Genomic DNA, 132,227 nt, shown 5'->3' with positions numbered 1-132,227 from the left:
GATACCACCGCCAGCACCATCACCAGCACCTCCCCCAGCGCCGCCTCCAAAACCACCACCTCCACCTGCTCCACCTCCACCGCCAAACCCACCCCCTCCGCCAAATCCCCCTCCCATCCCAACAGCTATGTTCTTTTCCTCCTCATCATGCTCCACACTCACTACATTCCTTGCAACCACACTCACTGCAAGGATTTGAATGCAAAACAAAGAAAACAAAGCAAGCCTCCCAGCGCTTCCCATGTTCAAAATATTCTTTTACAAGGCTGAGCTAAATTCTGAGAGCTACAAGAGATGATAGAGGTTTTTTTATACTGGATTCTGGAGCATGCATACGTCCATTTTGCTTTTGCATTAAATCGGTCTCAACAACTAACTGGTCGCTACATTTAATTACAGATGCAACCCACAATTATGAGCTCGGGTACGGTTGTAACTTATACCTGTGGTTTCAGCCGACGAAAACCCTAAGCAGGAAAATAGTAGCTAGGGCAGATCTAAATGCACCCACTTGCGCCCACATGGCTACTTATGTTTGCTTGATAGGAAGTTCTTCCGTCCTGTCACATTACAAACTGGAAGAAGATATTGATTTCATGACTATGTTATTTTCGGCTAATTAGCGAGATTGGTTTGGACATAACAAAAAGATCAAAAATTGGACATTATTCACTGGGGAAATTTACCAGTTACAGCAGGTTTTTGCTACTGCAAGGACCACCAAGATGATATATGAGAACATTGTGTATGAACCATTCAATATTCAATGCAAATCAAGGTCACTCGAAACGGGTCCAGGCGCGTATATCCCATAGTAGAATGTATGCTACAGTACTTTCATCTGCCTCAGATCAATTTTAAAAAGTTGGGTTATATCACGTAATGAGAATAATAATTTGGTGCATATAGTTTTTAGTTTCAGGCATAGTGATGAAGACTTAATGAAAATATGCTCTGTCAATGACAGTAACTAGGTTAAATATTATGTTCATCTATTTATTTGATTTGATATTGAAGCGATTTATATTATGTTCATTTATGCTTCGTCAATGACTTACAAGAAAAGAAACCTTTCAAGATTTTTGGATCTTTAGCTATGATTTTAAGATGTACATAAAAAAAAATTAAAAAAAATTGTTATTTTGGAGATCCAACTAACTAGTTGTCTCAATGGTTCTTTGCTAACTGTGCCATGTGCTATGTAGATGAAGAATTTATTGCCTGTTGAAAACTTGCTTTTCCTGTCTTGCTCGCATTTAAATTCTCATCAAACAAAGTATGCATTGAAAAATGTTATACAATCTAACTCTTTTCTCATATATATAAAAGGTGGCGCCTTATGAAAGAAAGCTGAAAAAAGAAGCTGGATCGTGAATTAATGTGTTTTGGTCCCTTTGAAACTATTCTGATGACTCGTTATATCTTCTCTGTCGACGGTGTGAAGTGAGGTGGGCACGCTTCAAAAATATGAATGTCATGTCGCTTGTTGAGATATTCTTCTCATCTTAATTAATAACATTGACCATATGACTATCGTTCTGAAACTTCCAGCTGTTCTAATAACTGATTGCAGAGTAATTTTATGAAGCAGGTGGTCTGGTAGCACACGTCTTTGATTCTTGGTGACGAGGGAGTCTTGATCTATAATACAAATGGATAACATTTGAGAAGGAAATGTTCATTTCCTACTTGAGTATATGTGTTGTTGAGGTAAAATATCTCCTATGGACCGGGCTAAGGTAAAACCCAAGCGTTAAGGTATTATCGCCAAATATCACAACTCTCTCGTCTCGTATACTTTACTTCTAAACACTCAACTGACTTAAACACCAGAATGGATGTGTCACATCCCCAATCCATTAATTGATGTTTATTTGGCACAGCTGGTCTCACTTTAATTCAAGCAAATTAAAAGGGATGCCTAAACCGAACCAATATTAATTTGTAATGATTTCAACTTCCTAGGATGAAACCATCATCGTGGACAGCATCATGCAGCTAAACCGAACCAATATTAAATTTTGTTGTAAAATCCAGTTGTAAAACTAGTACCACATGAATAATTGCCTATCATGCATTCAAGGATGGTTGATTAATGAGGTAGGTTACTATATTATTGAGGACCTTGGATTGGACGTCCTTGAAGTAGTGCTAGTACTACTGGGAATAGTGAAGAGGAGAGAGGTCTAGCAAAAAGACAGTTTTTAGGGGGAAATTAATCAGGCCTCCAGTTTTTTCGATCCAGTCTCCCTCTATGGTTTGGTGGATCACTTTCCTAGCCCATTAATTTGTGTATAGGGTTATTTGCAACTTTAAGACTTGCACATAATTCATTTCTGAGTTAAATCAATGAGTACATCAACACATTGATCAAACAAGTTAGGCACTAATGATTAACTAGTATATATACTTTTTCTTTTCTTATAATTGATTTGAAATCGGGGGATAGCAACATTAACAAGTGTCAAAATCTCATTGGTTTTAAGGAGGAGCTCCTCCTTAATTTTAAGGAGTCAAACTTTGCTCTTTTTCTTATCTTATAATTAATTTAGAATCGGAAAAATTTGAATATTGAATATCTTCCTGATAAAATGTAGAAGATAGTATTAGAAAATAGAGTTGGTACCACTGTATGAAGTTGGTGGTTATAGTACTACTACTATGAATGTAGGTGTAGCCTGTGATGAAGATGATAGGGTTTTCTTTTTTGATAGCTTGGAACTGAATTTGATACATCATTGCCAAGAGTAGGGAAAAGCCAAGAAGGGCCATCGTCAATCCACAAAAGTAAAACATAAGTCGTACTCCATTGATGACATTTGGTAAATCCAGTCATCCCATAAATCCCCAACGCAAGAAAGCAAAAGGATTCAGTTCTTCCTTTGTCAAAACTACCAAACATAGCTGAAAAAGAAATGGTTGAAAGAATAACCCAGATGATTAGCAAAAAGATTAAGCACTTTATAAGCGCTTTTATAGAAAAGGCACTTGAAAGTGCTTCCTCAAGAAACATTTGCGTCTCCGAAAAAAAAAGAACGTTTTTTTTTTAACTCAAAAACATTTTAATAAGTTTTTCTGTCAAACACTGTCGGAATCATTTTTAGTCGGGTTTCCTAGGAGTCGTCTCTGGGCTTGTACTCTTTGTTGAGCTTCTTTTTCGTAATCCTTGCAATCCGTTGGGCTTTGTCTTGAAATTGCTTGTTTGGGTTCGTCCTTGCTCACCCCTTTGTTTTTCTGGTCAAATGTTCTCATATGCTAAGAACATAACATGTGTTGAGTTGAGAGACAAAGTTTGTTAAAAATTTGGCAAGTCTCCTTTGATTTGGCAGCATGATGAGGGCTCTTTCTTTCCATATTTGCCACAACACGCACGCCAAACGTGACAGTGACTGTAATCAGCTGTAGGTTGTAGCCTCCTCCTGAAAATTGTTAAGAATTTAACAAGAAGTCATTGTGTTGTGCATGTATTCATCTATTGGTAGTTTTCTTCTTATATATATACTCATAGCATATATGCTGATCTAGTCATAATTCTCATTATATGTTAGAAGATATTTTGAATTTAAATCCTCAATTGTATATATCTTATATAAATTTTAAAAATATTACACAAGCATGTGATGTGTCGAATATACAATGTGATATAGATGTCTGCAAATGATATGTATTAGAATGTTGTCGCGGTGATCACGAATGCTGATAGAAACCTTATTATACCGAAACTTTTTTCAAAGTCACAATGTAACACAACGGCTTCCTTTATATAGTAATTGAAGAACATTCAACCAAGTAACATCAGGTCTTGTCCCCTACCCCCCGGAAATTACAATAATAAAACAAAGTATAGTGGCCAAATCCACCGCAACGCAAGGAATTGATTATTCCAAAACCAAAATAACGAAGACTAATAACAATGCTTTGTTTCATACCTTTCAGTACTTTCTCTTGGTATGTTTTCTCCCCTTATTTGCTTTTATTTTTATTTTTTTTTAGAGGCTGCCGTTTTTTGTACCAAGAGCGCTCAAAATTCTTACCAAAATCAATCGATCAAGTTGACTGATTCAACCTAATTCCACCAATTTTAATTGTTTTATCTTAGCTGTAATTGATTTGATCTGATGTGAAATGGCTATTTTTAGGGCTACAACTCGATAAAAACTTAGTTACAACATGTATAATACTATTTTGCTATTTTTGGTCAATAATGTTATGCCACGTGAAAATGTTATCATACATGTCATAACATTATTGATCGAAAATAACAAAATAATACTATCCCTATTTCATAAAAGTCTTTCTCTTAAAACTCCGACTAACACTGAACCAATTCAGTAACATGTTTAACGTGTAACATGTAATTTAACATTTCACATGTTTAGTCCGTGTGTTTTTGTTTTTGTTTTTTTTGGGGTCAGAATGTTTGGTCCTAGACAAGGACGGATGCATGTAGAAGGCTATATTTGCTACAGCCCATACGGAATTTTTTTTCATTAGTAAATATCATGTAGTCTTTTCACACACCCCCCCTCCCCCAAAAAAAAAAACATGTATTCAAATAGCCATAGACCATCCCTGATTTGAAACCAACTCACCCTATATACCTATTAGAGCATCTCCACCCATAAGGGCTAAGGCAAGGGCAAAGGCAAGCAAGGGCTGCCACTATTCACGTGAATAGTGACAGCCTTGCCTTTTTTGGTTCCATCCCAAAAGGCTAGGGCAAGGGCAAGGAAAAAAAAAGAATATGCAACAAAATATAAACTTGTTATGTATTTATAGGGAAAGTGAATAAAATTATTATGTATTTATAGGGAAAACATCTATAATTTTTTAGTATTTTTTTATATAAAAAATTGAATTTTTTTGGATTTTTTTGAATTTATTTTTGCTCGCTGACGTCAGCGTGACATCACCGCTGACATCAGCACTTTCGGGCTGAAGCCCAGGCAAGATCTGCCCTTGGGCTTGCCCAGGCTGGTGGGACCCAGGCCTTGCCTGGGCTGTTGGTTGCGCGCTGGAGGTCATTTGGGCACACAAAGGCAGCCTTTTGCCTGGTTTTGTATGTGCGCTGGACTTGCTCTTATACAACTCAAAAGCACACTTGAGTAAGCAAGCATGTGAGAAACATAGCAAAACTTTCCTCTCTTTTTGTTTGTTGTGGTAATTTTCTTCACTTAATTATTAGGGATTTTGTTAAGATTTTGAATTTTCTTCTCTTTTTGTTTGTTTTGGTAATTTTCTTCACTTAATTTAGACTATCGCTTACATAAACAAAAATCGTATTTTTGATCTATTTACAAAATCATGTTTCTTGTTTAATGTCACGAGGAATCATTGGACTGATATTTAGTTCTTGAAATGCAATAGTTGTTAAAATATTTAGAGCTACTAAAAGCTCAAACAATCTAAAAAGATATTTGAAGCCCCTAAAATCACTTATTAAGTTGGTTTTTTTTTTAAAGAGTAATATTCTAAATTATTCTAATGTATTGGGAGGTGGTTTGAACTCGGGTACAAGGGAACAAACGCAATACCTTGACCAACTGCCTAACCCACATTTGCATCACTTAATTCAATTAGAGAAACAAAAACCAAACTAATCCAACTTTCACTAGATTGGATTTGTACATTGGTATGAAGTTTGTATTAGTATCATATAAATGGTTGCTCTTAAATAAAAATCAACATTATTTTAAGATTTTTGTAGAAATGTCACCTGAACATATACCTCAATTTCAATTTGTCACCTTAAAGAAAAATTTAAGAAAAATGTCATCTTAATTTTTTAAAATCCATGATTTGTCATATGACTTTAACACCATTTAATTTTCCATCCATTTTTAAGGGTAATTTAGTCTTTCCATTTTCAATGACCTTTAAAAAAAAAAGAAAAAAAAAAGAGACCTCTCTCCCTTTCTACCCCACCCCCAAAATACATCGCATAGGACCCCCACCCCCATTCTTCTTCTTCTTCTTCTTTTTCTCTCTCTCTCTCTCTCCTCTCCCTCTCTAAGCATGTATAAATTTTGTTATGGTGTTCAATAAGCATGTTTGAAATTTTCAAATACCTAATTTAAAACTATTGCTTACCCAAAATCCGACTCCTTTCTTGTCTTCATAGCTTCATTAACTTATGCCATTGTATTGCTGTTGAAGGATCTAAAGCTTGCTTGGTTACCATATGTTACATAGGCTATCGAATTGTTGGTTTGGTAGCTATCCTCCCATAAATTTTCAATATGCAAATGGAAAAATACCAAAAAGAAAAAAGAAGAAGAAAAAGTTGAACTCGGTTTGGGTGGGCTGAGGGAATTTGTGTGTGGAGGGTAGATGTTCCATGGTAGAGAGAGGAGGAGGAAAGGGATGTAAAGAGGGAAATGAGAATGGATTTCAAGTTGGGGCGGTTGGTTGGGCACAAGGGGTGAGGGAAGGTGAGATTTTGTTTATACAATTTTTTATATAATGATTTTTCTATTTTTAAAATACCATTGAAAATGGAAAGACTAAAATATCCTTAAAATTTGATGGAAAATTGGATGGTATTAAAGTCATGTGACAAATCATGGATTTTAAAAAATTAAGGTAAATATTTCTCATAATTTTTTTTTAAGGTGACAAATTGAAAATAATATATAAATTCAGGTGACATTTCTACAAAAATCCCAATTATTTTATATCTACAATAGTTCTGATCTATGGGTGACTAATTGTTGGGTCAAAGTCTAGTGATAATTTGACATTAATTCCAAAATATGAAGTGATATATTGAGGTATGAACCAAACTTAAATCATTTATCGCATTCTATATATATATATATATATATAAGAAGATGAATATGATTATGCAGCAACTTAACTCAACATTCAGACTTATGTAGAGGCTGGCTATCGAACCTAATCTTAACCGTGCCATCTAAGTACTGCTCAATGTAATCTAAATTGTTTAGACTACGTTGAATCGGAGCTGGTTGGCTCTCGGTAACTAAGGTCCAATCTGTTGGAAGGGCAACTTCTGACCATTTAATGGTCTGGGGAACTTGTATATGGGCGTCTGAGGTGTGACTCTGGATCAGGACTGTCTGATCCTTTGGGCTTTTGTTTAAGGCCTGGAAGTTCATATTGGTTCCTGTGACCTTATAGTAAATTCTGTAAACTAATGCTAAAGGTTGGGTTCCTGGGAGGACATTATAACCTTCAGTCTTAATATTGAGAGTTAGGGTTCTCAATATATGTGGATCACTAAGGCTTACAGTAAAGTCTGGGTAACAATCAAAATGAACTGGACCGTTACACAAACTGGACTCAATAACTCCTAAGGTACTGTCACTGAACGCGGTGAACCGGGCATCGCGTAAACAGAGCAGTATGGAGGCTTTCAATCCTAACCTGGTTAGGGGCTTAACGGCAACTTGTACAAGACCAATATGCAGGAAATTGTTTCCATCAGTCTTGTGTTTTCTGATTGACTCAAGATTAAGCAACTGGCAAGTTTCGTGTTCTTTACTAAGAGCGTAAACTTGTTCAACTGTTTTGACATGTGTGGTACTATTAAAACTGGAAGGCAACCAATGTTTCTTATAGATTTTTTGACTCGGGACTTTAGGGATATTCCAATCTCTAAAGTCTAATTGTTCTTTGCAACTAGAATCATATTCAAATTGTTCTTCATTAACTATCTCAGGGAGTCGACTTATACTGGTCTTAGAACTGCTTGACTTACAGGAACTCGACCTAAGAAAACGACTCATGGCTACTCAAGTGTTTGACTCAAACGGACTGAGGAAGAAGATAAACAGGGACTTCCCGGACTCACTCCTTAGACTCTAAGAAACCTACTAACTCCACTCAATTTTCTGTCTCCTGCCCAGCACAAACGCCCTACCCTCGGGACTTACAGATCTAGCAAAAAGGACTCACGGGTCAGACCTTAGAGTGAAATTAACAGACAACTCAAAGAATAAAAAGGAAGGAAAGGAAGAAGATGAAACCTTCTACTCAGATGCTTAAACCAGCCACTTGGGCGGGAATGAGTAGCAAACTTAGACAAAGACCGTAACTCTTACGGCTCTGATACCAAAACGAGGGGACACAGAGAGATAGCGAGAAAGAAGATGAATATGATTATGCAGCAACTTAACTCAACATTCAGACTAATGCATATGCAGAAAATAATGCATATATGAATTTAGTCAAAATAGAATAATTTAAAATAGCAACTTTTATTATACTCACAAAGGTTGCAACTGCAAACTTCAACACAACTAGACTATTTACAAGGGTGATTTCTCTAAAGGTGTTTCAGAGAGAATCTTTAAAACTAGGAAAATAAAATGCAGCTGGTAAAACCAGTTCTAAACCAGTTCTGTTGGTCAAAACCCAGTTCTAAACCAGTTCTGTTGGTCAAAACCCAGTTCTAAACCAGTTCTGCCTACAACTGAGGCCGAAGCCTGAATTTAAAGACAACTTTCAACTATGGTTTACAAAAGGCAACTATGGTTGGACAGCTGTAGAGGCACGGATGTTCAACCTGATTCAACTTTTAGCAACTGTAGAGGTAACTTTGACTCCTGCAGATGCTTTCGGCTACTTTCGGCGAATTGTCAAAAAGCGAACAGTGCTTTGTCTGCTGCTTTTCGGTGATCTGACTGAAGTAAAAGCAGAGATGCTTTGTCTGCTGCTTTCACGTGGTTTGGCATCTTCTTTTGACAGAGTGATCTGTCGGCAACTACTTTTGACGAGGCTTGCTTGTCGGCAACTGAGGCAATTATGGAGAGGATTCCCCTAGATCGTAGGCGTCATAGGGATCCTGGCTGTCATCATACCAAGGTTTTGTCTTGGCAGGACTCTGCATGGGCTGGCAACTAGACGATGAGGGAGAATCATTGTCCTCATCATCATCCATCTGAGAAGCCTGGATGATCAGCTGGCGTGCAATTTCCTGGAGCTCAGCTTTAGACTTTCCTTCAACTGATAAGGATGATCTGACTGAGCCTGTAGGAGATACTGGGCGTGCAACTGGCTCCCGGGGGAGGTCACTGTAGACGTACTTGGCAATTCTGTCAACTTCAAACTTGTCCCACCATTTGACTGAGAATTGGCGGGCAAATACACGGGTGTCCTTGGTGATGGCATAGGACCATTTAAGGATCCAAGGTACCTTGTATCTGGCAATAAACAGCAACTGTTTGGGAAAGAATAAATCAACTAGGGAAAACTTGGCTCTTTTTGTAAAATGGCGGATCAACTCAAGAACTGATACTGGAAGAACTTCATCAACTGGACCGTATTTTTCCCACCAGTGAAGAAACCAGTAGGGGAATGGGCTTTTAAACTTATTATCAAAATTAATAAACCAAGAATGACTAAAATCTTCAGATTGGTGAAGAAAGATAGTATACCAGGCTTCAATATAATCCGAATAATTATATTGTAATTTTGACTTAAGCATTTTCAACTCATAGGGATGGCTACTGAAAGATTGTTGACTGACAATTTGATGAATATAAAGGGAATGATAAAGAATGGTTTCAGGATGATCCCGATCCTTTATCGGCTTAATTTCAACTGATTGTGTCTCAAGCAATATATCTCTATAGTACTTGAGGGACTTATACGGACTCTGGGGCATATAATGAAATCCAGGAGGGAAATAGTGTTTGGCAATTTCTACTGGATTTGCATGAATATCATATGCAGACTCAATAACAAATAAATGGGAATTACTCTTGGGCAAATAAGGAGACGATTTTTTGTGGACAACTGATGGCCCTGCAGGGATCTCAACTGCAAAGGGGTCATAACTGGAAATTAAGGTGGATTGATAACTGGGGCGAATTTGGCCAACTGTGGATCCTAAAGAGGAAAATCTGTTTGCAACTGATATTGGAGTGGCAACTGATAATGGGGGGTGACCTGGATAAGGAACTATTTGCTTGGGCAACTCTGGCTTAGGTTGACTCATGGAGGAAGGAAGGACTCTGAATGACTGGGATGACTGGGTTGATTTGGGCGACTTGGGCAACTTGGGTTGACTGGCTACTGCTTTTTGTTTGTCTTTCTTGGGAGCCATTGTGCATCCTGCAAGAATTCTCGAGTGAGAAAATCAGGAACAGAATTCTCACTACCTTTCAAATATTCAATTTCAAAATCAAATATACTTAATATACTTTGCCATCGTGCAAAAATCTGTTTAGATGCAATGTTTTGAACATCTTTTTCTAAAACATGTTTTGCAGACTTACAATCAACTCGGATTAAAAACTTTTGATTAAGCAAATCATCTTGAAATTTACTAATGCATAATACAATAGCTAAAATTTCTTTTTTAATAGTACTGTAATTATGCTGCGACTGAGTCCAGGTTCCAGAATGGAAACGAACAATTTGTTCTGGAGAACTGGAACTGACTTTTTGCTTAAGAATGCCACCATAACCTATGTCAGAGGCATCTGTTTCAACTATTTTGAAAGAATCAACTGAAGGAATACCAAGACAGGGAAGTGTCTTGACATGGGACTTGATCTGTTTGACAATTTCTGTGTGAGTAGACGACCAAGGAGGAGGGTTACTCTGCAACCTATCAAATAGGGGCTTACACTGTTTTCTCAGATTCTGATAGAAGTCAGAGATATAATTTAGAGATCCTAAAAACCTCTGGAGTTGACTCTTATCAAGAATTTGATCAGGGAACTTATCAGCAAGCTGGATAACTCGATCAATTGGGGAAATTTGCGACTGACAAATATTGAAACCAAGAAAACGAATATTGGTTTGAAACAACTTGATCTTTTTGGCAGAAACAACTAAACCATTTTGTTTGACAACTTGAAGGAACTTATTCAAATGTTTCCAATGTTGTTCTATTGACTCAGAAAAGATCAGAACATCATCAATATAAACAATCGAAAACTGGCTGTAAGGATTGAATATATCATTCATGATATTCTGGAATTCACTAGGAGCATTTTTCAAACCAAAGGGCATTACATTCCATTCGTAATGACCGAAGGGAGTGACAAATGCAGTCTTATATCTGTCTGACTCATCTATTTGGATTTGCCAGAAACCACTTTTCATATCGAACTTAGAATAGACAACTGCTTTTTCTAATCGATTAATGAGATCTCTTTTATTAGGTATAGGATACCTAATCCATTCTAGGACCGCATTAAGGGGCTTATAATTGATAACTAATCTGGGAACTCCTCTTTCTAATTCAGCATTTTTCTGAACATAGAAAGCGGGACATGACCAGGGGGACTTACTCTTACGAATTATTTTCTTTTGAAGCAACTCTTCAATTTCTTTCTTACAAAACTCCATCATTTCTTGACTCATTTGAATTGGCCTGGCTTTAGTGGGGATATTTTTCTCACTAAAGGTTTTGATGTAGGGAAGACGGACAACATGCTGCTTCCTATACCAAAAGGCTGTGGGCAACTCAGAACAAATTTCTTCTTTTAATCTTTGTTCAAATTTTTGAATTTGCAACTGTAAGGACTGACTGGCAAGCTGTTGTTCAACTCTCTTAAACTTAATTTCTTCCTTAAGGAATTTCAACTGGTTAGTTTTCTGGATAACCTGTAAAGACCTAGAGACAGACTGTTTCTGTAGGGCTTTCAGATTATGCAACTCAGGTTTAGAGAGAAAACTAAACTTAACTTTCTCACCTAACTGGGTAGAAATAACACCATCGTATTCTACCTGGAAGGGATAAAGCAGACTTATAAAAGGTAATCCTAAGATAACCTCATCAGTAATATTTTTAACTAAGACAAATGAAGTTTTAAAACAAACTTTGTTTTGGCAAATATGGGCTTTAGGCAACTCATAATTCAACTGGAGAGATTTTCCTGAAGCAGTGCTTAGGGTTTCTCTAGACTTCTGGTAGTACTTAGTAGGAATTAGACCTTCCTGAATACAGTTAAGGTCAGCTCCTGAATCGAATAAGGCAACTGTGGTAAACTCAAAATCCTTGACAACTATTGTGACTTTCGAATACCATTTTCGGAAATTGACTTGTTTGATTAGGTTGACAACTGGGGTTTCTTCGTCAGAACCAGCAGGGCTGTCTGACTGGTTACTGGGCTCTAAAGGCATTTTGCCTTTTTGAAGACTTGTTAAGTCTTGCCTGATTGTATGGTTTTCAACCTGCAACTGGTTACTAATCTGCCTTAACTCGGCTAATTCTTGTTTGACTATTTTGACTTCTAACTGGAGGTCTTGTAAGGTGACTTCTTTCTTTTTCTGGGCAAACTTTTCTATAGTAGTGGCTAAACTGACTGGCTGCGGTTTAGGACTACTAGGGCTTTCCTGACTGATGACTTTTCGCAATTTTTTCAAATATTCGGACTTTAACTCAGGGTTTTCTACTCGGCTGATTAGGTCGATTAACAACTCTTCTTGTTCTTCCTGTTTTGTAAGAACAAAAATAGATTTTAATCTATTACAACACTTATCTGTGCAACCAAATTGTATATCAGGGGAACTAGGCTGGGAATCTGAAGCTTGTTCAGAATCATATCCAGAGCTGGCAACTAAGGTTTCGGGGCTACTAGTTTCAGAGTCTCGCAACTCTAAAACTTGAATCAACTTCTCTCTTTCAGCTTCTGAGATCTGCAACTGCTTAATTGTATCTTTAACTTTACACTCAGAGGCATAATGACCAAATTTTTGACATTTAAAACATTTAACTTTGGACTTATCGGTTTTGGGTCGACTTTTCTGGGCTTTTCTGGGGGCTTTAGACCAATTTTTTCTTTTAAAACTTTTTCTTTTCTTATAAAACTCATTATCACTTTTAACTGCAAAATGTTTTCTTTTAGAGGAAAACCGACGTTTCCTAAGGTGACTTGGCTCAGACTTATTTCTTCTGGAGGGCGGAATGCTACTGAGACCGTATTGTTCACAGAAGTTTCCTAACTCAAACTTGGCTGATTTCCTATCGGACTGTATTTGTTTTCCGATTTTGTAATCAACACACATTTTCATTCCAACTTGATTAATTGTGCTTACAATATTACCATAAGTTAAACTATCCCAATCAATAAAACCTAATTCATTACTGAGGGTAGTTCTGATCTTATGGGCAAATAGGTTTGGCAAACCATTAACAAATTTCTCTTTCCAGAATGGTTGATTACTATCGTCTCTAAGCATTACCCTAGAGATGAAGACATCCTTATACCATCTGAAATCAGACAACTTTGGGCATCTAAGATTACTCAACTGATCATGGATCCTAGCAGTTTGATTACTAGGGGTTCCTATGAAATGGTCGATTATGGTGTAAAACAGAGTGTTGACACCGTCTTCTATACCTTGACCTATTCGTTCGTCAAAGATAGGGTGACCGTCATCATTAAGTTTTACAGCAAAGGTTATTCGACTTTTAGACTCAGCACTCAGATGTTTATCCCACCAACTTCTGAGAGTACCGGTGAAACCAGTGACTAACAGAGGGACAATTTCAGACTGTCTGAAACTGTGATTGGTGATATAACTATTGGCAACCATAGACATATGTTGTAACTTATTGAGGATCTCTTGCTCAGAGAGACCATCAATATTCCATTCATACAATTTGTCGGAAGAAACAGAGAACTGGGTCTGCAGGTTTCTTTCTTCAAATTGAATGTCAGGAGGTGTTGGTCTGGGATACCAATTTTTGGTCAGACTACTGGGGCTGACAAACTTTTCTAATTTCTTAACTTCGGGTTCAACTTGGATTTCTAAAGTTTGAAAAGCTTTTTCAATTTTAGAAATATTACTTACTTCTGACGACTCGGACTCAGAGGTGTTTTCTACTGCAAAGGCATCTAGTGTTTTAAGACCAGATTTCTCAGTTTTTTCTGCTTTGGCAGGGGTCAACTGGGCTAACATGTCTTCTATTTTCTTCATTGTAGGTGTGATCTTAAGGGTCGGGCTAGACCTAAGATCCTGGAACTGGACAATTGGTTTTTCAACTTTCTTTTTAGACTCTACGTCTGTAGAACCTAACTTATCAATTTTAGTTTCTATTGTATCTAACTGTTTTCCTATAACGATTAGACTCTGGTTTGTATAATTATTTTGCTCAAGAATTCTTCTATTACTGTCACTACTTTCAAATGTTTTGAAAGGAGTAGCAGGAATAAGAGTATCTTTATGCTCAATAATTATGGTTTCTACTGGAGGATGGCTAGACTCAACGACAGACTTATCTGCCATTTTCCATTTTTGCTGAGTTAAGGTTTTTAACTCATCATTTGACATATATCGGCTTTCTACAAAATCAAGGTAGAAAATTTCAACTTGGGCTGACCGCATGTAATCTTTCCATTCACTAAAGATTTCTAAGCGGCGGCTACTATCAGGGAAGGCTTGGTGATAACTATCTCGTCTAGACAGGTTCTCAGGGGCTTTGAGATGTTTGTTTAGACGTGACCAGTCAATTTTAAATTTTCTATTAAGGGTTCTTAACTGGTTATCAACTGTGGCATAGTTATCAACTACAAAGTCAGACTGGGTAGGTGACTCAGGGGATTCTGACTTTTCTTCTACTGGAACCGTGCCGTAGCAGGGTTGGGTTACCTGAGAAGATCTTCTCAGGGACTCAAGCTTTAAATCTATCATGTAGCTAACCAATAGCTAACCAACAAAATCCTTGGTCTATGAAGACCAAGAGAACTGAGACTCCTACTAGTGCCATATTAGTTTGGTTGGTGAATCATGCAAATTTGGTGTTGCCCACCATATATGCCATTATTTTTCCTTTATCGGAGTAGGTATGAAAAGGTCGCAATACATATCAGTTTTTTCTACGGGATATTAATCTCTTTTTTTTTTTCTTTTTTTTTTTTCAGTTGTATCATTACTAATATTCTGGTCTATAAGGCTCTTTTATTGACTGGGTTAGACTCTGTTAGCGAAATATGTCTTATATTAATTTCTCAAAATATGTGTTGAAGGGTATATTGGATTTTATTATTATTTTACAAACGATATGATATTTGCAAAGTACTTTTACGACCGCGCAATACAGTCACAATAAAATTATATAATAACATAATAACGTTAATCACAATTAAATATCATATTCATCATAAATATATATCATCATCACTTATTTGTGTCAATACCTCCAATTTAGTTTATGCAAATACTAATGAAAGAGACACAGAAATATGGACCCCCGTTTGACCCTTAACGTCCTTGTCGGGCAACCTCAAACATAGATAAGCTCAAGCCCCTTTGGCCAATAGTATTTTTTTTTTAAGGAGCTATTTTTTTCTCAGGAAAAAAAAAAGTTTTGGCTATTCTTTATAGCTTTACACTTCTTTTATTTATCTTAAAGAACTTACTTACCGACCCAAAAATAACATTACTTTAAAAGATTCTGGCAAGAGAAAAAAAAATCGAAATTCCATTCGACAAATTTTCTTTTCTTATATGTTTGAGATGGTAAGCTTCAAGGTACTTAAAGTTGCTAATTATAATCTAAATCATATATTTGAACTTGAATTCATCAAATCAAATATTCAAATTATCGTGCTGTTAAGATGGCATGCCAAATTGTTTGGAAAAGATAATATTTTCCGTTGTGGATTATTTTCCGATGTGGGATATTTTCCAAATTATTGGCTCTCATATCACTTGTTGGCAACTCATTGCTTTTGTATACCTGAGTCGACGCCGCCTTAATCACCCTATGTGTGCTCAATTAATTGTCTCTAATTTAACAACTTTATGTGATGAGGTGTTAGTTCTATCATCTAAAGTTTTGTGATTAATTTTATCTTAAAAGATCTCGATGCGATGTAGAGAAAAAAAAAATCCCTAATGTTGGAAAACTATTTTTGGTCCATGCAATTTCTAAGAATGACTTGAAATTATTATTATTTTTTGAGTCAAACAAAGACTTGAATGTTAGAAGTGAGATATTGGAGGAGATGCATTTTATGAGTTTCTCACTTAATGAACTTGAGAAAATTGTGGCATTTTTCGGAGAAGACGATAATAATGATGAAGATGATGAAGACTAGAGTAGCATTTACGTCGTTATATTTTTTTGGAATATTTTTATGAATTTTTGTTTTTTCTTCGAATGGTTACAATATTTTTCTTCTTCTATGAAATACTTTGGTGTGGAGTTATGAGTATTTTTGTTTTGCATATTTTATGGGGATATTTTACTTTATTATGTTGAATACATTAGTTACGAATTAATTAGTTCTAAGTAGTGCTAACCATCGTCACCCGTATGTTTATTTGGTTAGCCGTTGCTACATTGTTAGACAACTCTCCTAAACATTTTTCATTATCATTATATAGATCAAATGTACAACACTATAAAAACATCGATCCACATAATCAAATCTTCGTGTGGAAAATCATGGTAAGAAGTTATTCAATACATCTCTCAAGATTTTAAAATAACTTTGACACAATTTCTTTTGGCATGGAAAAATAAAGTATTTTATCTACGCTGGCCGCCGCATGCGATTGTGCAGCCGCCATGACCAAACCTGATGGTCTATATGACTGCGTTCTATGGCTTTATATGTGATATCACTTAATCTTTTGATAATTAAAAATATAGTTGGTAGCCAACGACGATTGGTTGAGTTGATAAGAATCATTCTCTTCGCTATTTAGATATAAGTTCGAATTTTATTACCGGCAATCGCTCTTAGTGAGTAATCTATAAAAACCCAAAAAAAAGTTAAGACTCCCTCTGTAAATCCTCAAAAAGATCTTGATACACCTTGATCCCGGAATGGGGTAGCTTCCCCTCCCCCTTAACTTTTTTTCATTTAAAAAAAAACATAGCTGGTAGCATTTCACAACAAAAGGGCAGTTGAGTCATTTGACAATAGCAATGGCATTTATGTCATTCCTTCAAAACTGCGGGGCATATGTAAAACCAAACCACATATAAATTCATGAACCACGCCGCTTCAGTCAGTCTACCTCTCTCTCTCTCTCTTCTATTTAATCCCCAATCTTCTTTCTTCCTCCTCTTCTCCTCTCTCTCTCTCTCTCTCTCTCTCTCTCTCTCTCGCTCTCGCTCTCTACAATCTCAACCTCTGTATCTCCCCATACTCCGCCAGATTCCGGTGGCCCCACTTCTCTCTTCGCCGTCCGTACACTCCGATACATCATCATCCCAATCGGTTTGGGCCACAGCTACCTGGATCCGATTTCATCTATCGAATCTAAGCCTCTAACCTAACCCCCAATCCCCACCCTATCTCCTTCCAATTCACAAATAATTATTTTTCTTTTTCAAATTTCCTTTTGTTTCTCTAAAAAGGCATTTTTCTTCTGCTTTGTTTTCTTTGTGAAATTACATTTCTAACTCTACAAATCCCCACTCTGGCGTTTTAAAAAAGAGTCCTCCGGCACCTGATTTGACGCATTTGTCCCCCGGCAACGAATCCCCACTTGACGGTTTTGCCCACTCTGGCTTTTTTCCATTTCGAGGTTCGTTCGCTGACGTGGCATGGAGTTTTAAAATCACATCTTTCAAAACTTAAAGATGAGTTTCCAACAAAGCCATAGCCGTAGGATCGTGCCACCTGGCGCATCCAGAAAGCGAAAGGAGAGACAAGCCAATGCCTCGTCCAACGGCTTTAAACAGCCGGCTCCAAAGGCTCCAACCCCAAGCCAAACGACAGCTCCGGCTTTCTCGTCGAATCGGCTGCTGGCGGGCTACATGGCGTATGAGTATTTAACGAAGGGCACGCTGTTCGGTCAGAAGTTCGACCCGGCTCGAGCCGAGGCGGTGCCTCTGATGAGCTCGTCAGCCGAGCTGAGGAGGGGGAAGCCGGTCGAAGCCGGGAAAGTCGGGGCGGGCTCAGGTTCGGGTGTGGGTGCGGCGCAGGAGAGGTACGCTGAGGTGGCGAGCATGTTGAAGACGGATGGGGCCCACATTCCAGGGATTGTGAACCCGACGCAACTGGCGAAGTGGATTCAGATGTGACAACAGGGATATATATAACGGGCCTTGTGTTGTTGCGTAAGTTGGGGACGTGGCGCTTGGTGATTGGCTGGATGGTTTTGGTCCACGTCAGCTAGTTGGTGTAGTAGTTGATAGTAAATAGAAGCGGCTGAGTTTCGGATTCAAAACAAAGCGCAGGAATTCGTGAACAGTGAGAGAGTAAGTGAGTGTGAGAGAGTGTGAAGGTGGCGAGTGAGATCAAAACCATTTCTCTCTCTCGCTCTCTCTCTCTCTCTCTCTCTCTCTCTTCTGTTTGTGATGACGATAATGTCTGCGTTTTGTGTTTTGTTGTATTTATTTGTAGGAGGATGACGAAGAAGAAGAAGACGAAGAAGAAATTAAGAGAGAGATGACAGAATGCATGTCTGCTGTGTGAAGATCGGAGCCATTTGAAATTCCGGTGCTTAATCTGTTGTTCTTGTTGATTAGCTTATTTAATCTATATATTTAAGGTCGATTTTCGACAATTATATATCTGTGTTTGTGAGTTCTTTGTTTTGCATATATCGTTGCATGCATGCTCTTGATGTGGGTACGTATGTATAATTATACAAATACACTTGGGCATCATCGGGTAAGTTGTTGGGTTCTTGTGGTGGCAGATTATTCAGATTTATTACAGTTGCTCCTGCCATTAACTTAGTAGCTTCTAGGCTTTCTGGTATAACTTAAGGTTTTCAGGTCCTGGGTTGGACTTGCGTAGAAGGAAATATCAGTAAACTTTGTATGACCTGTACCTCGAATTATGCGACAACTAGTGATCGTAATTGTACAATGAGTAATGTTAGGCATACCACATTTGCATACCATCTTGTGTATTATATCTTTAAAAGAGGTGGTACACAATATGACATGACTCGCATTTTTGTTGTATAATTAAAACGGATTATTTTGTACCAGGTTGTCTTTGAATCTGGTTCCTTATTATATTCAGTCTTTTATGGTATGAATTATTGTTCGTATCCAATTTTCTGATAGTCTAGTAATCGACATTTTTAAAACTAAGTTTTCCTAATCAACAACGTGATCCATGAGCTGTGGGTTGTCATGTGTGTACGTACCAAATGCAATGCTCAACAAAAGCTAATCAAAGTACACACAATCATGGCCTCGAGGTCCCCATTAAATATAATTTATAGTATATGAGGCGTAATGCATTGTACAAATGGTCAAATTACCCCCCAAAAAAAATAATAATAATAAAGGTGAGGTGACTTTACTAGGGCTGGGCTAGATGCGGTTTGGCTCCTTTTTTGGCTGGAATCGATCATGAACTGCTCTCATAGGTGAGTCATTTCTGGGGTCTAATGCAAAACCGTCCAAAGTTTCCATCAACTGTGATTGGTTCATCGAGGAAGCTCGATTCAGTCGATTTAAATGAGATTCGAGTCGAGATAGAGATAGATGAAACTAGTGGCGGAGATAAAGAGAAAAAAGAGCAGAATGGACCAAACGACAAGATTCAACTAGATGATAAGCCCGAGCAGATCTGGGGGAAGAGAGAGAGAGAGAGAGAGAGAGATGAGCAGCGGCGGTGGAGAAGAGGAGAAGAAGGAAAAAGAAGATAAGTTGGCGTGGTCGTTTCTGTATAGTCAGTGTGCTCAGTTTTTCGTGCAAATGCCCAACCCTAGATTTTACATGTATTGTCATAAACAAGCCCCCCAAAACCATAAAAATGAAATTTTTATATAAAAAAAACATTGGGATGAATTGTTACCAAAACCTTCCTCTAAAAGGAAAATGTCTTGTCTGGAAACCCACTTCTTGAAGTTAAATGAGAGAGTTGTGCCAAAATTTTAGAGCAATTCTTGTCTGAACAAGCCTTGTGCTTGACGTTTTCCCGTCGAAAATTCATGGGCTTCTTTCTTCCATCAATACACAACCTTTTTTTTTTGCGTGTAAGCTTCGAGGAAGTTTCCCCATTAAGCTGTCTTAATACAGTAAGTCATTTATGACACAACTTCTATAAATGAACCCTACATCCACAAAACATCTTGCCGGTATCGTATACAACACTTCTCTCATATTCAGCCCCCCCTTGTTAGTGATGTTACTCATTTTTTTTTGAGAGGAAAGTTGTATACAACTTTTTGAAATAATTTTCTCCATTTTGACATACTAATATAATGAGTGGTATATACAGAGTACGTATTTTTGTTTTCGTCAAGATAGTTTGAAACGTGTAAGATGCTTTTTATCATATTATATGAATCTGACAATGTAAACATTGATTTTACGTACCGATTAAGATACTTAGGGTCCGTCCGGTAACGTTTTTGGAGAATGTTTTCTTAGAATATTTTCAGAGAATGAAAACAAGAAAATAAATTTGCATTTTCAGGAAATGAAAATGCGTTTAGTAGATTAATTAGAAAATATCTTCAAAAAACAAAAACAATGAAAACGTGTCTAGTAGTACAATTTGAAATAATAATATATGAGTTATTTTTATGAAAACGTTTCCCATGAGAATGAAAACACTTTTTTGTTTGTTTTCTACAAGTACACATGAATGTTTTCTATTTTTGGGCCACCGAACGTGTTTTTGCCTCATTTTTGTTCTCTAAAAATAAAAACAACCCCTTAAAACGTTACCGAACGGAGCCTTATATTCACACTCCTATAGTACTCGTTTTTTTCCCTATACATTACACTCATGATCTGGTTTGAAGCTTGGTGCTTTGGTTAGATTGCATTTCAAATGAGTTAGGTGATTTTACATTTGATTTTGATCGAAGTTCCAAATAAAGGATCACCACCATCGGTCATCAATTTCTACCAGCTCTCTCCAACTCCTTACTCTTTTTCATTATGAATTAACACCGCCACGTCAATCATGTCGACCGCAGCTCATGATTTGTATTTTGGACGTTGTACAGTTATTCTACTCTCTTTTTCTAAAGTTCGTACCTTACTATTTGTGAGAGTACAACAGCACTTTAGATATCAGCCACTCGCACATACTTAGACTTAAAAAAGATAAAAGAATAGTACCTGATAAAATCAACTTGTCTTATCAAAACAAGGTCTAAGTTAATGCCAACAGGTCTATATTTCAATGGTAAGATGATTTGCTTACAGATCAGTTTTCTTAGATTCAAATCTCTTTTTTCTGTCACCTTTCCCTTCCAAACTTTCACTAAAAACAAAATGTCCAAATTAAAATACTCGCCCCATTTGCACTCGAGTTTGATCTTAATTTTTCGTAAATCAAAGTGATATGGAGTACTTCATTGAGAGTCGGCGATGGCGACGAAGGGATGAATGAGTTTGCACTTGGATTTAATTTCTGAAAAGGTACATTATTTCATTGGCTATACAAACTTCCAAAACCAGCAGATACATACTGAGATATGTATCAATTCATGCGTGCCCCCCCCTATAGTTCTTTGTTTTGAATTGTCTTTAGGCTAAACGATAAACACTGAGGCCCTGAATTGTCTTTAGGCTAAACGATAAACACTGAGGCCCTTTCATTCAAAAAGAACAAAAAGGAATAAACGATGTAGTGTGTAGCCAAAAATTATTCATGGGGTCAACAATTCATAATTAACATCGAACTCATCAAACAACACAAAATTATTAAGCATTGCTTCATAACTAATTGCAATTTTTAATTTTTATCCCTAATTCTCTTAAAATAAACTTAATTTATGTACAAATGTTTTACTTGAGAATGAATAGTGTATTCTAATCCTAATTATTTGAGCAAAGAACCTACTAGTGTAGTCTATTTGGAGTAATTGCTCCCTCATGACAGGTTTCGGGTTTGAGTCTTAGCATCCGTGTAGTGTGTGTGAGTTTAATATATTAACGCCTCTCTCAATAAGAAAGGTCTTGGAAAAAAATCCTAACTATTCGAAGACACAACTAATTCTTGATATATTAGCATAAAAACTATGAAAATAATTGTTAAGAATTTTCTTTTTGTTGAGGGTTGTGAGGAAGAAGAACTGATGGAATTAAAATTAGAGATATTTAGTGATATACCCATTTCTAGCACTAATATTATAAATAAACCCTACACAATTGAATTCCTATAAACAAACCCAAAAAAAACCCAAAAAATGATAGCTGGCCTCATTGAATTTAATATTAATTATTAAATTACTTTGATGCCCTATTGAGTGCTTTGGGTATTTTTATGAGATTTTGGGGTTGGGCTTGTTTTAAGAAATTGATGGCAGTTTTGTAATTTATAAGAAGTTAAAAGCTTTTTTGTTATGTTGTAAATGGGCTTTGGGTGTGTTTCTAAAGTCCATTTTATATAGGGTATTTTTATAATTTTGGCCCCCATATTGGGTATAATAGTGAATCTCCCTTAAAATTATAAAAGGGGGTACGCCTTAAAATTTGGTATTAAATGAGTCAAACTTTTTGGTTACAATATGCAAAGCGTCACACCCCGCAAAAGTATTTTCACATGGAATGTACACAAAATGACTGCTATTATCACATGGAATGTATTTTTTTAAAGAAAAAAGGCGAAGTAACATTGACAAAGCCACATTCTGGCCTAAAATCTTTGCTCAAAGCCCATATTGAAACCCCAACAAGAAAAAATAAATAAAAAATAAAAAATTAACGGCCATGATTTGAGGTGGGAGCCCATGTACAAATCAAATGCGTTTTGAGTAATTTACTTATAAAACCAAACTTCCCACCAAAATCCCATATCAACAAGATATTGATTTTGTCTTGGCTCTCATTGATCTTATATAATTGTAATTCAAGTTTTGTTTGGAATTCTATATATTCGCAGTTTGAAAGAGTAACTGACAGAAGGTCTTTTTGCTTTTGACTAGAGCTACCTGTATACAAGTAAGTTTCTCAACCTTCTTGGACTTGGAGGTCCTTGGATTTAAGATTGAACAAAACTTTGAAAGCTGAATCTTATTTGTTTATTCTCCTTTTTGTTTGAGTTTGTAACTATTTCGACTTGTTTATGTTAGATATAGTTCTTTAATTTACCATAAGGTGCTACTTGTTAAGACTATTTGAGGTTTTATTTCAAAGATATACGCTTAATTTCTTTGTTCTTTTCTTTTTTTTGAAATTCAAGAAGTGGAAGGACGAGAGTCGAACTTTTATGGTGAGCTAGCTCTATCACTAGAGCTTTAAACTCACCACGATAATAATATAAGTGCGCACATCTTAATTTTGGTTATTTATTAACTTGAAGCTAATAACTTTCATGATCTTGTTATATAACATTTTAACTGGACCACAAATCTGATTGTGGGTTTTGGATTTTGTCATGAATGCTAACAAGGTAATTACAAAAATCCAGAAAAATATTTACAAATTAAAAATTGTAATTTATAAAATCCTAATTTGTTTTCCCCTGTTTAAAATTCATGTCACATATATTTTCAGGTAACCACAAAGAACTGGAAAAGTGAAAGAACATCAGGTGGGCTCTGATATATTATGGAAATGGACAAGGAGAAGGAATGTTTGACTATGCCTCAAGCTTTGGGAATTTGCATGTATTTTTGCTTCACAGGTGCAATATGGGGATCATTTTGTTTGATTAAGATTATGAAGAGCAATGAAGACCATAAACTATCATTAACCTTGGTCGTTTACTTCATTGTTGTTCGTCATATTTTGGTCATTTTTTTCTTCGCAGTAACTATGAAGTTTTTTGTTGAAGTGGTGTATGAAGTCATAACCAGACAAAGAAAAGTTGAGCCTCCCTCCACTGTGGAGGCAGGGGAGTGTAAATCCATGGTTTAGTAGTCAAGATATGGATGTTTGAACAGTTCAAATCATGGATGACGTGGAAGCGTGTTGTGTGCTTGCTTGAACTTATGTGTTCTAGTCTCTCAGCACGCGCTTTCGGCCCTACATACATTAGCAATTTCTTTTTTTTACAATAAAATTGTTAGTTATTTGAAGAAAGACGCTCAATCCAGCTTCTAAAACTCATTGTCACAATTTCTTTTTTCCTCTGGCCATTCCAAGTAAATCTAAATTTGATCAGATGGCGTTGCAGATTTTGGAATCTAAGTGTCAGAAAATAAGATGTCACAAAATCAACTGAAACATTGTTGATCTTCTGCAAATTGAACTAGATTTAAGTATATCCTACAATAATTCAAACGTATGATAGAACTGGCAGTAAGAAAGAAAATCGACCGCTTCATAGTACTAATTCAGCTAGAAACTTATACAAAGGATACTAATCAGGAAACCATTTTCACAAAATGAGTGTAAGAGCTCCAATCAAACATAGAAAAGGGAAGAACAAAATTAGGTGTTCTAGGCCTGCTTGATTACCCCCGATCTAGCCTTCAGATTGAGAAAGATTGCCCTGAAATAAGCAAGTTAAGAATGAGTAGGTTTAGTTGCACAATGATCTGAATTGCATTAGATATTTATGACACAAGTAAAAAATATGCCACAAAACGCTATATATATTCCTTTTCTTTTAAAATTAATATAGGGTTTCATGTTAGTATTAACTCTATGATCATTCATTAGCTATAAATCATTACTTAACAGTCCATATGAGGTATTAGTAATACCGTATTAGATATGCACAGGAGAGTATCTGAGAAGCACTAATACAATGTGGATACGGCAACCTTGTACAACTATCCTTTTTTCTTATTTTAAAGAGGGAACAAAGAAGAAAAAATATAGCAGCGTACCAGCACGAGGCAACGAAGCTGTGAAACAAGACCCGGAATTGCAGGGGCATATACTGGTAATTCACCCAACCAACAATTGGCCAAAACTGCAACCATCATCAAGTCAGTATTTCCAAATCTTTGTTTCAAGGATAGCCTTGAGTATAAAACAACGAAATATGGCTAATATTTTATACCTTCCATGCTGTCAATTGAATAGAAGGGTAGTCCTTTCGAACTTTACTCTTGACTAAATTCCATGGTCTTCCTGCAATGCAAAGTTTAAAAAGCATTGCATCAGTACAAGTCTACTATCATGATTCTTGATTCACAGTTGCCAAAGGAACAAGTGACAGGAGACAGGTAATTTGTTGGATGATAGATTAAAACATATTAAGGCATGAATTTAATATGATATATGGATAAAAATCATAAAGACCAAGAAAGAATATGCAGAATAAGATGAATTCAGCTTCAGCACCAAAATTTCATTATCATTTCTTCAGTATCTATTTGGCCTGAACACAGATTCCAAACATACTCTATCAAGATAACACATATTACAGAACTGGAACTCTGCTCTTAAGAATGGAATTGATGTTTGAAATGAGGGAACGAAAACAACTCATAAACATGGAGAAACTGGAGCTTGGTTTCAAGGCAGGATTCTCTAAAGTAAATAGTTTGGTGGTTCAAAAACCTTTAGAAACAGAACAAAATTTCTGTCTAAATGATAAAAAAACTATGCAATAACTATAACTTTAGACTTCGCCCCTTTTAAACTCAAGCCCACCACAATAACAGCTTAAAAACATCCAATTAAAAGGACAGAGGTCTACACCCTGCAGCTTAAAATGCTCTAAAACCAGAAAATGTGAATTGATATATCCTACTAACTGACTCAAAGTATAGTATACACAGTAGACATCCTCTTGCCCCAGTTGGCGAACCAAAGAAAGAACAAACATAAAAGAAAAAAGACAAGAGAGCAATCAAGTCCCACCAAGCCATCATACTACTATAACTAAAGACCAAAAATTAATGGATACCAGATATCGAATAAGAGACAGATCAGTTAAGAGTATACCAAAGATATGTGCATACCTTCAACCACCAAGCCATAGTACATCATGAAAAGCATGTTGTTCCAAGGGGAAGAAGTTAATTGTTCCAGCAAAACCTGATATTTGAAATTTTCATTCATCAATAGTTGACTCAAAAATTGCATTCAGGCTTCCGGAATTTATTTAACTCAAATTAGCATGAACAAAGCATGAGAATTATATGTTGGAAAGCACAAAAATCGACTTCACAAAAAACGATTACCTTCTTTGCAATAGTTTTCTTGTCCTTCTTTCCCTTGAATATTATATCCATCAATTTGTGGAGGAAGTGCCCAAATGGTCCCCCATACCCGAACCCATAGAGCTGAAAACGAATTTAAGCTTCAGATTCCAACATGATATACATGATCATGACATAACACAATTATATATAACCTGATAAGCATACCAGTCTATCAGAGAAAAGGCCAATGTAAATTTTTGAATTTCAATTCATTACATGGTTGCTAAGATGAATATATTCTAGGAAACCAAAACTGCATAAGAAACAAGGAAACACATATAGTTCCTTGTTCTGTCCACCATTTTCTCTGCAGCCACACCAATTTTGATAATCTCTTATAAAGTTCAGACCAAAATTGAGAATATAATCCAACCCATTTAGCAATTTGTTAAAGAAACAATAATTTTAAACATCATGATCAAAATAGGCATACCATTATCAGAAGCAGTCTTCTCAATTGAAGCTTTTTGATCCCAGAAATCTTCTGGGCTATTGCATCACTACACCCAGCTAAAACTCCAGATGTAATTGCCTAGTAACCCATCAATTCAAAGCAAATAAACCAAAAAATTTAATGACTTATACACCAAAAAGCAACAAAATATTCAAAAACAGGCCCAAGTTTTCATCTTTGAATTGAAATCTTTACAAAGACATAGTAAGAAAAACAAAACGAAAAGAAAAACTGGGTATGATTCAAAAACTGAAACAAACCTTAGTTCTGAGAGGGTGGGATTGAAGCTGTATGAGATATTTTCTCCAAGCCTCGTTGACTATTTCAGACATGGCGACTCCAACGTTCTTTCCCTCTGTGTTTCTCAGTAGAGGAGAGGGTTGCGTTTTGAGTCTTATAAAGATTCAGAAGAGCTGAAAAATTGAAATGGGGTTTTATAGCACTCGATTTTTATAATGGTATTCATTTATTTTAATCATTAACGACAAGTTGGGGTTAGGTGGTGTGAGAAAGTAGTGTGTATGATCAAAGAAGACCAGTAGCCTCCAGGAAAATAAGGAAGACGACTACCGGTTTATAGTCTTATAATAACATTTGTCAGGAAAAGTTCAAGCTAAAGTTACAAGTTAAGTTTGGAATAAATTAAAAAACAATTTTGTCCCTTAATTTTAATTCTATCAAACTATTTATTTGGTGCTCGCGTGCAAGTTTATTTCGGTTAGCGTTTTATTTTATTTCATTCCACATAAGCTATATTGGAACGAATGAAATATATAGCAACCAGTGCTTTTAATTAGGTGTGCTTCTAGAATAACTAAAAGCGATTTTGACAGTATTTGTCTGAAAAATTTAGAAATGCTTTTGAGTCATAAAACTCTTTCTGGAGAAACACATGCTCTATACTTCTTTAAGAAGCACTTGCTATGTGCTTCTTTAAGAAGTACTTTCAAATGCTTTTCCAAATAGCACTTGAATCTTGAATTTTTTTAATGAAAATTCAAGATTTTTATAATAAAAACGCTTTTATTAAAAATGTTTTTGAATATAAGTACTTCCTAGAGAAGCAATCCCCTTAAAATACATGGCGCTTGCATGAAAAGACAAAAATAGCCTATACATGTCCCTTTTAGATGTGACAGTTACACATTCATTCACGTAGTGTTATTAATCACAAGTTATTGTAAAAAAAAAACAATTTATAATAATTATAATAATTATTAAACCGAATAATAATTCAAACAAATATGAATAATAAGTCAATAGAGATATAAATTTAATATAAACGAGATAAACAAAACAGACTTGATCAATCGATAAAGGCCTGCAAAAAGACAAAATTCCATGCCATTATTTAGTGCTTGTAGTTTTTCCGACGATCATCTATTTAAATTCTTAATCTTGTTGTGTTCCTCTCAGTACACAAGAGAATATATAATGTTGTTATTTATGTTAGTTCAATTTTCAAGCTAATGTGAAAGTAAATAACCTGAATTTAATCAATCAAACAAGACCTAATTTTTTTTTTTTATCAAAAAATAAAATTTTGAAAATTGTAATTTCCTATTAATATTATTTAATATAAGCCTAAGCCCAAATACAAAGTTAGGGCCAAGGTCATGTCCACAACTTGGCCCAACTCAACTTACTAATTAGGATAAAGACTATGACAAACTTGTAATTTTTCAAGGTGAGACAAAGACAGAATGAAATTTCACTTTAAGCTCCAATAATTATATCATGAGTGGATAATATAATTTAGATTTCATGAACTTATGATATAGTATAAATAAAAGATAGATGTCTTATAACACGAGAGAATTAATAACAACATGTGTTAGTGTGATGAAAGTTTCTTCAGTGTCAACACTTTGTCACTCAATTGATCAAAAATCTTGTTTTTGTCTTAATTGCAATTGTTTAAGCTATAGCCTTTATGATTGATATAATTGAAATTACAATTTTAATACTAAAATGGAAATTGACTTGGATTACAAGGATATACATTGTAATGTGGCCAAAGTTTAATGAATTTGTTTTTGTCATTTAAGGACTCCATATATTGTTGGTCAAAAGGTTGACTCCATATACTTTATGGAAAGCCAAACTATAAAGTTGTAGTTGTAGTTGTAGTTAGGAGTGTTGAGTTGAGGTATTCGTTTGGTTGTTCCAGACTTGTGACTCTTTTGTTTGAATTTCTTAGGCCATGTGTGGCCACGAATGGAGTTGCTGGTAAATGACAATATTTCAACTTGAATTATGAATGCAATCTATCCTCGCAGTTCTAAAAAATAAAATAAAATTGTCACCTATAATCGTGTCACACTTTCTCTCTCCTGAATTGTTTAAAAAATAAAATAAAAAATACAGTATCATTTAAGAGTCTTAAATTTGGTCAACTCATTCGGTTTTGATTAAATTGTAAAATGACAAACGAATTGCGATTAAGCCAATAACCAGTACTTTCTGACCAAAAGAAAGCCAATACTGATACCATCAACAGCAGCATTACATGAGTGTTGACCAAACCTAAGTTTGACAGAAAACCCAGTCAACCACACAATCAGTGTTTGATCTCTGTCTAAATTGTTGTTTCCGACCAAACATGATTTTTGCACATACAAAATAAATAAAAAAAACAAACAAACAAGAAGAAATCAAAGTAGAAAATACACTAGTTTTATTATTTTGAGTACAAGCAATTAAAGCAAGCCTCATATCATAAAAAACCCTTTCACATTTCATTCTTTTTTCCAATCATACCATTTCTTATCTTCCATTGTCTGGCCTTGAGTCAAGTATATCCCATCATCTTTGGCTTTCCATACGCAATGAGCTCCACCACAATCGTAAATAAACTCATACTTGGCTTCGAAGGCATCAAAAACGTTATGGTAGTCCTTATACCAGAAGTTGCAAAAGTACAGTGTTGAACTGAATATGTTGACACGAAATTTCCATTCGTACTGCTCGTTAGGAGCGAGAGTATGGAGACCAATATCGTTGTCCTTGGATTTACAATGAGATGTGAATGTCTGGTTATTGCTGAGGTTGTTGACGATGCGCACGAAGTTCTTTGTGAAAGGTGTCGACGGCCATCGCCATGGAGTACCTAGACCAAATGATAAGGCAAGGAACAACACAACAAAATACAACTGCCATATTCCTTTTGATCCCTTCATTATTTTTCAATCTTGATCACTGGGAGAGTCTGATATGGATGGACTCTTGTGCTTTTATAGCGAAAAGACCATATTGCTTCTATCTATTACTGTTGTCATTTTCTCTACCCTGTAATTAATACAAATTTTTTTTTCCTCACAATCACACCGGGTGCAATGTATTTAGATTAGGTGATATAGATGGTAGATGTTTTCTATGGTATAAGGAGGTTTTTACTTAAAATAAGAATTTTTCTGTTCTAGATTGTAAACCATTGATCGAAATTGTTTAGTTTTTAGGTTATCTTTCAGGATTATCTATACAGAAGAATAATTAAATAAAAAATTATTTAGCCATTCCCGTTTCAGTTTTGGATGACTCAAATAAATTCGGATCTAGATGATTTTTTTGTAAGGATAATTAAAATAAAGATGGTTCCGATCGTTGAAATATACATTTCCCTAAGCAGAATAATGTAAGCGCTTTTCTTACCATAAGAACATCCTTAACATAGAAAAATTCATAGATAGAATATATAAGTTTATATGGTTAAATTTTGATGTGTGTTAATGTATATGATCTCTACTTGGCAAATATATATATATATATGCTCTCTATGGTATATGACAGCAAAAAAAAGTTTTGCCGCATCATCATCGTTATCTTCATGGTCTCTATATGTCAACTTTTTTGTTAGGTTTGTTTCTCATCTCATCTCATCTCATCTTAAGGTCTTGTTTTTTTTTTTTTTTTTTTTTTTTTTTTTTTTTTTTTTCTTTGAAAAATTTTATGATTGCTTTTATAATTCAGCCAAAAAAGTCATTAGCTACAAGGGGCCAATACAAACTAGCAACAAAAGGGCCATTACAATAACTAAGCGGTCTAATATCAAAATTAAGACAATCTGATGTGTCTCCACTAACGATTAGGCAAGATCGAAGAAACTCTGACATAGGCATCCCAACTAAGATTGCAAACTTAGAATAATAGAAAAGAGATAAAGCTTGAAAAAACCAAGCCATAACAATACAAATAAAACTTTCACAAAGGAGAGATGAAAATCTCTCACAAAGGAGAGATGAAAAACTCTCACAAAAGGAGAGGTGAAAACTACACAGAGAATCCAAAGAGTCTTTGCAACTTATTCCAAACATAAAGAAATTGCAAAAAAGATGGTGGCGAAGATCCGATGCCGAAATGCAGGTGAAGATTTGACGCTAAGTCGCAGCTGCCTATAATGGTTGGATGAAAAGCATAACAAAACTAAGACAAATAAGGAAAATCATTTGTCTCTGAAAATGGGGGAAGAGGTGAAAGGAGGAAGAGAAGAGGGGAGAGGGGGGGAAGAACAATGGCTTCCTCCCCCCTCAAAGTGGAAAAGGCTCTAAGAGTGTTTTTCGGGAGAAAAGGGGCTAGGATTTTTGGGACGTGATCCCTACCCTGTAGTTTACCATCTTAAAGTCTTGTTTGGTTCACAGAAAAGATTTGATGAGAAATAATTCCATGTTTTTTTTTTCTAAGGGAGGGGAAATGAAAGATTATTTGCCCATGTTTGGTAATGCTTGAACAATAGGAAATACCACTTTTTTTCATTTTTCATGTTTGGTTTGTGTAGGAATGTAAAACAAAGTTTGTTTAATTTTCCAATGGATTTTTTTAACTCAAATGGTCCTCAAACTTATACCCAAGTTGCATTTTGGTCATTCAACTAAATTATTCATTCAAATGATCCACAAACTCTTTATTAATCGGCGCATTGGTCCTACTGTTATATTCTGTCAATGTTGTAGTCAAATATAGAGGTAAAACAGTCCAGTTAAATAAAATACTAAATAAATTAAAAACTAAAACCAAAAGAAAAAAAACCTCACTCCATTTCTCACCTCCCAGCCCTTAGCCTGAGAACCATCAGGCCATCTTCTCCTCCCCGTACCCCACCCTCTCTTCCCCTCCCTCCTTGTCCTCTCATCCTTTCTCCCTCTATCTCTCTTCCCTCTTTCTCTCTTCGAACAAACCTAGACTCGAGGGTTTTGTAGCAAATGAGCATGATCGGTAAAATAAGCTAACTTGTAGAAGGAGGCCACCATTATAATATGTGAATCCGAGTTATTCAACTCGGGCAAGCTCAAAATCGGTACTGGAATGTTAAGAGCCCATGGGTAGAACGTGCCCCTAAAAATCGGTTTGTAAGTGAAGGGTGCCCATGAGCTCTTGAACCATTCTAGGATATGCTATTTTTCTAATGTGGGATCTTGAGTCCTAAGATTCCTCTACGCTTCCGTATCCAACGTCCTCGTTGGCCCACTTTGTCGACACTGACCCGATGGTAGCCCTTTCCTTCGTTTGAGGCAGCTCCACTCACCTATCATATTCAATAACTCGATATCATGCCATACATGACATCGATCATTTTTAATCTAGCCTACATGTTGCCCTTTTCGTGAATTTGGGCCTAGTTACGTGGTGAAACCAGACTCTGATACTAAATGTTAAGAGCCCATAATAGAACTTACCCCTAAAAACTGGCTTGTGAGGGAAAGGTACCCATGAGATCTTAAACCACTCTAGGATATGCTATTTTTCCAATGTAGGATCTTGAGTCCTAACATAGAATGGTGGGCCTAGAGAAGCACCTGGAAAGTCTCGTGCTTTGAAAGAATCCATGAAATTCACAGAATGGAAAGCTAATTGGGTTAAATTAAAAAGCAATTAAAGATTGTTGGGGTCTTTTCCATTGGAAGGCTCGTCCGGGCTTGTTGATTCTTGGATCACCATAGAGTGATGAATCAAGCCTTCGTTGCCCCTTTTTATGAGTTAGCGAGAACTAGGCCAAAGCATCTCGAGGGAGAAGCAAGTCCGAGGGGAGTATTCTGTTCTTCTTCTAGCGGCTGCTTATTTTGTGTTGATGTTTCCAGCAGCTAGACAAAGAGTTGGAGATGGTGCATTGATGTTGAACTGGGATTGTGTGAGCTTGGCATGAGAGCTTGGAGTGTGGGAGCCAAAGACCCACAAGTTTAGCAAATGAGAATGCTTGTGCTTGGCTTGGTGTTGGATATGCTTGAGGTTGGGTGTTGATAATTTGTTATTTATGGTTATGGCTATGGGGACTTAAGAGTTTCAACAGGAGGATGGAAGGAAAAGTTTGAGGTTTGAAGGCTATGATGTTTACAGCTTGGAAGGAAGGAAAAGCTTGGAGTTATGCTTGGTGAGACTTTATGGATTTAAGAGTTTCAAGAGAATGAGGATGGGAAGAAAAGCTTGAGGCTTGAAGGCTATGGTGTTTATAGCTTGGAAGGGTATGGAGAGGAAGGAAAAGCTTGGAGTTATGCTTGGTGAGGCTTTATAGGGAGAATGGTTTCAAGGAGAGGAGATTATGGCTGGGGTGCTTGCAAGCTAGGAAATAGGTGTGATGATTGAAGAAGAGGGTTGATGGCTGCTGAGATGCTTGCAGCAGTAAAAGCAATAAGTTGTTGTGTTGCTCCAGCAGCTAAAGGAAGGGGCCTGATGGCTGAAGAAGGGGGTTGATGACTGCTATGTTGCTTGCAGCAGCCGAATGAGGAGGCTTGATGGCTGAAGAAAAATTGGTCTATGGCTGCTGTGTTGCTTGCAGCAGCCGAATGATGGGTCATGATGGCTGAAGAAAAATTGATGCCATTTGCCTGAGCCATGATTGCTAATTTATAGAGGGTGAAGGTTTTCCTTTATTTCTAATAAATAAAGGGAGGTGCTGGAACCAGCTTATTTCCAATGGTTAAAAGGGAGCATTGGGGCATGCTATTTTTCAGTAGGTGAAGCTGGGTACCATAAACTGATTATTTCCTATGGGTAAAAGGAAGTGCTGGAAACGGCTTGTTTCTAGCGGGTAATAGGGAGTGCTGGAAAAGGCTTGTTTCCAACGGGTAAAGTTAGACATTTGAAAAATGACTATTTCCTATGGGTAAAAGAAAGTGCTTGAAAAATATTTTATTTGCTCACCCACATTGGAGAACTCTAAGTAATGGGCTTGGACTTTGATGCTCCCAAGTAGTTAGCCCAAAGTCTTCATTATCGCCTTGTGGACCTCCGTAACCTTCCATACCACCAGTGGCGGATCTAGGATCCGTAACCCAAGGGGTCATAGTGTAAATGTTCCAAAAAAATATTTTAGAGAGTTTTTCATTTTTCTTATCTATTATTTCAAGAGCTGTTGTTGCTTTGTTTTTCTAAAAAAATTAAAATAAAAATCAGAAGTAAATGCAATACAATACAATACAAAACAAATTAACACTATTTGAATTTAAAATTTTATCATGCAAAGATTAGATTAGAAATTTTAAATTCCTCAATTATTGTTGCATTATCGAATTAAAACATTACTTAAATATTTATAAATTTCTATATATTTATATTGATTGTTAAAATAGTTTTTTTGTTTGTTAGATAATCTTCTATTATATTATATTGGCCCATAGGATAATGTTTATAAATAATTCACCCATTACCATGAAGCCAAACCTCATAAAACCGATAAAACCAAAACTAGCCTATTAAACCCATCGACAATGACGAGGCAGCCTAATGTTGAACACTAAACCCACCGTTTCACTAAAGGAGGCTAATCACAAAACGGTGTGTTTCGTTTATAAGGGCACCGAGACAACCCAAACATCATCTTCCTTGCCAGGCACACACAGTGCCTCCTCTGCAACTCAGAAAACCTTATTAAAGGAGGCTCCGCTACCCTATCAATAATGAAGCTCTGGTGCGTTCAATCTCTGCTTCGTGGAACAGAGCCATCACAGACTCAGAGACAAGCTGGGACTTTCATCGAGTACCTGGTGTGCACACAAGGGGTCGCTCCGCAGCTGTCCAAGGGGTCGTCTATGGAGTCCACAACCAAATTTCAGGCATTCCAAGGGGTCGTTAGACCCCTCTTGTCCCAACGTGCGTCCGCCTCTGCATACCACAATCCCTCGTACAAGCCCCATAAACCACATGACTTGGGTTCATGTGAGCTTGGTAGGTGATTGACATATGAAAAATGTATTATTGGTTTGGTATGGCATGTACACTATTTCTATATTTATTTAATAAATTAATTCCCAAAATACAGCTTGGATTAACACATGACCAACATTATATGTTATATTGGGCTTCCCGTGACTTTTTTGCGCCTCAACAAAGATGAAAATTAAAGAGCATCTGCAGCCCCCTATCTCTTTGATCTAGTCTGGTCGCCTAGCCATGGTGGTTTTTCGGGTGACGGTTTTGGTGGAGATGGTGACTAGAAATTCTCTATTTAGGAAACTGAAGGCATAGGGGAGAGAGAGAGAGAGAGAGGAAGAAAAGGACAAAGAGGGATAGAGAGAAAGAGGCTGGGAGAGAGAGGAAGATACAAGGGTAAGGTGGGTTTGCGTGAAAGGGCGGTAGGTTCAGTTCTGGGGTCTGTTGGTGGATGTGGCTAGGGGATTCAGGACGATGAGATGGGGATGAGGTTGAGTGGGCAAGTTTTTTTTTTTTTTTTTTTTGTTGCTTTTTGTAGTTGTTTTATTCTTTTATGGTTTTTAATTGATTTAAAAAATAAAGACAATTTTGTATTTATTTTTAACCATATTTTTTAGTTTTTTAGTTGTCGAAAGTCTTATTTACCCCCACAAATGTAGCATGTGCTACTCACATGACTAAATTTAACAGAAAATGTAATGGTAAGACCAGTGCTATGATTAATAAAGAGTTGGTGGATCATTTGAAAGAATAATTTAGTTGAGAGACCAAAATGAAACTCAAGTATAAGTTTGAGAGCCATGTGAATTAAAAATCTAATTTTCAATTATACCCATATGAAATTAAATACTAAAAAATACATTTAATGCTATATTGTAATTCTAAATTGTTCATGGGGACAAAATGGTCATGCAAAATGTGCATTTAATGTTGGCCCATTTTCTCAAAGTTTCCCATGAGAATGAAAAATGATACCCAAGAGGGGAGGATAGTTACATTTTCCTATATTTTCCATGTGCTAGGCAACCATTTTCTATGTCTGGACTTACCAAACATGGGAAAACAATTAATTTCCCATCCCTAAACCTCATTTCTCATGAACCAAACGCAACCTAATGACCTATATGGTATAAGTTATTAAAGCTCTAGAATTGGATAAGAATTCAATCAAGATAGAAACCATCAGATTCTGTTTAAATGAATGTAAATGAGACATATTAAACGTCAATAAAAATTGTATATGTAATTATTTAGAAATTAATTGACCCTAAAATAAAAAGTTAATTCAAATGAGCAATAAAACCAATTGGCAATGGGGGGAGTAGCCCAACTCCTTATAAGCCCTTACTAGGTTTCTCAACTTTCCAATGTGGGACTCTTTACCTTCACATTCTCACACATTTCCGCACGTGTGACGAATTTTCAAGCCTAATACGTGGACAACACATTTTGGGTGACATGGAGCATGTGTGGCCGTTGGGCTTTTACACGTGGGCAACCTGGCTCTGATACCATGAAGGAAGTTGAGGTTCCACCCCAAAACCAATTAGCAATGGGGGGAGTAGCCCAACTCCTTATAAGCCATTGCTAGGTTTCTCAACTTTCCAATGTGGGACTCTTTACCTTCACATTCTCACAATTTGTATATCACATTCTCATACCACTTTATTTGGCAGATGAAGTGGACAACCACACCAATTAAAAAGTGTCAATAAATCATAAAAGAAAAGAAAATGTTAAATTAATTTTAATTCATGTGGTTCTCCACCTCATCTGCCACATAAGGTGGTATAAGAATGTGATATATAAATGTGGTAAGAGTAGCATTATTCATCAAACATTATCACAAAAATTCTAATTCCTACAATTTATGTTCTTGGATTTGTGTACTTTAGTAACAAGTAGGGAAAAAGATTGGACCACATGAGAATGGTTATTTTCTACTGACCACCCAATCAATGGGCCTTAAGCTTTTTCATACATGGAAAAGATCTTAATGACATGTTTACTAATCCGTAATCGGATGAGGAGGAGGAGTTAGATTGAGGAGAGTTAGAATCCATTTTCCTATTGAAGTTGTTTACTAAACCGTATGAAATTGGAGTAGGAGTGGTACTGATTCCTTACAAATTGTTTACTAAATTACCATGAATCAGAATTGAAACAAGTTTGATTACTAAATTACCCTCGTTGTTGGGTTAAAGTAGAGGACAAATTTGGAATTTTAAAAATTGTGTGAGGATATAATAGGTGAAAAAGATAGTTTCTTAATGGGTTAGTTCTCCAGGAATTAAAATACCACCTCCCACCCAAGAGTCCAATTCCTCCAAAATCAAGAGTTGAATTCCTGATTTTGTGTGAGTCCCACTTAGATTTTAATTCCTCTATATGAAATAAACACATGAGTAATCCATAATAAGAATTCGAATCCTTATTTTGATTATGATTACAGATTAGTAAACATGTCATAAATTTAGCATTGATTATTGAGAGATTTTTTTTGGGTGAAGGATTATTGGGAGTTTTTTCTTATATGAAGCCATAAAATTTTACATTGACCATATTCTTCACAGAAAAAGGGACAAGTACTTATTTGGAACAAAAAAATAGTGATAAATTACAATTGAGTGTTGCTATTTTCATCCCCTGTCCTATTTATCTCCACCCATCTTATCTTTCCACCCACCATCATTCTTAAAATACCCTTTAATTATTAAACAACAAGGAAATTACTAAGAAAAGACCTTTTCAGATTAGCGACAATTTTTTCTTTGTGCCAAGGAGGCAAGGAATTGTATGGGAAAATGCAATTGAGCTTCTCTTGGATTGCTTTCTTATTTCTAAAAGCGAGTCACTAAGAAACGTTTCTGTTTTAAGATCGTAAAAAGTAGTCATTGAAAAAGCTTCACAAAACCTTTCTTTTTCTTAAAGACAAAAGTTGAGGAAGTCATTGGGAAACCTACAAGACTCTGAAGAAAAACGAAGAGGAAAAAAAAAATGTGGGGGCCTTCCCACTACACAAATTAATTGTAAGTTGTAGTCACGAAGTGGTGCATAAAGTGCCTCATACCAATTGAAAAAAATTCTTCTGAAACATTTGATATAGATATATATATATATATATATATATATATATATTTGAATTTTTACTGCCCTTTGCCAGAAATATACTGCGACAGAATTTTTAATCCTCCTTCCATTTTTTTATTAGGCACGTTTTTTTCTATTACATAGGGAGGTTCGAACCCGGGTGCTAGTTAGGGGAGGGAGAAAGATCTGCCAAACCACCGCAGCTAAACAAACCCCATTGGCTATTAGGCACGCTTTCACCAACTAGATTCCCCAAAGATAAATTACAGCATTCACCCATTTATTCATGACATTTCTTTCAAGAAAAAAAAAAAAAAACATGCCAAGAAAAATGACAAATACACAATACAATCAGGAAGAAAATACTGGAGAGATTAACTATCTAAACATGGCGAAAGCCTTTGGAGCAGCATTTGGTGGTCCAGTCCAACCTACAATAATATTCACAAAAATAAGATGTGTGTATTAGGAGAACCATAATTAATAATAAACACATAATTATACATCATAATTGTGCGGATTAAATTTAGAACCTTTGGATGGATCCAAGCCTCTAATTTTGAGCTCGGCATGCTCTTGGCAAAGGGCGCATGAGTCACAGAAGAAATGAACACCACAATCACAACAAGGTTTGTCTGGTAAGCCAAATTTCGTACGCAATTTCTCTCTGTAGATGCATGAGTAGATCCAGTGGAATTGGACCATCATCAAGCAGCAGTATGCACAACCCTGTGCACAGCATGCTAAACGCAAACCAAGCCCACCATATACAAAAGCTCCAATTAGTAAAGCAACAATTAAACTCAGCCCATCACTTGCAGGTTATTAAAAGTATAATTTATGTGTTGATTGCTTTTATCAAAATTATAGTTCAAATTAATAATCTGACAATGTAGTAACCAGCAAAAGTGTGCTGAACTCGCAAAGAGCTTGTAGCTCGAGTGGTTATGAGCATTTACCTTTGCATTTGGAGAAAGACTTACACAAAGCTATCTTCGGCCAATAACGTTGTGACACGCGTAATAATACTTCCACATGTCATAACATTATTGGCCGGGAATAGCATTGTTTATGCTATCCCGGTTGCAACTATATATTCAACTAATTATTTGGGCAAAAAAATGTCACTAAATATTAAGTTACATGGGCCGAGGATTCCATGGTCTAACTCTAATGAAGAAATGCTTCCAAATTTTAGGTCATGCTTTGATATCAATAAGCCCAGGGGATTAAAGATGCACCTCAGCATTTGATCTGTGCACCCAGTTGGCTAATTATATATACTTACAACTTCTGCAATCCGGCCGAAGGTAACACATGGGAGAAGGTATGTTATGCAACCTACACCACAGTTACATGAATTAATTCACCAAATAGTTCGAAGTAGTGCATGTAATTCAATAGTAGCTTAGAATTAGAGGTGCCGAATTTTAGCAAGAAATAAAGAGAGAGACAGAGAGCTATATATAATTTTACATGTAGAGATCTCATTTCCACAACTGAAAAGGCCAAGAGACCATTCGGGCTTCGGGCGGTTGCGGTTGAAAATATTCATACTTTTCACCAAGAAAATGATGAAAAATGATGAAGACATATACAACTTAATGTTAATGAAAATAATGCTTAAGGGCTGATGGGAATGGATCTTAAGAATTTGGCATTTATACTCCACAGTTCATGTCTTGGGGAAGATCGCTGTTGAATTTGATTATTATTTTTGGATCCGTTTACATAGTAAAGCAGGCCTGCTATATAATGAAGCCGGCCATGTAACTGTTAGCATGCGAAAGAAGACTTGGTCGCTATGTGTGACATATATCTAAGTCAACTTAATTCCATTGTTGTCCTTATTATTACTTGTATAAGTACCTCCTAATTTAAGCAATGTTAGAATGTTAGAGAGGCTACCTTTTTAACGGCGGAAGTTACCTTCATGTGAGAGGTAGTAAATGTTTCAAGTATTATCTCACATCTGAGAACAACAATAATTGTATTTATAATTAGGAATAAAGATCCATAAGCCACAAGGGTTAGTACAAATACCCACCAAGGGTTAATGCAAAGATGAAAGCATAGTAAACATGCAAGGTTAATCCAATTACGTAGAAACACACCGGCAACATCAAACACGTAAGGTGTATCTCCATTAATAGTCTCATAAGGCCAAAGAAATTTCGGCATAAAAACTGCAAGCCGGAACAAGCGAGACATGAACTGCAATGCCTAAAACTACCAATACAATTACAACTTTTGAACTCTCACACGTAGAAACTACAAGTAGAGACTACACTACAAACAAACATCAAACTCACAAAGAGTTGATGCAATTATTACAACTCAATAAACTGTGAACACCCAAACTCACCAAAGATTTCAAGCATAGCAAAACCACAAGAGCAGCCAACGAAATGACCATTGCAGGCAAGCTGAAAATCTAGCCAAAAAAGTGGTAAACAACCACAAGAAAGCTAGGAGGAGAGGAAGGGAGAAAGGGGTGGGGAGGGGAGGGTAGAGAAGGAGAGGAGAGGGTTGGGGAAGGAGGCCACCACCTCGAAAGGGAGGTGGTGGTTGGAGCTAAGTTCCTAAGGGTTTTATTTTAGAGAGTGTTCCTTAGGGTTTCTAAGAAGAATTGATTTTTTAATTGATTTTGGGTTAGATGCTTACTAACCAATATAGTATTAAGGGAGACTATTTATATGTTCAACTTAAAGCCTTACATGCTCCCACGTCATAATGTGTTGTCCATGTATTTGGCTTGAGTATCATCACACATAGATTATCATTTGGCTAAATCCATGTGCCGAAGTGGGCAGCTCTTGAGATGGGCCAAAGCCCAGTTTGACAAGTTCTTTAGGGCCGTTAGGCTTGGCCCGCTCTTAAATTGGATAGGTCTTGGGCTTAGAATTTGAAACCCTCGGCCCGCCTAGGCCCGTCTAAACCCTTTGTTTAGACTTAATTGATGCACTCTTTATTCTCATTTTAAACTTAATCAAAATAATATAAGATATAGAATAACTTAATAAACTTTTTATTTTGTTCATACATGTTATGACTTAAGTTAATTTTTTCAATATTATCTAAAAATTTGTATAATCCAACTCATATCTTTTTTTTTTTTTTTGGAGAAATAATCCAACTCATATCTAAGTGCACTCCCTAGCCATATTGTATACTTAATTGAAATAATGTAATATGTAGTAAATTAATATACTTCTCTTTTGTTGTTGTTTTATATACGTTATTATTGAAGTAGGTGGAAAGCGCCAAAGTTGACTACTTTTTGTTGGGATGAGTTGATTAGTTGCTGGACTTCATAGATGTGCAGAAAGAAATTGCTCAACTGCCAAGGAGATATTCTCATCAATAACCCTAAAAACTAGATCTGGCGGCTGACTTGTTTTTCTTTTGGTGAAGAGAGAGTAAGTTGTAGAGAATGGCTGAGGCAATTGTTTCCTTTGTGCTCCAAAGGGTCGGAGACTTCACCACTCAGGAAGCAAAGTTCTTGTCTGGAGTCAGCCATCAAGTTGAGGTTTCACAAACTGAGCTACAGTTGATGCAGAGATTCTTGAAAGATGCAGATGCAAGACAAGGAGAAGATGCAAGAGTCCAGATTTGGGTTGCCAAGATTAGAGATGCTGCCTATGATTTGGAAGATGTTATTGAAACTTATGGCTTGAAAGTGGCTTCCAAGAAGAAAACAGGTATGAAGAATGTTCTTAAAAGATTTGCCTGCATCTTCAAGGAACGGGTTGATCTTCGCAAGATTGGGGCAGAAATTGAGAACATTATTGCTAAAATTTCTAATTTGAGGATGAGTTTGCAAAGCTATAACATTGTAAGGGAAACAAGAGAGATTGGAGGTGCATCTTCTTTGCAATCATTTGAGAGACAACAACAACTAAGGCGAACTTATTCTCATGTTATTGAACGTGATGTTGTTGGGATAGAAGACAACGTAAAGGAAATAGTCACACATTTGGTGAAGGAAGAAAGTTGCCTCCGAGTTGTTTCTATTTGGGGTATGGGTGGTGCAGGGAAAACCACACTTGCAAAACAAATTTATCATCACAAAGAGGTTAGGTGTCATTTCAATAGCTTTGCTTGGGTGTGTATATCTCAACAGTGTCAAGTAAGAGATGTTTGGGAAGGCATTTTAATTAAACTCATTTCTGCCACCAAGGAACAAAGAGAAGAAATTGCAAAAATGAGGGACTATGAAATAGCCAAGAAGCTTTTTCGCGTCCAGCAAGGAAAGAGATGCTTGGTTATACTTGATGACATTTGGAGCATTGAGACATTTAACTCTTTGAAAGCTGCATTTCCATTAACATGTGAGGAAACACAAAGCAGAATTTTACTTACAACACGCAATGAAGCAGTGGCTTTGCATGCTGATAGAAATGGTTTTCTCCACCAACCCCAGGCACTAAATGAAATCAAAAGTTGGGAACTATTTGAGAAGATAGCATTACTTGGAAGGGTTGATAAAGGTACTTTTATCACTCTTTTATCTCAACTTTTTTATTTATATTAATCGAGCCTCATAGAAACTACCATGTGGAATTCACAGTACTGTCATTCGCGATCCATAGATATTCTTTTCTAACAAAGTAATTTTTAGGAATATCGATATATTCTTATCTCTATATTCATGTTTTTGAGTACGGAACTTTTTTCTTTTGGTTGAAAGGAATCAAGATTCCAGTAATTGAAATAGTCGATTTAATTGAACTTATATATTTTGGACCAATCGTGAATGAAAATTGAAGCTTCCACTGTTATTGAATACAAAACAAAAACACTGACCGCACAATAAAGAAGGGAGAACTGCCCTGTTTAACATTTTGTTAGCTACCAAGATAGTGACTTATCATACGCAATACATAGGACATTGTGTCTTTCTTTTATACCACTACTGCTATTAGAAGTATAAATTTGGGTTTTCATTACCTTTTCAGATTCTGGAGTTTACATAAAGATGAAAGAACTCGGAATGGAGATGCTTCGGCATTGTGCAGGTTTGCCATTAGCCATCACTGTTCTTGCCGGAGTTCTAGCAAGAAAAAACACTGTTAACGAGTGGATTACAGTGCATGCAAATGTTTATGTATACATAAGGAGAGGCATAGGTCCTGAAGAAGAATATGCAGGTGCTTCATGGGTATTGGCATTGAGTTATGATGACTTACCTTATCACTTAAAACCATGCCTATTGTATTTAGGCCATTTTCCTGAAGATTTTGAGATTCCGGTGAAAAGATTGACCCAATTATGGATGGCAGAAGGTCTCGTCTCACTGACACAAGGACAAGGTTTAGGGGAAGCAATGGAGGATATAGCGTACCATTGCTTAAGTGAGTTGATGATAAGGTGTGTGGTTCAAGTTGGAGAAACGGGTTCAATTGGTACGATTAAAACTTGTCGAATCCATGATCTTGTAAGAGACTTGTGTTTGTCAAAGGCAGAAGAGGAGAACTTTCTCCAAGTTGTGAATTCTTCGCAGAGAAACGAGGCAATCAGTCCTTTTTCTTCTTCTATGGTAACCAAGGCAGCACCATTGGGGAAAGTTCGAAGACTTGCCATCTACTTGAATGAGAATGCTGATAAGTTGGTTCCATCAAGATATGAGAAAGATGACCACCTTAGATCTCTCTTATACTTTGGCTTAAAAGAATGGAGGAGACAATGTAAAAGATTGATACTTACCATGTTTAAGGATTTCAAATTACTTAGAGTTTTGAAGGTTGAAGGTATGAACAGAGAAGCAGAGTTGCCAAGTGAAATTGGAAATATGGTCCACTTAAGGTTTTTAAGCCTGAGGGGAAGTAATATAAAACGGATTCCTGCATCTCTGGGTAACTTGATATGCTTGCAAACTCTAGATCTTCGAGTTGAAGATAGTTGGCTGTTCATCCCAAATGTCATATGGAAGATGAAACACATAAGACATTTATATTTGCCCTTTTTTTACCGGCTTCGACTAAGCGGTAAACTGAAAATTTCTACGCTTCACAATTTACAGACATTATATCCTGTTTCAAGCTCCAATTGTGATTTGAATGATCTTACTGGTCTAACAAATCTTAGAAAACTGAGTATAACGCTGTCAAGCCCCTTAGAAAATCTGGAGGAAATCTTGAAATCTACTGGCAGCACGCTTAACCATATACGGTCTCTATTTGTGTACACAGATTTGGCAGTCACTGGTTCTACAGAGCAAGTTACGCAAATAGTATCAAGTTGTCGTCATATATACAAACTGAAGCTGGAAGGGCCAACCGCAGAATTACCGAGAGAGCTCCATTGCTTTCCCAACCTCACCAAGTTAACACTGCGTCGCTTCTTTCTCAAGGACGACCAAATGGGAATTATAGAGAAGCTGCCAAACCTAACAACTCTGAGGCTTGAACAAAACACTTTCAACGAGGATGCAAAGATATTGGTTTTTTCCAAAGGAGGCTTTCCTCATCTTCAATTTCTTTCACTTTTTCACATGTCTGAAGTAAAAGAGTGGAGGGTGCAGGAAGGAGCCATGCCTAGTCTCCGCCGACTGAGCATTAAATATTGCAACGGATTGACGACAATTGTAGATGGGCTGAGATATCTTACTACCCTCAGGGAATTAAGCATTGAAGGGATGTCAAGTACATTCCAGAGTAAGCTTAAGGCAGGAGGAGAGGATTTCCATAAAATTCAACATGTGACTTCCCTTGTATTTGGGTAACCCCATGGCCCGCCCACTGCATCTTCCATGGAAAGGTTAATTCTGGTGTTTTTTGTTTAGCATTTTGTCAATGTTACATATATGGGCTTTAATATGTTGAATGAAATGATCCAGGTTTGTAGATGCTCTGTGTGTTGGTGTTGATCTTCTAAATGGAATGAGTACTGAGTATGCATTATCCTACTGTACTAGCAGCTGGGACTTGCATGACATGGGGAAAATATAGATTTGCAGATCAAGCTGATGATCAAGCAAATTGTTCAAGAGAAGAAAGGAAAGGTTGACAGGTTGAATTGTGCAAGACATGTGATGTGAAATGGAATCAGCTGAGTTTGTCTGATGGTTACTTGGAGTTCAAATGGAAATCTACGTTTTATGGCGTATTCAATGTTTTGTGAAAATTGAAATTTTTTGGGTCAATGTTTGCCTGAAATGATTCGATTGTTTGGTGTATATATACAGCATTCTTTTTGTGGCAATTTAGAGTTGTTTTTTTTGGGTCAAAGTGTTTCCCCTGTATTTTGGAGGGAATGTGTTGATGCAAATTTGATTGTAATCATGAAGCTGTAAAAGCAGAGGCCTTCGGCTTTTTTTGTTTGCTTGTATGTGATTATTTACATAATGGTCTAGCAGGATATTCTTATATCTACTTCTTTGACAAATTAGTGGATACATCTTAAACCTTTTCAGTTCCATTGTTATTTAGTAGCTAGGAATTAAAGGTGCCAAATTTTTAGCGAGAAATTATAATTAGACATATCATTCCCACAACTGAAAAGGCCAAGAGACCATTCGGGATTGGGGCGATGGAGACTGAAAATATTCATATATTCACCAAGAAAATTAGGAAAAATGATATAAATACAAGTTACTATGAATGAAAAGAATGCTGAAAGTAGTGCATTCTGGGAATTAAGGGATGTTGAGATTTTCGTATTTGTAATCCATAATTCATGTCTTTGGAAAGTTCGCCTATGAAATTGATTGAAATAATTTTTCATCAAAGAAGACTTCGTCCTTGCATTGGATGACAACTTGCATGGCAATTACTTACTGGACACGACTGAATTATATGGTTAAGAGACAAATAGAAGTGGCTAAGAAACAAATAATAGAGGTGATCAGAAAACGGAAAGAAACTGACAAAGATGACTAGTTATTATTGGACTGACTTGAGATTGAATTGATTGGCTGGAATTCATACATAGAGTCGAAAGAGTGGAGATAATATTTCATCTTTCAAACTGAAAACCAAATCTGGAGGTTTTCTCTTATTGTTCCTTTGGCGAAGAGAGAGTTAGTAGTAAAAAGCATGGCTGAGGCAGTTGTTTCCTTTGTGCTCGAAAGTGTCGGAGATTTCACCATTCAGGAAGCCAAGTTCTTGTCTGGAGTCAGTCATCAAGTTGAGGTTGCACAAACTGAGCTACAACTGATGCAGGGCTTCCTGAAAGATGCAGATGCAAGACAAGGACAAGATGCAACAGTCCACATTTGGGTTGCCAAGATTAAAGATGCTGCTTATGATTTGGAAGATGTTATTCAAACTTATGGCTTCAAAGTGGCTTCCAAGCAGAAAAGCGGTGTAAAGAATGTTTTGAGAAGATTTGCCTGCATCTTCAAGGAAGGGGTTGAGCTTCACAAGATCGGAGCAAAAATTGAGAACATCACTTCTAAAATTTCTAATTTGAGGTCGAGTTTGCAGAGTTATAACATAAAAGAAATAAGGGAGAGTGGTGGTGAATCTTCCCTTCAATTGCATGAGAGGCAACAACTGCTGAGGCGAAGTTATTCTCATGTCGTTGAACGTGATGTTGTTGGGTTAGAGTCCAACGTCGAAGAATTGGTTATGCATTTAGTGAAAGATGAAAATCGTCATCAAGTTGTATCTATTTGGGGGATGGGCGGTTTAGGGAAGACCACTCTTGCAAAACAAGTTTATCATAACAAAAAAGTTGGGCACCATTTTGATAGTTTTGCTTGGGTGGGTGTATCTCAAAGGTGCCAAATAAGAAATGTTTGGGAAGGAATTTTATTTAAACTCATTTCTGCTACCAAGGAACAAAAACAAGAAATTAAGGAGATGACATATGATGAAATTACAAAGAAGCTTTTTCGTGTCATGGAAGAAACAAGATGTTTAGTGATCCTTGATGACATTTGGAGTCTAGAGACGTGGAATCTTTTGAAAGTTGCATTTCCAAATGAGAAAACTGAGAGCACAATATTACTCACAACACGTTATCAAGCAGCTGCTTTGCCCCCAAATAGAAATTGTTTTCTCCACAAGCTCCAGCCACTAAATGAGAATGCGAATTTGGAACTATTTGAGAAGATAGCAATATTTGGAAGGGCTGATATCGGTATTTTCTCACCCTTAATCTGTCATTTTTCAAGTTCTTAGTTATATATCAAGCTGCATAGAAACAGACACATTGCAAATGACACTAGTTTTGTAGCTTTTTTTTAGCCATTGTTGGGATTTTACTGTTTTCAAATATTGCCGAGCACGAAGCAATTTTATCAATTGCCATTCTTGGTAACAATTTTTGTTAGGTGTTGGCGCATTGGATACGTGTCGCAGTCAACAGATACGTTAGTTGACAAACGGATACGAGTATCCAACATTTCAGACATGAGTATCCGACTTTTCGGATACGAACCTCCGGACGAAGTTTGCCGTTGAGGGGCTGTTGAGGAACCCATGGGCGCTACGTGTGAAGAGGGAGGGAGGGGGAAGAAGAAGAAGAAGATGTCAGACTGGAGGGAGGGAGAGAGGGAAGAAGAAGATGTCAGGCTGGAGAGAGACAGAGAGACAGAGAGACACAGAGGGAGAGAAGGAGAAGATGTCAGACTGATCTCAAGTGACGACGTCGTTTGCTAAAATAGGATTTGTAATATATATATATATATAATTTTTGTTGTAAAGTATAAAGTAGTGGAGCCCACTTACTATTTGTTTGTAGACTTTAGTGCATGAGTTTATTCACGGGTGAATAGTGAATAGTGAAGATGATTGGATAGAAACATCATGGGTGCCATTTATCATGCCTATAAATAGGCAATCCTCCTGCCTGCAAAGAGAAGTAAGAAAAACGGAAAGAAACAAAGAAGAGGAAAGAGAGAAGAGAGGAAAGAGAGAAGAGGAAACAAAGAAGAGGAAAAAGAGAAAAGAGGAAAGAGAGAAAAGGAAAGAGACAAGAGGAAGAGAAGGAAGAAAGAAGAAAGAGAGAGCAGAGAGAAATTCTCCTAGAGAGAAAATTCAGTGAGCCACACATGTTGTAAACACTAAAGTTGTAGCCATATTATTTTATATAGTGAAAAGTTACTGCTGCTGCTCTCCGAGGACGTAGGCATAGCCGAACCTCGTTAAATGCTGTGTCTCATCTACTTTACGTGCAGCTCAATATTCGTACATATTTCAGGTCATTTTATAACACGTTATCAGCACGATAGTCTCTCATTTTATTTCTGAAATTTTTCCAACTCAACACTATGTGGTTACTTCTCTGTCTCATCTCTGTCATATGTCTACTCTCCCTTTACTACTACAACGACATGCAAACTTTCTTTTTTGTGTTCTCACAATTTCTATGTTGTTTAATCCATGCTTGTTTAATTTACTTCTTTGTAACGTAATTTGTAATTTCTATGTTGTTTAATCAGTCCTGTTATTTTATGGTGGTGTAATTTTTACCCATCGCGTTGTAATACAAATTATTGTAATAAAATGATGGTGTGATCTTAAAACCCATCTATTATATCTTGAATAGTGGCGCAGTTATATTGCCCACACTATATAATATATTATGCACTTCATATATATTAGGTGGAGGTTTTTATCCCCACATCTATTTTATTTATAGTATGATGTAGGTTTATTACCCATACGGCAATATTTAAAGGGTGGTGCGGGTTTATCGTCCACGCCTTTGCTTTTATGTATGGAGCAGAATTAGTGCCCATACAAGCACGTTTACTTTATCGCAAATTATTACTTTACTGTACATTATTTACTGTATGGTGTAGGTTTATTACCCATACAACATTATCTATTTAAAAAGGGTGGTGCGGATTTATCGTCCATGCCTTTACTTTTATTTAAATGTATGGAGCAGAATTAGTGCCCATACAAGCACGTTTACTTTACCGCACATTTAATTTTATTTAATGTATGGTGCGGGATTAACGTCCATACAGCAAGCTATTTAATTTTATTTAAAGTATGGTGCGGGTTTATCGTCCACACCAGTAATTTATTTATCAGCAATTTATTTTATGGATTAATTGTGCTGTATGATGAGTTTTTACAGTATGCAGATCAGGACCAGAAGTTCCTTGATCCTCATCATACAATTACATCAGGACTTGAAGATCCTTGATGATGATATTAATATGAGAGCTGGCAGTCTCTCCGGTACTGTATTTGTAAACATGTGATTGGACTTAAGGGTCCTTGATCCCTGACACGTAAATAAGGACCTAGAGTTCCTTAATGATGTAACAGTACCGTATTGGTTCATAGTGCCGTACACATGGATGATAACTGTACTGGCAGATGTACTGTACACATGAATAGATACGTATTCATGACTTGATGAATAGTACTATTCACATGAATAGTGACGTATGCATAAATATTAACCATTTTGGGTAAACCGTCACTATATACAAAAGGGAACCTGCAGTTCCTTAAACTCATGGATGATCAATTAAATGAGATGCCAGAAGTTCCTCAAGATATGGACAATTATGTAAAGGCTTGAAGTCCAGAAATATGTACAGAAAATTGTAAAAATGTCCATACCATAAGAATATGTGATTTTGGCTTGAGGTTCAAAATCTAACAGTGTTGAGAACCTGAAGTTCCAACAATTAAATGGACAACCCTTGAGGTATTATTGCAAATTGTGGTATGCCACATATTTCTTTGGCATAAGAAGATGATGAATTTAATAAAGTTCGATTTTGTTATAATCGACACCTCAAGGAAGAAATATATTTTGTGAATTCCGGTTGTTAAGAATACACCGCGAAATGGATAATATTAATATAAACCTCAAATAATGAATTGAGGCTCCCCACATATTTTGTTATATTTGGGCCGGAAGCCCATGGATCCAAATATATGAGAGATCCTGAACTTGAAGTTGTGGGTATATAGTAGTTAATGCTCTTCACTACTATATTGCGATATTATCGTGGCTTTTACTCAATTCATATTTCATGTCCATTTGAAAAGGGCAAATAAATTCTGAGTTTGTGTTTAGCCCAGGCCAAAAATTTCATACGTTAAAATATGAAATTTGGGAGAGTCGATGTGGTTATTTGAACCTATAAGGCACAAGGTTCCAAACCGTCATTTTGAAAAGACGTAAAAACCACAGGTGTAAGTTTAAGAATGTGCGCAATTATTATAATAGGAAAGGAGCATATAACAGATAGATTTTTTCCACCTGCAATGAAGGTGCAGGCCCTGTAAAATCTATAAAATTACATTATGTTCTGGAAGCCTTTGAAGGAAGAGGACGGCGCCTCTTAAGCTTAGCCATGAGCTTCTCGTGGTCTCCCAAAATTCTTTCATTGGAGACCTGCAGCATGTCTAGCCTTCTCAGTGTATCAACAGAGTACGAACTCACCAGTTTCAACAAGGAATTATTCTCTCCTTTAAGTTTCTCAACCTCCTGTTGAGACTCATGAAGCATTCTTTGAAGAGACGAATTTTCAGTTGTTAGCCTCTCAACCTCGTTTGCTCTGGCACGCAAACGATCAGCCATGTTAGAAACAGAAGCAGCACTCTGAATGCTAAAAGCCATTGAGTCATCAATAGCCTCTTCCTCAGACCTCCCTGTTAACAGCATTTCATCCATTGAAGTAATGAAATTCCTAGCTACTATGACAGCAGTAGCATCATTCATCATCACAGAATCATTAACTGTGAGATGACGATTTTGGGATACAAAGGATGGACGCCAAACTTTGGCGTCACTGGTTGTTGTGGGAGCATCATTTAAATTGAAATAATTTGGGCAGGAAGAAGAGGAAACCATTCTTAAGAAGGTTTCGAAGAAAGCCTTAGGAAAACTAAAGTTTCAGAAAATGAAGGAAGTTAAGTTGAAAAGCAATTGCTCCAATCAAGTTTTGCAAAGGTAATATCTATAGACGAAAATATGGCAATATCTTCAGGATTCCAATATCTTCTCGAATCCCCATATTATCTTTTTCTTTCCCAGAGTCCAAAACTTCACGTGGCCTCTAATAATGCCTGTCGGCATTTTCGGCGTTTTCAAGTATTATTTTCGTCAAAGCCGATCTTGCTTTACGGATTTCACGGAGCTACTTTTTCAAAAGTATCCCGAGAATCTCGCAATTTTCTTATGGTTAATTTGAAATTCACCGGTTCTACCTATTCATTGTATTTGTGTATAAATGTGTTACTAACGAAATTTTCTTTGCAGAAGACATCCAGTTTACTCCATACCTAGTGATGCGATATCTACTTATTTTTCTTATCAGTGAGCACTCAATATGCCTGAGAAGCAAGACTATCTCTGATCATCCATTCAGGAAGCAAGACTATCCATGATCACGTTTCCGCTACATCAGGAAACTGTGAAGGCGATCTTATGCTCTAATCTCCGGAAGTCCTTCTAGACTAGGAGATATGAGAGCTTATTGTCTGCTCCCACCAGCTTCCTTCCCTGATTGCTTACCTTCTCTTGCAATCAATATCACATTATTTTTGCATTTTTTCTCTTTTTATAACTCTCTGTTCATAAGAGATTTTATTTCTTTAGAATGAACATCTGAAGAATGAATCCATGAAGTAATCCTAACTATGAGGGTTATTTGTTTTGACAGAGGCAAAAGAGTTGTGATTTTTGCTCTTGCAGGATATAACTAGATCATCAAGCGCTACATTATATTTACTGGGCCGATATGAGCTTGAATGATACTTGAGAAAAGTTTCTCCCACCTAAGGATGTAAGCAATACTTGTGTTATTTTATGCTTATATACCTATTCAATATTTTATCTTGAAAGGTAACCAAATGGGGAGATAAGTCCGTTCCAAAAGAATGGCTTGTATGTATCCATGAATTATTAACGCAAATTTTACAGATTGCAAGTTGGATACATTGATAATACACTGCACAGATTAAAGTCCCATAAGAACAGAATATGGGTATAGCAGTGATCAATATGATGCACGCCTGTTGCGTAGCAAATGATGTGGATTGAAGTCCCGAAAGGACAATCCTTTGACATGTCAATATTGATATTGTGCACGCCTAATGCGTAGCAAATTGTATGGGTTAAAGTCCCATAAATTAATTGACATGTATGTATTAATCGGTGGCATGCCTGCAGCATGACAGATATATGGGTTCTAAATGTTCCAACTCCCTAAATGGAGATTATCCACGCCCTACTATAAAATAACGCTCCATTGGAGGTTATAATCCACATTCTCACATAATAAAAGCCCTCTGTAGTGGCTTGGGTACCCAAAAGAAAAGAAATGCTTATAATTGATGTATGCGCATGCAAATGAGAATGGTGGGATCATAAATTGATGAATGACAAATTTTGATTTTGGAGTAGCTACTCAAATCATCAATGGGCTGTGTTGATTGGAACCACGTTCAATTATTAAAAGTCGACAATATCATTGGCCAAAATGGAATGAGGCAATTCCATTATAGATGAGAATGAACGTGAAAGAACAAACCCACAGTACGAACCCCAAAAGATGTTAATATTAAAAGTTATACTTGGGTGTTCGGAATAAAAGGGAATATACCTACTTTGTATGACACAATGTTTTTGGCAGAAACAAGGAATGTTGGGTTTTCTCCATATTTATAGATTCAATTGTGCCCCTTTATTGCACATTTACGGAGACCAACATGTTATCTTTAAGGGTTATTAAATGCACAGAGCATATCACCTGAAGTGATTCCCTAAAGATGTATAAATAGCTGGGTTAAAGCTATATAATGTGTCATAAAGTTTAATCCCTTTAAACAAAATCCTTGAAAGGATTGAAATTGCATGAAGCAAGTCCCTGAATGACATGTGCCTGAAGCACAAAATTTGTACTCAATATTAATGTACAAAAATTACATCAGTGAGTATATTGATTATAATGTGTTTGCAACACATTAAAGCTTCTCAAGAGTTCAAGAAATATTTGTCTCGACTTAAGGATCGAGCATTATGCCAACGAGATTCTTGCTTATACTAAGAAAGTATTGAAGCATTTTTATGAGGATTATCCGTTGGACACTTTAATGATTTTCCGGAAGTATATTCGACCGGACATCATATTTTCCAGATAGGGCTCAACTCCATCACCATCATTTTGGAATGATGTGAGGTATATTTGATGCTATCTCCGCATAACACCTTGTACGGGCATATTCTTTCAAGTGAACTTACAAATAGCCCAAGTTTTGTTAGAAACGCGGACTCTGAAAATTTCTATGATTTACATAGAGATAGCTCACTGGAAACATATTTACTTACTCAACTACGAGAATTGTTAATGGCTACATCCTCCACTCACTCCGAAAGATTCTCACTCCAAAAGATAGTCATGAAGACATTAGGGGGAGATATTAATCAGGGGGAGCATCCAGAAGTATGCTATACAGATTGTTGTACTCTTCTTTCTTCCTTGCATCAGTTCTCTACCTTACTAGGTTTTCTCCAAGCAAGATTTTAATGAGGCAACCAATCTAGGGACATGTGGTCTCCAAGGGGGAGTGTTGTAAAGTATAAAGTAGTGGAGCCCACTTACTATTTGTTTGTAGACTTTAGTGCATGAGTTTATTCACGGGTGAATAGTGAATAGTGAAGATGATTGGATAGAAACATCACGGGTGCCATTTATCATGCCTATAAATAGGCAATCCTCCTGCCTGCAAAGAGAAGTAAGAAAAACGGAAAGAAACAAAGAAGAGGAAAGAGAGAAGAGGAAACAAAGAAGAGGAAAAAGAGAAAGAGGAAAGAGAGAAAAGGAAAGAGACAAGAGGAAGAGAAGGAAGAAAGAAGAAAGAGAGAGCAGAGAGAAATTCTCCTAGAGAGAAAATTCAGTGAGCCACACATATTGTAAACACTAAAGTTGTAGCCATATTATTTTATATAATGAAAAGTTACTGCTGCTGCTCTCCGAGGACGTAGGCATAGCCGAACCTCGTTAAATGCTGTGTCTCATCTACTTTACGTGCAGCTCAATATTCGTACATATTTCAGGTCATTTTATAACAATTTTTTTTTTCCATAGATCTGTTTATGGGTTTGGGTCTCAAGCAAAAGTATTAAAATGGGCTTTGGGTAATGATGTATTTGGGTGGAAAAAGATATACATGCCCAAAAATATAAAGAATCAGAAAAGAAAGCCCAAAATGCTTTACTATATTTATAAGTTATAATTTATAATTTATTTAAAATACATTTTAGGTTATATATATTTATTAATATTTATTAATATATATTTTTAATAACCGTATCCATGACATATCGTATTCTAGTTTTTAGAAATTTACCGTATTTCCATGTCGTGTCGTATCGTATCGCCGTATTCGTATCTGTGTCCGTGCTTCTTAGGTGTTGGCGCTCAGTTATGATCATCTACCATATCACTTAAAACCATGCCTTTTATATTTAGGCCATTATTCTGAAGACCTAGAGATTTTAGTGAGCATATTGACTAAGTTATGGGTGGCAGAAGGTCTTATCTTATTAAGATAACCAAGACATGTTTTGGGGAAACAACGGAGGAGATAGCACGCAATTGTTTAAGTGAGTTGGTGGAAAGGTGTGCGGTTCAAGTGGGAACAACTGGTTCAAGTGGGACAATGAAAACGTGTCGGATCCATGACCTTACACGAAACTTGTGTTTGTTGAAGGCAAAAGAGGAAAGCTTTGTACATAATTGCTATTCTTTGCAAGAAAATGAAGCAACTAATCCTTTTACTTCTTCTATGGTAGCCAAGGCAGCACCATTAGGGAAAGTTCGAAGACTTTCAATTTACTTGGATGAGAACCCTGATAGGTTGCTTTCATCAAGATATGAAACAAATGGCCATGAGAGGTCTCTATTATACTTTGGCCTAACAGAACGGAGGCAGAAAAGTGAAAAGTTGTTACTATCTTTGCTGATGAATTTCAAAGTTCTTAAGAGTCTTGAAGATTGAAGATATGAAAGTAGAAGTAGAGTTGCCAAGTGAAATTGGAAATATCATCCACCTAAGGTTTCTAAGTGTGAGGGGTAGCAAAATGAAAAGGTTTCCACCATCCCTAGGTAATTTGATATGCTTGCAAACTCTTGATTTTCGTGTTCAAAAAAGCCACATGGTCATCCCAAATGTGATATGGAATATGAAACAATTAAGACATATATATTTACCTATCCATTACACAGCAAGAGGTAACCTGAAGCTGTCTACTCTTGGTCATTTACAGACCTTAGATGTGCTTTCAACTGAGTATTGTGATTTGAAAGATGTTGCTGGATTAACCAGTCTTAGAGAACTGAACATAAAACTGGCAAACTCCGTGGAAAATCTCGAGGAAATTTTGAAATTTGCAGGCAGCATGCTAAACCGTATCCGGTCTCTATTTGTGTACATTGATTATAACTCTGCAAGGAAGAGTAGTTATGAGGAGCAGGTTAGGCAAATAGTATCAAGTTGTCGGCATATATACAAATTGAAGCTGTTTGGGCCAACCGCAGAATTGCCGAAAGAGCTCCACAGCTATCCAAACCTCGCCAAGTCACAATTGCGTAGGTATGGTCTCAAGGAGGACCAAATGGGAATACTAGAGAAGATACCAAACTTGACAACTCTACGCCTCATAAATGAAGCTTTCGAGGAGAACACAAAGATACTGGTTTTCTCCAAAGGCGGCTTTCCTTCTCTTGAATTTCTTTTCGTTTATGGCAGGCGCGAAATAACAGACTGGAGGGTAGAGGAAGGAGCCATGCCTAGTCTCTGTCGATTGCACATTGAATATTGCAGGGGATTGACGACACTTCCAGATGGGCTAAGATATCTTACTAATCTCAGGGAATTAACCATTACAGGGATGTCTAAAGAACTCCACAGTAGGATTCAGGAAGATGGAGAGGATTTCTGTAAAATTCAACATGTACCTTCCCTTGTAATTGGAGAAGCGTACTGATGCAACGGATAGGTAATTGCTTAATTTCAAACTGTAGATTAATTCTCGTTGTTCTTCATTTTACATCACTATATTACCTGTTCCTTTATTTATTTATTTTCTTTTCCCTTCTTGTTTATTATTTTTTACATGTTAACAACAATTTAGAAAGCCAGAGTCCATCAGCAATTGGATTTTCGTCGTAGTTGGTCATGCGAACAAGTTATCTCTTGTTCTTATAGTAAAAATGCTAAGGTTCAAGTGTGCAAAAGTGCTGAATTTGTGTTACGGTAGCTGCAGCTGGGACTTGACATTGATAAAGTATGCCGAAGCTCTGCAGCAGAGTAAGCGCATGTGTGAAACTGAACTTACCAGGACAGGAAAGAAATGCCACAATTTGTGTGATTCTCTGTGAAAAGATGATCCAAGCACCTACCTGTAGTGTACACAGTTTTCTTGCCTCAGAGAAGGCTGACAGGGTGAAGCAGTCTTTTCCTCAGGTTTTATTGTACCTACTAGGATTTAGGAACTAGGAATTTACTTTTTGTTGTGCTTTTCAGTAATTGAAATACTTTGTAATGGATTTTGCTTGGTTTTGCTGTGATTGTTTGGTTGGTAGTGTTCTTTTTATTGTCATTTCAGACTTCTGTCTTTGTGTTAGTACAAAGTTCAACTGCATTCCAAATTATATTTTGGAGGGATTATTGCATAGTAAGAGTGTTGGAAGTTTAATTATCCCACATCAGAGGATACAATGGTTTACATGCTTTATAAGCATGATATTTTGACACCAATTAAATTGGTGGGCTGATGGGCTTAGTAGTGAAGGCTATACTTGGTTGGCTTGATTAATAATATTTAATTAATCAATATCTGCTGTCTTTGTTTCATTGTGGCTACAACATCTGCTGTCTTTTTTTTGGTCGAAGTCTGTTCTTTTTGGCTTCTGTTTTTTTATTTTGGCATGCGGAACATTCTTCTCTTTTTCGTTATGAATTCAACCATATAAAGAACGTCAAATTTTACCAAGTAGTTTTTGAAATATGTCAAATTCTTCGCGCCTGGGTCAAAAACTGCATTTTAAAATATTAAAATAAAAAAAAGGTGAATCACTCTAACCCACGCATTTTTTGCAAGACCCATAAGAGTCGCGTTAACTCTTTTGCATGGTGCCTTATTAGTTGTTGAGTTTCTTTTTTAACTTTTGCTTTCATTTAACTAGTTTGTGTTTTTACGCATTTAATTCTCTTTTCTTTTATTTTGTTGGTTTTGTTTTGTCCCTTTTTTCTTTATTTAAAATAAAAAAATAAAAAACAGAAAAATTCAAGAAAACTCAAAAATATTTTCTTTTTAGTTTGCGTTTTTTATTATTTATTTTTTGTAGCTACTTCCCAATTCTATGATGAGATTTGATCTTTATACTTTCAAGAAAATGTGAGCATGATAATAGTTCTTTACATTATCTTTGTGTTAGCTATATTCTTATGATCTTGGCAAAACTCTATGCACATAGCCATGTAATATGATTTTTGATTGGGAATTTCACATGATTTAATTGGTAAATAAGAGCTAGTGTAAACTTATATAACCCTCATCATGTGAGCTTTTGTTGAGCCTATGCCTTTCTTTCTTGAGTGTTATATTATTCTTTAATTTTCTTGTCTACAAGTTGTTGTGATCTCATTATTCCTTCTTTTGGTTAAGTACTTGAGGATATTTAAATTGTTTGCTAGAACTACTGTCACTATCTATTTGAGGCATATTTCATAAACCACATGGATCCAAGGAAATGATATAGGCCTTGTTTCTTTCATTTGAGCCTTTCTAGCCAACCCGTTCATTAATTATCCTTAATTAACCCTTTGAGCCTTCTAAATTGAGCATATTTCTTTGTTTAAACCACATCACCCGTACCATAATAACCCTTCAATATATACATCCTTACCCTTTCTAGAGAACTAGAAAAGCATATTATATTTTAAAGATATTCTCAAGAATGCAAGGACTTCAAAGAGCTTACAAAAGAAAAGAAAAAGAAAGTGTCATATCCTAAGTGTTTCAAAAGCATAAGTTTGTGGTATGGTAACTCATCAAAAGAACCGGCCAGTTCAAGAAAAGTAAAGAAGAGAAAAATGGAGAACAAGAAAAGCTAAAAATTTCGAGTCTACTCTTGCATGATACAAAGTTCAACAATCTCTCATTATCAAATGATGCTTTATTACTGGTTCTCTAGACCTTGTCGTTTCCATACATTTTTCTTGTTTCACCCATCACCCTAAGCCCCATTACAACCTTAGTGGAAGTCCTATTTGATCCAAGGAGAAGTATGGTTCCTTATGTGGAGAATAGGCGTGGAAGGACTATGGTCGGATAGTTTTAATGTTTTCAAATATGCGATATCTTTCCATGAGATCTTTTATTCATGTCTTATGCCTTAATTTCGATTATGTGAGTACATCCTATTCCTTTGATTCCTCTCACATATTTATGAGTGACAATAACTACTCAAATTTCGAGTGCTTTTATTGAAGTGAACATCCTTGGTGAGATTTGAAGTTAAAGCTTGTTTTTTTAACTCCTTAATCCAGTTGATGTGAAATGTATCCGAACATAAAACAAACAATCGCACATTCATTACAATACGTTGGATATGGAACATCCTCGCTTATACACGCACTTTATCAACAATATCAATACATATTCATACAACACAAAGCAAATTCCATCAAACAAAAACAAAAAAGACATGGAGAAGACAAACACGACATTAATTGTCTGCCAAGTACATTGGCGATCATTTGATCATGGAAGAAGGCACCTGTGGAGCAGCAGTTGGTGCCCCAATCCAACCTACATCACAAAAACAAATACAAAATAAAAATTGATGTACCGCCCAAATGACGTAAATAATGATAAATTTAAGGTCATAACTATACGATGACGACATATATGTGTGGTGTAGGATTAGTTTAAAACCTTTGGAGGGGTCGAAGCCTCTAGATTTGAGCTCAGCATGTTCTTGGCAGAGGGCACACGGTTCACAGAAGAAATGAACACAACAATCACCACAAGGCTCCTCCGGCAGACCAAATTTTTGGCGCAATTTCTCTCTATACATGCATGAGTAGACCCATTGGCATCGAATCATCAACAGGAACCCGTACACTATGCTATGGGAAAGGCAAGCTAAAATTACAAAATCCAACCGCCAATTAATAATTCACCATTGACCTAATCATCTTAATAATTAAAGTCAGGCAGAGCCGGTGCAAGGAGAAATTAACTTTTCCATATAAAACGGAGAAATTAACTTTTCCATATACAATGGAGAAATTAATGTACGTTGTGCATCGCAATTGTTCTCTCACACTAAGTGATCACGTGATTATTACCAGAGAACTAAATGTGAGAGACCAGTTATATATTCGCCATGTTTATAGATTTGGGAAATCTTTTTGGTCTTGTGACACTTACAATTTTGTCCTTCGTCGATGATTTCTGCGATTCGGCCAAAGGTGATGCATGGGAGAAACCATGAGATGCAACCTACACCACAAGATCAATTTCACCAATTGGGTGGGTTGAGTATATATGTATGAAAGAAGTGCTAAAAAATGTTACTTGGTATGAATTTAACTTGTCAGGTAAGGTAACTATAATAGACAAAGTGAATTTTGGCCGGAGAGAGAATTTATATCTTACATGTACAAATATCGTCTCCACAGTTACAAAGACCACGTGACCACTGCTGAGGGCGATGACCATAGTCAACGTCCATGGTTTTCTTTTGAAGGAAATGTAAGAGAAGATGTAAGAGAGAAAGAGAGAGTTGCTAACAAAGAATGTACAAGTGCCTTGCTTGACAAAAAAAATCAATACAAATGATTTATATACACTTACAAAGAATCAATACAAATGGTTTATATCCACTTACAAAGAATCAATATATACTGAGTAAGACCCTAGACAAGACTAAACCCACCTACAGCTGGAACGCGCTATTATAGGCATATATACTTCTTCTCTTGGTAGAGCAGGACATTGTTACTTTTTCTTCTACGAGTTCGAATTTCAGGGTAATAATTATATGGTCGAGGTGTACAAAAGCAAAAGCTCGATCCACATGGGATTGGAAGTATACAAAAGCTCGATCCAAAAACTTAAAAAATAATGATGGAAGTGTGAAGCCCTGCATTTTATAATAATACTTACTTGTTTGTTTAGATATGTCTTTCTCTCATCAACTCCTGCATGCAAAACTAAATGCTAAGTTTAAGAGTTGTAGTGATCAACTTTGATCATACTGTTGTTGAACACGTCACTTTACTACAGTCAACGTAAAAGCACTATCACCGAGTGAGTTGTCATCTTTATATCTTGATGAATTCACATTCATATATTCACATGCCAATTGACACCACCTACTTGATATGCCCACATATTCTCTTTCTATCTCATCTTTAACCGAATCTTATTTCTACTATAAATAGGAGCCTACTTCACTATTTGTTCAATACTATTTGTTCACTATTTGGTGATAGTTCTTTCAGAGAGAGAGAGAGAGAGATAGCAGAAAAGAAAGTAGAAAAGAAATATGGGAAAGACAAAGTGAAAGAGAGATGCGAGGAAATATGATATTGGAGGACACAGAGAACTTTGCTTGTGTTTTACTAATTTGGAGTTATGCTTTGGAATTGAGGTAGAGAGTTTCTTGAGTAGCCTTTATAGAAATGGATTTAATTAAATTTCGTGAGAACTATATTATGCTTAATATTATAATTTGATTAATGTTTTTATATTGGATGTTTACATGTTGTTGATTATCATTATATTATTTTATTAATATTGACATGTTCATATGTTATCGATGATGGTTGGAATTTTTGGGATTAATAAAGAAATTATGAAAAAGAGGGTAATGGGAAGGATCTTTTGTGTAGTTGAGTCTGATCATTGTATGGACCAAGTTCAGGCGAGCCCGTGTGCATAGTAGATTCGGATATTGGCGGTATAATTGTCGATTGGGTGATTTGGTGGGCTTGGAGATCAATGGCTTAGACAAGAAGACTAGCAAAAGGGGAATTATGGGATGATTAAGATGAGGTGAGTTTATATAATAGGGCATTCAAAATTACAGTAGTAAAATCCATGGTATGGGACATGCAGATTTGTTTGCCTTATTATATAGATTAATGGGTTGGGTAGAATCGAAGCTCATTCATGTATTATTATCTTTTATTTGTTATGTGATTGCATGTCACTTAATTTAATTATATCAATTTAATATGGAAAGATTTATGTCCCTACTAAGCTGTGGTTTTGCTCACCCCTTTATAGACCTTGCAGTTGTAAAACCCAAAAGACAGGTGATAGGCGAGCTGATGTTGAATTAGATAAGAATGATAGAACTTTATTTATTTCTTGTACTCTTGTATGACTTTGGAGCTATTTTTATAAGAGAAGTTTATTTTAAACCTTTTTTTGGCCATTTTTTATTTTCTCATTCACAGGGTGCGGTTTTTTTTTTTTCCACCGTACCCCAAATCCTGGGCGTGACAGGAAGACACCCTCTCTTAAGCACACATTTGTCAACATTATTAATCTTCAAACGTAAAGAATACAAATTAACCATTTATTCCTGAAACTGAGTAATTAAACAAACAAAAAAATTGTTAACAGGCCTGTGTCTGACAAAGTATATTCAAGATCACTTGTGCATGGATGGAGGCACCTGTGGAGCGGAAGTTGGTTGCCCAATCCAACCTAAATTTTACATACAAAAACAAAATAAAATCGTTAACTTTGATTAGGACCAAATGATGTTAATGATAATGATATAAAATTGATAATTAAGGCTCATAATAACTTGATGATTGTGCTAATATAGGGTTTGGATTAGAACCTCTCGAGGGGTCGAAGCCCCTCTAGATTTGAGCTGAGAATGTTCTTGACAGACTACTACAAAAAGGCTAATAGGCATTGGGGAAAAACCAATGCCTTTTACTATCACATACCAATGCCTCGTAAGGTGATGCTAAATGGGGGTATAAAAGGCATCATGGAAAACCCGATGCCTTTTACAGAAAAAACATCGGTTTCTTCAACCAAAGTGATGCCTTAATGAGCTTCAATTGTTGACTTTCGTCCAAATTATGTTGACTTCCGATGTCTTTGACGACAACATCGGTTCTTTATATACCACTGATGTTTTTTCACAAGAACCACCTCACTTACTTTTTATTTTCCGATGTCTATAATTAATTTAGCATCGGTATTTATAGAAATGTTGTAGTTGATTTGTATCATAACTTCATAAGCAACGATGTCTTTATTGTTGCGATGCCTTTGTAAAAAAACCACTTCACTTGTCCTATATTATCCGATGTTTTCAAGATATTTAGAATAACCACCCGTGGGATCAAAAATTACTCCTCAAGAAATCAATCCACTCGCAACTTAAACTTGGGGAAGTGGAGGTACACATGTTTTATTTTTTATCCATGACATCATGGGATTCGTGGGACTTGATGGCCAAGGCCTACCAAGGCAAACATGTCCTATGCCCATGATCAAAGACTAGCATGTTTCATGCCACATGACAAAGTCCTCATAATCACTCACTACCATGCCCATGATGGAGTGATTGTGTATCATGGAGAAAACCATGGAACATGGAACTTGGAGCCCAAATGCCTATAAAAGGCCAAATAATTTCCTAGCATAAGGGGGGAGAGGTATGATTGATTCTACTACAATATTCATGAACGAACACTGACTTGAGCGTCGGAGTGTTTTCTTGCAAGTACCCCCTTCCTCTCTCACTTGTGGCAATCAAAATGGTGTCCGGCTTCTCAACACGGAAATCAAATTACTTGTTGGAGGATCCGAAATTTTCCCCTCCAACAATTGGCGCTGTCTGTGGGAATCGTACAAAAAGTCATAATGAGAAGCCATGGTACACTCTTGCCTTGGAAGCTACAATGGGGGCATGAATTAAATCTCCCAACAGAGAAGAATTTCTATACTCTTTTGTCATTTCACAACTATACATTTTTATCACAGTGCATCTTCTTGCCAAAACACAATGTGAATTGGGCTATACCAATCACGCACGGCTCCAAAATCTCACAAAAGAATTTTCGTGAAATGAGCCTTCAACTTTTCAGAGGTTAGTATCCAATTTTTATTGGGATGCATGCAACGGTTTGTACCAAATCGATTGAATTAGGGGCACGAATGGGGGCATGAATTACTGCCCCAGATAGGGAAGAATTTCTACCCCATGCTTTTGGTAGTTTCATGACCTAGCAGCATCAAGTTTCATAGAGATAATTGGTATTCAAATTTAACTAGAACATATGCAGTCATATTCCACTTGTGCAAAAGCCATAACTTCGTGCAATGAATCTCTGAATTGGAGGCAGGGGTTAAATCCTACAAAGCCAAGGCTCGCACGTGATTGAACGACACCAGAAAAATCTTGAAGGGGCTAAGAATGGAGTAGAGGCATATATGCTGAAATTAATGCTCTGAGAAGGCAAATACATAAGTTACAGCTTTCATTCGAAAGTAACAAATGTCGATCAAAGTATTGGTGATGCCCTTCTATTCAAGAATTCCTGGAAGACATGATACTTGATCAATCGTTTGATGTTCATATTTATTTGATTAAAAGAATGTTCACATTGCAGCAACATGAAATTTTTATTTTTATTTTCAAAACAATCATAGCTGGGAGTATTATCAATTTAAACACATTCGATAATTCATTATCCAATACCACCTCACGTATTCATAGCAAGTGAAGGCACGCAATGAAGTGCTGGGGGCATGTATGCTTCTCCGTAGATGTAACTAAAATGGTTTATAATTGTTACAATGTGTAGAGAGCCAAGAGAACCACTGTCTACACTGTACAGAAAGGCAGATTTACCAAGGCCAGCGAAGGTGACTGGTGCAATGCCCCTTGGGCCCAAACATTGCTGCCGTTGGAATTCAGACACGATAACTATGAGCACCACACTAATGTGCATATGTTGTCAGGTCCAACCTTTTCCTTTGCAGCGAATTGCATGATTTGCAACGAGCAAATAGTGAAGCTATTAGCATTTGAGTGATGAAGAATGATGATATCAATCCTGGTCTTATGACTCATGAGCTTATGGTATGTCTAGTGCGATTTTACAGCAGCTAATTTTTTATTATTGGTGAAGCCATGGCCTGAAAGGCGTATGATCATAAGCTTTTAAATTGATTATATATATCTGACATATGCCAAAGTATTTTACTTATTCCTCTTACATTCGGAAGATTAGAACATTTTCATGTATGGCTCTATAAAATGCTTGAATTTGAATTTAGTCATATGCTGCTCAATAGCTAAATGCTACTAAACCTACGTATTGATTCATACGGGGGCGAAACTTTAGAGTACATTGAAAATGATTTTTGTTGATAAAATTAACATTATATTCTTGTATGGTTAGAATTGTTTGACAGCTTGTTAAAAATGACCACATGAAATCCAGCATGCACCTCTTGACTACATATGCTGAATAACTTTGAGTGGTGGGGCAACCATTGCACCACTTAGGATAAAAAAGAAAATTTTAAGAGTTTTCTCTATTGCCTATTTCTCTATATGGCAAATTATGAAGTTAGCAAAGATGCACTCTAAACTGATGGGGGCATGCAAGTACTCAACTTATGGTCGAAGACTGCTCTTGGCTAAGGCGAAATTCATGTCGAAGACAAAACTTGGTTGAAGGCATAATTCAAAATCATGGTTGAAGACCATACTCGTTGTTGAAAGCCGAATGCATGATCGAAGATTATACTTATGGTTGAAAACCGTACTCATGAAACTCCACATGCTTGTGATCGAAGATCTTACAAGTCACCTCACAAAATGTTACACACAATGAACTCTCATAAAGAATATTTTCTCTCTCCACACCCGAGACACGTGTCTAGAGAGAGAAAAGGGGACATGCTCCTTGCTTTCTCTTTCCTAGCCGATCCCAAATGGATTGGGGTGCGCCTGGTTTTAAGCTTTTGCTGATCTGGTGGGTCCCATGCCTATTGGTTTCTCTTTGCTAGCTGATCCCAAGCCTAGTTGGGGTGCGCTTGGTTTTGAGCTTTTGCCAATCCGGTAGGTCCCATGCTCCTTGCTTTCTCTTTGCTAGCTGATCCCAAATGGATTCCAATACCCTTGAGCTGTCCTTCCGGACCCGTGCGCCTTCGGTTCCTCAACTGATCCAATGTATCCATGACTTTTTTTTATTTTTTATTTTTCCCTTTTCCTTTTTTTCTTGTAATTGAGCCATCCATGCGGGCCCCAATACCCCTTAGCTCTCCTTCTGGACCCGGTTTCTCAACGGATCCAAGGTGTTCGCGACTTTTTTTTTTCTTTCCCTTTCTTCCTTTATCCTTGCGCTTGAGCTGTCCATGCGGGCTTCAATACTCCTTAGCTGTCCTTCCAGACCTGTGCGCCTTCAGTCTCTCAACGGATCCAAGGTGTTCACGACTTTTTTTTTCTTTCCCTTTTTACTTTTTCCTTGTGCTTGAGCTGTCCATGCAGGGCCCAATACCCCTTAGTTGTCATTCTGGACCCATGCGCCTTCGGTTTCTCAATTGATCCAAGGTGTTCACGACCCTTTTTTTTTTCTTTCAAGAAGAAATACCTCCATAGGTTCTTGACTGAAGTCTGCACGCTTTCTTGGTTGAAAGAAAACTCCGGATTAAGTTCCCGAGATCGAATGGTGGAAATGGAGTGAGTACTTGCAAAAGTCACTCCAACGCTCAAGTCAGTGTTTGTGCAGCGTATTCTTAGTGTTCAATTAAATTTCTCATACCTTTGCTGGAGGTCTAGCGGGTTTTTAATAGCGCTTCGAGTTCTTGGGTTTAGCCCCACTTCCCTAGCTTTGCGCATCCCGTCCTCCACCTCATGGTAATGGGATCAGATAAGCGATTTGTGTCTCCCTCGCTCCGCACTTCTCTAGTGGGAGGGAAGTTCGATCATCCCACATCTTTTAGTTGTGGCATATGGATTAAGCCATGATACATGAGATTTGGTCCCCATATTAACATACACCCATGTGAACAACAATTCCATAAGCTATAGGATTTTCTTTGTAGTTGATCATGTTAACAAGTTATACTAATACTTTTTTACTCCTTAATCCAGTTGATGTGAGATGTATCAGAACACAAACAAAACAACGGCACATTCATTACAATACATTGGATCCGGAACATCCTCGCTTATACACGCAGTTTATCAACATCAATATATATTCATACAACACAAAGCAAATTCCATCAAACAAAAACAAAAAAGACATGGAGAAGACAAACACGACATTAATTGTCTGCCAAGTATATTGGCGATCATTTGGTCATGGAAGGAGGCACCTGTGGAGCAGCAGTTGGTGCCCCAGTCCAACCTACATCATAAAAACAAATACAAAATAAAAATTGATGTACCGCCCAAATGATGTAAATAATTATAAATTTAAGGTCATAACTATACGATGACGACATATATGTGTGGTGTAGGATTAGTTTAAAACCTTTGGAGGGGTCGAAGCCTCTAGATTTGAGCTCAGCATGTTCTTGGCAGAGGGCACACGGTTCACAGAAGAAATGAACACAACAATCACCACAAGGCTCTTCCGGCAGACCAAATTTTTCGCGCAATCTCTTTCTATACATGCATGAGTAGACCCACTGGAAATTAATCGTGAGCAACAACCCGTACAGTAGGCCATGGGAAAGGCAAGCTAAAATTTCAAAATCCAACCGTTAGTAACACACCATTGACCTAATCATCTTAATAATTAAAGTCAGGTGCAGGGAGAAATTATTCTCCCATTCTAAGTGATCACGTTATTATTACTAGAGAACTAAATGTGAGAGACCAGTTATATATACAACCACTTTAAGGGAAAAATAATAAATTCGCCATGTTCATATATTTGGGAAATCTTTTTGGTCTTGTGACACTTACAACTTCGTCCTTCGTCGACAATTTCTGCGATTCGGCCGAAGGTGATGCATGGGAGACAGCATGTGAGGCAACCTACACCACAAGATCAATTTCACCAATTGGGTGGATTAAGTATATATATATTTATAAAAGAAGTGCTAAAAGAAGGCAATTATAATAGACAAAGTGAATTTTGGCCCCCAGAGAGAATTTATATCTTACATGTACAAAAATTTTCTCCACAGTTACAAAGACCACCCGACCACTGCTGAGGGTGATGACCATAATCAACGTTCATGGTTTTCTTTTATGAGCTTAGAAGTCGACTAAAAAAAAAAGATTGCTGGAAATGGAAAAGTTTCAGTAATGTAAGAGAAGAGAGAGAGAGAGAGATGGAAAAGTTTCAGTAATGTAAGAGAAGAGAGAGAGAGAGAGAGAGAGAGAGAGAGAGAGAGAGAGAGAGAGAGAGAGAGAGAGAGAGAGAGAGAGAGAGAGACGGTCGGAGAATGAAATGCTTTCGAAAAATGTACAAGTGCCTTGCTTGACAAAGAATCAATACAATGGTTTATATAGACTTACAAAGAATAAATACAAATGGTTTATATCCACTTACAAAGAATCAGTATATACTGGGTAAGACCCTACTAGTACTAGACGAAACCCTAGAGGACAAACATGCATGTTGTGTTATCCTTATCCACTTGCAGCTGGAACACAATATTATAGGTGGTCCTTATTTCGCAACGCAAACATGCATGTTGTGTTATCTTTAAGTTCTACAACGTGCAAAGCATGTATTGTCAAATTATTTCATTTTTATAATAATACTTACTTGTTTGTTATACTTTTATAATAATACGTAGCATGCAAAACTATTTAGATACGTCTTTCTCTTATCACCTCCTGCATGCAAAACTAAATGCTAAGTTTATGAGTTGATCAACTTTGATCATGCTATTGTTGGACACGTCACTTTACTATAGTCAACCTACAAGCACTATCACCTAGTGGGTTGTCAATTGTCATTTCCTGCTTATAGCTGGCAGCCTTGCGTTCATATTCTTTGATAGTTCTTTAAGACAAAGTGAAAGAGAGATGCAAGGAAATATGATATTGGAGGAGATAGAGAGCTTTGCTTGTGTTTTACTAATTTGGAGTTATGCTTTGGAATCGAGGTTGGGGGTTTCTGGGGGAGCTTTTATAAAAATTGATTTAATTAAATTTCGTGAGAACTATATTATACTTGATATTATTAATTGATTAACGTTCTTGATATTGGGTGTTTACATGTTGTTAATTATCATTATATTATTTTATTAATATTGACATGTTCATATGTTATCGGTGATGGTTGGAATTCTCAGATTAATAAAGAAATAATGGAAAAGAGGATAATGGGAAGGATCTTTTGTGTTGTTGAGTCTAATCATTGTAGGGACCAAGTTCAGGCAAGCCTGTGTGCACATTAGATTAGGATATTAGCGGTATAATTGTCGATTTGGTGATTTGGGCTTGAAGATTCATGACTTAGACAAGAGGACTAGCAAAAGATGAATTATGGGATGATTGGGATGGGGTGTTAGTTTATATAATGAAGCATTCAGAATTACAGTGGTAAAATGCATGGTATGGAACATGCAAATTTGATATTATATAGATTAATGGATTGGGTAGAATTGAAGCTCATTCATGCATTATTATCTTTCATTTGTTATGTGATTGCATGTCACTTAATTTAGTTATATCAATTTACTGTGAAAAAGTTTATGTCCCTACTGAGCTGTGATTTTACTCACCCCTTTATAGACCTTGCAATTGTAAAACCCAAAAGACGGGTGGTAGGTGAGCCGAAGTTGAATTAGATAAGAGTGATAGAACTTTATTTATTTCTTGTACTCTTGTATGATTTTGAAGCTATTTTTATAAGAGAAGTTTATTTTAAACCCTATTTTAGCTTTTTTTTTTTTTTTCAATTTCCTCATACACAGGGCACCGGGGTTTTTTTTTTCCACCGTACCTTGAATCCGGGGCATGATAGGGAGACACCCTCTCTTAAGCACACACTTGTCAACATTATTAATCTTCAAACATAAAGAATACAAATTAACCATTTATTCCTGAAACTGAGTAATTTAAAAAAAAAAAAATTTGTTAATACGCCTTTGTCTGCTAAAGTTGTCACACCCCAATCCACGGATTTACGTAATTTTGGATTAAGACGTGATTCACACTTTAATTATAGAATTTAATAAAAGATATAACTAAAATGTGAAGAACATTTAAATAAATAAATATTTCACATAGAATATTCAACGGAAACAACAACATCCGAAATCTTACATTTTTACATTTATTTTACAAGTTAGAATTACTCAAGAGTTCATTAAAAGAGTAGCTCATTATTCAACCACAAGCTATGCATACAATGCACTCTATAAACAAGCCAAAATCATCACAAGTCCTAAATTTCAGGTTTAGTACTTGCAAAATTTGTTAGGGGGTTAGCGAAACCACAACTCAGTAGGCACATAAACCTTTTCATGGTAAATTGATATAACTAAATTAAGTGACATACAATCACATAACCAAATATCACATTATTAATAATAATGCATGAATTCTCTTCATCAATTTCACCAATTGGTATAAATTTAACTTGTCAGGTAACTATAATAGACAAAGTGAATTTTGGCTGGAGAGAGAATTTATATCTTACATGTACCCAAACTTCCTCCACACTTACAAAAACCATGCGACCACTGCTGAGGGCGATGACCAGAATCAACGTTCATGGTTTTCTTTTATGAGATTAGAATTCGACCAGAAAAAAAGATTGCTGGAAATGGGAAAGTTCAGTAATGTAAGAGGAGATGTAAGAGAGAGAGAGAGAGGGAGTGAAAGACTGTCGGAGAATGAAATGTTTTCTTAAAATGTAGAAGTGCCTTGCTTGACAAAGAATCAATACAATGGTTTATATAGACTTACAAAGATTCAACACAAATGGTTCCTATAGACTAGTAACTAGACAAAACCCTGGAGGACAAAGGTGGGCCTTATCCACTTAAAGCTAGAACGCACTATTATAGGCATATGCTTCTTCTGTTGGTAGAGCAGGCTTCATGTTATTATTACTGATGTTAACCCAGCAGCAACCCTCTGAGAAAAGACACTGCACTACAATGCGCCGTCTGCTGCACATGGTTGAAGTATACTTTTGGCAACAAGCACCAAATGCATGTTGTAGTACACTAACGTTCTTTTAATGCGCGTTGTCAAGATGAAATTTAAAGAAAATTTCGCAACGCAAATATGAATGTTCAGTCCCCTTTTATTGAGGGATCTTTCAAATAATTTTATTTGAGGGACACCCTTTAGGATCCCCTACAAATTTTTTTTTCACCGATCGAAACCATCTATTTTTTAAGTCTATATTCATAGATCATTCTTGAAAAAAATTAGACAAATCGGAAACTGTTTCGATATCCAATTGTGTCCTACAAAATCAATGAACATGATGCTTCAAGAAAGTACTAAAATTTCAATAATTCAATTGAGTGGTCAAATGATATCGGATTCAAGTGATTTTTTGTAGAGATAATCTTTGAATGAGTATCTACAAAAGAGACGGTTTGGATTAGTAAAATACAATACATGAGTGGGCCCTATAATGGTATCCCTCAAATAAACTAATTTGAAGAATCCCTCAATGAAAGCTCTCTGTATGAATGTTCTGATATCTTTAAGTTCTACAACGTGTAAAACATGTTGTCAAATTATTTCTTTTAAATATATATATATATATATATATATCCAAAATTTATGCGGAAGAACCCTCTAAGAAAAGACATTGACAAGGACATTGTTACTTTTTATGCGAGTGGATTGGATTGTGCCACGGACATTGTTACTTTTTCTTCTTCAAGTTCAAATTTCAGGGTAAAAATTGTTAAATAAAAACCAATACATTTATATGGTCGAGGTGTACAAAAGCAAAAGCTCGATCATCCACATGGGATTGGAAGTATACAATTGTATGGTGAAATGAACATTTATATAATGACTCGAAAAACATAAATGTAATGATGGAAGTGTGAAGCCCTGTATTTTTAAAAATATATTAATGTTTTGGGAAATTAAATATTTTACTAAATATTTAGTTATATTTTTTAATTGATTATATACATTTAATTATAAATACCTTTGTCCGTAGCATATAAATATTTTTGCTGTACTTTTATATATTTAATTATAATACTTACTTCTAAGTTTAAGAGTTGTAGTAATCGACTTTCATCATTCTACTTTACTATAGTCAACCTAGAAGCACTATCACCTAGTGTGTTGTCAATTGTCATCTCCTTCTTATAGCTGGCAGCCTTACGTTCATATTCTTTGATAGTTCTTTAAGACGATCGGAGTGACCAAAACGTGCCACGTGGCGTGTTATTGTTGGCTGACATTAGGATTGACGCTAGCCTGGCGTCAACGCGCGTAAATTCAAATTATTATTATTTTTAACGTTGGCACGCTCCAACAGTAAAATTTTTTTAAATTCAGGTGCTGACGTCAGGCTGGCATTAGCTGCCTTCGGGCTCTAGCTCGAGCTGGTTTCGCTTGAGGGCTGGCCTGGTTTTGTGGGACTTGCAACTTGCCTAGGCAAGTTTGGCACGCTGGAAGCTCTCGCCTGGGCTTAGGCCCTGTCCTGCCCTACTGGGGGCAACCAGTGGAAGGGCTCTAAGAGAGAGAGAGAGAGAGAGAGAAGAAAAGAAATGTGGAAAAGACAAAGTGAAAGAGAGATGCAAGGAAATATGATATTGGAGGAGATAGAGAGCTTTGCTTGTGTTTTACTAATTTGGAGTTATGCTTTGGAATCGAGGTTGGGGGTTTCTGGGGGAGCTTTTATAAAAATTGATTTAATTAAATTTCGTGAGAACTATATTATACTTGATATTATAAATTGATTAACGTTCTTAATATTGGGTGTTTACATGTTGTTAATTATCATTATATTGTTTTATTAATATTAACATGTTCATATGTTATCGGTGATGGTTGGAATTTTTGGAATTAATAAAGAAATTATGGAAAAGGGGGTAGTGGGAAGGATCTTAATTTGCTGTGACAGGAAAACACTCTCTTAAGCACACACTTGTCAACATTGTTAATTTCAAACATGAAGAATACAAATTAACCATTTATTCCTAAAACTGAGTAATTAAACAAACAAAAAAATTGTTAACAGGTCTTTGTCTGCCAAAGTATTATCAAGATCACTTGTGCATGGATGGAGGCACCTGTGGAGCAGAAGTGTGGCCAATCCAACCTAAATTTTACATACAAAAACAAAATATAAGCGTGAAGTACTGTAATTAGGACCGAATGATGTTGATGATAATGATATAAAATGTAAGATTTATTGCCTTAAACCAACTAAAGCGATCCTCTAATCAATGAAGGAGGAGGATATAGCACATAAGTGCTTAATTGAGTTGGTGGATAGGTGTTTGGTTCAAGTGGGAAGAAATGGTTCAACTAGTACAATTAAAACGTGTCAAGTGCATGACCTTATAAGAGACTTGTGTTTGTTAAATGCAGAAGAGGAAAATGAGGCAACTAATCCTTTTATTTCTGATATGGTAGCTAAGTCAACACCATTGGGGAAAGTTCGAACACGTGCAATTTACTTGGATGAAAATGCTGATGGGTTTGTTTCATCAAGAGATAAAATAAATGGCCATGAAATGCTCCGTCCTTGGAAAATGGAGGCCAAAAAATGAAAAAGTATTATTATCTTCTTTGACGCTTATAGTTTTGAAGGTTGTAGATGTTGATGAAGTAGAAGTAGAGTTGCCAAGTGAAATTGGAAATATGGCCCACTTAAAGTTTCTAAGTGTGAGGTATATCAATATAAAAAGGTTTCCATCATCCCTTTGTAATTTAATATGCTCGCAAACTCTTGATTTCCGTGTTCGATATTTTGATTTGTTCATTGCAAATGTGATATGGAAGATTAAACACTTACATTTATATTTACCGAAGTGTTACACAGCAAGCGGTAACTTGGAACTATATACTCTTGGCCATTTACAGACCCTAGATTTTCTGTCAAGTAAGTACTATGATTTAAAAGATGTTGTTGGATTAAACAATCTTAGAACACTGAGCATAAGAGTGTCAAGCCCCTTGGAAAATCTGGAGGAAATCTTGAAATCTATATGCAATACACTTAACCATATCCAATCCCCATTTGTATATACAACGATTATTATTTTGTAAAGAGCAGAAGTTATGAGGAGCAGGCTAATCAAATAGTATCAAGTTGTCGTCGTATATATAAACTGAAGTTGGATGGGCCTGTTGTGCGAAAACACTCTAAGACCTTGGTGATCCCTGAGAAATTCACTAATATGAAAAAAAAACCCTTTGGTTACCAATTTGATGCCTTAGCTTTCTCACATTATGAAAACCTAGTGCTAAAGTGCCTGTTTATAGTTTAAACCAAATAAGCTAGCAAAATACCCAAAACCCAGGTAAAACTCCAAAACATGCTAAGACCACAAGGATGTGGTAACCTGTCGTTTTTTAGCAAAGTAACCGGTCGCTTTGCATAGAGACTAATTCATTACTCCCGGGTTTGGGCAACCGGTCATTTCCGAAACTGATGACGGGTCATTTCTGCTCCAGACTTCCTATTTCTACACCCTTAAGCGAGCCAACTCCAACAATCTCCACCTTAGCGAGTCTGAAACAACTCGTGAAAATCATTGACCCCTAGAACCTCTTCAAACCTCTTGGGAATCGTTCTAGTTGCTCCCAAGAGCTCTACCTCAATCTTTAGCATGCAACAAGATTGAGCAAGCTCGAACAATATTTGAACTTCTTAGTTGTAACTGGCTTGGTTAAGCAATCCGAAGTGTTCTCACATGTTTGAACATTCTCTATTGCAATCTCCCCATCATTCACCTAATCCCTTATCTAGTGGTACCGTACATCAATATGCTTAGACCTTCAGTGAAACACTTGGTTCTTGACTAAGCATATAACACTTTGACTATCACTTTGAATCACCACCAAGTCTTGAGCTATCCCAAACTCTTTCGCCAATCTTCGCAAGCATATTGCTTCCTTAGAAGCTTCCGTTAGCGCCATATACTCTGCTTCGGTAGTAGACAAGGTACAAACTGATTGAGTACCACTCTTCAACTAATCGGTCTTCCAACACAAGTAAAAACAAACCCTGTAGTAGATCTCCTCTTGTCTAAGTCCCTTATATAATCTGAATCCACATAACCTGACACACATGCCTTTCTTTGTTGTCTTCCAAACAAAATCCTAAACTTCTTAGTGTCCTTCAAACACAAGAAAATCCATTTAACTGCATTCCAATTTTGTTTGCCTAGATTTTTCATGTATCTTGAGACCACACTCATAACTTGAGCTGAGTCGGGACGTATGCAAACTATTGCGTACATGAGACACCCTAAAGCACTTGCATACGGTACCTTACTCATCTTATCCTTCTCCTTGTCTTTAGAAGGATTTTATTAGGCACTTAGTCTAAAGTGATTGGCCAAAGGAGTAGACACGGGCTTGCAATCCGACATGTTGAATCTTTCAAGTACCTTAGATTTGTACTTACCTTGTTACAGCCACAACTTGACCAAATTTCGATATCTCCTTATCTCCATTTCTAGGATCTTTTGTTGCTGGACCAAGATCCTTCATGTCAAACTCTTTCCCGAGTAGATCTTTAACTCTCGAACCTTTGACATATCTTGACACGCAATTAGCATATCATCCACATTATTGAGTAACAACAGGATGATCTTCCCTACGGGCTATAACTCCTCATGAGAATTTTATCACTATTCTCTCTCTCTCTCTCTCTCTACGCTTTTCTCTCTCTTTTCATGAACTTTTATGCAAGGTTAGGTACTTTCAAAAACAAAGGAAAAAGGTCCAATTTATAGTAATACTTAGGGAAGAACCAATTAGTTCTAATTGGTGGGGAGGTCATTACCACGTGAGAATTTTGGGCTCCAAGATTAGGATAACTATTACTAGATTGCCAACACCTCATGCTTAGTCATCTAGATATAATGACACTTGTGAGTCTAAAGTGTGTTTGTAAAAAGATTTAGATAACAACTAGACTGTTGAACTTAGCCATTCAAGTACAATAACAACGAGATAAAGCTGTCTAAATCAAAACATACTTGTTATAATATTACTATTTTTAATAACTAATAAGAAAAATTTCTAAAAATATAACACGTATAAATAAATATATATATATATATATATATGAATTTAACTGCATAGGTTATAAACTAACAGTCCCGATCTCTTGGACCACAGGAGTCCAAGAAATTTGTGGTCACTCACCGTTGGATGTAAATTCAACGGTTCACTCAATCTTGAATTCTTTTTAAGAAACTTTTTTGAACCATTAGATTAATATCCAACGGTGGGTGACCACAATATCTTGGACTCCTGTGGTCCAAGAGATCAGGACTGATAAACTAAATATGTAACAAAATTTTAAAATTTCCAAAATTATATATATATCCCGATCTCTTGGACCACAGGAGTCCAAGAGATTTATGGTCACTCACCGTCGGATGTAAATTCAACAGTTCACTCAATCTTGAACTCCTTTTAAGAAACTTTTTTGAACCATTAGATTAATATCCAACGGTGAGTGACCACAATCTCTTGGACTCCTGTGGTCCAAGAGATCAGGACTATATATATATATATATGGGGTTTCACAAAAGTATATTCAAGATCACTTGTGCATGGATGCAGGCACCAGTGGAGCAGAAGTTGGTGGCCCAATCCAACCTAAATTTTACATACAAAAACAAAATAAAAGCCTTAACTGTGATTAGGACCAAATGATGTTGATGATAATGATATAAAATTTATAATTAAGGTTCATAATGACTTGATGATTGTACTAATGTAGGGTTTAGATTAGAACCTCTTGAGGGGTCGAAGCCGCTCCAGATTTTAGCAGAGAATGTTCTTGACATACACTACTACGAAAAGGCTAATAGGCATCGGTGAAACTGATGCCTTTTCCTATCACATATCGATGCCTCATAAGGTGATGCTAAAGGGGGGTATAAAAGGCATCAGGGAAAACCCGATGCCTTTTACAGAAATAACATCGGTTTCTTCAATTAAAGTGATGCCTTAATGAGTTTCAATTGTTGACTTTCGTCTAAATTATGTTAACTTCCGATGTCTTTGATGACAACATCAGTTCTTTATAACCACTGATGCCTTTTCACAAGAACCACTTAACTTACTTTTTATTTTCCGATGTCTATAATTAGTTTAGCATCGGTATTTTCATAAATGTCGTAGTTGATTTGTATCATAACTTCATGTCTTTATTGTTGCGATGCCCTTGTAGAATAACCACTTCACTAGTCCTATATTATCCGATGTATTTAGAATAACCACCTCACCAAGTTAGAATTTTGTAGCTGTAGTCTCAAGGATGACCAAATGGGAATACTAGATAAGTTGCCAAACCTAACAACTCTGCTCCTTATAAGTGAAGTTTTTAAGGAGAATACAAAGATACTGGTTTTCTCCAAAGGAGGCTTTCCTTCTCTTCAATTTCTTTTAGTTTTTTTTGTATGGACGAAATAACAGAGTGGTGGGTAGAGGAAGGAGTCATGCCTAGTTTCTGGCAATTGAAAATATGGTTTTGCAGTGGATTGACGACGCTTCCAGATGGGCTGACATATCTTACTAATCTCAAGGAATTAACTATTTTCGGGATGCCTAGAGGACTCCATAGAGGATTCAGGAAGATGGAGAGGATTTCTGTAAAATTCAACATGTACCTTCAGTTGTAATTGGAGAACCCTACGACCCACCAATGCAATGAAAAGGTAATTTCTTAATTTCTCTTCTCTTTTTTATCTTTCTTTTTTTTGTCTCGTTTGATTCGCATGTCGTAGTGAAATGGGTTCTGGGTATCAAATGTTTAATTTCATTCACTAGTAAAAGATTTGTGTTAACAAGTTGTACAAATACTTTTTTACTCCTTAATCCAGTTGATGTGAAATGTATCAGAACACAAAACAAACAACGGCACATTTATTACAATACGTTGGATCTGGAACATCCTCGCTTAATCAACATCAATATACAACACAAAGCAAATTCCATCAAACAAAAACAGAAAAGACATGGAGAAGACAAACACGACATTAATTGTCTGCCAAGTATATTGGCGATCATTTGGTCATGGAAGGAGGCACCTGTGGCGCAGCAGTTGGTGGCCCAATCCAACCTACATCATAAAAACAAATACAAAATAAAAATTAAAGTACCGCGGAATGATGTAAATAATGATAAATTTAAGGTCATAGTATATTACTATACAATGATGACATATATGTGTGTAGGATTAGTTTAAAACCTTTGGAGGGGTTGAAGCCTCTAGATTTGAGCTCAGCATGTTCTTGGCAGAGGGCAAACGGTCCACAGAAGAAATGAACACAACAATCACCGCAAGGCTCCTCCGGCAGACCAAAATTTTTGCGCAATCTCTGTCTATACATGCATGAGTAGATCCACTGGCAGTGAATCGTCCACAACAACCCGTACACTATGCAATGGGAAAGGCAAGCTAAAATTACAAAATCCAACTGTTAGTAACACACCATTGACCTAATCATCTTAACAATTAAAGTCAGGCGCAGTCGGTGCGAGGAGAAATTAACTTTTCCATATACAACAGTCTATGTATCGCAATCGTTCTCTCATACTAAGTGATCACGTGATTATTACTATAGAACTAAATGTGAGAGACCAATTATATATACAACCACTTTAAGGGAAAAATAATAAATTCGCCATGTTTATAGATTTGGGAAATCTTTTTGGTCTTGTGACACTTACAATTTCGTCCTTCGTCGACAATTTCTGCGTTTTGGCCGAAGGTGATGCATGGGAAACACCATGTGAGGCAACCTACACCACAAGATCAATTTCACCAATTGGTATAAATTTAACTTGTCAGGTAACTATAATAGACAAAGTGAATTTTGGCCGGAGAGAGAATTTATATCTTACATGTACCCAAACTTCCTCCACACTTACAAAAACCATGCGACCACTGCTGAGGGCGATGACCATAATCAACGTTCATGGTTTTCTTTTATGAGATTAGAATTCGACCAGAAAAAAAGATTGCTGGAAATGGGAAAGTTCAGTAATGTAAGAGGAGATGTAAGAGAGAGAGAGAGAGGGAGTGAAAGACTGTCGGAGAATGAAATGTTTTCTTAAAATGTAGAAGTGCCTTGCTTGACAAAGAATCAATACAATGGTTTATATAGACTTACAAAGATTCAACACAAATGGTTCCTATAGACTAGTAACTAGACAAAACCCTGGAGGACAAAGGTGGGCCTTATCCACTTAAAGCTAGAACGCACTATTATAGGCATATGCTTCTTCTGTTGGTAGAGCAGGCTTCATGTTATTATTACTGATGTTAACCCAGCAGCAACCCTCTGAGAAAAGACACTGCACTACAACGCGCCGTCTGCTGCACGTTGTTGAAGTATACTTTTGGCAACATGCACCAAATGCATGTTGTAGTACACTAACGTTCTTTTAATGCGCGTTGTCAAGATGAAATTTAGAGAAAATTTCGCAACGCAAATATGAATGCTCTAATATCCTTAAGTTCTACAACGTGTAAAACATGTTGTCAAATTATTTCTTTTTGAAAAAAAAAATATATATCCAAAATTTATGCGGGAGAACCCTCTAAGAAAAGACATTGACAAGGACATTGTTACTTTTTAAGCGAGTGGATTGGATTGTGCCACGGACATTGTTTCTTTTTCTTCTTCAAGTTCAAATTTCAGGGTAAAAATTGTTAAATAAAAACCAATACATTTATATGGTCGAGGTGTACAAAAGCAAAAGCTCGATCATCCACACGGGATTGGAAGTATACAATTGTATGGTGAAATGAACATTTATATAATGACTCGAAAAACTTAAATGTAATGATGGAAGTGTGAAGCCCTGTATTTTTAAAAATATATTAATATTTTGGGAAATTAAATATTTTACTAAATATTTAGTTATATTTTTTAATTGATTATATACATTTAATTATAAATACCTTTGTCCGTAGCATATAAATATTTTTGCTATACTTTTATATATTTAATTATAATACTTACTTCTAAGTTTAAGAGTTGTAGTAATCGACTTTCATCATTCTACTTTACTATAGTCAACCTAGAAGCACTATCACCTAGTGTGTTGTCAATTGTCATCTCCTTCTTATAGCTGGCAGCCTTACTTTCATATTCTTTGATAGTTCTTTAAGACGATCGGAGTGACCAAAATGCGCCACGTGGCGTGTTATTGTTGGCTGACATTAGGATTGACGCTAGCCTGGCGTCAACGCGCGTAAATTCAAATTATTATTATTTTTAACGTTGGCACGCTCCAACAGTAAAATTTTTTTAAATTCAGGTGCTGACGTCAGGCTGGCATTAGCTGCCTTTGGGCTCTAGCTCAAGCTGGTTTCGCTTGATGGCTGGCCTGGTTTTGTGGGACTTGCAACTTGCCTAGGCAAGTTTGGCACGCTGGAAGCTCTCGCCTGGGCTTAGGCCCTGTCCTGCCCTACTGGGGGCAACCAGTGGAAGGGCTCTAAGAGAGAGAGAGAGAGAGAGAGAGAAGAAAAGAAATGTGGAAAAGACAAAGTGAAAGAAAGATGCAAGGAAATATGACATTGGAGGAGATAGAGAGCTTTGCTTGTGTTTTACTAATTTGGAGTTATGCTTTGGAATCGGGGTTGGGGGTTTCTGGGGGAGCTTTTATAAAAAATGATTTAATTAAATTTCATGAGAACTATATTATACTTGATATTTTAAATTGATTAAGGTTCTTGATATTGGGTGTTTACATGTTGTTAATTATCATTTTATTGTTTTATTAATATTAACATGTTCATATGTTATCGATGATGGTTGGAATTTTTGGAATTAATAAAGAAATTATGGAAAAGGGAGTAGTGGGAAGGATCTTAATTTGCTATGACAGGAAAACACTCTCTTAAGCACACACTTGTCAACCTTGTTAATTTCAAACATGAAGAATACAAATTAACCATTTATTCCTAAAACTGAGTAATTAAACAAACAAAAAAATTGTTAACAGGTCTTTGTCTGCCAAAGTATTATCAAGATCACTTGTGCATGGATGGAGGCACCTGTGGAGCAGAAGTTGGTGGCCAATCCAACCTAAATTTTACATACAAAAACAAAATATAAGCGTGAACTGTAATTAGGACCGAATGATGTAAAATGTAAGATTTATTGCCTTAAACCTACTAAAGCGATCCTCTAATCAATGAAGGAGGAGGATATAGCACATAAGTGCTTAATTGAGTTGGTGGATAGGTGTTTGGTTCAAGTGGGAAGAAATGGTTCAACTAGTACAATTAAAACTTGTCAAGTGCATGACCTTATAAGAGACTTGTGTTTGTTAAATGCAGAAGAGGAAAATGAGGCAACTAATCCTTTTATTTCTGATATGGTAGCTAAGTCAACACCATTGGGGAAAGTTCGAACACGTGCAATTTACTTGGATGAAAATGCTGATGGGCTTGTTTCATCAAGAGATGAAATAAATGGCCATGAAATGCTCCGTCCTTGGAAAATGGAGGCCAAAAAATGAAAAAGTATTATTATTTTCTTTGACGCTTATAGTTTTGAAGGTTGTAGATGTTGATGAAGTAGAAGTAGAGTTGCCAAGTCAAATTGGAAATATGGCCCACTTAAAGTTTCTAAGTGTGAGGTATATCAATATAAAAAGGTTTCCATTATCCCTTTGTAATTTAATATGCTCGTAAACTCTTGATTTCCGTGTTCGATATTTTGATTTGTTCATCGCAAATGTGATATGGAAGATTAAACACTTAAGACATTTATATTTACCGAAGTGTTACACAGCAAGCGGTAACTTGGAACTATATACTCCTGGCCATTTACAGACCTTAGATTTTCTGTCAAGTAAGTACTGTGATTTAAAAGATGTTGTTGGATTAAACAATCTTAGAACACTGAGCATAAGAGTGTTAAGCCCCTTGAAAAATCTGGAGGAAATCTTGAAATCTATATGCAACACACTTAACCATATCCAATCTCCATCTGTATACAACGATTATGTAAAGAGCAGAAGTTATGAGGAGCAGGCTAATCAAATAGTATCAAGTTGTCGCCGTATATATAAACTGAAGTTGGATGGGCCTATTGTGCGAAAACACTCTAAGACCGTGGTGATCCCTGAGAAATTCACTAATATGAAAAAAAAAAAAACCCTTCGGTTACCAATTTGATGCCTTAGCTTTCTCACATTATGAAAACCTAGTGCTAAAGTGCCTGTTTATAGTTTAACCCAAATAGGCTAGCAAAATACCCAAAACCCAGGTAAAACTCCAAAACACGCTAAGACCACGAGGATGTGGTAACCGGTCGTTTTTTAGCAAAGTGACCGGTCACTTTGCATAGAGACTAATTTGTTACTCTCGGGTTTGGGCAACCAGTCGTTTCCGGAACTGAAGACGGGTCATTTCTACTCCGAACTTCCTATTTGTGCACCCTTAAGCGAGCCAACTCCAACAATCTCTGCCTTAGCGAGCCTTAAACACCTCATGAAAATCATTAACCCCTAGAACCTCTTCAAACCTCTTGGAAATCGTTCTAGTAGCTCCCAAGAGCTCTACCTCAATCTTTAGCATGCAACAAGATTGAGCAAGCTCATACAATGTCTGAACTTCTTAGTTGTAATTGGCTTGGTTAAGCAATCCGAAGTGTTCTCACATGTTTGAACATTCTCCATTGCAATCTCCCCATCATTCACCTAATCCCTTATCCAATGGTACCATACATCAATATGCTTAGACCTTCAGTGAAACACTTGGTTCTTGACTAAGCATATAACACTTTGACTATCACTTTGAATCACCACCAAGTCTTGAGCTATCCCGAACTCTTTCGCCAATCTTTGCAAGCATATTGCATCCTTAGAAGCTTCCGTTAGCGCCATATACTTTGCTCGATAGTAGACAAGGTACAAACTGATTGAGTACCGCTCTCCAACTAATCGGTCCTCCAGCACAAGTAAAAACAAACCCCGTAGTAGATCTCCTCTTGTCTAAGTCCCTCATATAATCTGTTTCCACATAACCCGACACACATGCCTTTCTTTGTTGTCTTTCAAACAAAATCCTAAACTTCTTAGTGTCCTTCAAACACAAGAAAATCCACTTCACTGCATTCCAATTTTGTTTGCCTAGATTTTTCATGTATCTTGAGACCACACTCACGACTTGAGCTAAGTCGGGACGTATGCAAACTATTGCGTACATGAGACACCCTACCGCACTTGCATACGGTACCTTACTCATCTCATCCTTTTCCTTGTCATTAGAAGGATTTTATTGGGCACTTAGTCTAAAGTAATTGGCCAAAGGAGTAGACACGGGCTTGCAATCCAACATGTTGAATCTTTCAAGTACCTTAGATTTGTACTTGCCTTATTACAGCCACAACTTGACCAAATTTTGGTCTATCCTTATCTCCATTCCTAGGATCTTTTGTTGCTGGACCAAGATCCTTCATGTCAAACTCTTTCCCAAGTAAACTCATCAACTCTCGGACCTTTGACATATCTTGACACGCAATTAGCATATCATCCACATAGAGTAACAACAGGATGATCTTCCCATCCTTGAACACATGAGAGTACACACAACAATCTGATTCGCATCCTCTATACTCAATTAGCAGCATATAGGTGTCAAAGTGCTTGTACCACTGTCTTGGAGATTGTTGGAGTATGTACAAAGAGTTTTTCAACCTACAAACTAGATTTCCTTTACTTGCTTCAATGAACCCTTGAGGTTGACTCATGTAGATGTCTTCCTCTACATATCCACGAAGGAACGCCATCTTCACATCCATTTTCTCCACCTCCATGTCCTATTGTGTCACCATATAGAAGTATGCTTCACTACCGAGGAGAAGATCTCATCATAATCAACTTATTCCTTTTGTATGTACCCCTTGACCACTAGATGAACTTTGAATCTAGTTGGCTCTTTCTCATGTATTCATTCTTTCTTCCTAAACACTCACTTGCAGCCGATCACCTTCCGATCTTTAGGTTTATGAATTAACTTCCAAACAGAGTTCCGGTGTAGAGATTTCATCTCATCCATCATAGTACTCATCCAACTTTCCCACTCTAAACTCTAAACTACTTCTTGGAACGTGGTTGGATCCCCTTCACTCATGTTTAGAGCATAGTGAACTGCATCTGTTTCCCATCCAAACCATTGAGGAGGTTTTATGGTTCTCCTAGGCCTGTACCTAGCTATAGATGGTGTGTTTCCACCTGATCTTGAGCCTCTTCTTCTTCTTTATCTTGAGTTTGTTGTTGTTTCTCAAATTCTTTCACCTCAGTATTAGACTCCACCACCTCATAAACGTTTTCAACTGGCTGCATACTTGGAGTATCCCCAAACACCCTCATACTTGGTGAAATTGTAACGGTTGACTTTGTTCCAACAACATTCTCATTCGCCTCCGGTTTCTTGACTTTGATCATAGACATGGTCTTTTCATCAAACACAACATCAATATTGAGTATTTTCTTCCAGTTCACTGAATCCCATAACTTGAAACCTTTCACACCGCTCTCAAAGCCGAGGAATATGCACTTAAGAGACTTTGGTTTCAACTTGGTTCTCTCATCACTAGGTATGAGAGCATAGGCACTGCATCCAAAAACTTTAAGATTAGTATACTTAATAGATTTATTATACCATACCTCTTTCCCACACTTGAAATCGATATTCTTCGATAGAGACCGGTTAACCAAATAGGAAGCGTGGATAACCGCCTCAGCCCAAAATTCCTCGAGTAAGCCATCATGAATCCTCATGCACCTCTCAGGCTCCATGAAAGTTCTATTCATTCACTCTGCGACTCTATTTTGTTGAGACGTCTTCTTCACGGTAAAATGCCTCTTAACACCTTCGCTCTTGCAAAACTCCAGAAATTTGATATCTTTATATTCTCCTCCTTATCTCTATTCTTAGGATCTTGATCTTCCTTCCCGTAAGGTTTTGTACTTCTGCCTTCCACTCCTTGAGTTTGGTGAAGACCTCATATCTCTCCTTCATGAAATAGACCTAAACCTTCTCAGAAAAATCATCCAAAAATGTGACGTAGTAGCGAGCTCCAACTAATGATTTGACCGTTGATATCCCCCACACATCCGAGTGAATATAATCAAGCACTCCCATGCTCCTATTCTCCTTGTATTATAGCTTAAATGTCACCTTTGGCTGCTTCCCCATGGTACAATATTTGTAGTATCAAGTTTACAACTGTGTACTCCCTTTAGAAGCTTTTGTTTGTGCAACTCTTGCATTGCTCGCTCACTCATATGCCCTAGCCTCAAATGCCAAAGCTGAGTATCATCATCTAAGTCATTCTTTATAGATATAGTTGCTCCACCAGTCACCGTTGTATCACATATTCGATACAGGCAGTTAGGTTGAATCTTTCCATTCATTATCACAAGTCAACCCTCTGAGATTATGAGTTTCCCTCTCATGGCCTTGTAGGAATAGTCATTCTTATCAAAAGTACTAAGGGAGATGAGATTCTTCTTCAAATTTGGTATGTACCTAACCATACCTAATGTCCTAACCACGCTGTCATGCATCTTCACCTTAATTGTACCCGTTCCTTCGACTCTATAGACCGAGCCGTCCCCTATCATAACTTTGCCACCGTAGTCCACCTCATACATGTCAAACCAAAATTGTTTGAACTCATGTGATATGAGCAGTGGAATGACGACACTTCCAGATGGGCTGACATATCTTACTAATCTCAGGGAATTAACCATTTTCAGCATGCCTAGAGAACTCTATAAATTCAGAAATAAAGGGGAGGATTTAAGTAAAATTCAACGTGTGCCTTCCCTTGTAATTGGAGAACCGTACCGCCCATTGATGCAATGAAAGGGTAAGTTTCTTAATTTCTTAATTTCTTTTTTTCTTTTTTTTCTTTTCTTCTTTTCTTCTTCTTTCTAATTTTTGTCTTGTTTGCTTCCGCATTTCTAAGTGAAATGGGTTCTGGGTGTCAAATGTTTAATGGGTCATGTTTGTAGCTGCAGTTGGGACTTGACATTGAAAAAGTAGTGCCACACTTGTGCGACGCTGTGAAGGCTGGCTAACTGGTTGATGAAGTCTTTTGCTCAGGTTTGACTGTTTGAGACATTTTTGTTGGGAAAGATTGCGAAAAATCAAAGAGCCAATAAATAAATATGGCACTCCCAGGATCTGATTTCTCCCAGCCTTGTGTAAATAAAATGGACAAAATTAACACTCTATCTTCCACTAAGAAAAATAATGGGAATACAAAAATAATCTCACCAAACACCGGTGGCTAAACTCTCTCTTGGTTTTTCTCTCAAGAAGATTTTCTCTCTCACACAAGTGAGGTTTTCTTATCTCTCAAAACTCTCTATGTTTAGGTTTTCTAAAGGATGATTTGAACTGAAGGAAGGCAGTTGCTTTTATAGCCAACGTTCCTAACAAATTGGTGGCCTTACATGCGAGAGAGTTTTTCTCATTTTCTCTTCCGTTCGTTTTCTTCAAAATTTCCCGTCCTTTATTTTATTTTATTTTTCTTCTTTTTCTCTCCTCCACTAACGAGGGAAACCCATCAATCTCCCCCTCCCGACTTAGGTGGAGGGCTCCAGCAGTCCAGCTGCTCTTTTACAAAATTCGTACTTGTCCTTAGGTAAGGACTTGGTCATCATATCTGAACTATTGTCATAAGTATGGATCTTCTCAAGCTGTAATTGCTTTGACTCCAACACATCACGTATCCAGTGATATCGCACATCAATGTGCTTTGACCTCGAGTGAAAATTCGGATTCTTGCTCAAGTGGATCGCACTCTGATTATCGCAATGCAAAATGTATTTGTGCTGCTCTTGCCCTAATTCTTGTAGGAATCGCTTCATCCAAAGCATTTCTTTGCATGCTTCAGTAGCTGCAATGAACGTAGTTGATAGAGCAACACATTTCTGTAACTTTGATTGCCACGAAACTGCTCCCCCTGAGAATGTAATCAGGTATCCTGAAGTAGATTTTCTGGAATCAAGATCTCCTGCCATGTCTGAATCTGTGTAGCCAATCAATTCAGGCTTTCCACCTCCAAAGCACAAACTCATTTTGGAAGTACCCCTGAGATATCTGAGAATCCACTTCACATCATTCCAATACTCTCTGCTGGTTTAGACAGGAATCTGCTTACAACGCCAACTGCGTGCGTTATGTCTGGCCTCATGCAAATCATTGCATACATCAGACTACCAACAGCTGAGGAATATGGCACCATAGCCATGTTTTCTTTTTCTTTCTCACATGTGGGACTCTGCTTTGAACTAAGCTTGAAGTGACTAGGAAATGAAGTAGAAACTGGTTTTGCTTTATCCATGTTAAACCGCTTTAGTACCTTCTCGATATAACTGTCTTGTGATAACCTCAACTTCTGATTTTTTCTATCACGGGATATACTCATACCGAGGATTTGTTTTGCGGGTCCTAAGTCTTTCATAGCAAAAGACTTGCTCAACTCTTTCTTCAGCTTGCTAATCTTGTCACTGTTTTGTCCTACGATCAACATGTCATCGACATAGAGAAGAAGTATGATGAATTCACCATCATCAAATCTTTTCACAAATACACAATGGTCTGAAGTAGTCCTTCGATATCTGTGTTCAATCATGAAGGAATCAAACTTCTTGTACCATTATCGAGGCGCTTGCTTGAGTCCATATAAGCTCTTCTTCAGCCGACATACCAAATCTTCTTTTCCTTTGACTTTGAATCCTTCTGGCTACTCCATGTAGATTTCTTCTTCAAGATCTCCGTGAAGAAAAGCTGTCTTCACATCTAGCTGTTCGATCTCGAGATTTAGGCTTGCAGCCAAACCGAGTACAACCCGTATGGATGACATCTTCACTACGGGTGAGAAAATCTCTTCAAAGTCAATTCTTTCTTATGACTGAAACCTTTCACAACTAGCTTTGCCTTAAACCTGGGCTTAGAGTTGTTTTCTTCCATCTTCAATCGATACACCCATTTGTTCTTAAGTGCTCTTCTACCTTTTGGTAGGTTCACTAGATCATATGTGTGGTTCTCATACAGAGATTGCATATCTTCATGCATGGCTTTCAACCACTCATCTTGTTGATCATGAGTCAATGCTTCTTTATAGCATTCTGGTTCTCCCCTGTCTGTTAGGAGAACGTAATCATCTGGAAAATACCTACTCGGAGGTCTCCGTACCCTGGTCGATATTCTTGGTTGGAATTCGGCCGCTGGCTCTTCATCGGCTTGTGCTTCTAGCCCTTCATCTGCTGCATCATCTATTATACCATCAGTTGTATGACCATCACTCATGTCACCATCAACTGGTTCATTTATAATAGGATCACTAGCTAGATCATCAGTATCATTGGATTCATCTCGCTTGTCATTGTGCTCCAATGGGGAAGGAACTGGATCCAAATTAGCTGGATATTCTCTAGGATTATTAGGTTTATCACCTCTTTGAATGTCTTCAATGTTCTGATCTTCAAAGAAGACAACATCTCTACTTCTAATAATCTTTCTAGCTACAGGATCCCATAACCTGTAACCGAATTCTTCATTCCCATATCCCACGAAGATATATTCTTTCGACTTTGCGTCGAGCTTGGATCTCTCGTCTTTAGGAATATGAACAAAAGCTCTACAACCAAAAATTTTCAAATGATTGTAAGAAACGTCTTTTCCCGGCCAGAACTTGTTTGGGACATCACCATTCAAAGGTGCTGAAGGAGAAAGGTTGATTAGATCAACCGTAATCATCAGGGCTTCACCCCAAAAAACTTTTGGGCAACTTGGCACGAGATAACATTGTTCTTATTCTTTCAACAATTGTTCTGTTCATTCTCTCAGCTATGCCATTATGCTGAGGAGTTTTCGGAACAGATCTCTCATGCCTGATTCCACTACTTCTACAGTAGTTTCTAAATGACCCCATATATTCTCCTCCGTTATCGGTGCGAATACATTTGAAGCTTCTACCAGTCTCTCGTTCAACGCTAGCATGAAACTGCTTGAACACTTCATACACTTGATCTTTTGTTCTAAGTGCGTAAGCCCATACCTTCCTGGAATGATCGTCAATGAAGGTAACAAAATATCTTGCACCACCAAGAGTACTAGTGGTCATAGGACCACAAACATCAGAGTACACAACATCCAATACATTGGGTTTTCTTTGTGCATGACCATGTTGAAACAAAGCTCTATGCTGCTTTCCAGCCAAGCGATGCGTGCATGATTTTAGAGGCATGCCTTTCTTCATCCCAGTCAGTGCCTCTCTTTTGGCTAGAATTTGCAGCCCTTTCTCGCTCATGTGACCGAGCCGTTTATGCCATAGCTCGATTAAGTCTTCTGCGAGAGCATTTATGTACCCATTACTGACTTTTGCATGTGTCATGTATAGGGTGTTATCCTTCTTCCCTCGTGCTAGGACAAGAGAGTTCTTACTGAGTTTCCATTTCCCTTCAACAAAGACATTGATGTATCCTTCATCGTCAAGTAATCCAGTGGAGATTAGATTGAGACGCATGTCTGGAACATGTCTCACATCCTTGAGGACCAAGTGACAACTTGTGTTGGTTTCAAGGGAAATATCTCATCTTCCCACGATCTTGGACAATTTGTCATTTCCCATCTTCACATTACCAAAATCTTCCTTGGTGTAAGATGTAAAGAAGTCCCTCCGTGAGGTGACATGAAATGATGCACCAGAGTCCACTATCCAGCATGTATCTTGAGAGGAAAAGTTAATGAAACCATCACCACATAGAATAATTACCTCATTTCCACCAAAGGTAGTTGCGGTCGTGTGCCTGGCATCACTCTTTTCGTTACCTCTATCTTGCTCTCGTTTAAACAACCTGCACTCTCTCTTCTTGTGGCCTATCCCGCCACAATGGTAACATTCTAGGTCATTTCTTGTCTTGGACCTTCCTCTCGAGCTAACTCTTGACCTGCCCTTTGACTTGTCTCGTTTGTGGAATTTTCTATTGTTAGTTCTTCCACGATACTCTGAGACGAGGGCTTCTGACTCGGCAACTACACCTTGTTCTTTCCTCCTTGCTTCTTCATTGAACATGCTATCTTTAACTATGTCCAATGTAAGAATGCCTTGAGGAGCTGAATTGCTTAAGGATACTACTAGTGTATCCCAGCTATCAAGCAAAGAGTTGAGTAACATTAGTACTTGTAACTCATCATCAATCACCATCTTCATATTCGTCAACAGGTTGATCAAACCTTGGAAGTCACTGAGATGTTCGGTAACACTTCGACCATCTCTGTACTTAAGGTTTACCAACCGTCAGATAACCGATGCTTTATTTTGAGTGGTCTTCCGCTCGTACATGGACGACAATTTTGTCCATAATTTGTATGCATCCGTCTCTTGTGCCACATGGTGGAACACACTTTGATCCACCCATTGTCGGATTTGTCCGACAACTTTTCTATTCAGAATGCTCCATGCATCGTCTGACTTCCCTGCTGGTTTTTTTCCCAGCAATTGAAGGGGCTCATACAAATCCTTGCAGTAAAAGATGTCCTCCATTCTTGGATTCCAAATGGAGTAATTGGATGCAGTCAATTTTAACATTGTTGCTGATGATGATGACGATGACTCCGCCATCTTAAATTACACAAGAATATAATTTTTGAGCCAAAGCTCTGATACCACTTGTTGGGAAAGATTGCGAAAAATCAAAGAGCCAATAAATAAATATGGCACTCCTAGGATCTGACTTCTCCCAGCCTTGTGTAAATAAAATGGACAAAATTAACACTCTATCTTTCACTAAGAAAAATAATGGGAATACAAAAATAATCTCACCAAACACCGGTGGCTAAACTCTCTCTTGGTTTTTCTCTCAAGAGGACTTTCTCTCTCACACAAGTGAGGTTTTCTTATCTCTCAAAACTCTCTATGTTTTGGTTTTCTAAAGGATGATTTGAACTGAAGGAAGGCAGCTGCTTTTATAGCCAACGTTCCTGACAAATTGGTGGCCTTGCATGCGAGAGAGTTTTTCTTATTTTCTCTTCCGTTCGTTTTCTTCAAAATTTCCCGTCCTTTATTTTATTTTATTTTAATATTTATTTTCCTTCTTTTTCTCTCCTCCACTAACGAGGGAAACCCATCAATTTGAGCTGGAATCGGCTGAGCTTGTCAGATTGTTACTACTCCTAGGATTTGGGAATTGAAAATTTAATGGTTTGTAGGAATTGAAATACTTTGGAATGGATTTTGCTGTGATTGTTTGATTGGTAGTGTTGTTTATCCTTTGATGTAGACTTGTTTCTTTGTGTTAATGGAAATATCAGTTTTGAAAGCGAAAAATTCAACTGAAGCAAATTCTATTTTGGAGGGATAATTACATTCTAGAGCAGCAGCATGATAATGCAGTTAGATACGTAGTTATCATCATGGACCTGAGCTCCTGAGCTGATGCCTCCGCTTTGTGAGCTTCAAAATACGCAAATTTGCAAACAATAGTTCAAGAAAAAGAGCATAAAAATGTTCAGCATAAAAATGTTCGTGTGTTGACATCTCTTTTGCTGCATATATAATGGATAGTTCTTACAGGTTTTAGTATCTTGTGACATCTACAACCTTCTGCAAAGTGTTGCAAACTTGACAGCAGAAAGAGATGTCAAAATAAGCTGGGAAAACAGCACATACAGTGCAATATTGTTCCTCATATACGTTGAATCTGGAACATCCTCGCTTGCACACACTTTGTCAACATCAATTCAAGGAACACAATGCAAATTCCATAAATTTATAAAATAAAAAAAATAAAAAATAAAAAATAAAAAAGAGATGGTGAAGACAAACAAGACATTGTCCGGCAAGTATATTGGCGATCATTTGAACATGGAAGGAGGCATCTGTGGAGCAGCAGTTGGTGGCCCAATCCAACCTAAATTATTAATACAAATACAAAATAAAATTTGATGTAGCACCAAATGATGTTGACAATGATAAATTTCAGTCATAATTATACGATGACGAGATATGTCTGTGGCGTAGGATTAGTTTATTAGAACCTTTGGAGGGGTCAAAGCCTCTAGATTTGAGCTCAGCATGTTCTTGGCAGAGGGCACACGGGTCACAGCAGAAATGAACACAACAATCACAACAAGGCTCCTCTGGCAGACCAAATTTTTGGCGCAATTTCTCTCTGTACAAGCACGAGTAGACCCAATGGCATTGAATCGTGAACAACAACCCGTACACTATGCTATGGGTAACGCAAGCTGAAATTACAAAATCCAACCGCCAATTAGTAACGCAACATTGACCTAATCATCTTAATAATTAAAGTCAGGTGCAGTGGGCGCATGGAGAAATTAACTATTTCATATACAATAACAGTTGTATACATCGATCATTCTCGCACATTAAGTGATCATATGTACAAACGTTTTAAGAGAAAAAATAAATTCGCCATGTTTATAGATTTGGGAAATCTTTTTGGTCTTGATACTTACAACTTCGTCCTTCGTCGACAGTTTCCGCGATTTGGCCGAAGGTGATGCATGGGAGAAAGCATGACATGCAACCTACACCACAAGATCAATTTCACCAATTGCTTGGTTGAGTAGATGTATATATGTACAAATTTATAAAAGAAGTGCTAAAAAATGTTACTGTTGGTATTTTGGAATGAAAAACTAACTTGTCAGGTAACTATAATAGACAAATTGAATTTTGCCTGGAGAGAGAATTTATATCTTACATGTAGTAACATCTTCTCCACAGTTACAAAGACCACTCGAGCATTTAGACTGCTGAGGGCGATGGCCATATTCAACTTTCATGCTTTCGCAATGCAAACAAATTAATTTTCTTTTCAAATGCAATGCAGAACAAATCCAAGAAAAAATGTTAAGTGTTGGTGGTTACCAGATTCCCAAGATTTTCTATTTATACACCACAAGCCCCCACCCCACATCCAACGACATTTGAAGAGACAACGTCTTTGGCAGTTCGCCTGTGACATTGATTAATTATATATGCTTCTTCTCATGGTAGAGCAGGCCATGTTTTGTTTTATCTTCGAGAAAATTAATGTTAAGTTGACCCATTACTGACAGCCAGGATATCCTCTAACAAAGACACTGGCAAGGTCCATATAGATAACAAAAATGAAAAGAAAAAAATTCCTTAACGATAAAACAAATCATCAACAGCAACAATGGGAATATGTTAATTGGACTAAAAATTAAGTGTTAGAGCAATTGAGTTATAATAAGAATAGGTCAACACGGATAAGTTTGATGCTATCCATATACGTATTTAAATAAGATGTTGGATTACATTATTAATCACGCATATTGAGGTAGAGTTTGAATTGACACATATCTATATACTTCGACGCATATAATTTACAACTAATTCTTTTCATGTCTTTGCCATTTCGTTCCTAGGATTGGGTTGTGCCATAGACATTTTTACTTTTTCTTCTTGCCACTCCTAGACCCGGAATGGCCTTGGCCCCCCAAAATTTTTATCTCTTCTCTATTATATTATATATAACATATAGAATTTGTAATAAACTACTTATAATTTAAGTTAAAGTTCCTTCTAAAACAAATTAACATGACCAAAATAGAAATATTTTGCTCTAAACATGTAATTATTGAAGACTTAGGTATTTTATATACTTATATTTTCTACTTCGGCCCCCCTAACTTTACAATTCTAGCTCCGCCCCTGCTTCTATGAGTTCAAATTTCATGGTAATAATTGTCAAATAAAAACTAATATATATATGGTCGTTTTTGTTTGGTCGAGGTGTACAAAAGCAAAACCTCGATCCACATGGGTAGTAGGTGGGCATTTGTCAAAAAATTAGAAAGGAGACATGAAGGGACATGAAAAATGGGGACAGCAGATCTGCTCCCATACCTTACATGTACAATTATCAACAGCCGAAAAGACCGGCCGACCAATTGGTCTGCTGGGGGTGGTAGCTTCAACATTCATATTTTCACAACAACCCAAAAAAAAAATTTATGACTTTGTTTCACAAGAGGGATATTCACTCATGAGAACTTATAGGTCTTAAATAAATATAGGGTTAAGACCTATATATATATGGAAGAAGATACAAAATCAAATCACGTATAATTACTCATAATTTAGAAAAATCAAGGCAGCATGGTTAACTTCTCCCTTTAATCAAGGCAACACGGTAAGCATTCAAAACCCTAGGATGACTCAACCCATATGTATTTATAGGCTCTAAATTGGGTGGCCCATGACCTATCCCCATGTGAGTCATCCAAATGGGTCAAACTCATTTTCATCCATGGTGGTCGAATTTCCTTGCTTATTGGGCCTCTTGGGTTTCTTCTTTTAAGTTATCATATACAACTCATCTTATAAGCATAATGAGTTCAAGCCCAATAGGTCTTGAACCTCTAAAACTAATTTTAGGCCCAATACAATTCTTGAGCCATGATTAATTAATTAATCTCTATTAAGTAATTAATCCTTTCTCATCATCTCCTAATTAATTTTCATATCTCACATTTATGGATGTGTGATAGATTAGGTTCTAATCCGCGAGGCAATAGGCGATTTAGACTCTTCTATAATCGATTGTGAATTAAAACCACTTTTTATTTCTTCCTATTATGAGGACCTAGTTATGGCATGTCCTAATTAATTAAGGGCTTCCACAAACCATGACAGATGTCTAGCAACATGTTACGGTTACCTAAGCCAATATAAAATAAGATGAATAACCTATTCAGTTGAAATTACAATATAATACGGTCCTTCTTAACTCAATGCTTTTGGTTACATTATTAGGGCACGGGAAAAAAAGTCAAGCCCTAATGTGAACTTCAATCTTATATGACTCGTAGAAGTATGATTAGAATCACCATTCTCAATCATACTATTGCTTCAGCTGAAGACACACAAATCATATCGTCAGAGCTTTCTCCCTATTTACGGAAGGTCAAAATCCCTTGTTGTACACTCACCTGTCTCCATGGATTGATCATGAACCGTAAATTTCACACATGGCCGCTAAAATCTCAAGGCCAGACGGGAAAGGAATTTGATATGGACTAGACTATACGCATATTTTATTGAAAGAGTATTATGAAGGCCCCATTTTAAGTTTAATACATGGCTGCTAAAATCTTAAGGCTGAACGGGAAAGGAATTTCATATGGAAATACAACGAAATAAAATATTTGAGTTGTTGATGTTGGCTCACCTTAAAGGTGCAAAAGGAAAAGAGGAAACAATCGGTCAAAGAGTTGTAGAAGAGTTGACTGGGTGGTGCTTGAGTGGAATCTGCAGGAGCTCAAGCAGCAAAATGGTGGTTTTTCAGTCAGGCACTGGCGCTTGAGCAGAAGTTGCTGGTGCTCGAGCGGCAGAGAATGAATTCACACTATGATCGAGGCCCTTGAGCAGGAAGCGCGAATCCAGCTTGGATCCCTTGAGAATTAGGATAGATTTCTTCCTAGTTTTGGGATCCTTTAAGTTTCATATTCCTTGTATACTAAAGCCCTATGATATATAAATAGGCACTTTAGCCCTAGGTTTTGATAACGTGTGATAGTTGCGTAGTCCATCAACGACAAGATCTTGGAGTGTTTTAGTACAACAAGTGGTATTAGAGTCGTGGTTGCGACATGTATAGTTTATGCCCAAGTGCTCTTATACCTTTAAGAGCGGCGGTGTGTTGGCGATGGTAATAGATAAGGAGGGAGGAGAAAGCTCCTACAAGAAATCACCATATGTGTCGAGTACGAAGGTGGAGTTGAAGTCGTTCACTGACAAGGAAAACTTCACACTTTGGCAAAGAAGGATGAAGCATGTCCTTAAGCAGCAAGGTCTTGGTAGGCAAGGAAAAAAAGTCGGCAACCAAAACAGATGTGAATTGGGAGGACCTAGACGAGCTTGCTTAAGGATTCATTGAATAACATCTAACTAATGAGGTGTTGTGTAATGCAATGGAATACACCACGAAGCAGACATGGAAGAAACTCGAAGAAATGTTTGCAGCAAAATTGTTGTCCAACAAGCTCTTCATGAAGGAGGAGCTTCACTCTCTAAAGATGGAGGAGGGCGCAAGCATGATGGAGCATGCGAGCACTTTTAATAGTTGTATTGTTGACTTGCAGAAGATGAATGACACTTATGTTCAAGAAGGGAACCTTGAAGTATGAAGAGGTCATGCAAGACATCCTGACGCATGACATAATGGTTCAACATCCTGGAGGTGTCTCACAAGGGTGAAGGTGTTATAGCAAAGTCTGGAGAGAGAGGTCGATCGAGAAAGATCAAAATCCAAGGCGAAAGACAATTGCTTTGAGTGTAGGTCAAAACATAATTGGAAGAAGAATTGTCCTACATAGAGAGAAAAGAAACAAAGGGAAGAAGACGGATGAAGCATGAGTCTATATATATATATATATAGGATCTCTCAAATAATTTTATTTGAAGGACATATTTTAGGGTCCCCTACGAATTTTTTTTCAACGATCCAAACAATCTATTTTTTAAGTCTACTTTCATAGATCATCCTTGCAAAAAATTAGACAAATCAGAAACCGTTTCAATATCCAATTGTATCATACAAAATCAATGAACACGTTGCTTCAAGAAAGTACTAAAATTTCAATAATTCAATTGAGTGGTCAAATGTTATCGGATTCAAGTGATTTTTTGTAGAGATGATCTTTGAATGAGTATCTACAAAATAGATGGTTTGGATTAGTGAAATACAATTTGAAGTGGCCTTATAAGGGTATCCCTTAAATAAGCTTATTTGTGGAATCCCTCAATTGAAGCTCCTTGTATGTATATGTTCGGTTTTTTTTTCCCCAAAATCTCCTTGGGCTACAGCCCAGGATAGCCCTGGGAGTAGTTTCACCCATGACGGTAATAAGATGTTGACTATGCCAATGCAGGATTTCCACAATGATTGTGACCCTCCCCTTCCCCACTCCCCGGGGTTTCTTTCCTCCCAACGTATCTGAATAGTTGTTGGGCTACTACAATTGAATATTCAACTATGCAAACAAAGAAATTTTTGGACACTAGAAGCAATAAATAGCAGGCAGGTGGGAAAGAGGGAACACCAATAAATATATAGACTAAAAAATTTCCGTTTGAATATTGTTGAAGATGGAAAAAGACATTTTTTATATTCTTAACATAGACTAGTTTTATATCTGGGTTCTTATTACTATTTTGTACCCGTTTACACCTTCTTCTTTTTTTTCTTTTTCTTTTTTATAATAAGAATAAGCGATAGGTTAAATCTGAGTATTCACTTTACATAGAATAAGCGACAGGCCATGTCACAGCTGTGTTAGGATGAAAGAATTATTTAACAGAGAAGATTTTTTTTGGGGACCAATATTTAACGAAGAAGTTAAGCTTGCATTAATTGTTGGATGATAAGTTGCATTCTTCGGGGAAATTATTGGAGACGACTGACTTAGTCGTTAAACGTACAAGACTTGAGGTGGTTAGGAAACGACAAAGCTAAGTTATCGTTGGGTTGAAACTTGAAATTGAATTGATTGGCTGGAATTCATACATAGACGAAAGAGTACAGAGAAGACTTCACTGATGATCAATCTGAAAATTGAATCTAGAGGTTAAGAAGGAGAGCATAGCATGGCTGAGGCAGTTGTTTCTTTTGTGCTCGAAATGGTCGGAGACTTCGCCACTCAGGAAGCCAAGTTCTTGTCTGGAGTGAGCCATCAAGTTGAGGTTGCACAAACTGAGCTACAATTGATGCAGGGCTTCCTCAAAGATGCAGATGCAAGACAAGGACAAGATGCAACAGTACAAGTTTGGGTTGCCAAAACTAGAGATGCTGCTTATGATTTGGAAGATGTTATTGAAACTTATGGCTTGAAAGTGGCTTCCAAGAAGAAAAGGGGCATCAAGAATATTCTCAGAAGATTTGCCTGCATCTTCAGGGAAGGGGTTGATGTTCGAAAGATTGGGTTAGAAATTGAGAACATTACTGCCAAAATTTCTAATTTGAGGTTAAGTTTGCAAAGTTATAATATTGCAAGGGTACCAACAGAGATTGGAGGTGAATCTTTCTCGCAATTGCATGAGAGGCAACGACTACTGAGGCGAACTTATTCTCATGTTATTGAACGTGATGTTGTTGGATTAGAGTACAACGTTGAAGAATTGGTTATGCATTTAGTAAAAGATGAAAATCGTCATCGAGTGGTATCTATTTGGGGGATGGGTGGTTTAGGGAAGACCACCCTTGCAAGACAGGTTTATCATCACAAAAATGTTAGGCAGCATTTTGATAGTTTTGCTTGGGTGTGTGTATCTCAACGGTGTGAAATAAGAAATGTTTGGGAAGGAATTTTCATTAAACTCATTTCTGCTACCAAGGAACAAAGACAAGATATTAAGGAAATGACATATGATGAAATAGCAAAGAAGCTTTTTTGTGTCATGCAAGAAATGAGATGTTTGGTGATACTTGATGACATTTGGAGTATCGAGACATGGAATTTTTTGAATGTTGCATTTCCAAATGAACAGACACAGAGCACAATATTACTTACAACACGTTATGAAGCAGTCGCTTTGCCCCCAAATAGAAATTGTTTCCTCCACAAACTCCAGCCACTAAATGAGAATGAGAGTTTGGCACTATTAGAGAAGATAGCAATATTTGGAAGGCCTGATATCGGTATTTTCTCACCCTTAATATATATATATATAATTTTTTTTTCTATTCTTATTTATATAGGGGCCAAGAGATTCCAAAAATTGGAAGGCCCTATATCTGATGATAGAAAGGTTTTTATATATTTTTTTTTCCTAAGAATTGTTGGGAGTTTACAGTTTTCAAATATTGTCGAGCACTTAGAAAAGGAGGTGGGCATCAATTTGGTTGAACCAACTAAATCGGCCGATTCAAACCGTAATTATCGATTTGGTTTGATTTTGGATAAGAAAAAGTCAAATGGTTTTAAAATCTAATCGGACTGTAAATAGTTTGGTTTGGTCTGTAGTTTTTGCAATCCGGCCTATACCAAACCAAACCATCTACTTGTATATTTATTTATTTATATTTTATTATGCACGTGTAGTCATCTCATTGGATAATAACATATATGGATGTTGAATTTGAAGTTTGATGCGGAACTTTGAATTTATTTATATTTGAATATTTTACTATTTTAGTTATTGAACTTTGAAGTTTAATTATATGTTGAGTTTTAGGATGGTTTTATTATTTTTTTTAAAGGGAGTTTCAGGATGGTTTGATAGGCTAGAAAATGGAAAGCAAAAATAGGCTAGTCAATTATGATTTTTTTTCTTTTTGTAATTGGGCTAACAATGTTGAAAAAATGCAAAAAGGAAAAAGAATTGGGCTTATGCCCAAACTGGCCGAACCAAACCATCTTAAATTGATTCAATTTGGTTCGATGTCATCCGTGATTTTTGTCAAAACCGAACCAAATCAAATCGTTATATTGTAATTTGTATGTTCCCTTGAAAAAAATATCCCAAACATATTTTTCGTGTTTGTCAAAATTTAATTTTTGTCATTTGTCCATTATGCATTATCTTTTTATAGAATCCGAACCTATAATATTACAAAGAACACTAGTGATAAACTTTCTACATTTTATGTCATAGTACGGTTGCTCATACTACAAGTTGCTGTTTTTCCTTTGCTTATTTTCAGATTCGGGAATTTACTCTAAGATGAGAGAATTAGGTAGGAAGTTGCTTCGACATTGTGCAGGATTGCCACTTGCCATCATTGTGCTTGCCGGAGTTCTTTCCACAAAAAACACTATTAAACAATGGGAGATGGTAAACGAGAATGTATATGCATACATAAGGAGAGGCAGAGGTCATGAACAAGAATATGAAGGTGCATTATGGGTGTTGGCATTGAGCTATGATGACCTACCGTACCACTTAAAACCATGCTTTTTATATTTAGGCCATTATCCTGAAGACCGTGAGATTTCGGTGAGCACATTAACTAAGTTATGGATGGCAGAAGGTCTTATCTCATTGAGACAACAAAGACAAAGTCTAGGAGAAACAATGGAGAATATAGCTCACAATTGCTTAACTGAGTTGGTGGAAAGGTGCGTGGTTCAAGTGGGAAGAAGCGGTTCAACTGGGACAATTAAAACGTGTCAGATCCATGACCTTATAAGAGACTTGTGTTTGTTAAAGGCAGAAGAGGAAAGTTTTCTCCAGATTGGCTATTCTTTGCAGGAAAATAAGGCAACTAATCCTGTTACTTCTTCTATGGTAGCCAAGGCAACACCAGTGGGGAAAATTCGAAGACTTGCAATCTACTTGGATGAGAATGCTGATAGGTTGGTTTCATCAAGAGATGAAACAAATGGCCACGTCAGATCTCTATTATACTTTGTCTTAGGAGAATGGAGGCCAAGAAGTGAAAAAGTATTACTATCTCCACTGACGGATTTCAAAGTGCTAAGAGTTTTGAAGGTTGAAGATGTTGATGAAGTAGAAGTAGAGTTGCCAAGTGAAATTGGAAATATGGTCCACTTGAGGTTTCTAAGTGTGAGGGATAGCAAAATAAAAAGGTTTCCATCATCCCTAGGTAATTTGATATGCTTGCAAACTCTTGATTTCCGTGTTCGATATGTCGAATTGTTCATCCCAAATGTGATATGGAAAATGAAGCAATTAAGGCATTTATATTTACCAAGGCGTTACACAGCAAGCGGTAACCTGAAGCTATCTACTCTTGGCCATTTACAGACCTTAGATTTTCTTTCAAGTGAGTATTGTGATTTGAATGATGTTGCTGGATTAACCAATCTCCTAAAACTGCAGATAAGATTGTCACTTCCCTTGGAAAATCTGGAGGAAATTTTGAAATCTGTAGGCAGCACGCTTAATCGTATCCAATCTCTACTTGTATACAACGGTTATTATTCTGTAAGGAATACAAGTTATGAGGAGCAGGGTAATCAAATAGTATCAAGTTGTCGTCATATATACAAACTGAAGCTGGATGGGCCAACAGCAGAACTACCAAAAGAGCTCCACAGCTATCCAAACCTCACCAAGTTAGAATTGTGTAGCTGTAGTCTCAAGGACGACCAAATGGGAATACTAGAGAATCTGCCAAACCTAACAACTCTGCTCCTTATAAGTGAAGTTTTTGAGGAGAATACAAAGATACTGGTTTTCTCCAAAGGAGGCTTTCCTTCCCTTCAATTTCTTTCCGTTTTTCGTATGGACGAAATAACAGAGTGGAGGGTAGAGGAAGGAGCCATGCCTAGTCTCTGGCGATTGCGAATGGGGTTTTGTAGTGGATTGACGACGCTTCCAGATGGGCTGACATATCTTACTAATCTCAAGGAATTAACCATTTTCGGGATGCCTAGAGAACTCCATAGTAGGATTCAGGAAGATGGAGAGGATTTCTGTAAAATTCAACATGTACCTTCCGTTGTAATTGGAGAACCCTACGACCCACCAATGCAATGAAAAGGTAATTTCTTAATTTCTCTCTCTTTTTTATTCTTTCTTATTTTTGTGTCGTTTGATTCACATGTCTTAGTGAAATGGGTTCTAGGTATCAAATGTTTAATGTCGTTCATTAGTAAAAGATTTGTGTGGCAGTTGAAGGCCATGCTGGTGAAGCACAAGCACAGAGGGCACAATATTGCCTCCCCTGTTTTGGTCTGTTTTCTTTCTTCAGTTTGAGAGCTCATAGGTGCGTGAGTTATGAGTGAGAGGCTTAATTTAAAAGCCAACTGCTTGAGATTTTGAAACAATATTGAAGGTATTACTTTTGCTCATTGGATGTCTTTCTTGAAGGCTTGTTAACATACACCTAAGATCTTTGAAATGTCAAATCTTTCCCTTGTCATGTGAACAACAATTCCATAAGCTATAGGATTTTCTTTGTAGTTGATCATGTAAACAAGTTATCTAAGGTTCAAGTATGGCAAAAGTGCTGAATTTGTGTTATGGTAGCTGCAGCTGTGACTTGACATTGAAAAAGTAAGGCCACACTTTGTGTCATCATGGAGCTCAGCTGCTGAGCAGAGGGATAATACTTCTTACAGGTTGTAGCATCTTCTGAGTTGAAGAAAAAGACCTTCAAATTTGGCTGCATATATAATACTTCTTACAGGTTGTAGCATCTTCTGCACGTCATAAGGCCGGCCACCGTGCCATTCGGACTGCTGCGGAAGATGGTGATCATGATCAACATTCATATTTTGACGGTGTAAAACTTGACAGGAATGCCAATTCTTGCTTTTATGCAATTACAAATTACAATGTTCTAATAATACTTTTTTTACTCCTTAAACCAGTTGATGTGAGAAATTTATCCGAACACAAAATTACGTATATAAACAAAGACGGCACATTCATTACAAAACGTTGGATCTGGAACATCCTCGCTTATACACGCACTTTATCAACATCAATATATATTCATACATCACAAAGCAAATTCCATCAAACAAAAACAAAAAGAGATGGCGAAGACAAACACTACATTAATTGTCTGCCAAGTATATTGGCGATCATTTTTATCATCGAAGGAGGCATCTGTGGAGCAGCGTAGGTGGCCCAATCCAACCTACATCATAAAAACAAATACAAAATAAAAATTGATGTAAATGATGCCGATAATGATAAATTTAAGGTCATAACTATACGATGATGACATATATGTGTGGTGTAGGATTAGTTTAAAACCTTTGGAGGGGTTGAAGCCTCTAGATTTGAGCTCATCATGTTCTTGGCAGAGGGCACACGGTTCACAGAAGAAATGAACACAACAATCACCACAAGGCTCGTCTGGCAGAACAAATTTTTGGCGCAATCTGTGTCTATACATGCATGAGTAGACCCACTGGCACTGCAGCGTGCACAACAACCCGTACACTATGCTATGGGAAAGGCAAGCTAAAATTACAAAATCCAACCACCAATTAGTAACATACCATTGACCTAATCATCTTTGATAATTAAAGTCAGGCACAGACGGTGTAAGGAGAAATTAACTTTTCCATATACAACAGTCTATGGATCGCAACCCTTCTCTCACACAAAGTGATCACATGATTATTACTAAAGAACTAAATGTGAGAGCAGTATATATACAATCACTTTAAGGGGATAAATAATAAATTCACCATGTTTATAGATTTGGAAAATCTTTTTGGTCTTGTGACACTTACAATTTCGTCCTTCGTAGACAATTTCTGCGATTCGGCCGAACGTGATGCATGGGAGAAAGCATGTGATGCAACCACAAGATCAATTTCACCCATTGGGTTGGTTGAGTAGATGTATAAATTTATAAAAGAAGTGCTAAAAAATGTTACTTAGTATTTTTGAATGAAAAATTAACTTGTCAGGTAACTATAATAGAAAAAGGAAATTTTGCCCGGAGAGAGAATTTATATCTTACATGTAGTAACATCCTCTTCACATTTACAAAGACCAACCGACGATCGGCATAATCAACGTCCATGTCTTGCTTTTTGAGTTTTTGGCTTTGTTGTACTCTGTTTCCTTTTCTGATATCAGAATTCGACCCAAAAAAAATGCAAACAATTAATTTTCTTTTCAAATGCAAGGCAGAACAAAACCAAAGAAAAAGATGGAAAGTGCTGGTGGTTCCTAAGATTTTCTATTTATACACCCCCCAACACCTTTGAAAAGATGCTGGTTCAGTAATGTAAGAGGAGATGTAAGAGAGAAAGAGAGACTGTTGGAGAGTGAAATGTTTAATGTATAAACGGTTGCCTTCTGCCTTGCTTGACAAAGAATCAATCCAATGGTTTATATACTGGGTAAAACCCTAGACTAGAGGAAACCCTATAGGGCAAAAGGTGGTCCTTACCCACTTACAGCTGGAACGGTTGGACACGTGGTGGTCCTTGTGAGGAGGCACGGTGTGTTGAGTAGATGACACCTTGACTTGGGTGTGCTGAGTAATTTGATCATCACTTGTATTTAGGGTGTGCTAAGCAGATTGTGGAGTGTGGTTAACACTGTGAAATTCATTAAAGGGAAATTAGCTCAAAATGCCACTTATTTTATAATTTTTTCTGAAAATACAACCCCTCTCTTAAAATTTTAAAACTACCACCTATAAATACATTTTTATTGTTAATTAATTACATCCATATCACTTTTTCAGAAATTGTGTTCTCTCTCAACTCTCTTGGCTCCGTCTCTCTCTGTCGCTTTGCCCCCAAATAGAAATTGTTTCCTCCACAAACTCCAGCCACTAAATGAGAATGAGAGTTTGGCACTATTAGAGAAGATAGCAATATTTGGAAGGCATGATATCGGTATTTTCTCACCCTATATATATATATATATATATATATTTTTTTTTTTCTTTCTATTCTTATTTATATAGGGGCCAAGATATTCCAAAATTTGGAAGGCCCTATATCTGATGATAGAAAGGTTTTTAATTTTTTTTTTCCTAAGAATTGTTGGGAGTTTATAGTTTTCAAAATATTGTCGAGCACTTAGAAAAAAGGGTGGGCATCAATTGGGTCGAACCAACTAAATCGGCCGATTCAAACCGTAATTATCGATTTGGTTTGATTTTGGATAAGAAAGAGTCAAACAGTTTTAAAATCAAATCGGATCGTAAATAGTTTGGTTTGGTCTGTAGCTTTTGCAATTCGGCCCAAATCAAACCAAACCATCTACTTGTATATTTATTTCTTTATATTTTATTATGCACGTGTAGTCATCTCATTAGATAATAACTAGATATAGATGTTGAATTTGAAGTTTGATGTGGAACTTTGAATTTATTGATATTTGAATATTTTGCTATTTTAGTTATTGAACTTTGAAGTTTAATTATATGTTGAGCTTTAGGATGGTTTTAATTTTTTTTTTTTTAAAGGGAGTTTCAGGATATCGTTTGATATGCTAGAAAATGGAAAGAAAAAAAAGGCTAGTCAATTATGAATTATTTTTTTTTGGGTAATTGGGCTAACAATGTTGAAAAAAATGCAAAAAGGAAAAAGAATTGGGCTTATGCCCAAACCTCCCAAACCAAACCATCTTAAATTGATTCGATTTGGTTCGATTTCATCCATGATTTTTGTTAAAACCCAACCAAATCAAATCGTTATATTTGTAATTTGTATGTTCCCTTGAAAAAATATCCCGAACATATTTTTCATGTTTGTCAAAATTTAATTTTTGTCATTTGTCCATTATGAATTATGCTTTTTATAGAATCGAACCTATAATATTACAAAGGACACTAGTGATAAACTTTCTACATTTTCTAATTGTAGTTCTTAAATCGTTTAAGCAAGGGATACCTTATGATAAATTGTCACAGTACGGTTGCTCATGCTACAAGTTGCTGTTTTTCCTTTGCTTATTTTCAGATTCGGGAATTTACTCTAAGATGAGAGAATTAGGTAGGAAGTTGTTTCGACATTGTGCAGGATTGCCACTTGCCATCATTGTGCTTGCCAGAGTTCTTTCCACAAAAAACACTATTAAACAATGGGAGATGGTAAACGAGAATGTATATGCATACATAAGGAGAGGCAGAGGTCATGAACAAGAATATGAAGGTGCATCATGGGTGTTGGCATTGAGCTATGATGACCTACCGTACCACTTAAAACCATGCTTTTTATATTTAGGCCATTATCCTAAAGACCGTGAGATTTTGGTGAGCACATTAACTAAGTTATAGATGGCAAAAGGTCTTATCTCATTGTGACAACAAAGACATAGTCTAGAGGAAACAATGGAGAATATAGCGCACAATTGCTTAACTGAGTTGGTGGAAATGTGTGTGGTTCAAGTGGGAAGAAGCAGTTCAACTGGGACAATTAAAACGTGTCAAATCCATGACCTTATAAGAGGCTTGTGTTTGTTAAAAGCAGAAGAGGAAAGCTTTCTCCAGATTGGCTATTCTTTGCAGGAAAATAAGGCAACAAATCCTGTTAATTACTTCTTCTATGGTAGCCAAGGCAACACTAGTGGGGAAAATTCGAAGACTTGCAATCTACTTGGATGAGAATGCTGATAGGTTGGTTTCATCTAGAGATGAAACAAATGGCCACGTCAGATCTCTATTATACTTTGTCTTAGGAGAATGGAGGCCAAAAAGTGAAAAAGTATTACTATCTCCGCTGACGGATTTCGAAGTGCTTAGAGTTTTGAAGGTTGAAGATGTTGATGAAGTAGAAGTAGAGTTGCCAAGTGAAATTGGAAATATAGTCCACTTGAGGTTTCTAAGTGTGAGGGATAGCAAAATAAAAAGGTTTCTATCATCCCTAGGTAATTTAATATGCTTGCAAACTCTTGATTTCCGTGTTTGATATGTTGAATTGTTCATCCCAAATGTGATATGGAAAATGAAGCAATTAAGGCATTTATATTTACCAAGGCATTACACAGCAAGCGGTAACCTGAAGCTATCTACTCTTGGCCATTCACAGACCTTAGATTTTCTTTCAAGTGAGTATTGTGATTTGAATGATGTTGTTGGATTAACCAATCTCCTAAAACTGCAGATAAGATTGTCACTTCTCTTGGAAAATCTGGAGGAAATTTTGAAATTTGTAGGCAGCACGCTTAATCGTATCCAGTCTCTACTTTTATACAATGGTTATTATTCTGTAACGAATACAAGTTATGAGGAGCAGGTTAATCAAATAGTATCAAGTTGTCGTCGTTTTGAGACTACCAAATGGGAATACTAGAGAAGCTGCCAAACCTAACAACTCAGCTCCTTATAAGTGAAGTTTTTGAGGAGAATACAAAGATACTGGTATGTCAAATCCTTCCCTTGTAACACCCTGACTCCAAATTAAATCCCTTATTTAAATTATTTAAATTATTTAAGAAAATTACAAATTTACCCTTGAGATAGAGGTATTTTGGTCATTTTCTTACCCGGAGAGAGTTTGGGGCAGTGACTAGTATTTTTAGATAGGTCGTACTGAGATGAGTTCGTAGACACGTAGTGGGCTCGAATCGGATTGTAACGAGTGAGATATAGTCAAAAGAAACCCAGTGGCACAATCGTAATTATTTCGAAATAGAATTTTTATAAAATCAGATTTCTCTCTCTCTCTCTCTCTCTCTCTCTCTCTCTCTCTCTCTCTCTCTCTCTCTCTCTCTCTCCCCGACGGTCTCTCTCTCTCCCCCCTTGAATCTCCAGCCACCGGCCGCGGCTGCGGACGGGACCGGTGCCAAAAGGACTGGCTCGGCCTCGGCGTCACGACCCGGCCCTTCCCCGACATCGGCCGCCGCTCCAGCCGCCGGAAAAAGGCGATTTTTGCCCTGTTTTCGCTCGAACTTCACCGATTCCGATCTCCCTCCTCCGGCCGCCGTTTCTGGCAATCAAGGTATGGAAAATTCATCCATTCTTCATAATCTAGCTGCCTGTTGGGTAGGATTGGATTGATTCTTAGCGTAGGTAATTCGATTTACGAATTGAAATTTGGCCGGTTTTGGGATCGCGATTTCGGACACTTCTGGTCAGATTTTGGGGTAGGTCCGAATAAAAGTGGCTCCAAATAGGGTGTTATACCTAAGGTAGGAGTTTGGAGCCGTGGTTTTGAGATTTTCCGGCGATGCGTAATCTCTTTGGGCACTCAGCGCTGCCGGCGCGTGTGGCGGCATGTGGGAGAAGGTAGTGGAGTTGCATTGTGTCTCAATGAGATCCTTAGGTTGTCACGAGTGCGTAGGATTTTGCGGATCTCAATTCGGACGTCGTTTGACTATCGAACGGATACCGCCTATTGTGCGTTATCCGGGTTTGATAGGTTGGGACCGTTGGATAGTCTCAAATTTCATATATGTTAATCTAGGTATTTCTAGGATCGGGTAGGAATTCGCGGATCATGAATCGGAGCCCCGGATGTTCCGATGTAATAATTTAAAGTTTATGTTTTATATTAACCGTCAGATCGTGCGATCATGAGCGATTTGACCGTTCGATCTAAACCAAACTTGCAGGACAATTGTCCTATACCTTGTAAAATCCATAGGAACTTTCGGATCGAAATTTGGAGGTCGTGGGCCCTGTGGGCCCTTTTGACCAGGATTAGGGTAGTTTGACCCTTGGTTGACCGTGAGTCTCCCGGAGTAACCTCACCTTCCTAGGGGGATTATCGGGTGCTAGACTATTGTTGAGGTTTACACAATATTAGAAGTAAATTATATACGTTTGTAAAGGTATAAAAAGGAGTCTAGAATGTCAGTTTGAAGTGCTATATGCACTAGCTTAGGTACCTCCCCGGATTTTGGTTACACTACAAGTACCACCCTGTGAAAGTTAGGTCCCACGTGGCGTAGGTTATCCGGCGTGCGGACAGACCCCATAAGTGGCGTTGGTTGTACCGGCGTATAGGGAGATATTGTGATATGATGTTTAGGTCTCGCGTGGCGTAGGTTATCCGACGTTGAGACATGCCCCATACGTGGCGTTGGTTGTACTGGCGTATGGGGAGATATTGTGATAGTATGGTATGGTCGCACGTGGCGTAGGTTATCCGGCGTGTCGACAGACCCCATACGTGACGTTGGTTGTACCGGCGTATGGGGAGATATTGTGATATGATGTTCAGGTCGCACGTGGCGTAGGTTATCCGGCGTGTTGACAGGCCTCATACATGACGTTGGTTGTACTGGTGTATAAGGAGATATTGTGATAGTATGGTATGGTCGCACGTGGCGTAGGTTATCCGGCATGTTGACAGGCCTCATACGTGGCATTGGTTGTACCAGCGTATGGGAGATATTGTGATAGTATGATATGGTCGCATGTGGTGTAGGTTATCCGGCGTGTTGACAGGCCTCATACGTGACGTTGGTAGTACCGGCGTATGGGGAGATTTTATGAAATACAGAGAAATGAAATAAGGTATTGCCTATGTGTGGAATTGAGTTTTAAGGAAGAATTACATGTGGCTTGATCCCTTAGGGAGGGTACGTAGGCAGCCTAAGGTTATTAAGTGCAGCCGCGGACATAGATGTGATTGTGTTAGGAGGTTAAAACCTCGTATGTTGAAATTGAAAAAGTTAGATGATGTATGTTGAAATTTAGTAGTCATAATTTATATTTGAATTTATCGTTTGCCTTGTTTAAGGCATGAATTAATTTGCTAGCATGCTTGGTAGTTGAGAATTATTGGAAGGCCGAAGGCCGTTTATGTGAATTGCATGAAATTATATTGTGCATGCTGCTAGTTGTGGATATTAAATGTGTTTTTATGCATGTTGATATTTTGGAAAATGTCCAATTTACAGGGGAGACCCTGCCGAAATTTCGGCAGAAAGTCTCGGTCTTTAGTAAGTGGGCCCGGCATTGGGGTGACGGCAAGAATTTCCACAGAATTCGCCTCGGGTTTTGGGAAATTCGGGGCGGGTCCTTTCATCCCTTGTCATGCGAACAACAATTCCATAACCTATAGGATTTTCTTTGTAGTTGATCATGTTAACAAGTTATAATAATACTTTTTTGCTCCTTAATCCAGTTGATGTGAAATGTATGCGAACACAAAACAAACAACGCCACATTCATTACAATACGTTGGATCTGGAACATCCTCGCTTATACACGCACTTTATCAACATCAATATATATTCATACAACACAAAGCAAATTCCATCAAACAAAAACAAAAAAGACATGGAGAAGACAAACACGACATGATTGTCTGCCAAGTATATTGGCGATCATTTGGTCATGGAAGGAGGCACCTGTGGAGCAGCAGTTGGTGGCCCATTCCAACCTACGTCATAAAAACAAATACAAAATAAAAATTGAAGTACCGCCGAATGATGTAAATAATGTTAAATTTAAGGTCATAACTATACGACGACGACATATATGTGTGGTGTAGGATTAGTTTAAAACCTTTGGAGGGGTTGAAGCCTCTAGATTTGAGCTCAGCATGTTCTTGGCAGAGGGCAAACGCTTCACAGCAGTAATGAACACCACAATCAGTGCAAGGCTCCTCCGGCAGACCAAATTTTTTGCGCAATTTCTTTCTATACACGCATGAGTAGACCCAGTGGCACGAAATCGTCATCAAGAACCCGTACACTATGCCATGGTAAAGGCAAGCTAAAATTACAAAATCCAACCATTAGTAACACACCATTGACCTAATCATCTTAATAATTAAAGTCAAGCATACTCGGTGCAAGGAGAAGTTAACTTTTCCATATACAATAGTCTATGCATCGCAACCGTTCTCTCACACTAAATGATCACGTGATTATTACTAGAGAACTAAATGTGAGAGACTAGTTATATATACAACCACTTTGAGGGAAAAATAATAAATTCGCCATGTTTATAGATTTGTGAAATCTTTTTGGTCTTGTGACACTTACAATGTTGTCCTTCGTCGACAATTTCTGCGATTTGGCCAAAGGTGATGCATGGGAGACACCATGTGATGAAACCTACACCACAAGATCAATTTCACCAAATGGGTGGGTTGAGTAGATATATATTTATAAAAGAAGTGCTAAAAAATGTTACTTGGTATAAATTTAACTTGTCATGTAACTATAATAGACAAAGTTAATTTTGACCGCAGAGAGAATTTATATCTTACATGTAGATTTATCTTCTCCACAGCTACAAAGACCATGCGACCACTGCTGAGGTCGATGACCATGATCAACGTTCATGGTTTTCTTTTATGAGATCAAAATTCGACAAGAAAAAAAGATTGCTGGAAATGGAAAAGTTTCAGTAATGTAAGATTAGACGTGCAAGTGCCTTGCTTGACAACGAGTCAATACAATAATTTATATAGACTTACAAAGCATCAATACAAATGGTTTATGTCCACTTACAAATAATGCGTGTATACTGGGTAAGACCCTAGACTAATGAGTGTATACTGGGTAAGATCCTAGACTAGACGAAACCCTAGAGGACAAAGGTGGTCCTTATCCACTTACAACTGGAACGCAATATTATAGGCGGTCCTTATTTCGCAAGGCAAACATGCATGTCGTGATATCTTTAAGTTCTACAACGTGCAAAGTACGTTGTCAAATTGTTTCATTTTTTTATAAAGGAAATATACCCAAAATTTATGCGGGAGAACCCTCTAAGAACAGACACTGACAAGCACATTGATACTTTTTCTTCTACGAGTTCAAATTTCAGGGTAATAATTGTTAAATATAAAGCAATACATTTATGGGAGCTTCACTAATATATCCAAAATAGGGATTAAAATTATAAATAAATAAAAAAAACTCCACATGAAATGCACTTTAGAAACACACTTAAAATCCATTTACTACATAAGAAATGAGTGTTAAAGTTCCTATAAATTATATGACTGCCATTGATTTACTTAAAATAAGCCCAACACAAGAAACTCAAAAAAAAAACCCAAAACAAGCCCAGCAAACCCGAAGTACTTTGTTAATATCATATCATAGAAGTACATTGATAATACCATGTCATAGAAGTACATTACTAATACCATGTCATAGAAGTACATTGTTAATACCATTTCATACAAAAAACTCAAAAAACCCAAAAAAAGGCCCAGCAAGACATCCGATATATATCCTTTGCAGAAACCACCTCCAATTGTTCACAGTTTCACCAGAAACAATCGCAAAGGCAAAAGGAAATACCTCTACAAGAAAAAGAAAAAAGAAAATACACTGTTAATACTATGTCATAACACTATCTTCCTAGTAAAAATTACATTATGCATATCATAAACTTCAAGTGCATAGCTACATATAGAGCAAAATATAGAGCATGTTTTGTTACTGAAAATCTGTTAATATACTATGTCATAGAAGTACACTGTTAATATTATGTCATAGAAGTGCACTGTTAATACTATGTCATAGAAATCATCTTAGTTGCAGGGTATGAACAATATAACAGCTGTTCATACCACTTACTAGAAGTTAAATACTACGTCATTTCATTTGCATAATAGGTACGATAAAAAAATCCAAACAGTACCAAACATCAAAACCAAGTTAACACTAAATAGTGTTTTACACATTAAAATCACAAAGAACCTAGATCACTGAGAATCTAAATCCAAGAACAGTAATTATCAATTTTCTCAGTAACCAAACATTAGATAGCATACACAGATAGAGCCAAACAAATCAAAAACAATGAGAAAAACAAGCATAATGAATACTAAATCACTAATTCCAAATATTATATCATTCTAAAATAGAAAAAGCAATACATCAATGACTCATATTGACTAATTAAGTATTTTACGCCAAGAACTCATCCCAAAATTCTGACTACCACCAACTCTAGCATCGTCAACGCTCCAAAGAATGAAGAATCAAATTGAATCACCATATCACCATTGCCAAAACCTTAATTCAATCATATGCTAAGCAAACACATAAATTAACAATAACATAAAATTATGAGAAATTAAAATTTTCACAGTAACCTCTAAGAGCTTTTGTGCATGAGAGACTGAGTAGTTCTTCAGAGAATCTCTCTCCTAGCGGCGTATCCAATTTTATCCAACGCTCAATCCAAGTACGATCCCTGCCTTCTTTGCCGGACTCATTCCTCCAAAGGATTTCTTAGTTCATTTACTGATCAAGCCACACGGAAATTTTTTGAAAGTCAAAAATACTTTGGTCATGAAGCTGACCAGGTAAGAAGTTTTCAGATTATTTTTTCTTAAACTTTGTGAATAAGGCTTTAGTTCTGGGATGATTTTGCTTACTTCGCACTTCCTTGATGCAGGTCACCTTCTTTCAGCAAGGCACCATACCTTGTGCCTCTAAGGATGGTAGATTTATTATGGAAACTCTATACGGGGTATGGTTTCTATTTGTACTTGATCTTATTCAGAAAATTCTTTTTTTTGAACCTCTTTTTAAGGCTTTCCATAATCTCTGAGAAATTGCCCTTTAAATATATCATCAAGCAACTTGAGCCCATAACTCTTTTTCCCACATCGAAACTTCTCCAGTTTGGCATATCGGCGTTTTTGGAACTGCAAACAAATCTATTAACTAAAACAATTCCCTTTGCACAATAAAACAAAAATTGCTATAAGGAAAAGCTAAAATACTTGTTGATTTGAACAAAGGTCTCTACTCCGTCTGCGTTGAGGTTGTTGTGGTTGACGTTGCTCAGATTCGACAATGCTGGAGAAGGAACTGGAGGTGTGTCGTCGGCCGACGGAGATTGAGACAAAGATGATTGCGGTGGCGTCGGAGATGAAGAAGGATGGTGCGTTCATTGGAGTGTCCGACGGAGATGGAGGAAGGGAAATCGGAGATAGAGTTTTAGGCAAAGGTGAATCGGCGATGGGTTGTGGTGATGGAGCCGGCGAGGGCTGTGGTGGAGACGATGAAGATTAAATGGGAATTGGATTAGGAGAAAAGCAGAAGCAGAGCTCGATTGTTGAAGAAGAAGAAAGTTTGAGATGTGTGTTGATGAAGATTGAGTTGATTAATAGACAAAGCAAAATGGCAAAACAGTAATCCAACATAGCTATTGAGTTTAAAAAATCGACAACTGTCAATTTTTAGGTTTATTTTGGATGTGTTTATATATATTGAATGGTATAGGGTTTCTTTATAAAAGTATGTTTAGAAATGGGTATTTAACTAATTTATATAGTCAAGGTGTACAAAAGCAAAAGCTCGATCCACATGGGATTGGAAGTATACAATTGTTTGGTGATACAATCTCCAAAATCTTAAATATAATGATGCACGTGTGAAGCCCTGTATTTTCAAAAATATATTAATATTTTGGGAAATTAATATTTTACTATATATTTAGTTATATGTTTTAATTGATTATATATATTTAATAATAATTATCTTTGCCCGTAACATATAAATATATTTGCCTTTTGTAATAATTAATATTTTCTTGTTTGATATCTCTCGTCACCTCCTGCATGCAAAACTAAATGCTAAGTTTAAGAGTTGTAGTAATCAACTTTCATCATGCTATTGTTGGACACGTCACTTTCCTATAGTCAACCTAGAAGCACTGTCACCTATTGAGTTGTCAATTGTCATCCCCTGCTTATAGCTAGCAGCCTTACGTTCATATTCTATGATAGTTCTTTAAGACAATCGGAGCGACCAGAATGCGCCATATGTGGTGTGCTACTGTCAGGGGCAGAGCCACATTGGGATTAATGTAGTCCTGGGCCCTTACTTAAGTTTTTTTATATTTTAAAAATAATATATTGTTATGTATTTTTATATGTATATTATTTCAAATGCTTTACGATTTGATATGTATCTACATATGTTGTTGCGGATCTATTAAGGCACAAGGAGGTGCTTTAAATTACCATTTTGCTCAGTTGGTGGTAGTGCACTCCAGGTATACAGATTATCTTATTTCAATTTTCAGTATTTAAGTAAATCTCTTTTTCCTTTTACTGTCATTTATTTTTTATATTGCTCAATTTACTTAAGTTTACAATGTACATAAGGAAGTACCCCCTATTTGAATTCAAATAAAAATACTAGAAAATTAAATTCCCACCGAATCAAAATATGAAAAATCAGTTTTAATGCAAAATACGATTTAGGCTAAAAATGATGGCTCATTAAATCAATATATACTTTATACTAAAATCCCATAAAATCAAGTTTTCTTATTTGATGTGTAAGGAGTAAAAGCCGCCAAAAATTATCTTGAGAAAATGATTATTTTGAAAAACCATTTTTCATACTTAGTCAATATTTTTACATAAAATATTTTTTTCATATATAATATGAATGCATGAAGGGACCTATATTTTTTTTTTAGTTTGTGAAATTTTGATTTTTTTTCTTTCTATCGGGTTTAATGGGGGAAAAAGCTTTAAAAATATTTGCTAAATCGCTACTCTTTGTCTATTACTGACAATTTTTCTTACTTAAAATGTATTTGCCTATCCCTTTGTCGAGGACAATTATGATTGCAACCAATAAGCAATATAATTCTTTACATGTGTGTATATATATATATATATACTATTTTTCGTATGTATTGTGAGTTCGAACTTTTGATTCTTTATAATTTGTAAGAGACGCACACACACATGAAATCCTGGCTTCGCCATTGTTACTGTTGGCGGACGTTAGGGCTGATGCCAACCTAGCGTCAGCACATGTAAATTCAAATTTTTTTTTTTCACGTTAGCACGCGCCAACAGTAAAAAAAATTTTAACACAGGCATTGGCGTTAGCTGCCTTCAGGCTCGAGCTTGGGCTGGTTTTGCCTGTGAGCTGGCCCGAGTTCTACCCTGGCTGGGGGCAACCGATGGAAGGGCTCTAAGAGAGAGAGAGAAGAAAAGAAATGTGAAAAAGACAAAGTGAAAGAGAGATGGAAGGATCACCATAGAATATAATCTTTTCAGTTAAAGAATTATTCAGATCAGGGGCCAGAAACAAGGATCACCATGGAATAGAAACTTTTCTTTTGCACACTGGAGGAATTTTCATCTCTATTAGAAGATGGAAAAACACATTTTCTTTATAATTCTAAATACAACCTGCATTGCATTCGTATAGCTCTATTGTCTTCTTCGGTGAAATTATTGGGGACGACTGACTTATATGCAATTATTTCATTGAACAAGTAATTGAGGTGGTCATAAAACGACAAAGCTAACATGTCACTTGAAATTGACTTGATTGGTTGGAATTCATACATAAACGAAGGAGTAAAGAGAAGATTTCACTCATCAATCTGAAAACTGAATCTAGAGGTTTACGTTGGCATGAGCCATAATTCAGGGATCTAGTGATTCCTGATTTTTTGATGTAATTCATGTTACCCAATTAGAATCATTATCTAGTTAGAATCTCTTATAATTAGCTAATTATTTTTCCTTGTAGGAAAAGTCAACTTGTACTTGTTTATTTATCTTCCTTTTGGAGAAATATAATATCAATTACAATTATTCAATCCTGTGTTTAGTTTGAGTTGGTATTAGAGCTGGTTAATCTCGGTCTCTTAAAAAAACATAAACCTTAGCTGCTGCAAAACAACGGCTAAGCCCTTGTCGTCACAAACCTAGTGCGGCAAAAGATTCCTACAACACCAATCCATCCAAACTTGTTCTCTCTCCTGCATGGCTCTAGACAACCCCACCGCAGCCGCAAAATTCAGTCCTTCAAAAACCCTCAACAATCAGGCCATGACGCAACCAATTGTTACAGTTCTTAATGATACTTTCGCTGCCTCATTTACTATACGATTGAATGGAAAGAACTATAGTACTTGGTTGAAGATAATGTTGCTTCATATGTCAAGCCAGGGAAAAATAGGTTATCTGACAGGGAAGTGGCTTTGATTCGTGGTGTATTAAGGACTCCATTGTTAAAGGATGGTTGATAAAAACCATGAAACCTGATTTAGTATACTTGTTCTTAGATCTACCAACAGCTAAAGATGTTTGGGAGAGTATAGCCTATATGTATTATGACGCAACTGATGAGTCGCAGATTTATGAATTACGATGTAAACAAACCCGTATTACTCAAGGAGGTCGCGACATTGCATCTTACTTTGCTGAGCTCAAGAGCGTTTGGTCGGAACTAGACCGTCGTCGACCAATCAACATGAAGTGCCTTGATGATGTGAAGATTCGACGTGCCGAGATACAAAAAGACCGTATTTATGATTTTCTTACTAGTCTAGATGATGAGTTTGATAAAATTAGAGGAGATTTGTTGAGGTTGAGTCTATTGCCAAAATTAGAGGAGTCGTTTGCTTTTGTTCATAAAGAGGCCCAATGCCGAGAGACGATGCCCAAAAAGGATGGAAAGACTGAATCCTCTGCTGTCATGATTTCCAAAGCCCCTGTTGCTAGTTTTTCTTTTCCCCGACCAACCCCTGAGCAAAAAGAAAACATGCATTGCACTTACTGTAATGGGAACTGTCATACAGAGGTCATGTGTTTTCATAAGAATGGGTTTTCAGAGTGGTTCCTAGAAAGCCAGAAGCAACAAAAGATGGTGCACAAGAGGAAAAAGAATGGCGGGAGCATGTAGCTGTTGTTGCCTCTGCCTGCCTGTCTTCTGTTAGCCCGGTGGCTGGCTCTACCTTCAGTTGATGATTCTCTTACTATTCTCTCTCAGTTATCCATTCCAGAGCTCGCTGACTGAGAATGTAACCAGGGAAAAGTTTTGGTACTTTCCGACCAACGAGATACAGGTTGGATTATCGATTCGGGTGCTACTGATCATATCACCTATGATAAATCCTTTTTTCATATTCTATGACTGCTCCTACCAAAACAAGTGTGGTTACTACCAATCGCGAATCTAACTCAGTCACTGAGGCTGGTTCCATCACTCTTACTCCTACTCTCTGTTTACATAAAACTTTACTTGTTCATGCTCTGTCCCATAAATTATTATTTGTTAGGCAAGTTACCGAACAGTTTGATTTTTTCGTGCTCATGTTCTATTTCTTTTGTTTGCTTCAGGATGTTCATACTAGAAGGATCATTGGAGGTGGTACTAAGATAGGGGGGCTTTACTATATGGATGACATTGCATCAGGTTCGAGGCGTTGTGAGTGAGAAGCATAAGAAGATTTGGTTATGGCATCGGCGGTTGGGTCATGTTTCCTTTGGTTATTTGTGGTCTTTGATTCCATCTTTATTTAGTAGAGTAAAAATTTCTGATTTCAGTACGAGACTTTGTATTCTTGCAAAAAGTCACCAAACTTTTTATCCACCTAGTTTGAATAAAAGCATATCTCCTTTTGATTTAATCCATTCAGATGTTTGGGGTCTATCTCCAATTACTATTGTCTTTGGTGTTCGGTGGTTTGTAATCTTCATTGATAATTGTTTTTACCAGAAGATTCAAACTTAATATTCTTGTTCGATGAAAGTTGTTCGTTCAAATAATGGAGGGGAATTTGTTAACCACGCACTCGCAAACTTCTTCATTGAAAAGGCATTCTCTATGAAACTACGTGTCCGCAAACTGTAGAACATAATAGTGTGGTTGAACGCAAAAATCGTCGTATTTTTTAAACTACCTGAGCTCTCCTTGGGGGCATGTTCCCCAAACCCTTTGGACCACAACTATTCAGTATGTTATCTACCTTCTTAATCGTATGCCTTCACGTATTTTGGGTTTTAAAACACCACTTCAGGCATTGGCAGCTCATGTTCCTGTTTGTTACCATCTTAATCTCACACTCTTTTTTGGTTATATGGCGTATGTCCATGTCAATAAATCTCACGGGACCAAGTTGGATTTGTGTGCCCTCCGATGTGTCTTTGTGGGTTTTGCACCTCAACAAAAGGGTTACCGGTTTTACCACGCCTCTAGTCGCCGCTTTTATGTTATCATGGATGTTATGTTTGTGGAGGACAAGATGTTTTTTCTGTCAGATGTGTCAGATGTGCCCAATCATGTCCTTCAGGGGGAGAATACAATAAAAGAAGCACATAATTGGTTTGAGATAGAAATACAGGGGAAAGAAGCACAAATAGTGCGTTGGAACCCGTGCCACTTAACTCAACCGAGCGAGTCAAGCAAGTACTGGAAGCAGGCTGCCAATCAATCTAGTCGAGTCGAACAATCTAACCAAGCCGAACAGTCCAGCCGAATTAAACATCACTGATCCTGAACTGGAGGGCAGCGACCCCCCTTTCTCGACCACACCTTCTCATGTTCCACTAAACACCCCTAAGGTAAGTCTTTTAGATCCTAGTGCTTCTCAAAATATTGTTGAAATTGTGAAGAAATTACATGTTCGAGAAAACAAGGAAATACCACACGACAGATTCTCACTAGAAGGCAAAGTGAAATATGTCGTTGCTAATTATGTCTCCACACACAGATTGTCACCTCAACCTAAACATTTGTCGATCAGATGGAAGGAATTAAAATTCCTAATTGATTGCAAGAAGCTTTGCAAGCTCAAAATGGGTGAAAGCAATGAGTGTGGAGATGGAGGCCTTACAAAAGAATGGAACATGGAAGATAGTTCTGTAACTTGATGGAAAGAAACATGTTGGATGTTGATGGGTGTACACAATTCAGCACAAAGCTGATGGCACAATAGACAGATATAAAGCGAGACTTGTGGCCAAAAGGTATACGCAGACGTATGGAGTTGATTATCACATATGTTTGCACCGATGGTAAAAATGAATATGGTGAGAGTTTTATTGTCCTTAGCAGCAAATTTAGATTCGCCTCTCAAAAATTCGATGTGAAGAATGTCTTTCTGCATGGAGATCTAGAAGAAGTAGTGTACATGACATACCACCTAGCTATGGGTTGTCTAATAACAGTGGGAAGATGTGTAGGCTTCGAAAGGCCCTTTATGGATTGAAGCAGTCTCCGTCGAGCATGGTTTAGAAGGTTCACTAAAGCAATGAAGAAGTATGGATATCATCAAGGTAACTCATATCATACCCTATTTATCCAACGTATGGATGGTAATATTACTTTGCTGATAATCTATAGCAATGATATGGTAGTTACTGGTGATGATATTGTTGAAATGGATAAATTACAGAAGTGCTTAGCCTCAAAGTTTGAGATGAAGGACTTGGGGGCTTTGAAGTATTTTCTGGGAGTTGAAGTAACTCGCTCTCCTACTAGTATTTGTCTATCTTTAAGGAAGTTTGTTCTAGACATGTTGACAGAAACTGGTATGTTAGGGTATGCACCAGCCAAAACCCCTATTGTGCAGAATCATTACTTTGCAATCAATCCTGATCAAGTTCCTACCAAGAAGGAGAGATATAAGAGGTTAGTGTGTGTGTGTGTGTGTGTGAAACCCCCATCTCCTTGTAGTTTAGACTATTGCTATTATTTTTTTGTTAAAAAAAGACACACTAGTTCATAGTTCAATTAATCGTACCCCGAGTTCGGGGGGTGACACTTTATGATTGTTTGTGCTAATAATTGTTAACAGGGCCTTTGTTAACTGAGTAATTAAACAAACAAAAAAATTGCTAACGGGACCTTTGTCTGCCAAAGTATGTATATTCAAGATCACTTGTGCATGGATACCTGTGGAGCAGAAGTTGGTGGCCCAATGATCCAACCTAAATTTTACATACAAAAACAAAATAAAAGCGTTAACTGTAATTAGGACCAAATGATGTTGATGATAATGATATAAAATTGATAATTAAGGCTCATAATAACTTGATGATTGTGCTAGATTAGAAGCTCTCGAAGGGTCGAAGCCTCTAGATTGGAGCTGAGAATGTTCTTGACAGAGAGCACAACGTTCGCAGCAGAAATGAACACAACAATCCGACCAGGGCTCCTTCGGCAAATAAAACTTTTGGTTTTGGCGTAATTTCTTTCTATAAATGCACGAGTACAAGTGTACAACCACTGGAAATGAATCAAATATAACAGCCCGTACACTTGGCCTCGATGCATTTATAGAAACAAATATCCTCTTTGAAAGTCCGTCACTTAGTATAGAAAACAATTATCCTCCTTGAAATTGTTATATGCAACCAGTCTCTCACAACAAGTCGTCCTGACATTAACAAGTAAGGGACTCAAATTTTTACTTTACATGTAATAATAAGAGAGGGGGAATAAATCTCACGTGTATAGATAAATGCTAATAATAACCACTTTAATTGCATGAGACACATCATGCTACCATTTCCTGTAGCTGGCAGCATTTCCTTCATAATCACATGCTAATTGACAACGCATGCTATATATTATGCCGACATTAGGCCATCTCCAATCATAGGGCTAAATGTAGTCCAAAGCTAAAAATTTAGTCCCCCAAAACATTAATTTTTTTTATAGAATAGTGCTGGGTTAAATTTTTCCATCTCCAGCCATGTAGGGCTATATTTTAGGGTCCTTCATATTTTATTATTTTTAGAAAGGGGAGTGGAGAGTGCTTTAATGATTGGTTGTTGAAAAGCAAATGGATGGAGCCCATATAAATTTGGCCTAGGCCAAAGCTGGACTACATTTGGCCCGGTTGGAGGGCTAAAGGGCCAAATCCGGGCCAAATGTGGCCCTTCAAATTTGGCCAAAATTTTATTTAACCCATAACTATAAATGAATTTTGCATTAATTTAGGGCTATATTTGGGATATAACTCATAACTGGAGATGACCTTACCTCTCATCTTTAGCCCAACTCTCATTCGTACTATAAATAGGAATAGATGTTAATTCCTTTCAAGCAAGAATTATTTGAGAATTCCAAAATGGAGTCCACATGCATGCGGATGGGAGTATCTTGCATAAGAATAAGAAGAGAGAGAGAAAGAGAGATGCAATTGGAGGAGATTGAGAGCTTGGATTCATCTTGATATTAAATTTCGTAAGCACTATATTATATATGATATTATAATTTAATAAATTTTTTTATATTAGGTGTTTACGTGTTGCTAATTATTTGATTAATAGCATGACTATATGTATAAAATGAAGAATCAATCCATAAAGAAACCCTCCAAGAGAATACACTGGTTAAGGACCATAGAGGATAAAATGAAGAAAAAATCTTAACGAAAAAGATAAAAATAAATCATTAAAAAGAACAATGGGCTTCGAAGTTAAGGGACAACACTCTTATCCGGTAACTGAATGGATTAAAAAAAAAAAACACTTCATCCGCACCGCCCTATGGGCTCGTTTGGTATACCGTATTAGACTCTGGATAGGAGTAAATAGTCTATGTCAGGTGTTTGGTGTCAACTTGTATTATTTAATTACCCGACTATTTTATACGGGTTGAGCTTTTAATACTCTCCTTACCTAACTAACTAATACAATCCACACAGTCCGGTTTAGATAATACACGCTTAATTATACGGCTAAGCACGCGTTCTACGAAAAAAAATCAAATGCTCTTTTCTTCTTCTTCTCCCTAGGGTTTTTTTCTGCTATCTTCTCCAAAGGTTATTTTCTTCACTCTTCTCCAGCTATCCATCTCTCACTCTCACTCACAATCTCTCTCTCTCTCTCTCTCTCTCTCTCTCTCTCTCTATCTCTCTCTCTCTCTCTCATACTCTCTCCAATATGCTTCTTCTTGCTTCTTCTCTATTCTTTATATATTTCAATTTTTTTATTAAATTTTTGTGGAATTAGGTTATGTATTTTTCGTTTTTGAAATTAGGTTATGCTTACTTACATGAATGAAAGCTAAATCGTAAAAGGACCTATTTTACAAATGAGAAACATTGGACATGGGCTTAATGAATGAATTGCACAATCCTATTACCGAAGCAAATTAAACCATTTAAATGAATACACAAACTTCACAACAGTAGCAGCAACAGCAATTGAGTCATCACCATTTTCCTTTGGTACCTTTGATTACGATTTCTTCTATAGTGGGTTTGGTCTTGCGTTTGGGACATTGTTGATTGGTTATGGGTGGTGCTGTCCGAATTCCTTGTTTTATGTTATCTTATGTATTTTGTTTTTATTTAGTTTTGAACTGGTCTGGGTGAGAAGCTTGGTTCTAGCTTTGATTTTGAGGTCTAGGTGCCTCTACCTGGTTTTTGTGACTTGCTTTGTAATCTATTTTTTCTGGGTTTCTTTAATGAGATCAGATTTCAACCCACACCAAAAAAAAAAAAAGTAAGAGGAGGCTCTCTTTAATTATAAAAACCAACATTGATGTCAATGATGATGATGAGGAAGTTGAGGTTGAACCAGATCATTCTGCCTCTTTGCCAATATCAAATCAACAAAACTCAGCTAGCTCAAGCAGTCGACACCACAAACGAAATGTAGATACTGATAATCAAAAGGAAATGGCTAAAGCATTTGGTGAGATGATTTTTGAGTCTATTGACCAATTGAAAACTATAACTAATATTTTGGTGAAAGGATCAGAACCAAGACCTGACATTGTTGCTGAATTGGCAAAGATGGACTTGTCTATTAATGACCAAATTAAGGCACTACGGCTAATTTTGGAGAAAGCAAGTGATGAGAGAACATTCTTGACATTGGATGGTGCTATGAGAAATTTGTTCTTCTCTTACTTGGGGCAAGGGAGCTGTGATTCACTCTTTGATGTAGTTTGGTTTATGAACAACTTTCCCTTTTGCTCTTATCACCTTAATATGTGATCACTTTGAATTATACATTATTTGGTACTGTTTTTATTAACGTATGCGAGTATGTTGGAATTTTTATGAGATACTACAATTATGATAATGAGTTATATGAAGAAAAAAAATATTGGCAAAAACAATTGAAAAACAAATCTTGTCATATGAATCTTACCAAAAAAAATTCGTGTAATTTGAATCTCAATTTCCATTAAAATTATCAAAGAAATGTTTTTTATTTTAAAAATAGTCTGATCTGATGTTATCCGGAACATCACCAAACACAGTATAACTTAGTCAGACTATTTATCCGGAACAGCACCAAACGCCTTATAATATTATGGATAAGTAGTCAGTACTCTCCGGAACAAATTAATAATATCCGACGAAAATTAGTCAGTACAATCCGACGTACCAAACGAGCCCTATAGGACTTGATGAAGGTTCCAAAGCCTATCAAGTTGGATTGGGTTGCCCATTTTATTATGGCGCTTGAAAGGACTCAATCTTGTGACTTGGAAAAAGTGGGTTGGACTGGAACAACCAATTGGGCCTTGGACCTATATCAAAACAAAAATGAAGCTATTGAGCTTACAATCTCGGCCGACGGGTAACGAAAAATTTACACTTTTTTTATTTGATAAAGTGGAAAATGGAGTTCTTGAAATTTCTTTTAATATTAAAAAGAGAAATAAGGATTAAATTAAAATTAGAATAAAAAAAAATTACTAATTAACTAGCTTTTAATCTAATGATATTTGTCTTTACTTAATTAAAAAAGACTTCACGTTCAACTTACGTGTTGTTGAAATTATTTAAGCGCTCACACCGCATAAGTTACGTCCAAATATATCAATGCCATCGAGCCTTTGACTTATTTGGCAGGACAGACAGAGATTCATTCAATTCAATTCATCACCTTTCTATGCATGATCTAAATTATTATAGTGCGTACACTGTGGAAATCCATAATGGGGTTCCAGCATATCACACACTAAAATTATGATCCTATAGAAGAATGAGACTCGTTATAAATATATTTTTATCATATAAAATTCCCCATGACATCAGCACATCCGATTTCACATCAATTATTTGCAGAACTTTTCAACTTTCCAAGCTCCAACCATGGACCAATGCTTGGCGTAAGTTGGAGTTTTTGGCATTATTTAAATCTGATCTGTGCACTCAGCTCTTACTAAATAAGTTGACAAAACCATTCATCGAGTGACCTTTCTTTTGTTTGATTGGCTTGGCGGTAGTGTTTTGTGTCGTCTCCATTTATCTTCACCTATATCCTGCCACTAACATCAAATAAAAACTTAATGGTTTTCGCTTTTCTTGTTAGTCATAACATATTATGCATCTCATACTGTTTTCCACTTAAACGCAAGACGATTTCCACACTTACATGAAATAGGATAATATTATTTTGTTATTATTGATCATTTTTTTATATGTTAGTATGTGATTGATTGAGAATAGCAAAGCAATACTATCCGTGTTTCATGCAAGTTTTTCTACCCCCTCCCACTATGAGTTTTCTTAATGCAGATATGAGTGAGGGGTGTAGCGTCACTAAGTTGTAGGGTAGCCCTCAAATTCTTTGATACTTAAAGCCTTAAAAAGGTACCACTTCCTATCATTTTTATCCATCCATTTTATGTGGATGATATATGGAGTACATAGTTTGCTTATATAATATACAAGTGCCCTAGCTTTCTGCTCATTCTCTTTTTATTATATATCTAGCATGTTATGTTATTAAACTGTTAATTAAACTACATATTTAAATAAAAATAATATATTTGGTTAATATTCAAGATTAACGGAATCGCTAAACGGAAAAACTTTTTTAATGAAAGAGAATATATTACATGTATGTTCAGTTGCTTGACAGGAAATTGGTTCGATTTTAATGTGTATCGTTCAACGATGCATGGATAACTTGATCACCTAATTGTACTAGTATGAACTGTGCTCTTGAGAACAACCATATGCGTGCATGATTTGGATGGCAATGGGGACTCTTGTGCTGGTATAACCAAAGTCTATATCAGTGTGGGAAAGAAAATATGGCCCCTTCCGCCATGAATTTCTTTAAATCAAATGGACGTTTGTTCTGCCCTAATCTTACACAATTATAAGTTCCATTTGATTTGATGATACGGCATCCATATTTATTTCGTTAAATTTACTCAAAAAAATGTGTTCCAACACATGTTAATATCCTATCTGTTGGAAATAATAATGTTCAAAATGAGCTAAGATTTAAATAATTAATAAAACACTAGGACATTATTTAGCGAACAAATTCGTATACTTGGATTTACTAAAAAAGTCGTGCTAAGGAAATCACATTATTCGACCACATTGTAAACCATCTCTTAATAAAGTTGAAATAGACCAGTCGCATGAGTGCTCCATTTTTCCTTATTTTACAAGAATATATGTATTATGAGCAGTCCTTAGGTGAGAGCGGGACTGGGATTATGAGTGATGAATAGCAACAAAATTAGTAATGTTTTCCCATCGTGGGATCCTGGTGGTGTCAAATTATAGAAGATCCATGAGGAGATTGATTACAGTTATTTTTATCACACCAATCAATTAAGTTGTTCCCATATATAATCTGCATCACTTAAAAGGAACTTTCATAAATGGCAGTATATTTTGGATTTGTATTCGCTCTTTTTTTGGCCAGACATTGTGGCCGCAGAATTCACCTAGTTTCATTATTGCTAAGAGCTGATTCGTCCTCGTGTTTGGTAACGTGTATGCGTTCTCTCTTAAGTACATTATTTGATGTCGATGCTTGCATTTAGGATAAGTATGAATACATGGGGCTTGTAAGGGATGATGAAATCATCAATTGGCCGAACTACTTTAATTTGGGAACACATTTTTGGACTCTAAACATCAAATATGTTTTAGAGTATTTCTCCCATTCGAAATTTTAAAATTTTTTGCATGAACTTATAAGGAGTTGAGTTATTCTGAACTTCAACTATCATTTATACGTGAAAGGCATTCTTATTCAGTTAAGGAACCTTGCACCGGTTATCATTTATAAACGGCATTAGTACTAAAAAGGAAATCTTACAAAAATATAAATTTTAATTACTCACCTATTTGTCATTTCTTGCTTGTTTTATATTTCCCTTTCTCTTTAATTTCCTTGTGTTCTGCACTGCATTATGCATACACCAATTGTGTCAAAAGCTTTATTAGCAATGTCTAATTAGATACGAAAAGGAATTATTTATCTTTCTAATAAGATCCTTGTTTCATTGCTCACACTATGAACTCGCTAATGGGCTTCTGGTGTATAATATTATACCGTCAGTATTGGTGTTACTGATGATCAATTATGGTACTGCTATAGGCTACGTTTTTTTTTTTTTTTTTTTTGGTAAAAAAAATTTAATATTTTTATTGTGACATCAGCCTTCCATATTTGGACTGATGCTAATGATTCTGTCTTTATTCTTTAAAACAAAATTTATAAAAATTTATAAAAATATAAAAATATTTTAAAAAAAACTATGCAAGAGTATCAGTTGCCCATTAAATAAGAGGTTGATTAGAATGGTTGAGAGTGAGGTACTGTGCTTGAATAACCCACACATAACCAAGAACCATGCTGCATCCACTATTTCTCTTTCTTCTTTTGCTCACTTTCTTAGTTGGTTTAGGGCTAATGTCTCTGTCAATTTTGTAATTTACACCTTTTATCGCACTAGGTTGGGTCATCTCCTTCGTATCAATTACACCTATAGATACAATCGACACTAACGATAACCAACTTTCAGTATATTTTTCACTCTAGCTAAGTTCACGACTGGGAGTCCCATGAGGCGACTGTTTGCCATTGACGCTTACAAGCACATGAATGTATTAATGACAAATGATCTATACTCAAGAATAACGACAAAAAAATTCTCCAAGATGGATCTTGGGTTATGATTGTACATGTCTCCATGATGCTTGGACAAGTTGACCAAAGATTGAAATGAGGGCCCTAAACCTCAAGGCTCAAAAAGTACTGGCGTGAATTCGTGATGAGGACTGTAAGTCTCTGCAAATTGGTTGAATATATGTTTGTCTCTATCAAATAAGTGGAAGACATGACCCATAGTTGTGCCAATTGGTTTAGGGAAGCACCCACGAGAGAAGAAGATATGCTTCGAGTTCTATTCTAATAGTACTGACGCTATTATGGTACGGCTCCATTGCAGCTCTTTTCCAACTTATTTGATTTAAGATCAGGAGGAATCTCTTCCTCTTCTCTTTTTCTTTCTCGTGTTCCTTTTTCAGATATCAAATACCGACAAGGAATATTCCGTCATGAATTTTGAGAAATTTGATATCTTGCGCACGGAGTAACTTATTATAAGGTAAATTGATTTGCGAGTACACATGATTCAGACGATGGTCGGACATCATCTTAACAAGATTAGTGCTCAATCCCATTACGGCAAAAACCCTTACACTAAAGTACTTACTCCCTCAGGCAAGGTCCTGGATTCGAGGCCTAGCATCCGTGTAGTGTGTGTGTGAGTTTAGTATACTATCGTCCCTCTCAATAGAAAAGGTTCTCAAAAAAACAAAAAACAAAAAAAAAGTACTTATCTAACGTAAATTGTGTAACAAATGTTGAATTAATGATAAATTAATCGTTACATTAATATTAATATATGACTACTTTCTATGGTCGGTGTAAAGAACGCAGTATGAATTCATGTCTTCTGATCTACTAATCATATTTTTCCAAATCCACCTCTGATATTATCAAAATCAGTATATACAACTTATTGTCAAATGCTCCCACTTTGACCAAAGATCAAATTCCCACTCAACAAGAAAGACGTTACTTTTACAGACAAATGTAAATCACAAAACGATAATGGTGGGGGGTCACATTACAACCTCTAGCTTCACCAATCCTTGTTTACCATTTGATATAGTTGCACAGAAAAAAAATCCTTAGTGCTCACCTAATTAACACGCATGCATTGGTATTAACAAGCGGGTCTTTAGATTTTGAGAACTCTATGCAAAATTTAAATGGAAGTCATCACATCATTTAATATGAAAATATTTATGATTAAAAAATTTATCATAACTTAATACCATAAGATAATTTTTTTTTCATAACTAAAATTCATCATCAATTAGCATGCAATGGCAATCATAAACCAAATTCACAAAAAATTTTGATGTTTCAATTTGAGAAAAAAGAAGACAAAAACTTTTTTTTTTTTTTTTGAGTGGGTGAAAACATACACTACAAATTTTTTTGGTTGATTGGAGAAAGCTTGTACATATTGCTTTCCTCTTCTTTGGCGTGTTTTCTTATTTTTGTTTTTTTAACATGTTTTTTGTTTTTTTTTTTTGTGTTAACAAAAAGAGAAGAAATGTAAATACAACTACTGAATGACACAATACTAACTCAAACTCAACTTGCCTACTAAAATCATCAAGGCGATGATTTCCCACTCAACTAAATAGTCGCTTGTGTTATTGTCATGCACGCTCAAGTATATATATAATACCTATAATATTTATATATATATATATATATAAATTTCAGGGCCCTGTATGATGGCACCACTTGCACATTCTGAAGGCCGCCCTTAGGTATTAAACCCGTCAATCTACACATCTCTTGGCAACCAATCCTACGTCATTAATCCGTATAAAGAACCCTGAAAAACCATAGGCCCTAAATTACATATACAGCTAGATATGTGTTTTTTGTGAACCGAAATTTTTTAGTAAAATTGTGAAACTGCCGCGCGATATTACCCGTCCATCCACTTATAACATGTGACACAATATGAATAAAATAATTTACGACAACAATACGTATAGGATTTAACATCTAATAAGCTAGGATTAGATGCTACTCCATCTAATCCACTTCCTGCATGCCAATTGTGGAATTTTGGGTGTCGATCGACCAGAGAGAGGCAATTTGGCATCCTCTAACCAATAACCATGCAGGCTTTAATTCCTCTATTCAAACATAATGGATTACGCACCATGTTGTGACATCGTAGTGTACCTAAAACAGTACTCAGCTAAAGATTAAAGTAAACACACAAAAGCTAAAACGAATAAAAAGAAAGTTAGCCACCACCTTAATTATAAAATAAAAAATATATATATATATATTAGTGGGGGTTGCATTAAGTTTTCTTGGGTTACATTAAAGTACATTTCAAATGGAAAGGTGACTTAGAAAGGTGTTGGAGTGTACGTTGTTACCAATTTGATATTGGTCTCTCCTCTCGTCTCCTGGAAAGTGGACACTCAACCGTACAACCTTGCAATTAGAATATGTTATATGACATGAATTTAACAAGCAACTAATTCAAGGCACTTATGAAAAATATGGGACATTTTTCAACAAGATTAGGTTAAGTAAAGGGGCAAACCTTGGTTCCCCTAAGACCACTATCCAAATAGGTAACTTCCAATAAGGATTTTCTTCTTTTAAAGGAAAGAAAGAGAGATACGTGAGACTCGCATCCTACTGCGATCCAATTATCTGAGTCGTCTATTTCTACTTCCCAATTAAGCATCATTTTTCTAAGAAATTAGCCAAATTAGAAAAGCAATTAATCATATAGCCATGCAGGCATAATTTTATAACTGAAACTCAAAAGTGCCCTTAAGCCAGCTGATGCTTCTGATCAAGTACAGTCCTGTAAGATTCTCATTTCACCTTTTCTTACCATTTGACCACCTCATGTGTCATCCAATGTCCAGGACAGCCCTTAAATCCATATATGCTGCCCTTGATATAAAGGGTATCCCAAAAGTGATGGGCAATCTTTGGCTTAAGTTAGTTTTTGAGAAGAAGAAAAAAGGCTAACCCACACAATCTCATTAATTTTGATAATAAAATTGTGGTAGCTAGTCATAGTGGGGGAACACAAAAGGGATAGAAATGAATGTTCCAACGTCATGCACACTCATGGGAAATAATAAGTGTTGAGCAAAATGGCTCTGCACACCCATTGATCACCAAATCCCACTGAAACCAGTGTCTTTGTCCCTTCCACTGTAGAAAACAACTCCCCAATAGTCTCAGATCCTGACCTAGAGGCCCTCATAAGTTCATAGCTAGTTGGCAAAATCATGCAAGGAATCTATACATATTTATCTTGGTGAAAATATAAAGTGTCACATCGGAAATTTGACTAAATAAATTAAAATATATAATGGATGATTCCACTACAAATAGCACCGAGGCCTTTTGTGATAAAATTCCACACCTACTCGACTGTGTAGGTGGTTAAGTTGAGGACAACCTCGTTGTTGCTAATAGATTTCTCTAAAATTTAACATATATAACCATGACTCAATGCACCCAAAGAGCCACCACACTCGTTCTCGTGCTTTTCTACATCAGATAGGGTGATTTGGAGAGTAATTAATGAACCTAATGATGCATAATCAGGTTTAAGAATCTCTAATATGATTTGTGTTGACGTCTATATGCAAATTTAGCTTTACTTAATGCAAGTAGATGCCATCCCACTAGCATTGTATATGATGACTAATAACATTAACCAACAACGACAGGCCAAACTGGCACTACCATATATTTAAATAATAGCAGTAAATCATAGTTTTACAAAAGATAATACAAAATATCAAATCATTCAATGATTATGATTAAACAAATCATCACTAAAATATATTTGATTGGTGAATGAAGCACTTACAATTGCCAACGGGGTCTAACCCAGTGGAAAGGTCTTGATTTTAATACTAGTGCTCTCAAGTTTCAATTCTATGGAATCTTGACAATGCGTGTGAGAGAAAAACCCCCTTCTCCTTCTTAATTTGGCAAAAAAAAAAAAAAAAAAAAAACCTATGATTGTACACTAACCAATCAAATATGAGCTCAAATACAACTTCAGGCCCCAGCAATAATATTTAGAAGGGGAAGACAGTACAAGATGGAGCAATGTGCATATTTTTCATGCCTTTAAATTGCAATGGACTTGAAAGTGAAACGTGAATTGTAACAAACCTAGGGTTATCTCATAAATTTATAATCGATCACCGTTTTGGCACAAAATTCAGGAAAAGTATTCTCTTACTAAATTGTATGACAACATGACGTGTTTACATTGCTACATTGTGCAATATAACGGAGTGATATGTCTTGTAGGGTTAAGTCAGCACTTGTAGAAACTAGCTAGCAATAATGGAGAACATGCAAGATCCAGGTTCCAATTTAAACTAATTTAGCTGATGTTATGAGTGCTTTTATGGTATAACCCAGTTAATGCTTCACTAGTAAATTTCTTTACATGGGAATATTCTCGGAATTGATGCTTTACACTAAAGCATAATAAACCCTTTTGGGTCTCCACTAAGAAAGAAACGAAAGGTGAAAATTATAGGTATTGATCTAGAAATAGAATGCTTCCTATTTGCATTCCAGAAACCTTTTTAGACGTAATCAGTAGGATTTTAACAACTCACGGGCATAATCATTTGCCAGTTTTACTATCTTGTTGTGCTGCTTTATTATTATTTTTTTAAGCTGGGAGCTGAGGTTGTGCCACGAAATAGACGATTTCCATTAGGAAAAGGAAACTGATTTTGAGAACTTGGCTGAGTTGAGGTAATGAATTTTTAATAAGTTTGTGTTAAGTCTATCTATGATCCACTAAAGGATGTCACTTTTCTTAATTAAATTACATGAAAACTTCATGGTTTTAGAAATGTCTAGACCCAGCCGTGCTGCATACTCAAAGATCGCACGAACACTAAACAGAAAAGTAAATACAGAAAACAAGCAAACAACACGAAATTTGTCTCCGTAAGTTTCTCTCTCACCTGGTTTATCTCTCAAACCGGTAACCCTGGAATCACACCCTAAAAGTTACATCTTATAAACCTGGTATAACTAAGTTTCACCCTAAGTCACAAAGAAACTAACACATAAGTGATATATTTATAGGCACCTTAGAACCTAGATTCCACTAGAACAAGTTAACCAAGCCCGTTGGAACAATGAAACCCTAGATAAGACTTGAAACACAAACTCGAAGCACACAACCGCCATGACTTGGGTCAAAATCTAAAATGACAATTGCATACCCTAAAATAGTCCATCCTAAGTGTTGACATAAGGAAATAACTTAGCCTAGAATACCCAATACGAACATGACACATGGCCCTGTCCGTTATGTAGGGCAATGTAACATCCCACATTGACCAATAGAGAGGGGATGATGTGCCTTATATATACATGCTCACCTCCATCTAGCACGAGGCCTTTTGGGAGCTCACTGGCTTCGGATTCTATGAAAACTCCGAAGTTAAGCGAGTTTGGGCTAGAGCAATCATAGGATAGGTGACCCACTAGGAAGTTGCTCATGAGTTCCCAGAAACAAAACCGTGAGGGCAGGGGGCCCAAAGAGGACAATATCGTGCTATGGCGGAGCCGATCAGGAATGTGACAGGCAAGCTACCAACCACACACTCATAGTTTGACCATTGAACCCCTGAGAAACTGACACTAGTGACAAACAATATATCCCACCTCAGCTCAGGAACTGACCTGAGCCGACTTTCAACCATGATGTCAACCTATCAAGGAAATTGTCAGATGACGCCTCGACTCGGGGACTTAGCTAAGAAGTAACATGCCTCCCACACTTGACCAGAGAGTGACCACATCAATGACAAAACTACTCTTAAAACCGCCTATGTCACCTCTGATTAAGTCATCTATTCGCCACCATACAAGATGTGATGTGATAGGGGTCAGTGGCTATTCTGTGTAACGCTTCCCCACACCCACCACCCACACCACCACACCCCCCCTCCCCCCCCCCCCCCCAACCCCCCCCGGCGCCTCTCTAGGGGTTTCCTTCGGTCTTCTACGGGCTGGGGGGCGCGAAACATTAAAAGTGTGAGTGGACTAAAGTTGTTAGTTTCCATTAAGTTATGAACATAATAACCCCTACTGTAAAAACAATGATGATCATAAAACTGAATATGTAAACTGCACTGAATTAGGGTAAATTCAAGCATTCACATAAATATATACATCTATATATATATATATCCAGATGTAGGATATGCTCGATACCAAGGAGATATTGAGTAAAATCACTGACATCAATATATGCATAAAATCACTGAAGTTTCGTTGTAACTACCACCTAGGTGTACACCTGTAAAACTGTCAAATCCTCTGTAAATCTGACAAGTCCCCTGGCAGGTCTCGGCGACACATAGTGTATCCGAGCCGCTACTGTCAGGATTCACGAGACCGTAGTCAGCCTGATCCTCGATCCTGGCACTCATGGACCGGGTGTCCCCTAAACTCGTGAGGCAAATGTCAAGTGTACTGACGTAACTGAAAGTAAACTG

General features: G+C 36.8%; 11 protein-coding genes and 2 long non-coding RNA genes across 17 annotated transcripts in view; 6 read left to right on the top strand and 7 right to left on the bottom strand.

The window, feature by feature from the left end:
• LOC109946617 (loricrin-like) overlaps nt 1–243 on the bottom strand; it is a 3,934-nt gene extending 3,691 nt beyond the window's left edge. Inside the window, exon 1 of the mRNA XM_020554994.1 lies at nt 6–243. Coding sequence (XP_020410583.1) covers nt 6–243 — 238 coding nt within the window. The remainder of the gene's footprint in view (nt 1–5) is intronic.
• Nucleotides 16,951–18,876, top strand: LOC18789832. Its single transcript, XM_007223636.2, has one exon. The coding sequence runs from the start codon at nt 17,519–17,521 to the stop codon at nt 17,960–17,962; it is 444 nt and encodes a 147-aa protein (XP_007223698.1). The 5' UTR covers nt 16,951–17,518; the 3' UTR covers nt 17,963–18,876.
• Nucleotides 22,413–23,893, top strand: LOC109946864. Its single transcript, XR_002269943.1, has 2 exons — nt 22,413–22,801; nt 23,357–23,893. It is a non-coding gene; the product is annotated as an uncharacterized LOC109946864 (long non-coding RNA).
• On the bottom strand, nt 24,019–27,005 carry LOC18793206 (peroxisomal membrane protein PMP22). Its single transcript, XM_020555972.1, has 7 exons — nt 26,677–27,005; nt 26,396–26,494; nt 25,942–26,043; nt 25,720–25,795; nt 24,813–24,883; nt 24,637–24,722; nt 24,019–24,296 (listed from the first exon to the last, which is right to left on the bottom strand). The coding sequence occupies exons 1-7, from the start codon at nt 26,746–26,748 to the stop codon at nt 24,245–24,247; spliced, it is 558 nt and encodes a 185-aa protein (XP_020411561.1). The 5' UTR covers nt 26,749–27,005; the 3' UTR covers nt 24,019–24,244.
• LOC18788423 (putative disease resistance protein At1g50180) lies at nt 40,626–45,061 on the top strand. 3 transcript variants are annotated; one of them, XM_020555068.1, is made up of 3 exons: nt 40,626–42,138; nt 42,607–44,407; nt 44,495–45,061. In XM_020555068.1, exons 1-2 carry the CDS (start codon nt 41,082–41,084, stop codon nt 44,370–44,372), a joined length of 2,823 nt encoding a protein of 940 aa, XP_020410657.1. In that variant the 5' UTR covers nt 40,626–41,081; the 3' UTR covers nt 44,373–44,407; nt 44,495–45,061. The 3 variants fall into 3 exon arrangements, with proteins under 3 accessions (XP_020410657.1, XP_007226786.1, XP_020410656.1); XM_020555067.1 differs by having other exon boundaries at nt 40,631–42,138; nt 44,487–45,061; XM_007226724.2 differs by having other exon boundaries at nt 40,627–42,138; nt 42,607–45,061.
• On the top strand, nt 45,685–46,773 carry LOC18791453 (putative disease resistance protein At1g50180). Its single transcript, XM_007221835.1, has one exon. It carries the CDS (start codon nt 45,685–45,687, stop codon nt 46,771–46,773), a length of 1,089 nt encoding a protein of 362 aa, XP_007221897.1.
• Nucleotides 54,091–55,558, top strand: LOC18793049 (putative disease resistance protein At1g50180). Its single transcript, XM_020554970.1, has 3 exons — nt 54,091–54,467; nt 54,556–54,677; nt 54,798–55,558. The coding sequence occupies exons 1-3, from the start codon at nt 54,091–54,093 to the stop codon at nt 55,556–55,558; spliced, it is 1,260 nt and encodes a 419-aa protein (XP_020410559.1).
• LOC18790722 (cell number regulator 10) lies at nt 58,149–59,386 on the bottom strand. The gene is made up of 4 exons (XM_020555091.1): nt 59,240–59,386; nt 59,012–59,083; nt 58,514–58,723; nt 58,149–58,387 (listed from the first exon to the last, which is right to left on the bottom strand). Exons 1-4 carry the CDS (start codon nt 59,313–59,315, stop codon nt 58,332–58,334), a joined length of 414 nt encoding a protein of 137 aa, XP_020410680.1. The 5' UTR covers nt 59,316–59,386; the 3' UTR covers nt 58,149–58,331.
• LOC18793755 (protein PLANT CADMIUM RESISTANCE 7) lies at nt 64,835–66,971 on the bottom strand. The gene is made up of 4 exons (XM_020555378.1): nt 66,747–66,971; nt 66,546–66,617; nt 66,109–66,318; nt 64,835–65,982 (listed from the first exon to the last, which is right to left on the bottom strand). Exons 1-4 carry the CDS (start codon nt 66,820–66,822, stop codon nt 65,927–65,929), a joined length of 414 nt encoding a protein of 137 aa, XP_020410967.1. The 5' UTR covers nt 66,823–66,971; the 3' UTR covers nt 64,835–65,926.
• Nucleotides 76,566–77,844, bottom strand: LOC18788302 (cell number regulator 11). Its single transcript, XM_020555371.1, has 4 exons — nt 77,622–77,844; nt 77,448–77,519; nt 76,966–77,175; nt 76,566–76,836 (listed from the first exon to the last, which is right to left on the bottom strand). Exons 1-4 carry the CDS (start codon nt 77,695–77,697, stop codon nt 76,781–76,783), a joined length of 414 nt encoding a protein of 137 aa, XP_020410960.1. The 5' UTR covers nt 77,698–77,844; the 3' UTR covers nt 76,566–76,780.
• LOC18793173 (putative disease resistance protein At1g50180) lies at nt 95,845–101,236 on the top strand. 3 transcript variants are annotated; one of them, XM_020563324.1, is made up of 3 exons: nt 95,845–97,451; nt 98,457–100,259; nt 100,391–101,236. In XM_020563324.1, the coding sequence occupies exons 1-2, from the start codon at nt 96,401–96,403 to the stop codon at nt 100,253–100,255; spliced, it is 2,850 nt and encodes a 949-aa protein (XP_020418913.1). In that variant the 5' UTR covers nt 95,845–96,400; the 3' UTR covers nt 100,256–100,259; nt 100,391–101,236. The 3 variants fall into 3 exon arrangements, with proteins under 3 accessions (XP_020418913.1, XP_020418918.1, XP_007226231.1); XM_020563329.1 differs by lacking the exon at nt 100,391–101,236 and having other exon boundaries at nt 98,457–99,485; nt 99,596–99,727; XM_007226169.2 differs by having other exon boundaries at nt 98,457–101,236.
• On the bottom strand, nt 108,289–109,612 carry LOC18788297 (cell number regulator 10). Its single transcript, XM_020562771.1, has 4 exons — nt 109,366–109,612; nt 109,139–109,210; nt 108,657–108,866; nt 108,289–108,531 (listed from the first exon to the last, which is right to left on the bottom strand). The coding sequence occupies exons 1-4, from the start codon at nt 109,439–109,441 to the stop codon at nt 108,476–108,478; spliced, it is 414 nt and encodes a 137-aa protein (XP_020418360.1). The 5' UTR covers nt 109,442–109,612; the 3' UTR covers nt 108,289–108,475.
• LOC109948908 lies at nt 109,689–112,420 on the bottom strand. The gene is made up of 3 exons (XR_002271355.1): nt 111,847–112,420; nt 111,211–111,768; nt 109,689–110,412 (listed from the first exon to the last, which is right to left on the bottom strand). It is a non-coding gene; the product is annotated as an uncharacterized LOC109948908 (long non-coding RNA).

Source organism: Prunus persica, chromosome G1 (assembly GCF_000346465.2).
Source record: "Prunus persica cultivar Lovell chromosome G1, Prunus_persica_NCBIv2, whole genome shotgun sequence".
In the NCBI taxonomy this organism is placed as follows: domain Eukaryota; kingdom Viridiplantae; phylum Streptophyta; class Magnoliopsida; order Rosales; family Rosaceae; genus Prunus; species Prunus persica.
This window is presented reverse-complemented; position numbering and strand designations above follow the sequence as displayed.

Bases quoted from the DNA above. Each gene is read 5' to 3' on its own strand.
- LOC18793755 (XM_020555378.1), bottom strand. From the start codon at position 66,822: ATGAACGTTGATTATGGTCATCACCCTCAGCAGTGGTCGGGTGGTCTT. The intron at 66,618-66,746 runs GTAAGATATAAA...CTTGTGGTGTAG, and splicing joins TGGAGAAAATTTTTGTACAT to GTTGCCTCACATGCTGTCTC. The intron at 65,983-66,108 runs GTTTTAAACTAA...TTTATGATGTAG, and splicing joins AGGCTTCGACCCCTCCAAAG to GTTGGACTGGGGCACCAACT.
- LOC18793049 (XM_020554970.1), top strand. From the start codon at position 54,091: ATGGGTGGCAGAAGGTCTTATCTTATTAAGATAACCAAGACATGTTTT. The intron at 54,468-54,555 runs GTCTCTATTATA...AAAGTTCTTAAG, and splicing joins GAAACAAATGGCCATGAGAG to AGTCTTGAAGATTGAAGATA. The intron at 54,678-54,797 runs GTAATTTGATAT...TCCATTACACAG, and splicing joins AAGGTTTCCACCATCCCTAG to CAAGAGGTAACCTGAAGCTG.
- LOC18791453 (XM_007221835.1), top strand. From the start codon at position 45,685: ATGGCTGAGGCAGTTGTTTCCTTTGTGCTCGAAAGTGTCGGAGATTTC.
- LOC18793206 (XM_020555972.1), bottom strand. From the start codon at position 26,748: ATGTCTGAAATAGTCAACGAGGCTTGGAGAAAATATCTCATACAGCTT. The intron at 26,044-26,395 runs GTATGCCTATTT...ATTCGTTTTCAG, and splicing joins GAAGACTGCTTCTGATAATG to CTCTATGGGTTCGGGTATGG. The intron at 24,723-24,812 runs GTATAAAATATT...TGATGGTTGCAG, and splicing joins TTCAATTGACAGCATGGAAG to TTTTGGCCAATTGTTGGTTG.
- LOC18789832 (XM_007223636.2), top strand. From the start codon at position 17,519: ATGAGTTTCCAACAAAGCCATAGCCGTAGGATCGTGCCACCTGGCGCA.
- LOC18788423 (XM_020555068.1), top strand. From the start codon at position 41,082: ATGGCTGAGGCAATTGTTTCCTTTGTGCTCCAAAGGGTCGGAGACTTC. The intron at 42,139-42,606 runs GTACTTTTATCA...TTACCTTTTCAG, and splicing joins ACTTGGAAGGGTTGATAAAG to ATTCTGGAGTTTACATAAAG.
- LOC18793173 (XM_020563324.1), top strand. From the start codon at position 96,401: ATGGCTGAGGCAGTTGTTTCTTTTGTGCTCGAAATGGTCGGAGACTTC. The intron at 97,452-98,456 runs GTATTTTCTCAC...GCTTATTTTCAG, and splicing joins ATTTGGAAGGCCTGATATCG to ATTCGGGAATTTACTCTAAG.
- LOC18788302 (XM_020555371.1), bottom strand. From the start codon at position 77,697: ATGAACGTTGATTATGGTCATCGCCCTCAGCAGTGGTCGCATGGTTTT. The intron at 77,520-77,621 runs GTAAGATATAAA...CTTGTGGTGTAG, and splicing joins TGGAGGAAGTTTGGGTACAT to GTTGCCTCACATGGTGTTTC. The intron at 76,837-76,965 runs GTTTTAAACTAA...TTTATGATGTAG, and splicing joins AGGCTTCAACCCCTCCAAAG to GTTGGATTGGGCCACCAACT.
- LOC18790722 (XM_020555091.1), bottom strand. From the start codon at position 59,315: ATGGACGTTGACTATGGTCATCGCCCTCAGCAGTGGTCACGTGGTCTT. The intron at 59,084-59,239 runs GTAAGATATAAA...CTTGTGGTGTAG, and splicing joins TGGAGACGATATTTGTACAT to GTTGCATCTCATGGTTTCTC. The intron at 58,388-58,513 runs GTTTTAAACTAA...TTTGTGATGTAG, and splicing joins AGGCTTCGACCCCTCCAAAG to GTTGGATTGGGGCACCAACT.
- LOC18788297 (XM_020562771.1), bottom strand. From the start codon at position 109,441: ATGAACGTTGATCATGGTCATCGACCTCAGCAGTGGTCGCATGGTCTT. The intron at 109,211-109,365 runs GTAAGATATAAA...CTTGTGGTGTAG, and splicing joins TGGAGAAGATAAATCTACAT to GTTTCATCACATGGTGTCTC. The intron at 108,532-108,656 runs GTTTTAAACTAA...TTTATGACGTAG, and splicing joins AGGCTTCAACCCCTCCAAAG to GTTGGAATGGGCCACCAACT.